This window comes from Pseudorca crassidens, chromosome 17, assembly GCF_039906515.1.
Source record: "Pseudorca crassidens isolate mPseCra1 chromosome 17, mPseCra1.hap1, whole genome shotgun sequence".
Taxonomy (NCBI): Eukaryota; Metazoa; Chordata; class Mammalia; order Artiodactyla; family Delphinidae; genus Pseudorca; species Pseudorca crassidens.
In genome coordinates this window covers 42,067,107-42,192,582 of record NC_090312.1, presented here as the reverse complement: position 1 = coordinate 42,192,582, position 125,476 = coordinate 42,067,107, and the positions used below count along the sequence as shown (strand labels likewise).

Here is a 125,476-nt window from a genome sequence, read left to right as displayed (position 1 = left end):
GCCTCCAGACCAAGGGGGTGCGGCTCCCAGAGAAATATGTGAAGGAATGGGGTCAGTTCTGATTTGGCTTAAATGACAAACTGAATTACTTTTCGTTCATAAAGGTCCTTCCAGGGTTCTGTTGTTTGTTTTGTACAGTGAACTTCAGGCTTATGAAACGTGGCTGAGAATTCCTTTCATGTATGTTCTAGAACAGTGCTTCTCGAACCACCCGTGGTGAAGAACCAGTTTTGTTTTGTGTTTTAGTTTCAATCTGTTACGGACTGACGTGTGGTTTTCCAGTTCACACTGCATGTTGAGCTGCCACGCAGGTCCCCAGCCTCCAAACTCTGCTGAAAGCTCTCGAAGGCCAGGATGATGTCCACTTACTGTGAACATTTCCAAACTCATACTTTCAATCCCAGTACTTAGTTCGACGTGGACCAGTAACCAGCAGTTTGCGGGCTGACACCAGTCTGTGGACCACGCTTTAAACATCGCTGTTCTCTGACTTTGTATGTATGGGTTCTGAAATCAGGTGATTTGAAGCAGTCACATCGTTGGCCACCATATTCTCATCTGTGCTAATTCTGAGCTTGTCTGGATAACACTTTGGAAACTTATCTTATGCCATGAGATTGAATGAAGTCAAGAGCTTGCTAAGAGCTGAGTATCTGCCTTGGTCACTTATGATTCTTCCACAGCATGAGGAAATTGAGAGTAAATATGGCCTGTGGTACCCAGGGTGTTATGTTAATGTAACAAAATTCTTCTAGCTACTGAGAATGTCAGTAAAGTTCTGGGGTCCAATTCTGAAAGCACACCTTGAATTTTTGTCCTGTCTATCTGTATGCAGAGAAATGTTTATGTTTTCAAGCCTTTAGTGTAGAGGTATATAGTACTTGGAAGTAAAACAGAAAGAGAGATTAAAATGAAAGTTCCCATGACTTCTTGTCTCCAGATGCCCGGCCGATAGACCGGATGTGACAGACTAGCAGCTAGTCAGGAGGGCTGTGCCTTTTCCTGTGAAACCTGGAAATGCAGAAGTGGAGGCACCTGTCTGGCCCAGACCCTGACTAAGGTTGTCTGCCACTGTAGACAGGGTTATACAGGAAGGTGGGGTGAGGCTGCCAGGTCGGAGCAGAAAGATCTCGAGGACACAGTTTTGACTCCATCGTGGCGATCAGCATGTGCCTCTTCCTTGTATTAGGTAAAGAAGATCTACGTTCAGTTACCCATTCAGCTGGGAATTATTTATGGGTAATACAAAGACAGATGTTTGCAATGTGAATGCTGCCTTGTAAGAGCTTTAAATACGTTGCTTGGTGGTAAAGCCTAGAACATAGCAGTGAATAACAAGTTTTAGGAGCAGTTTAGTAATGCTATAGGTCAGAGAGAGGAGATAAATGTTCGCAGCTCTGGTTTATAGTGACGCATTTGCCTGTATGTGAACTGTAGGTGCTACATGTTCAATAACATGTCTTATTTAGTTGGCAAATATTTATTGGGTGCCTGTTATGTACCAGGAACTGTACTAGGTAAACAATGCAACCGCTAACCTGCTCCTTCCCACTCTACCCTTGAGAGCTTAGAGTCTAGCAGGGACATTGGACTGTTAAGCAATTGCAAGGAGGTGAGATGAATGCCAGGATGTGGATGTGCAGTGCTGTGGCAGCACGGAACAGGACTCAGAGAAGGCTGCAGAGAAAGTTAATGTAAGAGTAAGGAATTTATGTTTGATAGCTATAGGACTCACTTATTATATCTCTCCAAAGATCTATTTTTGGAAGTCTCTATGAAGATGTGATTCAGTTAGGTGCAGCAGGAAAGCTAGATTACCTCTGAGACTTTCCTGGTGGCACAGTGGTTAAGAATCTGCCTGCCAATGCAGGGGGCACGGGTTCGAGCCCTGGTCCAGGAAGATCCCACATGCCGCAGAGCAACTAAGCCCGTGCGCCACAACTACTGAGCCTGCGCTCTAGAGCCAGTGAGCCACAACTATTGAGCCCGCGCGCCACAACTACTGGAGCCCGCGCACCTAGAGCCCGTGTTCCGCGACAAGAGAAGCCACGGCAATGAGAAGCCCGTGCGCTGCAACGAAGAGTAGTCCCCGCTCTCCACAACTAGAGAAAGCCTGCATGCGGCAACGAAGACCCAACGCAGCCAAAAATAAATAAATTTATTAAAAAAAAAAAAGACTAGATTACCTCCAATCACCAGCCTCATGTTATATTCCTTCTTCCACACTGCGAAGTATCAGAGGTGAGCTAGGTATGAATACCACTCCCAAAAGGCCACAAGATGGCAGTGTAACTATTAGCAAAATACTTGAATAGTTTAAATTACACATTCATAATTGAATTGTATTCCATTGGCTTTTTAAAAAAATTCAAATAAATGAACTGCATTTAAATTTATTTATATGTATGTGATTCTCAGAGGCCCTTTATGAAAAGAATCTTTAGGGTACACAATAGTAATAATATCTCTATTCATTTTTTTTTTTCATTATAACTATTTTCCTGTAGTAGTCAGTGGGGGAGGCCAGATTTCAGAAGGCAAGAATTTATGACTTACTGGAAGAACAAGAATGCTGGGAGGATATAAGAGAAAATATTTTAAACTCTCATGAAGTCTTCTTATAACATGAAGGCGTCATGAGGAGACTATGACCAGCTACTGCTGTTTATTATGAGCATAAAACAGAAACTCCTACTTGAATAATTGTTGAGCATATACAGAATATGGACCTTGCAAGATACTCCGTGACACATAACCAACATTGTAAAAGTGTTTGCTAGAATTCCACTTATTCTTATGATATTACTAAATCTGGTACCATCTCTTTTGTGAAGTTTTCCTTGACCTAAAGTTACACACTCCATTGCCTTTCAGGTCCTGTGTCAGCCTTCAGGCCATTAATAATTACTACAAGCTTCCCTTCCCGTCTTCCTTTTCCTTCCCCTATTCCTCCTCCAAGGCGAGATGTCAGCACCCAACATCCAAGCAGTTGGGGCAAAGTGAGGAGTTGTTGTTGCACAGCGACTTGCCTAGCGTTAGGGCTTGTCCTGAAGGCAGCCAGGGTCATTGGGTTGTAGGACTTTCACTTTTAAAGCTGGGACAGTCCTGGCCAAACCAGGATGAGCTGGTCACCCTACTGGTGTCTAAGGAAGCAGGGTGGTCCGAGAAGATGTTGTGGAGAGAGGATGATGGAGGAAGTGTAGTAAAATATTAACAATTGAGACATATGGGTGAAAGGGTTGTGAGAGTTCTTGCAACTTTTCTGCAGGTTTACAACTATTTAAAAAACAAACAAATAAACAAACAGCAAAGTATCTTCTTTTTGGGAACGCTGTGTGGCTGTGGGATCTTAGTTCCCTGACCAGGGATTGAACACTGAGCCCCCAGCAGTGAAAGCGCCGAGCCTTAACCCCTGGACTGCCAGGGAAGTGCCGCAAGGCATCTTCCTGATGAAGTAGAATGGTGAGTTTGGCTTCTGGTATTCAATAAAATGGAGACTCAAATCCCTATTTTACTACGAACTAGGTGTGTGATACTGGGTAATCACTTAATTCCTTTGAAACTCAATTTCCTCATCTATAAAATGGGCACACTTAATAGTACCTACCTACTGTAGGACTGTAATGAGGCTTAAATGAGATGGTATATGTAAAATACTTGGCACACTGCCTTGTTCATAAATGATAAATACTATATTAGCTATTTTTTTTTTTTTTTTTTTTTTGCGGTACGCGGGCCTCTCACTATTGTGGCCTCTCCCGTTGCGGAGCACAGGCTCTGGACGCGCAGGCTCAGCGGCCATGGCTCATGGGCCCAGCCGCTCCGCGGCATGTGGGATCTTCCCGGACCGGGGCATGAACCCATGTCCCCTGCATCGACAGGCGGACTCTCAACCACTGCGCCACCAGGGAAGCCCGAGCTATTATTTTTTATTATATATTTCAGGTGTACAGAATTATTATTCATCATCTGTATATACTACAGAGTGACCACCACCACAAGTCTAGCTACCATCCATCACCATACAGTTGACCCCCTTCACCCTTTTTTTGGGGGGGGGGCTGCGTTGGGTCTTCGTTGCTGCATGCGGGCTTTCTCTAGTTGCTGCGAGTGTTGGCTACTCTTCATTGCGGTGTGCGGCTTCTCATTGCGGTGGCTTCTCTTGTTGCGGAGCACGGGCTTTAGGCGCTCAGGCTTCCATAGTTGCAGCGTGTGGGCTCAGTAGTTGCAGCACGCAGGCCCTAGAGCTCACGGGCTTCAGTAGTTGTGGCACGCAGGCTCAGTAGTTGTGGCTTGTGGGCTCTACAACGCAGGCTTAGTAGTTGTGGCGCATGGGCTTGGTTGCTTCACGGCATGTGGGATCTTCCCCGACCAGGGATCGAACCAGTGTCCCCTGCATTGGCAGGTGGATTCTTAACCACTGCGCCAGCAGGGAAGTCCCCCCCTTCACCCATTTTGCCCACCTCTCAGCCATCTTCCCCTTTGGTAACCACTAATCTGTTCTCAGTACTTATGTTTTTGTTTAATTTTGTTTGTTCATTTGTTTCATTTTGTCTTAGATTTCACATTTGAGTGTATGGCATTTGTCTATCTCTGTCTGACTTATTTCATTTAGCATAATATCCTGCAAGTCCATTCATGTTGTTGCAAATGGTAGGATTTCATTCTTTTTTATGGATGAGTAGTATTCCATTATATATATAATCTTATTCATCCATTCATTTATCAATGGACACTTGCAGGTTGTTTCCATGTCTTGGCTATTGTAAATAATGCTGCAATGAACATAAGGGTGCATATATCTTTTTGAGTTAGTATTTTCATGTTCTTTGGATAAATACCCAGAAGTAGAGTAACTGGATCATATAGTAGTTCTACTCTCTCTTTTTTTTTTTTTTTGGTCCACGCTGCGTGACATGCAGGATCTTAGTTCCTCAACCAGGGATCGAACCCGTGCCCCCTGCATTGGGAGCTCAGAAGCTTAACCACTGGACCACCAGGGAAGTCCTTGGTAGTTCTATTCTTAATTTTTTGAGAAATCTCCATACTGTTTTCCGCAGTGGTTGCACCCAATTTTCGGTCTCACCACCAGTGTACAAGTGTATATGAACTATTATTTTTAATGCAGAAATGGGTTATATTTCCTTCTGCCACATTTAGGAGCAGCAAATGATTCTACATGGGTAGAATTGTCAGAGTTTAAAGGAGTAGGTTAGTTAAACAGATGTTAAGAAAGAAAATAGAAATAGCCCATGAAGATGAACTATGATTTCAGAAACCTAGAACAATGACTTAGCCCACTTTTAAAAATTATCATTAGTGCTTATGAATTGCAGTGAAGGAATTTATGCTTAAGTATAATTCCTCTGGCATGTAATTTTATTTGTGAGGAATAAGATTCTAATGTAAAACAGCTCATCTTTAGAAACAAAAAACACAGCACATATAGATACTGAAAATGTCATCAGGCAGTGGGCCATGACAGAAAGATGTCATTTTTTGGTACTGCAGAACATTGCTTCTCTTTCTGTTTTTTAACATGGTGAAGTATTTCCAAGAAAAGTTTCAGTTGGAACATTTAAATCAATTTAAATACAGCATACGGCCTAATTATCATTCAGAGTTATCAGGTAGAAGGCGGTCCATTATACTGAAGCCCAAATAAGGGCTCAAATTCTGGTTTCACCAGGATTGTTTGCTGGGAGACTTTGGGAAAGTTATTTAACTTCTCTGATCCTCACTTTCTTCAGCTGTAAGATGGGGTCATAATACCTACCTTGTAGGATGTTGTAAGGATTGAATGAGAAAACTACTTTACTCAGTAAAGTAGTTTTTCAAACTTTTTAGTCTCAGGACCCCATTACACTCTTAAAAATTATTAAACACTCCTAAGAGCCTTTGTTTATGTACGTTATAGCTATTGATATTTACCATATTAAAAATTAAAACTGAGAAAAACTTAAATATGTAATTCATTTAAAAATAACAGGCCTATTATGTGTTAACATATAATTTTTATGCAAAAACCCTTTATTTTCATTAAAAAATGTAGTGAGAAGAACAGCATTGTTTTATATTTTTCCAAATCTCTTTCATGTATGACTAATAGAAGACAATGGATTCTCATATCTGCTTCAGCATTCAAACTGTTACAATATGTTCTTTTGGTAGAAATATCAAAATTTCTTTTCATCTTCAATGAAAAACCAGCCTTATATAGCTATGTAGTTGAAAAAGGAGAATGTTATGAGCATTTTCAGATAGTTGTAGATTCTCTTCTTTGATACTATACCAAAACTCGAGAAAGTGGTGGGTTTTTTGGTTTGTTTTGTTTTGTTTTATTGGAGTATAAATGCTTTACAATGTTGTGTTAGTTTCTGCTGCACAGTGAAGTGAATCAGCCATATGAATACATATATCCCCTCCCTCTTGGACCTCCCTCCCCCCATGCCACCCAACTAGGCCATCACAGAGCACCGAGCTGAGCACCCTGTGCTATACAGCAGGTTCCTACTAGCTATCTATTTTACACATGGCAGTATATTTATGTTGAACCTAATCCCCCCGTTCATCCCACCCTCCCCTTTCCCCCCATGTCCAAATGTCCATTCTCTACGTCTGCCTTTCTATTCCTGCCCTGCAAATAGGTTCATCTGTACCATTTTTCTAGATTCCACATATATGCGTTAATATACGATATTTGTTTTTCTCTTTCTGACTTAACTTCACTCTGTATGACAGACTCTAGGTCCAGCCACATCTCTACAAATGACCCAATTTCATTTCTTTTTATGGCTGAATAATATTCCATTATATATATGTACCACATCTTTATCCCTTCATCTGTCAATGGACATTTAGGTTGTTTCCATGTCCTGGCTATTGTAAATAGTGCTGCAATGAACATTGTGGTACATGTGTCTTTTTGAATTATGGTTTTCGTAGGGTATATGCCCAGTAGTTGGATTGCTGGGTCATATAGTAGTTCTATTTTTAGTTTTTTAAGGAACCTCCGTACTGTTCTCCATAGTGGCTGTATTAATTTACATTCCTACCAACAGTGCAAGAGAGTTCTCTTTTCTCTGCACTCTCTCCAGCACTTATTTGTAGATTTTCTGATGCTGCCCATTGTAACTGGTGTGAGGTGATACCTCATTGTAGTTTTGATTTGCATTTCTCTAATGATTAACGATGTTGAGCATCCTGTCATGTGTTTGTTGGCAATCTGTATATCTTCTTGGAGAAATGTCTATTTAGGTCTTCTGCCCATTTTTGGATTGGGTTGTTTGTTATTTTGATATTGAGCTGCATGAGCTGCTTGTATATTTTGGAGATTAATCGTTTGTTTGTTTCTTCATTTGCAAATATTTTGTCCCATTCTGAGGGTTGTCTTTTCATTTTTTTTATGGTTTCCTTTGCTGTGCAAACGCTTTTAAGTTTAATTAGGCTCCATTCACTTATTTTTGGTTTTATTTTCATTATTCTAGGAGGTGGGTCATAAAAGATCTTGCTTTGATTTATGTCAGAGTGTTTTTCCTATGTTTTCCTCTAAGAGTTTTATAGTGTCCAGTCTTACATTTAGGTCTTTAATCCATTTTGAGTTTATTTTTGTGTATGGTGTTAGGTAGTGTTCTACTTTCATTCTTTTACATGTAGCTGTCCAGTTTCCCCAGCACCATTTATTGAAGAGGCTGTCTTGTCTACACTGTATTCTTGCCTTCTTTGTCATAGATTAGGTGACCATAGGTGTGTGGGTTTATCTCTGGGCTTTCTATCCTGTATCATTGATCTATATTTCTGTTTTTGTGCCAGTACCATAGTGTCTGGATTACTGTAGCTTTGTAGTATAGTCTGGAGTCAGGAAGCCTGATTCCTCCAGCTCAGTTTTTCTTTCTCAAGATTGCTTTGGCTTTTCAGGGTCTTTTGTGTTTCCATACAAATTGTATAATTTTTTGTTCTAATTATGTGAAAAATGCCACTGGTAATTTGATAGGGGTTGCATTGAACCTGTAGATTGCTTTGGGTAGTATAGTCATTTTCACAATATTGATTCTTCTAATCCAGGAGCATGGTATATCTTTCCATCTGTTTATGTCATCTTTGATTTCTTTCATCAGTGTTTTATAGTTTTCTGAGTACAGGTCTTTTGTCTCCTTAGGTAGGTTTATTCCTAGGTATGTTATTCTTTTTTTTGTGATGGTAAATGGGACTGTTTCCTTAATTTCTCTTCCTGATATTTCATTGTTAGTGTACAGGAATTCAAGAGATTTCTGTGCATTAATTTCGTATCCTGCAAACTTACCAAATTCATTGATTAGTTCTAGTAGTTTTCTGGTGGCATCTTTAGGATTTTCTGTGTATAGCATCATGTCATCTGCAAACAGTGACAGTTTTACTTCTTCTTTTCCAATTTGTGTTTCTTTTATTTCTTTTTCTTCTCTGATTGCCATGGCTAGGACTTCCAATACTATGTTGAGTAAGAGTGGTGAGAGTGGACATCCTTGTCTTATTCCTGATCTTGAGGAAATGCTTTCAGTTTTTCACCATTAAGAATGATGTTTGCTGTGGATTTGTCATACATGGCCTTTATTATGTTGAGGAAGCTTCCCTCTATGCCCACTTTCTGGAGAGTTTTTATCATAAATGGGTGTTGAATTTTGTCAAAAGCTTTTTGTGCATCTATTGAGATGATCATATAGCTATGTAGTTGAAAAAGGAGAATTTTATGAGCCTTTTCAGATAATTGTGGATTTTCTTCTTTGATACTATACCAAAACTCGAGAAAGTGGTGTTTTTTTAAATATATATATATATATATATATGAATTTATTTATTTGTTGGCTGTGTTGGGTCTTTGTTGCTGCACGCAGGTTTTCTTTAGTTGTGGTGAGTGGGGACTACTTTTCGTTGCGGTGCGCGGGCTTCTCATTGCAGTGGTTCTCTTGTTGTGGAGCATGGGCTCTAGGCATGTGGGCTTCAGTAGTTGCAGCACGCGGGCTCAGTAGTTGTGGCTCGCAGGCTCTAGAGTGCAGGCTCAGTTGTTGTGGTGCACGGGCTTAGTTGTTCCACGGTATGTGGGATCTTCCCGGACCAGGGCTCGAACCCGTGTCCCCTGCACTGGCAGGTGGATTCTTAACCACTGCGCCATCAGGGAAGCCCAGTGGTGGTTTTTTAAAGGTTAGTTGCAATTTGGAATCTGCAATTGTATCAGTTGACTTTTCGAAATCTGTTCTATTAAAATCCATTGCTCTGTCTTGTAATAAGAATGGATCTTGTACTCATTACAAAAATATTGGTTTTCTGAATTATATGACCACCCAAAATTTGACACATTTTATTCTAATATCAAAAAAACCCCTAATTATATCACCACCTATTTCATTAGAAAAGTCTGTAAGCATTGGAAAGCTGTCAAGTTTATAGTCCAGAATTCTAATTTTTACTTGAAAACTCAAAATTTATCATTAGCCACAAATACTATCAATAGCCACAAATTATGAGGACCTAAATTTTATTAATTTAGGTCCGCATGATTTTATTACTCTAATACATGATTTCCAACCTGTGTTCTTTAGAGCCTAGGATAGAGTTTCAGGAGTGGGGGGAGTGATGCAGGGATGGTTTTTACAGTGAGAAGAGGACTAAGGCCAGGACCCCAGGAAGGACCAGAATGAAAGAGCGGGAGAGAGGCATGGCAGAATCCAGAAAGAGGATTGCACCGGAAGACAACAAGGCAATGGTTGCCACTGAAGCACTGATTTACTTTCACGTATGGAGGAGCTACTTCCATTTATTTTTCCTAAAACTTTTCAAAGCTCTACCATTTCATTCCGGAAAAGACCATAAGCCATCAGTCTTATCCTCTCTATCGAATGTTGGAAGCAGCCTGAGTACAGTGGAAAGATCACTAAAGCTCTGGCCCCACCCCTCGATTGTTGGGAAACCTTGGACAAATGATAACTCTGAAACTTCAGTGTTTTCATTGGTTAAAACATGTGTAACAGGGTCGTTTATAGGAGAAAACTAGAATCATGTATATGAAGAAAGCACTATATGATATTTGCTAACATTTGCCCATGTTTCTAGATGTCAGGCCTTGTTTAAAAAGCTTACCTGTATTATCAAGTTCTGCCTTTAATTCTCTTATCAACCCTAAGATTAGGCACTATTATAATTCCTGATTTACAAATATGAAAACTAAGGTTCAGAGAGGTTAGTTTGCACTCAGTATAGATCGTGTGCACCATCTATGAATACACTTTTTTCAACTTCGTTAAAAAAAACCCACCAGAACATTACAGAATGAAGGTAAATGTAAAATGGGCTTAATAACGCTAGCCGGGATATCAAGAGAGTTAATTAGGCGCTAAACACTGAGAGCTAGTCCTGAGAAGCAGCAGAAAAGCTAGATCTCACGTGGGCCGTCAGCTGTCTCGGAAAGGGGGCGGGGACGCTGGCGCCCGAGACACGAGGGCACATCCGCCGAGAGGACCTAGGTAGTAGGAAATCTCAGAAATGAAGTGGGAAAATTTAAAGCACCGAAAACAAACTTTGCCTAGATTACAGTTTGAACCTGTAGCGTTCACTGCCTTTTACGAAGACAATGAGGCCTATTGATGAGGCTATTTCATTTGCTCGCTGAGAAACTCCCAGGGAACCGGGGAAACCAACCTGCGACCCATCTTACCCGCAAGCCGTCTCCCAAGGCAACTGGGAGGAGGCGTGGTCTGAGGATAGGTCCCGCCCTCTTTCTCCAACTCAAATAACGATTGGCTTGGAGGCGCGGCGGTGGCGCCGGGAGGCGGATCCAGGATCCCCAGCTCTGGCTGGGCCGCGCAGCCATTTTGGACTGTGTGGGTTTCCGGGACGTTGCGAGTGCGTCCTAGGCCTCGGGGGTTCCGCAGATTACAGGCCCAGGGCCCGCGTCCGAGTGTCAGGTTGGAGCCGGGAAACGTCCCAGGGGGTAGCGGCGGCGGGGGCAGGATGAGCGCGGAGGCGGCGGACCGGGAGGCGGCCACCTCCAGCCGGCCCTGCACCCCGCCGCAGACCTGCTGGTTCGAGTTCCTGCTGGAGGAGTCGCTGTTGGAGAAACATCTGCGTAAGCCCTGCCCGGGTAAGCGCGGCGCCTGCAGCTCGAGCGGAGCGGGACCCGGTCACCGGCGCTGCCCTCCCGTCTCTCACCATCCCGCGCCTTCTCGGCCACGAACCTGCGGCTCGGGAGGCGGGGACCGGAGCCGAGCTCTGGCTAGGCCCCCGGCTAAGTATTAAACACACCAGTGCAGGGGCACTGCTGTGGGAGGCCAAAGAAAGGCGCAAAACAAAGGAGCTTCCGCATCCACCCCCTTTTACTGTTCGGGGTTTTAACACCTGCGAGATGGCCTTGTGAGAGTATTTGGGTTGGGGAGGCTGGCTCGAGCCCTCCTCTTGACAGAACCCCGCACAGTTTGGGGAGATGGGGAGAAATCAACGATTCGGGGGCTGATCCTGACCCTAATTAGTTAACTATCTTAGGTTCCTATTTAACTGTTTTATTCCTCAACGAGGAGACTTTACCGACTCTTAATTATATATTTCAAAGTTAAGCTGTAAATCAAAATGAAGAAATCTTTGAAAGCAGAAAAAAACTACAGTTGCAAGATGGTTCTTGTATAATGATGATCATGATTAATATCCCAGTTAATGAGTACTCTCAGGGAAGGTGGAAAACGTCAGGCATTTCTGGAAAGAGGTACTGGCATGAAAAAGTAAGTTCCTTGGATGATATTTTGCTGATAAAGTTCGAATCCAGTTGTGGCTTGTTCAGTCTAATAGACTGGCTTTAGTCTCCTGGTGGAGACTGCTGTGCGAGAAGTTAGTGTACTTCACTTGGGCAGTTTTACCACCTATATTATATTATGTTCTTTTAATTAATTGATTTTGACTAACGTTTGTTGAGTCTTTCTGCGTGCCAGTCACTGTGCTTAATGCTTCATATCTGTTATCTCATTTAATCAGTCTTCATAGTAATCCTGTGAAGTAGGTGGCATTATCCTCTATTTTGCATGACAAACAGGTGCAGAGGTAACTTTATGCAGGCCCCACTAATTAAGCGTTAAAACAGTGATTCTAAAGATGACATCTCTTTCCTTTAATTGACATTCGTTGTTTGCTGAACTGGAAATCTATAACCATTATGTTCTTCCCTGTAAAGTGCTTTCTTCTGCAGGAATCTGTTATCCTTTCTTCCTTACACCCTTCCTGATCTTTCCCTTTAATCCCCAGGCACACTTCTTATAAATCATAATCCTTAGTTATTCTACCTACACAACTGTTTGGATTTTTTTTTAACTTTCTTTTTAATTGAAGTATAGTTGATGTACAATGTTTCAGGTGTACAGCAAAGTGATTACGATATATATATATATATATTCCTTTTCAGATACTTTTCCATTATAGGTTATTATAAGATATTGAATATAGTTCCCTGTACTATACGGTAGGTCCTTGTTTATTTTATATGTATCTGTCAATCCCAAATTCCTAATTTATCCCTCCCCCCCTTTCCCATTTGGTAACCATAAATTTGTTTTCTTTGTGAGTCTATTTCTGTTTTGTATTTTTTTTTTTTTTTTTTGTGGTATGCGGGCCTCTCACTGTTGTGGCCTCTCCCGTTGCGGAGCACAGGCTCCAGATGCGCAGGCTCAGCGGCCATGGCTCATGGGCCCAGCTGCTCTGTGGCATGTGGGATCTTCCCGGACCTGGGCACGAACCCATGTCCCCTGCATCAGCAGGCAGACTCTCAACCACTGCGCCACCAGGGAAGCCCCTATTTCTGTTTTGTAAATAAGTTCATTTGTATCACTTTTAGATTCCACATAAAATGATGTCATACGACATTTGTCTTTCTCTGTCTGATGTACTTTTCTTAGTATGATAATCTCTAGGTCCATCCATGTTGCTGCAGTAGCATAATTTCATTCTTTTTTATGGCTGAGTAATATTCCAATGTATATATGTACCACATCTTTATCCATTCATCTGTCAGCGGACACTTGGGTTATTTCCATGTCTTGGCTATTGTGAATAGTGCTGCTGTGAACTTATGGGTGCATGTATCTTTTCAAATTAGAGTTTTTGTCTTTTCCAGATATATGCCCAGGAGTGGGATTGCTGGATCATATAGTAACTTTATTTTTAATTTTTTAAGGAACCTCCATACTGTTTTCCATAGCGGCTGCACCAGTTTACATTCCTGTCAATCATGTAGGAGGGTTCCCTTCTTTCCACACCCTCTCCAGCATTTATTATTTGTAGACATTTTGGTGATGGCCCTTCTGACTGGTGTGCGGTGATACCTCATTGTAGTTTTGATTTGCATTTCTCTAATAGCGATATGGAGCATCTTTTCACATGCCTGTTGGCCTGTTTGGATTCCTTTGTGGTCAAAAACTAATACAGTGAATCCTTTGGATCTTCATAATTAGAACTTAAGTTCAAGAATTATTTTCTTTTAAATCCTAGATCCTGCACCAGTTCAACTTATAGTCCAGTTTTTGGAACAGGCTTCTAAACCTTCAGTTAATGAACAGAACCAAGTTCAACCTCCACCTGATAACAAGAGAAATCGTATTTTAAAGCTTCTTGCTCTTAAAGTTGCTGCACATTTGAAGTGGGACTTAGACATATTAGAGAAAAGGTATACAAGATTTAAATGAATTTATTTTTAGTACTGTTAGATATCTTGGTTTATTTCAATATGTGTTCTTATAATATTGGCCCTTAAAATGAAAATTATTTTTCTCTGCATTCTTGGTAAAATATGCAAGTAGTTTTCAAAAGGTGTAAGAAAATATTCGACTATTAGATGAATTTAAATAACCTTTTAAAGTATAAACTTGGTGTTATCAATAATGAGCCATTTTATTATTGTTCTTTTCTTTGATGTGCTAAGTAGGAAAGTCCATGCCTAAACAGTTTTAAATGTTCAGTTTACTTTTACATATCTGAAGAAAATGAATAAAAATTAATGATGCATGGTACATAATGTATGGATGATTCCTTATTGAATAATTCAGTTTATTTTACTGGGCATAAATCAATCACTGTCTCCCAAACTCTTAAGCTGTCTTATTAGAATCAGTGGTTATTTGTTTACAAATAAATAATTTCAAAGGCGTAGTTATAAAATGATTTGTTTTCATCCCCTTCTCACAATTGAAAAAGAAATACCTTATAGAACATTTGGGAAAATTCAGAAAATAAGAAATAATAGAGGAGGGGAGAGAAGTATTTTTAACATTTTTGTGTGATTTATTTTTAAACAAAATTGTGAACATATCTTATATACTGTTTTGATTTGTTTTATTTCATATAGCAGGATATCATGAACATTTTCCCATTTTGTTTTTGGAGTTTATTCCATTGTATAGATAATTTATTAACTGTTCCTCCATTGACAGTTTTCTCTAGTTTTTCACTTTTTTTTTTTTTTTTTTTTTACCGGTACCCGGGCCTCTCACTGTTGTGGCCTCTCCCGTTGCGGAGCACAGGCTCAGCAGCCATGGCTCGTGGGCCCAGCCGCTCCGCGGCATGTGGGATCTTCCCGGACCGGGGCACGAACCTGTGTCCCCTGCATCGGCAGGCGGACTCTCAACCATTGTGCCACCAGGGAAGCCCTAGTTTTTCACTTTTATTAATGACAGAGCCTTAAATGTCTATGTCCGTAAACTTTATCTGAATTTCGAGTTACAGCCTTAGTATAGATTGTTAAATTGCTTGGTCAAGTGGTATAAACATTTTTAAAGCACATTATGCATGTTACCAGATTGCATTCCAAGAGAGTTGTATTAGTTTATACTCACACTAGTAGTATTTAAACATTGTTTTTGCACCATATCTTCTATAGCATTAAAATTAGAATTAAAAAAAAAGTTTTATGCTTTAATCTAAGGGGAAACTTATCCATTAATAGATTTGAGGCATATCAACAGGTAGCAGTGTGTACAAAAAAGCATGATGTATGTGTTACACTTGGAAAATTGAGCATTGATTGGCTATTTGATGGTAAGCAATTAAAATTTTTTTAGATGTGAAATTTATACTGTCATTATGTTAGGAGGTAATTTTTTGGAGATATATTCTGAAATACTTGTGGAAAAAATGATTTAATATTGGGAATTTGCTTCACAATAATATGGGAAGGAGGGAAGTGGGTGGAGTGGAGATGAAACAAGATTGGCCATCAGTTGATAATTGTTGAAGCTGGATGATGGGCACATTGGGCTATATTATATTATTCTGTCTACTTTTGTATATGTTTAAATTGTTTTCATAATGAAAGCTTAAAAAATCTTTTTGAATTTGATAGGTATATTTTCATATAAGTTGTTGAAACAGGTTAATAAAATGGTCTGTAGATTTACTCCTTTAACAGTATAATTACTTTGAGTGAAAATACTGAATTGTGTATTTTGTGATTACACAGCTTATATATCTTTTGATTCTTCCTTTTTAAGTTTGTCTGTTCCAGTATTGAATATGTTACTAAATGAACTGCTGTGCATCAGTAAAGTTCCTCCCGGAACAAAGCACATAGACATGGATCTGGCCACTTTACCTCCAACCACTGCCATGGCTATACTTCTCTACAATAGATGGTAAATGTTTTCATAAACCTGAAATGTGTTGGGCAGCCTCTCTTTAATTGCACTCTGACTTCCAGGGATATGCTTTTGAGTTACTCCTTCTACTCTAGGGATCTCTCAGAGGATCTTGGAAACAGTGAATCTGTTGGTGGAGAAAATTTATGACTGCATAGATGAAAAGAATTCTGATAAAGATGTGGATGACTTACAAAGTTTTTATTATATATCAATTAGAATTTCAGATAGTTTTTAAGTTTTCTAAGGAGCACTTGAAAAAAAACTTGAAGTGATATTTACAGTGTGTTAACTTTTGGTTTTTTGGTCTTTTTTACAGGGCAATTAGGACAATTGTTCAAAGTAGTTTTCCTGTCAAACAACCAAAACCTGGACCTCCTCAGTTAAGTGTGTAAGTTGGCCATTTTTTTTTTTCTTAGATTCCATATATATGTGTTAGCATACGGTATTTGTCTTTCTCTCTCTGACTTACTTCACTCTGTATGACAGACTCTAGGTCCATCCACCTCACTACAAATAACTCTATTTCGTTTCTTTTTATGGCTGAGTAATATTCCATTGTATATATGTGCCACATCTTCTTTATCCATTCTTTCGATGATGGGCACTTAGGTTGTTTCCATCTCCTGGCTATTGTAAATAGAGCTGCAATGAACATTTTGGTACATGACTCTTTTTGAATTATGGTTTTCTCAGGGTATATGCCCAGTAGTGGGATTGTTGGGTCATTTGATAGTTCTATTTGTAGTTTTTTAAGGAAGCTCCATACTGTTCTCCATAGTGGCTGTACCAATTCACATTCCTACCAGCAGTGCAAGAGTGTTTGCTTTTCTCCACCCCCTCTCCAGCATTTATTGTTTCTAGATTTTTTGATGATGGCCATTCTGACCAGTGTGAGATATCTCATTGTAGTTTTGATTTGCATTTCTCTAATGATTAATGATGTTGAGCATTCTTTCATGTGTTTGTTGGCAATCTGTATATCTTCTTTGGAGAAATGTCTATTTAGGTCTTCTGCCCATTTTTGGAATGGTTGTTTGTTTTTTTGTTATTGAGCTGCATGAGCTGCTTATAAATTTTGGAGATTAATCCTTTGTCAGTTGCTTCATTTGCAAATATTTTCTCCCATTCTGAGGGTTGTCTTTCTGTCTTGTTTATGGTTTCCTTTGCTGTGCAAAAGCTTTGAAGTTTCATTAGGTCCTATTTGTTTATTTTTGTTTTTATTTCCATTTCTCTAGGAGGTGGGTCAAAAAGGATCTTGCTGTGATTTATGTCATAGAGTGTTCTGCCTATGTTTTCCTCTAAGAGTTTGATAGTTTCTGGCCTTACCGTTTAGGTCTTTAATCCATTTTGAGCTTATTTTTGTGTATGTTGTTAGGGAGTGTTCTAATCTCATTCTTTTACATGTAGCTGTCCAGTTTTCCCAGCAGCACTTATTGAAGAGGTTTTCCTTTCTCCACTGTACATTCCTGCCTCCTTTATCAAAGATAAGGTGACCATATGTGCGTGGGTTTATCTCTGGACTTTCTATCCTGTTCCATTGGTCTGTCTTTATGCTTTTGTGCCAGTACCATACTGTCTTTATTACTGTAGCTTTGTAGTATAGTCTGAAGTCAGGGAGCCTGATTCCTTCAGCTCCGTTTTTCGTTCTCAAGATTGCTTTGGCTATTCGGAGTCTTTTGTGTTTCCATACAAACTGTGAAATTTTTTGTTCTAGTTCTGTGAAAAATGCCAGTGGTAGTTTCGTAGGGATTGCATGAATCTGTAGATTGCTTTGGGTAGTATAGTCATTTTCACAATGTTGATTCTTCCAATCCAAGAACATGGTATATCTCTCCATCTATTTGTATTATCTTTACTTTCTTTCGTCAGTGTATTATAATTTTCTGCATACAGGTCTTTTGTCTCCTTAGGTAGGTTTATTCCTAGATATTTTATTCTTTTTGTTGCAGTGGTAAATGGGAGTGTTTTCTTGATTTCACTTTCAGATTTTTCATCATTAGTGTATAGGAGTGCCAGAGATTTCTGTGCATTAATTTTGTATCCTGCTACTTTACCAAATTCATTGATTAGCTCTAGTAGTTTTCTGGTAGCATCTTTAGGATTCTCTGTGTATAGTGTCATGTCATCTGCAAACAGTGACAGCTTTACTTCTTCCTTTCCAATTTGGATTCTTTTTATTTCCTTTTCTTCTCTGATTGCTGTGGCTAAATCTTCCAAAACTGTGTTGAATAAGAGTGGTGAGAGTGGGCAACCTTGTCTTGTTACTGATCTTAGTGGAAAAGCTTTCAGTTTTTCACCATTGAAGACAATGTTGGCTGTGGGTTTGTCATATATGGCCTTTATTATGTTGAGGAAAGTTCCCTCTATGCCTACTTTCTAAAGTAGGTTTTTATCATAAATGGATGTTGAATTCTGTTGAAAGCTTTCTCTGCATCTATTGAGATGATCATATGGTTTTTCTCTTTCAATTTGTTAATATGGTGTATCACGTTGATTGATTGGCGTATATTGAAGAATCCTTGCATTCCCGGAATAAACCCCACTTGATCATGGTGTATGATCCTTTTAATGTGCTGTTGGATTCTGTTTGCTAGTATTTTGTTGAGGATTTTTGCATCTATGTTCATCAGTGATATTGGCTTGTAATTTTCTTTCTTTGTGGCATCCTTGTCTGGTTTTGGTATCAGGGTGATGGTGGCCTCGTAGAATGAGTTTGGGAGTGTTCCTCCCTCTGCTATGTTCTCGAAGAGTTTGAGAAGGATAGGTGTTAGCTCTTCTCTAAATGTTTGATAGAATTCGCCTGTGAAGCCATCTGGTCCTGGGCTTTTGTTTGTTGGAAGATTTTTAATCACAGTTTCAATTTCAGTGCTTGTGATTGGTCTGTTCATATTTTCTATTTCTTCCTGATTCAGTCTTGGCAGGTTGTGCATTTCTAAGAATTTGTCCATTTCTTCCAGGTTGTCCATTTTATTGGCATAGAGTTGCTTGTAGTAATCTCTCATGATCTTTTGTATTTCTGCAGTGTCAGTTGTTACTTCTCCTTTCTCATTTCTAATTCTATTGATTTGAGTCTTCTGCCTTTTATGCTTGATGAGTCTGGCTAATGGTTTATCAATTTTCTCTATCTTCTCAAAGAACCAGCTTTTAGTTTTATTGATCTTTGCTATCATTTCCTTCATTTCTTTTTCATTTATTTCTGATCTGATTTTTATGATTTCTTTCCTTCTGCTAACTTTGGGTTTTTTTTCTTCTTCTTTCTCTAATTGCTTTAGGTGCAAGGTTAGGTTGTTTATTCAAGATGATTCCTGTTTCTTAAGGTGGGATTGTATTGCTATAAACTTCCCTCTTAGAACTGCTTTTGCTGCATCCCATAGGTTTTGGGTTGTCATGTCTCCATTGTCATTTGTTTCTAGGTATTTTTTGATTTCCTCTTTGATTTCTTCAGTGATCACTTCGTTATTAAATAGTGTATTGTTTAGCCTCCACGTGTTTATAGTTTTTACAGATCTTTTCCTGTAACTGATATGTAGTCTCATAGCGTTGTGTTCGGAAAAGATACTTGATACAATTTCAATTTTCTGAAATTTACCAAGGCTTGCTTTGTGACCCAAGATGTGATCTATCCTGGAGAATGTTCCATGAGCACTTGAGAAAAATGTGTATTCTGTTGTTTTTGGATGGAATGTCCTATAAATACAAATGAAGTCCATCTTGTTTAATGTATCATTTAAAGCTTGTGTTTCCTTATTTATTTTCATTTTCTGTCCATTGGTGAACGTGGGGTGTTAAAGTCCCCTACAATGAATGTGTTACTGTCGATTTCCCCTTTTATGACTGTTAGTATTTGCCTTATGTATTGAGGTGCTCCTATGTTGGGTGCATAAATATTTACAATTGTTATATCTTCTTCTTGGATCGATCCCTTGATCATTATGTAGTGTCCCTCTTTGTCTTTTCTAACAATCTTTATTTTAAAGTCTATTTTGTCTGATATGAGAATTTCTACTCCAGCTTTCTTTTGGTTTCCATTTGCATGGAATATCTTTTTCCATCGCCTTACTTTCGGTCTGTATGTGTCTAGGTCTGAAGTGGGTCTCTTGTAGACAGCATATATATGGGTCTTGTTTTTGTATCCATTCAGCCAGTCTGTGTCTTTTGGTGGGAGCATTTAATCCATTTACATTTAAGGTAATTATTGATATGTATGTTCCTATTCCCATTTTCTTAATTGTTTTGTGTTTGTTATTGTAGGTCTTTTCCTTCTCTTGTGTTTCTTGCCTAGAGAAGTTCCTTTAACATTTGTTGTAAAGCTGGTTTGGTGGTGCTGAACTCTCTCAGCTTTTGCTTGTCTGTAAAGGTTTTAATTTTTCCATCAAATCTGAATGAGATCCTTGCTGGGTAGAGTAATCTTGGTTGTAGGCTTTTCTCCTTCATCACTTTAAATGTGTCCTACCAGTCCCTCCTGGCTTGCAGAGTTTCTGCTGAAAGATCAGCTGTTAACCTTATGGGGATTCCTTTGTGTGTTATTTGTTGTTTTTCCCTTGCTGCTTTTAATATGTTTTCTTTTTATTTAATTTTTGACAGTTTGATTAATATGTGTCTTGGCGTGTTTCTCCTTGGATTTATCCTGTATGGGATTCTCTGTTCTTCCTGGACTTGATTAACTATTTCCTTTCCCACATTAGGGAAATTTTCAACTATAACCTCTTCAAATATTTTCTCAGTCCCTTTCTTTTTCTCTTCTTCTGGAACCCCTATAATTCGAATGTTGGTGCGTTTAATGTCGTCCCAGAGGTCTCTGAGACCGTCCTCAGTTCTTTTCATTCTTTTTTCTTTATTCTGCTCTGCAGTAGTTATTTCCACTATTTTACTTCCAGGTCACTTATCCGTTCTTCTGCCTCAGTTATTCTGCTATTGATCCCATCTAGAGTATTTTTAATTTCATTTATTGTGTTGTTCATCGTTGCTTGTTTCATCTTTAGTTCTTCTAGGTCCTTGTTAAATGTTTCTTGCATTTTCTCTGTTTCCAAGATTTTGGAACATCTTTACTATCATTATTCTGAATTCTTTTTTAGGTAGACTGTGTATTTCCTCTTCATTTTTTAGGTCTGGTGGGTTTTTATCTTGCTCCTTCATCTGCTGTGTGTTTTTCTGTCTTCTCATTTTGCTTATCTTACTGTGTTTGGGGTCTCCTTTTTGCAGGCTGCAGGTTCCTAGTTCTCATTGTTTTTGGTGTCTCTCCCCAGTGGCTAAAGTTGGTTCAGTGGGTTGTGTAGGCTTCGTGGTGGAGGGGACTAGTGCCTGTGTTCTGGTGGATGAGGCTGGATCTTGTCTTTCTGGTGGTATGTTTTGGGGTGTCTGTGGAGTTTTTATGATTTTAGGCAGCCTCTCTGTTAATGGGTAGGGTTGTGTTCCTGTTTTGCTAATTGTTTGGCATAGGGTGTCCAGCACTGTAGCTTGCTGGTTTTTGAGTTAAGCTGGGTTCTGGTGTTGAGATGGAGATCTCTGGGAGATTTTCACCGTTTGATATTACGTGGAGCTGGGAGGACTCTTGTGGACCAGTGTCCTGAAGTTGGCTCTCCCACCTCAGAGGCACAGCACTGACTCCTGGCTGCAGCACCAAGAGCCTTTCATCCACATGGCTCAGAATAAAAGGGAGAAAAAGTAGAAAGAAAGGAAGAAAGAAAGAAAGAGAATAAAATAAGATAAAATGAAGTAAGATAAAATAATTAAAATAAAAAATAATTATTAAGAAAAAAAATTAAAAAAATAAAAAACAAAAAGGACGGATAGAACCCTAGGACAAATGGTGAAAGCAAAGCTATACAGACAAAATCTCACACAGAAGCATATGCATACACACTCACAAAAAGAGGAAAACGGGAAAAAATCATAAATCTTGCTCTCAAAGTCCACCTCCTCAATTTGGGATGATTCGTTGTCTATTCATGTATTCCACAGATGCAGGGTACATCAAGTTGATTGTGGAGCTTTAATCCGCTGCTCCTGAGGCTGCTGGGAGAGATTTCCCTTTCTCTTCTTTGTTCACACATCTCCCGGGGCTAAGCTTTGGATTTGGCCCCGCCTCTGTGTGTAGGTCACTGGAGGTCATCTGTTCTTCGCTCAGACAGGACGGGGTTAAAGGAGCCGTTGACTCGGGGGCTCTGGCTCACTCAGGCTGGGGGGAGGGAGGGGTGCGGTTGCGGGGTGAGCCTGCGGTGGCAGAGGCCGGCGGGACGTTGCACCAGCCTGAGGCGTGCCGTGTGTTCTCCCAGGGAAGTTGTCCCTGGATCCCGGGAACCTGGCAGTGGCGGGCTGCACAGGCTCCCCGGAAGCAGGGTGTGGATAGTGACCTGTGCTCGCACACAGGCTTCTTGGTGGTGGCAGCAGCAGCCTTAGCGTCTCATGCCCGTCTCTGGGGTCTGGACTGTTAGCCGCGGCTTGCGCCCGTCTCTGGAGTTCCTTAAAGCAGTGCTCTTAATCCCCTCTCCTTGTGCACCAGGAAACAAAAAGGGAAGAAAAAGTCTCTTGCCTCTTCGGCAGGTCCAGACTTTTCCCCCGACTCCCTCCCGGCTAGCTGTGGTGCACTAACCCCCTGCAGGCTGTGTTCACGCCGCCAACCCCAGTCCTCTCCTTGCGCTCCGACCGAAGCCCCATCCTCAGCTAGCAGCCCCACCTGCCCCAGCGGGTGAGCAGACAAGCCTCTCGGGCTGGTGAGTGCCGGTCGGCACCAATCCTCTGTGCGGGAATCTCTCCGCTTTGCCCTCTGCACCCCTGTGGCTGTGCTCTCCTCCGCGGCTTCGAAGCTCCCCCCTCCGCCACCTGCAGTCTCTGCTCGCGAAGGGGCTTCCTAGTGTGTGGAAACCTTTCCTCCTTCACAGCTCCCTCCCACTGGTGCAGGTCCCATCCCTATTCTTTTGTCTCTGTTTTTCCTTTTTTCTTTTGCCCTACCCAGGTATGTGGGGAGTTTCTTGCCTTTTGGGAGGTCTGAGGTCTTCTGCCAGCGTTCAGTAGGTGTTCTGTAGGAGTTGTTCCACGTGTAGATGTATTTCTGGTGTATCTGTGGGGAGGAAGGTGATCTCTGGGTCTTACTCCTCTGCCGTCTTTCCCCTGTCTCCCTAGCACAGTTTAAATGCCTAAGAAATATCTGATAAGTAAATGAATAAATGGAAGAAATCATTATTTCTAGGCAACATTATTTTGTAATGCTACCTACAAATGTCATCTAAAAATATCATGAGTAGAGGGACCCTGGTGGCGCAGTGGTTAAGAATCCGCCTGCCAGTGCTGGGGACATGGGTTTGAGCTCTGGTCCAGGAAGATCCCACATGTCGTGGAGCAGCTAAACCCGTGCGCCACTACTGAGCCTGAGCCTGAGCAACTACTGAGGCTGCACTCTAGAGCCTGCAAGCCACAACTAGTGAAGTCCGTGGGCCTAGAAGCCTGTGCTCCGCGACAAGAGAAGCCACTGCAATGAAAAGCCCACACGCAGCAACGAAGACCCAGTGCAGCCAAAAATAAAAATAAATTAAAGTATATATATCTCATTATTAGAAAATCATTTTCTGGGTAATGTTTTGATGCTTAGCATTTGTTATATTTTTGTTTGTTTGCATGTCTGTATAACCATGCAGATGTTTATCTTTTGTTACTTTTTAAACACCAAAAAACTGAGGAAATGAATAAATGAAGAAGTAAAAAAAAAAAAAAAATGGAGAGGTTTTTTTTTTAATACAAAGTAAATGAGAAAATAATGGTAAAGGAGCATCAGCATTGAGTTTTTGTTTGTTTTTTAAGCATGAAAAGAAGTAGCATTAAAAACATTTTTATTTAAATTCAACCTCACTTTCAAGAATTATCTTTAAGTTTTGAATTTTCAGTCTTTCAAGTAATGTTTGATACTCTTCAATCATTTCTCTTTTAGTATGAATCAGATGCAACAGGAGAAAGAGCTAACAGAAAATATTTTGAAAGTGGTGAGTATTGGCATCAGTTATACTCTAACCTTTCTGGGACATATTTAGAGCATGTGTAGGTGCTTCTTCTAATCTTAGGGATATAAGAGTTGGCAAGGTCTAGATGCAGTGGCATTTACATTTTTACTTGTTAGAACATAGTTTGGTAATATTCTAAATAGTACATTAAAAAAAAATTAATTAATTTTGGCTGTGCTGGGTCTTTGTTGCTGTGCCCGGGCTTTCTCTAGTTGCGGTGAGCAGCGGCTTCTCTTCATTGTGGTGTGCGGGCTTCTTATTGTGGTGGCTTCTCTTTGTTGCAGAGCACGGGCTCTAGGCACACGGGCTTCAGTAGTGGTGGCTCGTGGGCTCTGGGGTGCAGGCTCAGTAGTTGTGGCGCATGGGCTTAGTTGCTCTGCGGCATGTGGGATCTTCCTGGACCAGGGCTCAAACCCGTGTCCCCTGCATTGGCAGGCGGATTCTAACCACTGCGCCACCAGGGAAGGCCCCTGTGTGCAGGATCTTTTAGTTGTGGCATGCAGGATCTTTAGTTGCAGCATGCAAACTCTTAGTTGCGGCATGTGGGATGTAGTTCCCTGACCAGGGATCAAACCCAGGCCCCCTGCACTGGGAGCGTGGAGTCTTAGCCACTGGACCACCAGGGAAGTCCCTCTTTTTTTTTTTTAAGGTAATTTTAACAAATATAATTGCACTCCTGCTATGTTAGAAACATTTTTAAAATAGATTAATACACTAAGCTACTAAGTATCCTGTAAATATTTTTTGATTAATATAGTCCAGTGCTGCCATTTTTGTATTTCAATAATTTGTTTATTGAACTTTTGTAGCTAAAAGAACAAGCTTCTGATTCTATCTTGGTACTAGAGGCAGCCCTTAAATTAAACAAGGATCTTTATGTCCACACGATGAGAACGCTAGATTTATTGGCCATGGAGCCAGGCGTGGTAAATGGAGAGACTGAGAGTTCCACTGTTGGACTGAAAATCAAAACCGAGGAGATGCAGTGCCAGGTATTTATTTCAGTATTTAATCAACGCGTGGCAAATTTTTGGAAAATCTTATTTTTAATTAGAATTTATTTCTGCCCTTGTCCCTTTGATTTTGACTTCAGATGCTATTAAGACTTCGCATTGCATTTAATTTGTGAATTTTATAAGACCTCACTTGAAATTTTTCTAAAAGAAATGCAAGGAAAATTTCATTTGATCTTTTGTCTCTGAACTGGTTTCCCAGTTGTATTTAGGAGACTGACAATGCATGAATATGTAACTAATTTACAGTTCATTCATATTATTAGAAATCTAATCATACCAAAAAAACAAAACAAAACTAATATTGTACTAGACTTTGAGAAATGTGGGCTACTAGAGAAACACCTAGTTTTTCAAAGATCTTAAGGTTGCCTGCTTTCTGTAACTCTGTGCTGTAATTCCTTTGTTGCTTTCAGTTGTTGTTTGTTGTTAGATATTTTTTGTATTGATGTCTTCTTTTTCCCTGCTGGATTGTAAACTCTTTGAGGTCTCTTTTTTAAATATATTTGCCTCTTTCTCACTTTCCAGCACAGACTCTTGAGTATAATAAAAATTTTAAAATATTTGATGATTGCCTAGAGAGGGCCACTAGCCTTTTACATTCTGTGTTCTTTTTACATTTTATGTTCATTGTGTGAGTTGGCATGACTTCTTTAATCACTATTTCCCAATCCTGAAATGGCAGAAATAGCTCTGACTTTAAAGGGTTTGGAGGTACCTTTTCAGATTAGCTCGTTCTGGAGGTGAAAATAATCCCTTTTCAAGACTTGTTAAGATGGAGTCTTGTACAGTAGGAGGAGGAGTCAAGAGGCATTGACAGTTGGCAACCACTTTAAATGGTCAATTAAACTTCCATGGAGGAGGTTTCTGGTACTGTCATATCTTATACTCACTGAGTCTGTTTAAAAGTCTTGGTAACATGTCTGATTTTCACAATGTAGTGGATGATATGACCTGAAAAAACAGAACTCTTACATAAATGTGCTAGGTAAACCCTATCAAATATTCTTTTAATTACGTAGCTGAGCCATAATTTCTGTTTTTTGAATAGCAAATTAGTACTAATACTCATTTCCTGGCATGTTAATGTTTAAAGTGCATTTGCAGTCTTTATGTTACTAAAATTTACCTGACTCAAAAGAAAAATCTTCAATTTTTCCTTAGTTAAACCATAAGTATTACTGTCCTTCAGGGCAGCTTCATTAGCAGATTTGGTTTTTTTTGTTTTGTTTTCATCTATTGACCACATCTTAACTGTAGAATTTAAAGTCGTTTTAATGGCTAGTCAGTATAATTATACTTGAAAGTATCTTTTTGGTATCTTGTACTCTGCCTGGAAAGGGAAATTATATGTAACTATAATATGTATGCATATGTATGTGTGTTTATGTGTGTTTAAATCTTTCTCTATTATGTATACACACACATACTATTTTTAAAAATTGCTTTAGCACTCTTTTACCCTAGATGGAAGGAAGCGCTCTAGAATGAAAATCAGCCCAACATTAAATGTGGATTAAATAGTGCAAAGCAGTATTCTAGAGGCTGAGAAGAATTAATCTTGATTTGTTGAACAGGGCAGAATAGCATCTGTAATGCATATCAGTAAAGAGTAGATCAGTCATGAATACCAGAGACTATTACAGCTTAGGAGTTCAGAGGGGGCATGAGTATCTGTTGGCTAAGGTTGGTTTGGTGTAAATGGAAATACGGGGTGTGGAATGAAGTTCATTTGTAGATCTGATGTGAATGGGGAATTGAGAAAACTGGTGTGATTGAAACAGAGGAGAATAGAGAGGTTTGGAGAGAGAAATTAGTCCAGATTCTGAGACCCTTGAAGATCAGGCCTTGGGGTTTGAACTTTCTCTTACCTGGGGGAATAATCTGAAGGCTTTTTAAGAAAGTCATATTGAGAAGACAGATCAGTCAGCCTTGTGTAGAGTAAATTTGAGATAGAGTATTAGGAACCTAGAGATCTGGCTTCAAGTCTGCGCTCTGCCAGTGTTTGGTTATATGCTCTTTAGCAGAGATGTTACTTTCTGGACCTTAGTGTTCTTGTTCATAAAATGGCCAAGTCGAACTCAGTCTTTGAGTTCTGCATTCAGTAAATCTAGGTATCAATTTATGAACGTTCTTGGAAAAATATACAAGTTCTATTAGAAAAGGACAACTGGAAATGCACTATCGTTTTATAGTCATTAATTCAAACTTCTCAATATTTTATTCTGGCCAGTTCTGTGATAGTAGACATTTGCCCCTTCTGTCCCTTTTGGAGAGACACCCCGGTGGCTGTCCCCCTATTCTATGTTAGAAGAACCCCGTACCTTCTGAGACTTGATGGGAGGCAGAGCCTGTTTCCTATAATAAAACTGAAAACTCCAGACACTAGCATTCTCTAGCCCTTATCCTGCTCCAGGGCAAGTGTGTCACATAGGTGTGACAGACAGATACATTTAGTTTAGACTGAATTAGGAGCTAGCTCATAAGTCAGTGAAGTGGAGAGGGTAGATAATCCGTTGTGCTGGTGGGCCAAGAGCAACAGTGACAGTAAAATCTAGTTTCCAGGGGCAGCCCTGGCAGAAGTGGAGCTGCTGCTCTCAGTGTCTAGTGCTGGTGGCTGCAGGTGACATGATCTGTGGAGTCTAGTGTTGAGGTGGCTGCAGTGGTGTTTCACTGCATCAGTTTTGGTTCTTGTTCTGGCTGCTTGCTTCCCTTCCCCTGTTTGTTTTCCAAGCCTGATTCTTTGGCTTTCCCAATAAATCTGTAGGCCACCTGACATCCTGAGGGTAAATCTGTTTTCTGCTTAATTCAGTCAGAGTTGACTTCTGTTGCTCGTGACTAAGAACATTGATTGTTTCACTGCTCATTGAAATGGTTTTTTCTTTTTTGCTGTATGTGTACCTGTGTTTTGCCTTTGAGTTTTGTCAGCTCTTAAGTTCATGAAAAATTACTGAGCAAATTGGTATTCATTACCATTTTAGGTGTGTTATGATTTGGGTGCAGCATACTTCCAGCAAGGCTCTACAAATCCAGCTGTCTATGAAAATGCCAGAGAAAAATTTTTTAGAACCAAAGAACTAATTGCAGAGGTAAATACAGTCATAACAGGCATATGATTTTCAGTTCTTTAAAACATCTATATGTTTTTTGGCTTGAATTTTTCTGATGATAAAAAAACCCAGTAAGTGTTCATTGTTGTAAATTTGGTAGTTCAAAAAAGTAGTGAAAACATCAGAAAAAATCTGTAATACCCCTTTTGTGGTTTTAGCTTATTTTTTTCCAGTTTTTATTCTTTATGTTTTTATACAGTTAAGCTCATGCTGTAATATACTATTTTGTATCTTGCTTAAATATTTGAATAGATATTTTAAATGTATTCTGTTATATAGTTGTGCTGTGATTTCATTTTCCTAATGTTTGGGCATTTGGATTGTTTACTGTTTTTATTATAAAGTTGCAAAATTTATATCTCCAAGCATAAATTTTTGTTTGGACTTTAGATACTTTCAAGTTAAATTCCTGTAAGTAGAATTACCATGTCAATGGTCATTATTTTTTTTAAAGGATGTAATATGTAAAGCCAAATTGCTTGCTAGGTACATTTCTCCAAAGGCACTCCAATCAGCAGTGAATTTTTTTAAATTGCTAATTTGATGTGATCTAGAATATCTTTAAAAAATTTGCATTTCCTTGGTTCCTAGTAGGGTAAACATTTTCATGTGTTTGTTGTTTGCATTTTTCTTTTTGTGATTCAGAAAACTTAATTTTAAAGTATATAACTAGGTTTCTGTATGCCTGGTGCCCAGAAAAATTGCCACTTCAATCTTTCCTTTCTTCACCAGAGACATTGATTAAATGTACTAGAGATTTACTTTATTGGGAATCCCCATTTTACTTTGCCTGGGGCACTCATCAGATTTCTAATTTTATGGCATTTCAGGTATAGTAGTTTAAAACTTTAATTTTTTAAAAAAGTGTGTCTCTTAAAAAAATTTTTTTGTTTTGGTGGAAGCATTTCTGTTTATTCCACTTGAGTGAAGATTGAGTTTTCTTTGCTGCCCCCTTTAAATCTCTGCAAGTATATGTATTTTAAAATATTTTAAGCTCGTTTTTAACAGTGTTCACTCTTTGTTAGTATCTTAATTTTCATACTTACATAGAGTAATAATAATGTCTACCTTTATGTTGACCTGAAAACTCTAAACCAGGAGTCAGCAAACTTTTTTGTAAAGGGCTAAATAATAGATATTTTAGGCTTTGTGGGCCATATACAGTTTCTGTGGTGTAGTCTAATTTGTTGTTATGGTTTTTTCCCCCCCTTTACAACCCTAAGAATTGTTCTTAGGTCAAGAAATCTATAAAAACAAGCCATGGGCTGGATTTGGCCTGTGAGCAATATTTTGCTGACCCCTGCTCTAAACCTTTTAATTTTTTATGGTTCCTCCAGCCCTGAATTTTCCATTAGCATTTTCTTGTACTGTTAAAATGTACTAAATGGGTGCTAGACTATTGTTTCTATTACACTGATGAATAATGATATATACCTCTTACTTTACAGATAGGTTCATTATCTCTTCATTGTACCATAGATGAGAAGCGGTTAGCTGGCTATTGTCAAGCGTGTGGTGTTCTTGTACCTTCTTCTGATAGTGCATCTCAGCAATTGACTCCATATAGTCAAGTCCATATTTGTTTGAGATCTGGCAACTATCAAGTAAGATGTGTGATGGGATACAATAGTGTAATCGAAAAGCACTGGAATCCAGACAGCTGAGTTCATATCCTGACACACCATTTACAGTTGTGCCGTTTAGGGCAAGCCAGACTGTCAGATTGGCCTATAAAATAGTTTTAATAATTAAGCTTCTTATGAGAATCAAATGAGAAGTTATAGTTTAAAAACTCTAAGGCAAAGCACTGGACAGATGTTGACTCATTGATATTCTCCTTTCTTGAAGGTATAGAATTTGCCCATTTTAAGTGCATTCTGTAAGAAACTCTGTAGGTAGGACTTTTAAAATTACAGGTAGAGAACTTTTAGTTTTATGGAGCCTAAAGTCTTGTGTCTGATCTGAAAGTATGGCCTTGTAACCCTGCCTTATTAGCCACTGCAAACATTAAGACTGAAGGAGAAAGTGAGCAGAGTGGTTTTGGTAGGTTTGGGTAGTGTATTACATAGCCCATTTTGCCAGGGAGTCTGGTCATCATCTCAGTTTTAATCATGAAAAGGGCTTAAATTAGTCTGTTGAGATTTTTATTGCACCCTCTGTGTATATATCTTTAGTTTTGTAATGAAAATCACTGGGAATTAGAATTTGTACTTTTAAAATCTTTTTTGGAAAGCCTTCATTCTAGGAAGTGAACAGTGCCTTCATGTTATTTAATTCAAAACAGAAATTATGAAATGACAAAGCTATAGCATACCTTCAGTTTTGTGTCTCCAAACGGACTTTTAGCCTAGGTTTTTAGTTCAGTCTTCTCAACTAGAGTTTATTTTTTTTCAGAGAAAATAGAAGAGAGGGGATATGTACTTCCTCTCCCTCCCTCTGGCCTGTTTTTTGCAAATTCTGCTTTGCCCTAGGGAAGAAAATTAAACTTTCTTGAAGATAGATTTCAGATACAGATGAAGTTATTAAACACTAGAGATCTTTCAGTTACGTATTCCTAGTACAGGCTTATGGAGGGTGGGGATCAATTATGATAAGATATAGAATCTTTAAAACGGTCCCTGGAATGGTAAGACCTTGGAAATATTAGTCATAAATAGGCACATATTACTGTGAATACAATAAAGTGCCAAAATGTGTCACTCAGAAAGTAGTGTAATGGGTAGCTAGGAAAGGGGAAAGAGCAATTTTGTTGCATCTCTGAAATTTATCACTTCAGTTATGTATGCAGGAGTATCTTAGAAATCATGTTTACCTTTTTTTGTTTTTTTGGAATAAGATTCTGTTTGTATTAACTATATATTTTTGTTTTGTGCTGATGAAGTAGTTACTGAACAGTTGTAACAAATATGTCTTCTCACATTTAGGAAGTGGCTTACTTTCCCCTGTGTAGCCTGTGTTTTGCTATGGAGGTGAAACAGTGGTTGCTTTATAGTTTTGAAGCCATTTTTGTCAGTGCTTTTGTGGTAGAGCTGAGTAGCTTTAGCTGTTTCAAGAAATCCCCACACTATCGAGATAAAGAGTTGATAAAGAACAGAAAAAGACTCTAATAATGTGGGTGTTAATGTAATTCACTAAATAATATATTTTAAACCATTTAAATTGATTAGAATAGTTTCTTAACATGTTATATTTAGATGAATTATTTTTAATTAATTATTTTAGTGTTTTAAAAAGTTTGTTGTATGAACCCCTCCCCTTTTTTTTGGCTGCACTGCGCGGCCTGTGGGATTTTAGTCCCCCTGCAGTGGAAGCCCAAAGTCTTAACCGCTGGACTGCCAGGGAAGTCCCTGAACCCATATTTAAAGTGGATGAGAAGAATTTAAAAACTTTCTCTCTAATAACATAGCTGAATTACTTCTTATTCATTGATTCTTCTCTCACCTCTCACTTTTGATCTTCAATTTTGAAAAAGGGTGGGGGGTGCTATTTGTAACGTAATTTTAAAATTTTAGAAAGAGAAGTTTTTCCTAGCAAGATTTTTTTTTTTCCTAGCAAGATGTTTTAATGATTTTCTTCACTGTGTAATTTCTATTATAGAAAGACTTTTAAAATTTTATTAAAAAATTTTTTTTTGGAAAGATTCTTTCATGATTTTTGAAATGGATGCAATTTGTGTCTGTGTTCTAGGAGGTAACAAAGATTTTCGCTGAAGACAATTTAACCTTCAGTTTACCTGTGCAGTTCCGGCAGTCAGTCCTAAGAGAGCTCTTTCAGAAAGCTCAACAGGGGTAAGGAAGTGAATTACTTTTTGATTTTTGAATAAAAGGGTAAGTGCATTTCAGATTTACCAAAAACATCCCTCCAAACTACCTGTATGTCTGACACAGTACTTTCACTTTTTTTTAGTATATGGGAAGTTAACATGGCCAGAGGAGCCACTTTAATGTTCATCTGATCCATTTTAAAAGTGCTTGGGGAAAAAAATTTACATAGCAGAATTTGATTCTGTTACCTAATCTTTATAGCTAAATTGTCCCTTTACAAATTCAAGACCTTCCCATGACTTAGGTATTTACTAACGTGCCGGAATATCATAAGATCTTACCTCTCAAGAGTAAATGGCTTATTCTTGTGATTTTAGTTTTGCAATATATTCCTTTTTATTAAAAAAAAATTAGTGTATCTGCTTTTGTATTCTACAGAAATGAAGCTCTAGATGAAATCTGTTTTAAAGTCTGTGCCTGTAACACAGTCCGTGATATATTGGAAGGTAGAGCGATTGGTGTTCAATTTAACCAGCTATTTCTTAGACCTAATAAAGAGAAAATAGACTTTCTTCTTGAGGTAAGACGTTTTTTCCCCTTTTGATTTATAATTTTGCTTTAAGTTTACCAATGATCTCTTAGCTACCAAATCCAGTGCCCTCTTTTCTGTCTTCGTCTGACTTGCCCCTCTGGCTGATAGTTGTTTCTACTGATAGACCACGGTCTCTAACCCTGTTCTCCATCACTGGGTTTTCCATAGTCCTCCATTGACTTCTCTTTTACGCTCCCTTTAATGTTTTTATTTACAAAAGTTTTGTCCTTGGCTCACTCAACTTCTCATATCACTTTTTATTCTCATCCAAAACTTCAATCACCTGCTCACTAAAAACCCTTGGATCATACTTCTTGCCTCTCATGTGAGCTCCAGAATCTGTGTTTCTACTGGCTCTTTCTCTTTCTTTAATAGTCTTAATGTAATAAACCTTGAGAGGAGTACATAGAGTACAATTAGTACCATTTAGTTCTAAACATACAACACTGCCAATGCTTTAGAAGTCCTTCTTATGCTCCTTACCAAACCCTCTCTGCCTCTCCTTGAGGAAACCACTGTCCTGTGTTTTGTGATAATCATTTCCTTGCTTTTCATTACGGTTGTATCACCTTTGTATGTACCCTTAAAGAATATTCTTTAATTTGCCTGTTTCGAACTTTACATAAATGAAATCATACAAAATAAATTCTTTGTCTCTCAGTGAACATACTTGAGATGTTTTTTCAAGTTGTATGCAAGTACAGTTTTTTTTTTTCCATTGCTGTAAGGTGTTACAACATTATATGACCATGTCACAATTTATTTATTCTTAAGATGATGGACATTTGTGTTATTTACAATTTGTGGCTATTGTGCTTCTTGGAAAATACTGTACACATATCCTGGTGCACCCACATACGATTTATCTGTTACATTCCTGGAGAAGGTTTATCTGCAATATTACTATATAATTTCCAAGTGTTTTTGCCACTAGCATGCATGAGGGTTCTTGTTGGTCAGGATCTTTGTCAGCACTTGGTATTGTCAGATTTCCTGCCAGGTTCATGGTATAATGGTATCTCATTGAGATTTTTTTTTTTTTTTTTTTTTCTGGACTCAATTTCCGATATTCTAATTTGTTTCATTATGCATATTTCTGGACATTTATCATACTCTTTGATACAATGACTTTATAGTAATTATAATAACAGAGCACAGTTGTAGTATTCACTATATACTGTTCTAAGCAATTTAGATTTAATCTTCACAAAACCCCTTTCAGGTAGGTACTGTTAACATCCTTATTTCAAACATGCTCTGTGTCTCATCACCAGTAAGTAGCAGAGCCTGGGTTTGAAACCAGGAAGTATAACTCCAGAGCCCATGTTCTTAAACATTAGGTCAAACTGCCCATTACTGCAACTCTTCTTTTTAAAAATAAACTTTTTAGCTATTTTCGGTACTTATTCTTCTATAGTCTTCTTTAAAATAACTTTATTCAGTTCCCAAACAAAATCAAAACCCCTTTTTGGGATTCTAATTAGAATTGCATTAACTTTATATAATAATTCTGGAACGTATATGTTTTTATGACTTGTCTTCCCATTTAGGAACATGATAAATTTCTCTGTCTGTTCGGGTCTTATTTCATGTATCCTTCATTAAGATTTTATAGTTTCCCTTAAATAGGTCCTGTACCTTGTAAAATTTATCCCAAGTATTTTATAAGTTTTGTCATTGTTGTGAATGAAATGTTTTCTCCCACTGTTGAAAGTAAAGAGAAAAACCTTTTGATTTTTTTTGAATTTTATTTAATTTATTTTTTTTATATAGCAGGTTCTTATTAGTTATCTATTTTATATATATTAGTGTATGTATGTCAATCCCAATCTCCCAATTCATCCCACCCCCACCCCCACCACCCCACCGCTTTCCCCCCGTGGTGCCCATACGTTTGTTCTCTATATCTGTGTCTCTATTTCTGCCCTACAAACCAGTTCATCTGTACCATTTTTCTAGGTTCCACATATATGCGTTAATATACAATATTTGTTTTTCTCTTTCTGACTTACTTCATTTGTAGAGATCCATTCACGTCTCTACAAATGACCCAATTTCATTCCTTTTTATGGCTGAGTAATATTCCATTGTATATATGTACCACATCTTCTTTATCCATTCATCTGTTGATGGGCATTTAGGTTGCTTCCATAACCTGGCTATTGTAAATGCTGCAATGAACATTGGAGTGCATGTGTCTTTCTGAATTATGGTTTTCTCTGGGTATATGCCCAGTAGTGGGATTGCTGGGTCATATGGCAACTCTAATTTTAGTTTTTTAAGGAACCTCCATACTGTTCTCCATAGTGGCTGTATCAATTTACATTCCCACCAACAGTGTAAGAGGGTTCCCTTTTCTCCACACCCTCTCCAGCATTTGTTGTTTGTAGATTTTCTGATGATGCCCATTCTAACTGGTGTGAGGTGATACCTCATTGTAGTATTGATTTGTATTTCACTAATAATTAGTAATGTTGAGCAGTTTTTCATGTGCTTCTTGGCCATCTGTATGTCTTCTGTGGAGAAATGTCTATTTAGGTCTTCTGCCCATTTTTGGATTGGGTTGTTTGTTTTTTTAATATTGAGCTGCATGAGCTGTTTATATATTTTGGAGATTAATCCTTTGTCCATCAATTCATTTGCAAAAATTTTCTCCCATTTTGAGGGTTGCCTTTTCATCTTGTTTGTAGTTTCCTTTGCTTTGCAAAAGCTTTTAAGTTTCATTAGGTCCCATTTGTTTATTTTTGCTTTTATTTCCATTACTCTAGGAGGTGGATCAAAAAAGAGCCTACTGTGATTTATGTCAAATCATTGAGATTTTAACATCCATTTCCTTTATTACTGAGGAATTCAGCAGCTTTTCATTTAGTTTTTGCACATATAGATTTTGTCTTTTTTTTTTTTTTTTTTTTTTTTTGCGGTACGCGGGCCTCTCACTGTTGTGGCCTCTCCCGTTGCGGAGCACAGGCTCCGGACATCCAGGCTCAGTGGCCATGGCTCACGGGCCCAGCCGCTCTGTGGCATGTAGGATCTTCCTGGACTGGGGCACGAACCCGTGTCCCCTGCATCAGCAGGCGGACTCTCAACCACTGCGCCACCAGGGAAGCCCTAGATTTTGTCTTTTGAGGTACCCATTCCAAGTGGTATGCCTCATTTTTCTGTTGAATTGTCTTTTTTTTTTCTTTTGCAGGAATTTTTTATATATTCTGTCCTTTACTAGTTTTAAATACTGCAGGTATCTTTTCTGCGTTTCACTTCTCTTTTAACTTTTTATTATTTTAAAAGTTCTTAATTTTAATATAATAAAATTTATCAATCTTTTCCATAAAGGAAAAGATTAGTGGATTTCTGTGTCTTGTTCAAGAAAGCTTTTCATATCCTGTAGTCGTGAAAATTGTCCTATATTTTACCTTCTAAAAGCTCTAGAGCTTAGCCTTCTTTTCACATTTAGGTCTTTAAGCCACCTATGATTGATTTTTGTGTATTAACATGAAGTAGGGGGTCTGATGTCATTTTTTTCCTCACTTGTTCCAGTACCATTTATTGTAAGTTCCATCTTTTTTCTGCCAATCTCCAGTGCTACCTCTCTTGAATGCCAAGTATCCATACGTGTGTGGGCCTGTCTCTGGGCTGTGTTCTGTACCACTTTTCTGTTTGTTTACCCATACATCAGTATCCCTGTCTTGATATCATCTGAAGTACATACCTTGTTTTTCAAAGTTGTGCTGGTTATGCTTGTCTTTTTGCGTTTTCTTGTAGACAGTTGACTCATTGTCAAGTTTCTCAAATAAGCCTGTTGGATTTTTGTTTGGAACTACGTTACCTTTAAAAGTCAATTTGTGAAAAATTAGTATCTTTACAATATTGAGTGTTCTAATCTGTGAACTGGTATAGGTTTTGATTTATTTAGACGTTCTTTAATGCCCTTTAAAGCTTTATAATTTTTCCATAGAAGTCTTTTTATTTTATTTTTTTATGAACTTGAAAATAGTTTATGCATTGGTATAGAGGTATAGTTGAACTCTGTATATGATTTCGTTTCCAGCTACTTTGCTAAACTCTTAAAAATTCTGTTTATCTATAGGTTCATTTGTTTTTCTAAATAGTCTTTATCTGTAAATAATGCATTTTGTTTTCTTCATTTTCTAGCCTTTTCATTTTTATTTCTGTGTACTTGTTCTTACTGTGCTGACAATGATCTCCAGTACAATGTTTGGTAGAAAGGGCTCTGATGGGCTTCCTGGTCTCATTCTTAGTCTCAAAAGCTTGTACTCTTTTACCGTTTAGAATGATGTTTATTATAGGTTTTTCTTATCGTTACTCCGTATCTGATTAAGGAAGTTTCTGTTTATCCTTAATTCACTGAAGGCTCTTATTTTAAAAAAATCATGAATTATTTTTAGATTTTATTAAATGCTTTTTCTATGTCTATTATGATAAGCACGTAATTTTTCTCTTCTAATTGGTTAATGTAGTGAAGTATATTAATTTTTAAGTGTTGAAGTACCTTGTCTGGATAAACCCAACTAGGTTGTGATCTTTTTTTTAAACTGAGATATAATTGACGTGGAACATTGTATTAGTTTTAGGTTATGTTATGATTGTTTTTAATATATATTGCTGGATTTGGCTTGCTAATACTTTAAGATTTTTTTACATTCGTGTGTGAGATTGATGCATCAGTTTTTTTTCTTTCTTGTCCTGTCTTTGATTCTGTTACTAAGGTCATGTGTGCCTCATAAATAAATTGAGGTGTGGATCATTTCTTTTTACCTGGAAAAGAAAATGGACTCATTGCTTTTTTTCAGTGTTTCGTAAAATTTACCAATGATGTATTTGGGCCTGGAGATTTTTTTGGGGGGAAGATCTTTGGCATTGATTCAATTTCAGTGATTTCATCTGCTGTTCTTTTTTCTTGTTTAGTTTTGAGAAGTTCTTTTCTAAGAATTTGTCCACTTTATCTAAATTTTTAAGTTGATTAATATTTATGTTTTTAGTTATCTTTTCAGTGTTTATAGCATCTGTAGAGATGTCACCTATTTCATATTTTTCAGTTTTAAAAAGTTGAGGTGAATTCACATAACATCTTTGTTACGTTGCTTATCAGGAGTTACCACATATTCCCGAACACATGACGACATGTATACAATGCATCTCTATATTTGAATAAACAGTCTCATGAAAGTACACTAAAATATTATTTATCATAAGATCTTACATATGGTAGCAAACTTAATTTATGCATACAGTGGGGCAAAATTATTAGAATGTAAATATATCGTACATACTCCAAGATGCTCAGATGTGTTATATACTGATAGCGTAACCTGTTCATCTGAGCAAAGTACCTTCAAGATACTGTTTCTGAGCATGGTAATTAAAAATACTATTATTCTTTTTTTTCTTTTAATAGCTTCATTGGGATGTAATTCGCATACCATACAATTCACCCATTTAAAATGTACAGTTCAGTGGTTTTTAGTATGTTCATGGAGTTGTGCAGCCATCACCTCAGCCAGCTTGACAACATTTCATTCCTCTCTGCCCGTCTGCAACAAAACTTCTTATCCATTAGCAGTCATTTCCCATTTTCCCTCAATCTCTTCAACCCTAGGCAACTATTAATCTACTTTTTGTCTCTGTAGATTTGCCTGTTCTGGACATGTCATATAAATAACTGACTTCTTTCACTTAATGTTGAAAACCTGAACAATCTGATCCATGTTGGAGTGTGTATCAGTACTTCGTTCTTTTTTATAGCTGAATAGTATCCCATTGACTGGATATGCTCTTCAGTGTCTGTTTTGAGTGTTCATTCATCAGGTGATGGGCTTTAGGGTTGTTTACACTTTTTAGCTCTTATGAATAATGCTGCTATAAACATTATATAATTTAATTTTTGTGTCAACATATTAGAGAATATTTGACAATTTCTTAAGGTTAGGGAGCTTTTACACTAATATATTCTCTTTGACTTCTTGTAAATAATATGTGGGGAGGAAACCTAATCTAATAAACTCAGAATAATATTATAAGGATATTATTTTTAGATAACTAATATTTTCATAGTTGGTTTCTGTTACTCTTTATTTTCATTGTTTGGTTTTTAAACCTTGGTTATCTTCTTAACCATTGGTTCTATATACTTTAACTATTATTGATCATTCTTTTCAACTATCTAAGATGACCCTTTTCTCACTTTTCTGACAGCAACTACTGATTCTTAAAGTTATCACTCCATTTAATTTGGCAACATACTTTGTAAATTTCGGCAGGACTTCTTCGTATGCTATATAGATTATTCTTTACTGCATATTCTTTGGTCTCATCTCTTAAATTTCTTAACCAGATCTCTGACTGATAATGTTTGAAAGGAAAATTCACTTGTTTTTAAATCTAAACTTTTCAGACTGTAGTATAATTATTTTAAAGTACCCATATTCAAATAAAAATTACTCAAATTCCTAGGTATGTTCAAGATCAATAAATTTAGAAAAAGCTTCAGATTCTTTGAAAGGAAACATGGCTGCTTTTCTAAAGTAAGTGCCTTTCTTTTCTTTTTCTTAATTTTGAACTTAGTCCTGTGAGAAAAATATCTTTTATTCCTTATCGTTTTGGATTTGCCCTGCCTATCTTATAACCAGGCAGTAATTGGTATTTAAGAACAGTTATGGTTTGGATTCGTGTAACCACATAAAACTTAGGATTCTGTCAGTTACTCCTTTTGTATATTGTAGCATTGAAATCACAAACTTTAAATAAGGACCAAAAAGAAATTTTAAAAGCTGTTTCAAATGATTGTTGTGCAGTTATTGAGTGGTGGTTTTTTAAACAGTTTATTAATAAAAATTGGTTAATATGATTGTTTTCCCCAAACTAAAATTATACACTTTTTTGTTTTATAATATTTCTTACTGATCTAGGAATGTGTGTCTGGGGTTGGAAGACCTGCAGTATGTTTTCATGATTTCTTCACATGAGCTTTTCATTACATTGTTGAAAGATGAAGAACGAAAGCTACTGGTTGATCAGATGAGGAAGAGATCCCCTAGAGTAAATCTGTGCATTAAACCAGTAACTTCATTTTATGATATCCCAGGTTAGCTCTGCTAGCTAAAATGTTGGCACATTCTGCCCCTCAGTATATTTAGGATATCCTCTTAATTTGTTTCAGATTACACGAATGCTGGTAATTAATAGACATTTACCTGTCTTTTGTAGTCATATTTCTGTCTAAGCAGTTAAGTCTTGGGACTCTGCTGAGTCTCTGATTCACGGAGATATAGGCCTAGATACATAAAAGATTTTAGCTGTGGGAGTAGACCCACGTAACTCTGCTGCTGTGTTCTTGAAGGTAAAAAACAGGAGGGGAGGGGAGCGGTTGAGAACGATAAAAGGTACAGGCTTGCATGCGTTTCAGCCTATATATCATCGTGATACTGTCTTCTAGCTAAACATTCAGCTTTGGCACCATTGCCATTTTTGCCTTATTTATTTGATGATTTTCTTCCATTTTTTTCTCTTATTTTATAAATATAAGTAGAAAATATAGTGCTGCTCATTAATAAGAAATACAAGCTTCAACACTTAATATAGGGGAGACAGAATTCAGCTGGCTGAATGAACTTTTAGCTGCTTTGACCCTCATTAGATTTAAACTGCGTTAACAGTGCAGGTGTAAAGGGAAAGAATAATATTAACACAGATAAAATGCTGGAAATGCATTATTGAAGACTATATCTGAAAGCCGAGTTGTAGTGAGGGATTTTAATGATCAATTCTTGGTTTTCTGGGGAAGGCAGTGCCTCCACCTCCTCATTCTCCCCTTCAGAAAACACATTCTTAATGTTTATTGCTCAAAACATTTTATATGTGCTTTTAAATAACACAGTATGTTCCAAAGTAGGAGACTGTCTATATAAGTTAAATTTTTCCACATATCCCACATAATTCTTTCCATGTACCAGCTACTGATTTTTATGTTTTTATTTTCATTATCTTTGTTAAATGCATTCATTTATTAAATGAAGACGTAATAAAAATTGTGTTAGGCTTTCTATATGAGAGTGAAGTTAAAACATAATTTGCATTAAGTTGAATAAATAAGTTTTCAAGATGAGAGATGCTTTTAACTTATAATACTTATAAACATGCACAATTTCTCTCAGTAAATTACCATTCTCATATTTATAGGATTATGTATACCTTTGAATCAAATCATTATTTAAATGGAAACCTCTCCTTCCTTTCTTAGCCTCAGCAAGTGTCAACATTGGCCAGTTGGAGCATCAGCTGATATTGTCAGTAGATCCCTGGAGGATTCGACAGATTTTAATTGAATTACATGGTATGACTTCAGAGCGCCAATTCTGGACCGTGTCTAATAAGGTAAGAAGACCCTCTCTTAAGCGCAGATAAGAAGGGACTTCCCTGGTGGTGCAGTGGTTAAGAATCCAGCCGCCAATTCAGGGGACATGGGTTTGATCCCTGGTCCAGGAAGATCCCACATGCCACAGAGCAGCTAAGCCCGTGCGCCACAACTACTGAGCCTGTGCTCTAGAGCCCGCAAGCCACAACTACTGAGCCTGCATGCCACAACTACTGAAGCCTGCGTGCCTAGAGCCCGTGCTCTGCAACAAGAGAAGCCACCACAATGAGAAGCCCACAAACTGCAACGAAGAGTAGCCCTCGCTCACCACAACTAGAGAAAGCCTGCGTGCAGCAAGAAGACCCAATGCAGCCAGGAAAAAAAAAAAGAACAGATAAGAAAATTACCCTTGTTTTCTGATGTAATTTCATAGAAGAGCTGTTCCCTGACCTTTTTGGGAATAAGAACCCCCTTTATTTGTCAACAATTCATCAACAATGTGAAGTACCTGCACATGAGAGTAATTGCACTTTGAACATCCATTGACAGAGAAAATTTGAAATATCCGAAAAAGGTTATTAAATCGACACTATTAAATTAGTAACAACAAAAAATGAGTTTATATTTCATTTGTTGTCATAACACCTACATGCATTTTCAGTATAGCTGTTAATATGTGTGTAAGGTATAATATTTATGCAGTCTGGAGCTAATATTTGCTGTGTGCTTACAGAGTATTTTTGGTTTAGTTTTTTCCTATCTTCTTGAAGTCTAAAGCCTACAGTTTAGAACCACTTCATTAAAACTTCTTTTAGAACATTTTTGGCTTTAGATATTCTTTTTAAAATGCGAAGCTAATGTTTCTGAAGTTGTCTATTTAAGTTTTCCCGTGTGGAAAGTGCAAATGAAAATAGCTTTTTAAACATTTCAGTGGAATGTAGCTTGAAATACAAGGGAAGCAGTCCACAGATACAGGAGAAATTAAAGTACTGTGGTAGTGCTTCTAATTTAACTGCATACTCCTCCTCTGCTGAATATGTAATAAAAAGAAGCAAGAAATTGCTGTATATTTTGTGGGGTTTGAACGTAAAAGTGCAGTGAAATGAAAAATTGGTCTGAACCTTAGTTGGGCTTCTTAGCATTGACATTGTTATTTGTGTTCATTTATATAGAGAGGAAGTATATAGCATAATAGTTAAGAGCGGGAGTTCTGGTACTAACTGCCTGCGTTTGAATGCCAGCTCTCTACTTAACTAGCTGTATAGTCTTCGGCAAGTTATTTGACTTCTGTGTGTCTCTGTTTTCCCATCTGTGAAATGGAGATAATAGTACCTACGTAATACTGTTGGGAGGATCATATGAGTTAATACGTATTAAACTCCTAGAATTTTTTTCTCCTTCTTTATTTCTATAGTCTATCCTTCAGAAAGTTCCAATCCATTTAATTATTTATTACTAGCTCATTATAGTGATTATGTTCATTTTGATTAGCATTTCAGTACAGCTGTCATTTTCCTTTCTCTTTCAAAAATGACTTTTGAATGATTTTTAAATGGGGTTGACTGTTACTGAAAGATTCTTATCTAGATTTGGCTTCATGTGTGTGTATTTGTGGATTTTTATTTCTTCTAGTGGGAAATACCTTCTGTCTATAGTGGTGTTATCCTGGCAATCAAAGACAATTTAACAAGAGATTTGGTTTACATTCTAATGGCCAAAGGTTTACACTGCAGTACTGTTAAGGTGAGTAAAAGCATACATTGACGTCTGGTTAAGAATATGCTTTGTAAATTTAGCGTGAAGCCAGGAATCAGAATCAGTTGTGTTTTCCTGATCTTAAAATCATAGTTGTAGGCCTAGGAGGATATTTGAAAAGGCATTTTGGTTTATTCTTTTTCCTTTTACCCTCATAGCTATACGAAAAGGGTCTTGGACATATGGCTACTACTCTATGTCTTTTAAAAAATTAGAGAGCATGAATAGTTCTTTTGTATTTAGGGTTCAGTTAGTAAAGATTGTATTCCAAGCTAAAGAAAACAAAAACAAAAATCCTTAAAATTACTTTTGTAGATTTTACATAAGGATCTATTTGTGAAGTAGTCTGGGATGGAAATACAGATTTGGGAATCATCAAAGATCACCCTGGGAGAATATTCAGAACCTAGGGTATCCAGCACAGGTCCAAAAAGAGTGGCGTGAGAAAGAGTCTGGTATGAAGACCAGACTTGTGGGGTCATAATAGCTAAGGGGATAGAGGTTGTCAAGAAAAGGGAATGGACACCACTGGGTTGCAGCCCCTAAGTGCAGTAAGGTAACTGAAAGTTATTGAGTAGATTGTGCCATTAGAAGATCTTTGTTTAGTAAGAGCTATTTCTTTTTCATGATGTGGGGGATAGAAGCCACATTGTACGAGTGAAAGAATCATGTGGAGAGAGTAAGCGAAGGCTACTCTTTGGAAAAATTAGAAAGAGATGTGTAGGAAAGGGCTTGGATCATAGCTGATTTGATTTATTTATTAGTCAATTATATAGGCTAATAGGGTTGTGTGCAAAATTTTAGAATGTGGAACCTTGTTGAAGGGGTAAGGTCTAATTCTGACTATCTTAGGGGGAGAAGGGTGTTTAATCATGGAATTTTATACCTGTATGATATGTATGTAATATTTATATAAAACTTCTAGTTCTGTTATTTTATTAATTTATTTTTTGGCCACGCTGTGTAGCATGTAGGATCTTAGTTCCCAGACCAGGGATTGAACCTGTGCCCCCTGCAGTGGAAGCGTGGGGTCTTAACCCCTGGACTGCCAAGGAAGTCCCCTAGTTTTGTTATTTTATAATTTATGTAAAACTTGTTTAGTAATATAGCATGTATATTATATTGATTGTTTATTGGATGTTTTTTAAAAATTACAGGTAATTCCCTGGCGGTTCAGTGGTCAGGACTCTGTGCTTCCACTGCAGGGGGCACGGGTTCAATCCCTGGTCGGGGAACTAAGATCCTGCATGCCGTGTGGTGCAGCCAAAAAAAAAAAAAAAATTTACAAAAGAATTAAGTATTTATTGGAATAAATCAACGATGCAGAGATGATAAAAAGATGATAGTCTAGCCTCACTCCCCAAGATAACCTGTGTTAACCATTTAAATTAATTCTTCTCCTCTTTGTTCTGTACTTTTAAAGACGTATTTTTTGACTCCAGAGGAAAGGTGATGCAGGCTATTCTGCTGTTTCTTTTTATAGGACTTTACCCATGCTAAACAGCTATTTGCTGCTTGTTTGGAGTTGGTGACAGAATTCTCACCAAAACTTCGTCAGGTCATGCTGAATGAGATGCTGCTTTTGGATATTCATACACATGAAGCTGGAACAGGGCAATCTGGAGAGAGACCGCCTTCTGATCTTATTAGTAGGGTGCGAGGATATCTGGAAATGAGGCTTCCTGGTAAGACTTTTTCACAAAGCCAAATTTCAGAAATTTAGTACTCAAGTAACTGTGGGGAATATTCTAAAAGAATATTTACTGGACTTTTTACCATCTATGAAAAAATTATTTGTCTTTTAAAACAATTCAGATGTGGAGTTCACTTGAAAACATTGGGGAAAATGTAGGAAATTGTTAATTTCCTAGGATTGCCATAAATAAGTAACAGAAATTTATTTATTTATTTAAAATTTATTTATTTATTTTTGGCTGCTTTGGGTCTTTATTGCTGCAGAAATTAATTTTTTCATGGTTTTGGAGATGAGATGTCTGAAATCAAGGGGTCTGCAGGCCTACACTCCCTTTGAAGGCTCTAGAGAAGGATCCTTCCTTGCTTCTCCCTAGCCTCTGGTGGCTCCCAGCAGCCTTTGGTGTTCCTGGGCTTGCAGCTGCATCACTCCAGTCTTTACCTGTTTCACGTGGCCTTCTGTGTGTGTGTGTGTGTGTGTGTGTGTGTGTGTGTGTGTGTGTGTGTGTCCGTCCATGTGTCCGTGTCTTCTCCTCTTGTAAGGGCACCAGTCATTGGATTTAGGGTCTACCCTAATTCAGTATGACCTCATTTTAACTAACCACATCTGCAAAGACCCTGTTTCCAAGTAAGATCACCTTCTGAGGTTTCAGGTGTACATGAATTTTGAGGGGACAGCATTCAACACACTACAAAAACCATATTGCAATTTTAAGATATTATGTTAGAAGATTCAAAATGTCCTTGAAGCTGCATGTTGAAGGTTTATTTCCTCATAGCTGCCATAGATAGCCCTCAGCATGATTGCCTGTGGGTCAGGAAGTCACTGTGGTCACTTTAGGAACAGATTTTGACTGAAGATCTTATTATGAAAAGAAGCTTATCATAAGAAGTTTTTTATCATAAGAATTATCTGTTACATATAATCTTGCTTAGTTAAAGCAGTTTCTTACTTTTACATGATTTAATAATATTTAGAGCATTTCAATCATACTGTACACATTTAATACTATAAATAGTAAAATTGAAGTATAAAGCAAGGTCCTAATAATGTGCCCAAACAAATGGCTGCTGGCCCTCTGGGGTCTTTTGAATTAATTTAATTGTTATAACATTGTGATTTTTTGAAAAAATTACAACTTTTTAGCACTCTATAGATAGAATACCTTTGAGTTTTAATGCATCATTGCCCTTCAGTATCACAATAAAAATTGATCTAATTAATATATACTAACTGTCAACAGAGTGTTTTCTAAAGCTCTTTTTTTTTCCTTTTTCTTTTCGGGCCATGCTGCGTGGCTTGTGGGATCTTAGTTCCCCTACCAGGGATTGAACCCGGGCCCTCGGCAGCAAAAGCACAGAGTCGTAACCATTGAACTGCCAGGGAATTCCCCAGAGTGTTTTCTTTTTAAAGGTTGAAAATTGGTTCTCTAAAATGAAAAGCAAAAAGAGTTTAAAAAACCCTAACATTTATTGAGTGCTAACTACATGTCAGACATTCTTCTCATAGCTTAGGTGCATAACTGATTTAGTCCTCGCAGCAGCTTCATGAAGTAGCTTCTTATTTAATTATCCCCGTTTTGTAAATCAAGAAACTAAGTTTAAAGAATTTGGCCGAAGTCATGAAGTAAGAGACGGAACTGTGTTTTGAACTCATCAGGCCAACTTAAGCCTGTGCTTTTACTCTTTGAAATGGTTGGAAATGCCTTCAAGTAATTATAGTCTCTTTGTACTACCTTTTTTGGCATTTGAGTAGTTTGAAGTTCACCTTTTCCTCCCTCCCTCCCTCCCTCCCTCCCTCCCTCCCTCCATTCTTCCTTCTCTCCCCTAACTTACTGAATGTGCATCTATTTGTCCCATAGTTTGTGTTATAAGCAGTGTTTGAAATGAGAAGGAAAGGATGTACTCTTAGGAAGAACAAGAAAACGTTTGAACCCCACTCTCTAGATGCTGATTCTTCTTTAAGAACCATTGTGGACTCACTAATGAGATGCCCAGTGAATAAAGGACGCCCTGGAGCCAAATGCTGTCTGGGCTTCCTTTGGCAAAGTGTATGGTGCACAACGTGCAGTGACATGTTGTACGCTGGGATATTAAATTTACTTCTATCTTCACTCCTTCTTTAAGAAGATGATGCAAATAATGTATTTTTACTTAATTTTGGTGTGTTCCTGTGCCTCTTTTTTGTCGTCTCCAGTCGCTTTTTGGGATAAAGTGAGATATAAACAGCCACAGGCAAAGACTTTTTAGAATGACTGAAAAATATAGGTACTCAAGAAGTTTAATAGCTCTCCCCATTTTAAGTTTTAACATTGTTATTTAGTATTCATTGGGTTTCTTTTCCTCTTTCTTGAAATACATTAAAACCTGAGTATTATATACTTTGAGCTATAAAAATTTGCAATGTATTTAATATTAAGGTATATTTAATAATTATTTATTTCAAAGGAAATAATGGTCAAACAATTCTGAGTGATTTTTTTCCCTCATATCTTTTTATTTAAAATTGTTACAGGTATAGTACGTATTTTTTGAATGAGTGAATGATTTGTCTCTTATGAATATTTATCATGTTTTAATCAGGAAAAATTATTTTAAAAAATGAAAAACATATTAACATGGATTTATTACAGCTTTAAACATGGTTTACCTATTTCTGTGCTCTAAATAGCTAGAAGTTTATACCATACCATTATATATTTGTTTTGTTTGTGTGGTTCTTCTCTGCTCATTTATTTATTTATTTTTGGCTGCGTCGGGTCTTAGTTGCAGCCCGTAGGCTTCTCTCTAGTTGTGGCGTGTGAGCTCCAGAGCTCGTGGGCGCTGTAGTTGCAGCATGCGGGCTCTCTAGTTGTGGCCTGCGTGCTCAGTAGTAGTTGCGGCATGTGGGCTTAGTTGCCCCCATGGCATGTGGGACCTTAGTTCCCTGACCAGGGATCGAACCTGCGTCCCTTGCATTGGAAGGCGGATTCTTAACCACTGGACCAGCAGGGAAGTCCCTCTCTGCTCATTTAAATTATAAATTTGTAGAGGCTGGGTACCAACTCCTAGACTTCCACAGTACAGTATTAGGCATCTTAAGGTGTTCTTAGTAGAGAATTTTGTTGATTAATAGTGGGGACTGTGGCAACCTATTATTGGGAAACCTTAAACTTTATAGAGAAAAGTATAAAATATTAGTGTTTTTCTATTTTTTCATCTGTAACTTGTTTTTAGTTTGTTCAGCTGAATCTGAGCAACTATTTGCTTTGTTATTGATTGATTGATTGCCACACCGCGCTGCACGGCTTGCAGGATCTCAGTTCCCTTACCAGGGATCAAACCTGCACCCTCTGCAGTGATAGCACAGCATCGTAACCACTGGACTGCCAGGGAAGTCCCATGCTTTGTTCTTTTAATGTTATGATGGTAACTCCAACTACTTTCTTCTTTGCTTTTTAGATATTCCTCTTCGTCAAGTTATTGCCGAGGAGTGTGTTGCTTTTATGTTAAACTGGAGGGAAAATGAATACCTTACCCTGCAAGTTCCTGCATTTCTGCTTCAGAGTAATCCATATGTAAAGGTAATTCATGTTTATCTAAATAAAAGGATTATTAGGGTGGGATTATTGGACCAGTTTCTTTAGATCTGTACTACTTAGGGAGCTTGTCCAGTTTCTAAGATTCAGTCTAAGTTTGGGCAAATGCTTGTTGGTTTGTAGGTAAAAGTATAGTTTTTGATAATTCAGGCACTTGAGTTTGCCCTCTCTAATATTTTTTTCTTCTACCCTATAGTTACGAGAATGCAAGCAAAAATTATTTCGTTAATAGACAACATTTTGGTATAATCCTAAAGCAGTGAGAAGTTAGTCAGCTTTTCTTGCTTTGAGTGATATAGTCAAACCCCGGGTTCAGCTCTGGAATACCCGGGTCTAGCTGGGTTGAACTGGGGGGGGCGCTAGGGATGAGCTGCACCCATTTTCCATTTGAGCACCTTACCCTTCTTCAAAGCCTGTTAAACTCTCTAAGTTGATACCTGATTCTAATTAGGGTACATGTTTGTTATTAGTGATTAGTTCCATATGAAACTGTTCATTCAGTGAATTGATGGTATGTTGTTTGTTTATTCTCCTTTCTTAATTACACCTATCCTGCACGACTGGAAATGCTTCTGGGTGGAGAAAACATCAAAAATAAAGAGAGACGGGAGGTCTTCCCTAAGATTCTTTCTTTCATGTGTTAATATTACGTTTACCCTGAATAAGCAGTGAACTTTTCTCCCTTTCTGGTCTTGTAGTTAAAAAAAAAACAAAACATTTCATGATTTACCACTTTTTTAATATATGTTTGGTCCTTCAGATTTCCTTACTCTTTTCTTAATGCTTGTGTTACCTTTTGTTCTTACCTGCCGTCATCTCATCTTCAGTACACAGCCCCTTAAATGGATGGTTATCTGGAAACCTTGCAACACTGGACCAGTTTTTACGTTTGCCTTTGGTTATTTGTTTCTTCCTCCTTATTTCATGTATGGCCTTTAAAAAACTGAGCTCATTTCACTTCAACCCTTTGAAGACTTACTGATTTCTTTTGTTTTTTTCCTCCTTTTTGTTTATGGTCGTTCATAAAAATTTATTGTCATACTTAAGTCATCCTTCTCTTTGGAATTTCAGACATTGGATTATATCTGTTTTTTTAGTGAACTTTCTGAGATAGGAGTTCCTAATATCTAGGGTATTTGTCTGATTATGCCCAGCAGTCTCCTGTCTTTAGTAAACTCTCAGATGAGACGACCGTTTTGTTTCAAGATTATCATTTCCACTTAGAACGGTAGCTTGTTGCTTAGTATTGTGACAGTGCAGTGGCTTTTCTCTTTGCTTCTCTTAGCTGTGAATTCTGTGGAGCTGTGTGCACCAGGAAGGCTGGCTGCATGTTTGAGGGCCTGCAGTGTGGAAGGGCACGGGGTATTGTGTTGTAGGTTGCCTAACCTTGGGCTAGGTTAGCTCACTGCTTCCTGCACTTCCCCTTGATCTGGCCACAGAGGAGGAAGGGTATGAGGTGACCTTGCTGCAGGGACCACTGAGGCATCTCATCGTCTCATCTGGATTAGGGTTTTGTGTGTCTCCTTCCCTAGTTGGCCCCTTGTTCCCTTGTTAACGTAGAGGAGAAAGTAATCAGATTAAGAAGTCTAGAGTAAGGGATCAGGTATTAAAAATTAGACAATTTAGAGCAGCTTTCAAACTTTGAATTTGATGTGGAATATATATACAGATGCATAAGGAAGAGTCTGGAAGGATATTAATAGTCATTATCCCTGGGTAATGAAATATTAAGTGATTTTTTTTTTTTTTCCTGCGGTATGCGAGCCTCTCACTGGTGTGGCCTCTCCCGTTGTGGAGCACAGGCTCCGGACGCGCAGGCTCAGCGGCCATGGCTCACGGGCACAGCCACTCCGTGGCATGTGGGATCTTCTCGGACTGGGGCATGAACCTGTGTCCCCTGCACTGGCAGGCGGACTCTTAACCACTGTGCCACCAGGGAAGCCCTTAAGTGATTTTTAATCAATTTTATTTTCCATTCTCTTAGGAATGGAAAAAGGAAAGGGAAAAGTCTTACGCATGTGACTAAATATGACCTTTAGAAATAAGAAAAACAGTCCAGCCTCTCCCTTGGATCAGTATGGGAGGTAGTGTAGTATATTGGAAAATGTATAGCATTTATGGGCGCTTGGATTATAAGAGACTAGCTAGTGGGAGGAGGAGAGGTTGGCGCTAACAGTCATGATGGTATAAGACAAAGACCATGGCTTTTGCCGTGGCCTGCAAGGCCTTTTAAGGTGTGGGAGCTTCTCCTTCTCCCTCCCTGTCATGCCAGCTCTGTTTGTGGTGCCAGAGTGCTCATGGCCCTTGTACACACAGTGCTTTCTCAGGCTTCCGCACTTCTGCACTTCTGTGTGTTCATTTGGCCGAGATGCTCTTCCCACTTTTGCCGGTTTGTGTAGTTTCTTTAAAGCTTTCCATAATTCTTTTCTTTGCAAACTTGCTGTTCTTGTTACTTCTGTACTGTTGTACTGTGGACATATTTCTTTTGTTGCACTTATACTGTATAGTAAATTATTTGTTCACCTGTCTGTCTTCCCTGTAAAACAGTGAGCTTCTTGAGGACAGTTAATTTTCATATTTTCAGTGCTTTGCCTGATACCGAGCACATAGGAGATGCTCAAGAATGTTTGTGGAATTCAATTGACTTGGGGCCTAATACCTCTGAAAATTCTTACTTTTAAGTGAATTTACTTGCTTAATGTAGTAACCTTCAGCCAAGCATGTGATCTCTGACAACAGAAAATGAAATTGAGAACTGCAGTAAATAGCTTGTGTATATTGTGATCCTAGTTGTTAGAGAAGAGTACGTGCAGTAGGCACGCAGGATGAAATGTTCTCCTGGATCAGGGACCCTTGATTTCCGTTCACATAGCATAGCTAGGGTTTTTAACACCATTTTCACTAGCTTTAGGAAGCACCAGAATTCTTGTAAATTAAGTCAAGTGTTCAGGTATTTATTGAACTGTACTTTCAACTTTTCTATGTTTGAAATTTGGGGGGAAAGCACTATTTTCACCTTTGACATAATCCTGCCTCTTTCTTTAAGCAGTGGGACCCCATTATGAACCTTTTCTAGGTCCAGTCAGGGAACTGGGGATTCCTGATGGACGTGAATTATCCTTGGCTACTTTACCCTCTAAAGAGAAATGATGTATAAGAATTACTAAAAAGAAAGGATAGAGGGGCTCTCTCTTGCTTAAATTATAGAGGGAAAGACGTGCTGCATTCGGCACATAAACCTATTTCTTTCTCTACATTTTAGGCCTGTCTTTTCTGTGCCTTTTGCTTTCAGCCCTTCCAGTCTTTATTTCTGGGTCCTTCCTACACCTTTGGTCCTGAAGGCGGCCTTTATTCAGATCAGTCGCTTTCAGTAATCTGTCCTTCCTAATTCTACCTCCTCACATCAGCAGTAGGTCCATCCCCAGTTGCTATCATTTTTCTTAGAGAAAAGTTGCTCTAGATCTTGTTCCTTTATTCTGCCAACTTCAATGTCCATATTTTTTCCTCATTTTTTCCATTAAAATTAAAAAAAAATTGTGTGTGTGAGTGAAATTTAGCCCCTATTTTAGTCTCATCTCCGGGCTTTTACAGTTAACATTGTAGTGTATATGTTCCATTTTGGGCTTTTTTTTTTTAAGGTGGGATCATACTATGTGTATTTAGCAGTTTTGTTTTTTCCCACTGAATAGATCACATACCTCTTTGCATTGTCTCATTTTCTTCTCATTAGACTATAATTGTTTAGAAACAAGGAGGTTTATAATGTGGTGGGACCAGAGGATTCCCTTTCCAGATCGGATTCAGATCTGTCGGTGGACAGTGAGCTCTCAATTCTTCAGCGGTTGGATAGAAGGCACAGCATAAGATACCTGTGCTTCGTATGTGTGGGCAGTTATTTATCTTTCTTCAAATGTTCCTCAATAATAGAAATAGCATGTATGACATTACAGATTATCTTTTGTGTATTTTCTGTCTGTTTTTCATGTTATAGCTTGGACAGCTTTTAGCAGCTACATGCAAAGAACTTCCAGGCCCTAAAGAAAGTAGGCGGACTGCTAAAGACCTTTGGGAAGTTGTTGTTCAGATCTGTAGTGTGTCCAGTCAACACAAACGAGGAAATGATGGCAGAATTAGTTTAATAAAGCAGAGGGAGTCTACATTAGGTATAATGTATCGGTATGTTCTATCAGTTTGTTTTTTTATTTATTTATACTATTTGTACTGTTGTAAGAACACCTACCATTATCTTTGTGTATCATAAAGATGGGCAATGTAAGAATTCTGTGGTGCTGATCTCCAATGGACTTGTCTGATATGGCCACCTTAGGAAATACCTTGCTTATATGTTACTTTAAGAGACTACTTATTAATCATTTAATATAATCAAACCTGAGTTCAAAGTCAACAGTTTTGGTTGGATGGTACTGAAGATGTCACATGTGATTAAAGCAGGAAAGACATTTTATTAGGTTAGTACAACAGTAGAATATTATACTCTTTTATACATGCAGGACTGGAAAGTTAGGAATAAACCTTCACGTATAATTTACTTTCTTGTTTTTATTTTTGATTTCTAATATTAAATGCATATACACAATTTGTGTTTTTTGTAGGAGTGAACTGCTTTCTTTTATCAAAAAATTACGGGTAAGCTTTATAAAAATTGATGTAATTACTATTGCTGATTTCTGTAGAATATGACAAAAAATATTGAGTGTTTAAATGCTGATTATTTAAGTAATCTGTTAATGTGCTTTTTAGCTTCAGTGATCATTTTTTTGAGGATGGGATAGTCTGAATGGAGAAGTTTGTTTTGCATTTACCTTACCATGTTTTAGTGAATAGAACAGGTGTTTTTTAAACTGTAAAGAATTCTTCATAATAGGGCTGGATAGGTGAAGCCTAACTTTAATTTTTCTTGATAGGATTAACGTCATATTTATTTATTGGACATAGATTCCACTCTTTGAATTCCATCCTTTATTATTTTAAGGAATAAAAAGTCAATTTTTTCTAGAGGTAGCTGGAAGTACTAGTTGGAAAGAGGTCTGTTTACTCAATTTCAAAAGACGTGAGGACAGACACCTAAATTTGGTCATTTCTGTGTAAATTGTGTGTTGTCATTTCTTTCATGAGATTAAAAGTAAAGTTGATCTTTAGTGTGCTGTAAACTAAAGCAGGTGGTAATTTTCAAACCTGTAAGAATCTTTTGAAGGAAAATACTTGGTATCCTTGAAGTTGATGGGAGAGATACTAAAATATATATAATATTTAAGGATTCTGTGTTTTCTTTCTCATAGGAACCGTTGGTTTTGACTATCATTTTATCACTCTTTGTGAAACTTCACAATGTTCGGGTAAGTATTTTATAATTTCATCTAAAAAATCTTTGGAAGAAATTTCCTTTTAAATCATGCTTTTTTTTTTTTTTTAACTAAGGAGGACATTGTGAATGATATTACAGCTGAACACATTTCTATCTGGCCATCCTCCATCCCCAAGTAAGAAGTATTACAGCTTACATTTTATTAAACTGTTTTATATATTTAGAAACCATCCTGACTGATATAGATAACCTTGAATAATTTGATCAAAGGGTGCAATTTGTTAGGACTCTATAGCCAACTTCATGTTTCTCTATTAACAGTAATAATCTTCCTAAAAATTATGGATAAGGCATAACTGAGCTAAGGTATAGTAGCCTTAAGTAGAACCTAGACAGTCTCTCAGTGGTCCTGATTCCTTGTCAGTGGCAGAATTAGAAAAGTGAGGCTAATTAAAGAATGACTTTCTATCAGGTTTTTCTAACAGTGATTGTCGGAGGTTCCCAACCCTTTTTAGTTGCCTTAAGAAGTTCTTTAAGTAATTTAAGAAATCTTCTCTCTTAACTTTCATCACCTGAGAATCACAGTAAGAGGATGGGGGAATTTTTGGGGGGGAAGAAGAAAAGATTCCTTTTCTGGAAGAAGAAACCATTTATATTTTTCTCTTCCCACACGTAGCAACTTCTCATTCAGGAGAGTCCATTTGTTTCCTCACAAAAGTTACTTTTCCTTTTCTCCCTTCCCTGCCAGTCATCTTCTTTGTGCCTGAAGGGCAGATCTAGACCTTATTTTATTGCTTTTAGTGGCATTTTTGAAGAAGAAAAGATTGTAGTAGGTAGGTAAGCAGGCAGTAGAATGAGAGCAATTTGCTTCCGTCTCAGTCTTAGAGATTGGAAGCTGTTCTCTCTCTGACAGGGATTCGGAGAGTCTAAAGTGAGTGAGTGACCCTTCCCTCCGCTTATGAGCCTTAGTTCCCACAGAAGCACTATGCTTCCTGAAGCAAATAACTGCAGATTTTTACATAAAATTTGGTATATCAGATAGCAATCCAGGAATCAGGTAGAGGTCATTTTGCCTTTTTAATTGATGGTTGTAATACCTCTTTGGTGTTACTTCTTTGGCCTAAGTTTAGACTGTAAACTAATGATTGATTTTTTTCAGTGTGTGTTTATAAATGGGGCAAAAGAATGGTTTATTATAGAGGTTCTGAGCCAGACTCAGAGAGACTGAGTCCCAGCCTCTCCACTTCTCAGGTATATGACCTTGGGTTAGTTGCTTTCTGTGCCAGTTTCTTCTTCTGTAAAACGGGTATAAGAATAGTACCTACCTTGTGAGGATTAAATAATAAACTTTCTAAGCTAGGTGTTTAGAATAAGGGCTGCCACGTAGTAGGCTTAACTATTGTTTTCATGATAAAATTACTTTAATGTAAATTAACCCAGAGAAAATAAAATGTGACTAAATGTTTGACCAGAAAAGATATTTCTCTTGAGCAGAGGAGTCTTTATTGACTCCAAGAGTAGTGTGAGGATGGCATGGATTAAGTGTTACTATTTTAAAATTGATTGTTTGTTATGTAGATAGAATTCTTAGACTTAACATTTTATAACTTCTAGAAAACATAAACCAGTGTAACTCATTTAAATAATTGTAAATAAATTAGTTGTAAATCAACAGTTGGGTATTTACTAATGGCACCACAATACTTTCCCACTGTACTGGGAACAGTGGTGAGTTATGGTAAAATCTAACCCCTCAGGGCAACAGGAGTACTTTGTCCAACTTGTTAGATGATAGCGCCAGGACTTGAACCTCAGTGTGTTTCTGAAGCCGAAGCTTGTTCTCCCCCGCTGGGTCTCGCTGTAGGGGCTGTCAGTGTGTTTCTTGGGCGTTTGCTTGGCTTCATCCTCACAGTTCCACCTCCTAATTCTGCATCTCAGGACTTCCAGGCTGAACTAGGCTCAGAGCAGCTGGCCCCCTTCCGTACTCTTTTTTGGATTCTTCATTGCTTGCAAATGAGCTGCAGTGATACCCTTGCCATGGCTCGCCCCAACCCGCTGAAACATCTAATCCAGAGGAGTTAGTTAACCCTTACAAGAAGCCACAAGGTGAATTTAAGGCCATGTAGCAGTATTGTTAGTGTTTGAGCCCTTGTTTTCTGTAGCTTCCTCTAGATAACAGAACTTAAAAATCATTTGGAAAATTTTTATGAGTCTGTCTCTTTGTAATTTTGTTGCCTGTAAATTGTGCATAAAAAGTGGAGACAGGGTTCTATCCTATGACCTTTTTTGTGCTTTATATTGTCGAATATTTAAAGATACTTTTTAGAGTGGCCTTCTTTGGCATTTTGGGAAAATAAAGGAAACAAAAATCAGATTGTCTTCAGCCCCTTATAAAAAGTTAGCGGATCACACTTCCTCAGATTTAGTTGTTTTGATAGTTTTAAAATATTTACTCCTAGTAATATTTAGCATTGTATTTATGATCACCTAAATTTTGACTAAGCCTTTTTGTTTTTAATAAATGTGTGTATGGAATTTGAAGTTGACTCTTAAAATAGAGATTATGTTTATTGTCTTTCATATAGCCTCCAGTCCGTGGACTTTGAAGCCGTTGCTATCACAGTGAAAGAGCTAGTTCAGTATTCCCTCAGTATAAACCCAAACAACCATTCCTGGTTAATTATTCAGGCAGACATTTATTTTGGTAAGTGAGATGTATGGTTGCTTTCTGTTTTGTTTTCGTAGCAGTTTTAGAAGTGAAAATAAATATATTACACTTGTTATTACAATACTTTATTAAACTTAAGTCTTGTTTTTGACATTCTCTAACTCTTCTTCTTAGATAAAATTGAAAGTAACTATTATTGTTAATATGTATGCATTTTTCTGAGCCTTTGATTCAGATGCTTTTAGTTTTATGTTGACTGCTTTTTCTCTGTGTTGTTTTTTTTTTTAATAGTAAATGGTCATCTAAAAAGTTGGTAAAACATTCTTAAGGAAAGAGGTTAAAGTTTAGTTTACAAAATTGCTCTTTAAATGTTCTAAAATATGTCCACGCACTCTTGATAATTACTTGTGTTCTTGAAAATAGATTCCTAATTTTTCCCCCCAGTGTATGTGATAGATTTTCCAACTTGATAGGGAATTTCTAATATTTCTATTACTATACAGATCAAATTACAGTTCTGACTGGTGTCATTTCTGGGTCACTTTTTTAGGAGTTGATTTTTTTAAAGAGAAAGTTCAAAATGTAAGAGTAGAGAGAATAGTATAATGAACCCCCATGTATCTCCTGTGTCTGCCACCCAGCTTTTTTTTTTTTAAGTGACTTATTGCAAGCAGCCTTAAGTCATTTTTATTTTTTTCATTTTTTAAATTGAAGTATAGTTGATGTGCAGTATTACATAAGTTACAGGTTTACAACATAGTGGTTCACAATTTTTAAAGGTTATATTCCATTGGTAGTCACTACAAAATACTGGCTGTACCTCCAAATACTAAATTCTGTACCAGTAAGTTTGACAAGGAATCTGAGCTGAATATTTGGCTAATCAGTTTGAGAAGGAAAGACTCTATTATACAACTACTTTAAAGCGGTTGAAAAAATAAAGCCAATTTTTCTCATTGTTGGCCTGGCTAAGTGTTATCCCTAGGTCTGTGGTTTGAATCTGCTTTTGTCAAACATGAAGTAATAATACCTGACTCTTCACAAAAGAGGCCCTATTTTTCCAGCTGTGTATTTAATGGCAGGTAATTCTTTATCTCTGTTTTCTACTTCAAGCAACAAATCAGTATTCGGCAGCTCTTCACTATTACCTCCAGGCAGGAGCGGTGTGTTCTGATTTCTTTAATAAGGCTGTGCCCCCAGATGTTTATACAGACCAGGTAGGTTGTTTTTGCGGGCTTGCTTGCTTCTTGTCTGGCTTTAAATGTTCTTCTTCCTGGGCCTCTTTTTGCATGAGCTTATTCATTTCCATGTATATGGTGGTAACTCCCAAATTGATTGCTCTAGACCAGATTGCTCTCCATATTTCCAGTGCCCACAGCTATTGCTGCTTTGATTTCCCCAAAACACCTGAAACTCAACCTGTCCAAAACTGATTCAGCTTTTTTTTTTTTTTTTTTTTTTAGTATTTATTTATTTACTTTGGCTGCTCCGGGTCTTGGTTGCGGCTTGCAGGCTCTTCGCTGCAGCATACAGGCTCTTAGTTGCGGCATGCGAACTCCTTCTTAGTTGGCAGCATGCGTGTGGGATCTAGTTCCCTGACCAGGGATCAAACCCGGGCCCCCTGCATTGGGAGGGCGGAGTCTTACCCACTGGACCACCAGGGAAGTCCCCTGATTCAGCGTCTTACTCTACCAGTCTCTCCTCCTGATCACCTTCCCACACCAAAACAAAAACAAAAACAGAAGACCCCACCGAAATAGCAGTCAGCTTTGTTTAGCCCTTTGAGTTGACCAAGCATAAATCCTGTCATCCTCTTTTCTTTACTAACCCTCCCACCAACATCCATTCAGCCTTCAAGGCATATTGATTCTGCCTCCTAAATCTCAAATTTTGTTAATTTTCTCTCAATATGCATTACCCTTTCCTCTGGTTTAGGCCACCAATATCATAATTTAATAAATGGCATTTTTTAATATTTATAATAATGGCTTTTGAAATAAGATTTAAAATTTTTTAATAACTAGATTTTTTTTTAACTTAAAAGTTCTATTTTTTGGAGCAGTTTTAGATTCATAGCAAAATTGAGTGAAAAATACAGAGTTTTCATGTACCTCCTGTCCCCATACATGTAAACCTACCTCATGATTGACATCCCACATCAGAGTGGTACATTTGTTACAATTGACATTAACTAGTTTTTGAAAATAACCAGAATTTTGTTTTTGTAGGTAATAAAACGAATGATAAAGTGCTGTTCTTTGCTGAATTGCCACACACAGGTTAGTTTATAATATTATGATGCTGGTCTGTTTTCATGAATATTAGAGTTTATAATAAATATAAGGCGTTGGACTGGGAAGTAGCTTTTATTTTCCGTATCATAATTGCTTAAATTTATGGTATTTAAGAATTTGCATGTTCTTTAAATTTTTAAAAAATAGTTTACAGAATTTTAACTAAAATGAAAGTATGAGTTAGAAGGCATTGGTCTTTGAACCTTATAAATGGAAAAAGCATTCTCAAGTATGTTTTCTTATATTTAAAAGTAGATATGTACATTAATCATTAGGGAAATGTAAGCACCACAATGAGATGTCACTTCACACTCACAAGGAGGCTGTAACTGAAAGATAGTAACAAGTATTGATGAAGATGTGGAGAAATTAGAACCCTCATATATTGCTGGTAGGAATATGAAATGGGGCAACCTCTTTGGAAAACAATTTGGTGCTTGCTCAAGAAGTTAAACATTGAATTACCTACCGTATGACCCAGCAGTTTCACTCCTGGGTATATAACCAAGAAAACTGAAAACGTATGTCCACAGAAGAATTTGTACGTGAAATGTTTATAGCAGCATTATTCATAATAGCCAAAAAGTGGAAACAACCCAAGTGTTCATCAGCTGATGAACAGATAAACGAGATTTGGTGTGCGTGTGTGTTGTGTGTGTGTGTGTGTGTGTGTGTGTGTATATACACACACACACACACACACACACAATGGAATATTAGTCAGCCATAAAAAGGAGTGAAGTACTGATACATGCTACAACAGGGACGAATCCTGGAAGTTTTATGTTGAGTAAAAAAAAGCCAGATACAAAAGGCTTTGTATTGTATGATTTCATTCATTTGGAATGTCCAGAATAGGGAAATCTATAGAGTCAGAATGTAGATCAGTGGTTGCCAGAGACCGCGGGGTGGAGAGGTAGGGGAGGAATAGAGACTGACTACTAATGGGTATGAAGCTTCTTGTTTTTTTGCGGGAGGCAGGTAATGAAATGTTTGAGACTTAAAAGCGGTGATGGTTGTACAATTTTGTGAATATTCTAAAAACCACTGAATTTTTTACTCTGAAAGGGTTTACATTATGATATGTGAATAATAATCAATTTAAAAATCTTTAAATATTTAAAAAAGAGATCAGCATTATGACCTACATAAATGACTGAAATGGATCTGTTTTCAATGTTAAGCAGACTGGCCTACATTTTGCCAAAATGAGCTTCTGTACTTGCCAGCTGTGAAAGGTTTAATTGGATGTTCTATATGTCCTTGAATGTTTGACACTTTTGTTTGGCAGTTTTCCATTCCCTTCAGTTTTCTAAACTGGCTTTTTGCCAGCTTCTCATTCAGATAAAGCTCTCAAAATTTATGATTTAGGTCACAGGGGAAGAAAATATTGGGCAGACAGACACTTGTGTAAGGTTTTTTTTTTTGCGGTACGTGGGCCTCTCCCTGCTGTGGCCTCTCCCGTTGCGGAGCACAGGCTCTGGTCGCGCAGGCTCAGCGGCCATGGCTCACGGGCCCAGCCACTCCGCGGCATGTGGGATCTTCCCGGACCGGGGCACGAACCCGTGTCCCCTGTATCGGCAGGCAGACTCTCAACCACTGTGCCACCAGGGAAGCCTGGTGTAAGGGTTTTTTACAATTAAAATTGGATGGATTCCATACATATCAGCTGATCCACTCAGCCTGATCTGCGAGACCTCTTAAATTAAATAATATACTCTTGACATGAAAATCATTAAAAATTACCCCTCCAAAACCAGTAGTCATTGTTGATACTAGTTACATGAAACCATTTTCAATTCTTTTTTTTATGTAGGTGGCAATTTTATGTCAGTTCCTCAGAGAGATTGACTACAAAACAGCCTTTAAATCACTGCAGGAACAAAACAGGTATGAATGGTTTTTGAAATAAAATGAAGTTGAAATTTTTCTGCTTAAGAAAGAGGAAGTAACTGAGTTCTGTTTTTCAGTCATGATGCTATGGACTCCTACTATGACTACATATGGGATGTTACCATTTTGGAATACTTGACTTGTATCCTTCATCAACATATGTGTGTGATGTTAGAACAATTCATTTCTGTAAATTAAATAAGTATTTAATATTTTGTATTTTCTAAATAAAAAACAACAGTTGAGAATATCGTGATATTTAATAGTATCAATTTTATTATTCTTAACTGATTCATTTAGATCTTCATCACAAAAGAGGAGAAACAGATAAAAGACAAATTGCGGTAAGTTATTTTATGCCTTGATTCTTCAATGATGTGCTTAATTTCCCTAATACTAAACTATTTCCTGTCTCATACAGCATCAAAGTCCTTACAGTGGCCTGCAAGGCCGCATGTGACTTGACCTCTAGCTATTCATTCGACTCTCCCTTGCAACTTCTCCTACACCAGTAACCCTACTGTTCTTTGAACATGCCAAGAACATTCACTACCGAATGGCCTGTGAAATTTTCTCTTTCAGGAACATTCTTTTAACTTCCCTCAGGTCTCTTCTCAAATGTCACCTTCTTAAGAAGTAATTGTCCTTTCCTGACCATCTTATAAAATAGCAGTGTCTCTCCCCCTTTCCCTCCAATACTCTTATTCTCATTTCCCTTTTAAAACTTTTCTCCATAGCACTTATCTACAACTGACATATTGTATATTTACTTATTTATTGGCTGTTTCCCCATGAGGTAGGAATTGGTTTTGTCACAGTTGATACCTAGAATGGTGCCTGGCAAATAATAGATGCTCAGTAGTTACTTGATGGATGAATTATTTATTTAAATTTGACTTATAAACCAAAACATTACAAATTCATGGTCATTTTTACAAGCCTAACATTTGCTGTGTCACTATAACCCATATATGTTTTCTCTTTGCTCTTTCACTCATTAATAAAAGTATATGCCGTTTATTAAGTGTCCTTTAAAGCTTTGTACTTGGACTAAATTGTATGGCCATTATTTAGAGGAAACAGACTAACAGCAGCATCTTTCAAAAAAAAGAGGAAAAAGAATATGGTGCCAGTTCCACTTAATTGGAGACTACTCATTCTCCAATTTCTAACTTATCCAGGGCTGGAAGGCAATGCTGAAAATTTCCCAGTTCCCTGATGGCATTTCTAGACTATCTCTACTTGTATCATTTTTTAAGCCCTTTCTCCTTGGAAGCTTACACCTACCTCCTTACTAGCTCATCTAAACAACTACCTGGATGTTCCTGTGCATGCATCAAAAGACATGTGATCAACTTATCCAACACCCCTGGCACTCCAGGTTCCATTATCACCTTTACTCTTCATCAGCCACCCATGGCCAGGCCTTTTTGTCAGAATTGCTCTACATAAGATCTCTGTGCCAGTAATCTATCCCTTTCTTACTTCCGGGCTCCCATGTTCCTCATCATCAGTGAGATGTTCAAGTTCATGACCAAGTTTTCCCCAGTCTGTCAGCCCTTTTCCAACTTCTGTTCCTTCCCTACTGACCTTGAGTACAGCAAATACTGGCCTGTGTACTCTCAGAGATACTGATTCATTTGATCTGAGATGAGACCCTGGGATCCAATTTTTAAGTTTTCCCAGGTAGTTCTGATTATAAACCAGATTTGGGAACCCCTTCTATCTATGGTTGACTGTCGGGACTACTCTGATTAATTTTCAGCATCTTTGCTTTTTTGTCTTTTGCTTCATCTGGAAAAGTCCCAACCCTGAATCAGTTCAAAAATTTATGCTTTTTTTCCCCTGAGCCACTGAGTTCTGTTGGAAAAAATCCTACAACTGTATAAACTTGTGCCACTACCAAACCATGGCCTCCAACCTTAGCTGGCCGCTCATTTCTTTTGTTTACCTGCCAGTGGTCAGTGGTCTGCATTCTTTTTTAGGGAATATTTTAGACTTTCACCCTATTAAGCCCCTGTCCTCTCTCCCTTTTCCATTTTCAGTAACTTCCTTGTCTGTTTGGAGTAGACCAGAAAAAAAGACTGATCAGCCCCCGTCCTTGTGAAAGTTATAGTCTTGGGAGTTGTGGCCCCTTGAATGCCAGCTTCACATTCCTGTTTCAGGTCCATGCTTTCCACCTTCAAAATAATTGACAACTGTATTCCTTGTTAAATCCACGCTTTTAGTCAGTAAAAGCTATGCTACTCCTTGATGAAGACAAGTTTTTATGCTTTTGATTCTATCCTTTCAGTGATTGTCCCTTTCAGTTAGTTATCTCCTCTCCTATATTGTCAACCACTCCCATACCTATAAACTATTTCATTCTTAATAGAAACTTCTCTTGACTGTACTCCACCTCTCTCTCATCCCTTCTCTGCCGAGTTTTTTTTTTTTTGCAGTACGCGGGCCTCTCACTGTTGTGGCCTCTCCCATTGCGGAGCACAGGCTCTGGACGCGCAGGCTCAGCGGCCATGGCTCACGGGCCCAGCCGCTCCGCGGCATGTGGGATCTTCCCGGACCGGGGTACGAACCCGCGTCCCCTCCATCGGCAGGCGGACTCTCAACCACTGCGCCACCAGGGAAGCCCTCTGCCTAGTTTTTTAAAGCTCTTTGGTCCAATACAATTTGACTTCTGCCGTCCCCACTCTAACTGCTCTCAAGGGTCACCAAATGCCAAAGCCAGTGAATACTTTTCAGTCTTTATCCTGTTGTTTACACTCCTTCCTTCTTGAAATTCTTTATTCCTTTGGCTTCCCCGGCATTTTTACTCATTTCTTCTCCCTGACTCTTCTGCCTTTTCTTCTTTGTGGGTATTTCCCTCTGTCTACCCCTTAAACTTGGTTTTCCCAAGAAGTTAGTCCTTGGGTATTTTCTGATTGCCCTACATTCTCCCTAGGTAACCTCATCCCCTCATGGTTTTGACCACTACCCACCTAGGATGTGTTATTTCTCTCAAATATCTGGCTCCTATTTCAATTTCTGTCTTATACTTTGAACTTTTATAGCCAGTCGTCTTCAGGATACTTTGTCTGAAATAACTCTTTAGTTACACCCCACTACTAGGTTTTTCCACATGTATTCTTTCATGTGGAAATGGCATCATCCGCAATTCCTCCTACCCACTAACCTAACTGATGATCATTTCTGGATAGTCTTAGCTCCCTTCAAGCTACCTATCAGAATAGTTTTTGTTGTTTAAAAATATATATATATATATATATATATATAGGAACTTCTTTAAACAAAAGGTAATTTTAAGGTCCTAAAACATGCTCTCACAAAACACTCCATGGCAGAGCACTATTATGGATTTTTATCAGGCTCAAGTATTTCTAATCATGAAAGAGAAGGGTCACTATATATTATAGTGATGAGCAAACTAGATATATTTTACGTATTAAAAAAGTGAAGCCCTGAAACATGAATTTTGATATTTCAAGTTATTTTGTAGGAGCCTTAATTGTAAAAATGTGTCAGATTACATGTAGAGTTTATTTACTGTTTTTTTAAGATACTTTATTTATTTATCTGGCTGCACCAGGTCTTAGGTGCAGCATGTGGGATCTAGTTCCCTGACCAGGGAATCGAACCCAGGCCCCCTGCACTGGGAGCATGGAGTCTTAGCCACTGGACCACCAGGGAAGTCCCTTTACTGGTATTTTTAGTCAAATAAATTTACATGAATTTACTTAATGTTACTGAAGATAATTCCACAAACTATGGTTCAGTCATTGATCTTCTCCTTGAGTGGCTCCAGTCAGTCTTTGTTAATTTCTTCTACACCTCTTAGCATCTACAATTAGAGGTTCAGTTTATCATTGTTAGCAAGTAGGTAGTTTTATATTTTGTATACTAGCAAAACTTTGTTTTTGACCAGACCTCTAATAACATCACTTTTCTGTTTTGGAAGATCAAAGCCATCGGCCAGACAGAATTGAACGCAAGCAACCCAGAAGAAGTGTTACAGCTGGCAGCGCAGAGAAGGAAAAAAAAGTTTCTTCAAGCAATGGCAAAACTTTACTTTTAAGCAGTTAGTTAAAATTTTTTAACTTTTATTTTTTAAACAATGGGCTAAAAATAAACAGTATTAAAAGATTAAGTTTATATAATACATATTTACATATTTAGTGGCGTTTTCTTTTCAGACAAAATACTGAAACATATTAGTTTAAAAACAAAAACTCTACAGAAGACTTCACACCATAACAATAGCTTAAATTTATAATTTCTTCAAAGGAAGAAGAGATTCACATGTCCAGTAATAGAATAAACTAGTAATCTAGTATAATTTTTCTAATCAAATCCACTTTTGAGGCTGAAATTTCATTTTTAAAAAACTAAAATATTTATGTAGAAGTAGCTATATACAGCAAGTTCTTATGTCAAGGTTTTGTTTTTTTTTTTTAAATAAATAGATTTCTAGGAGTCGTATACATTTACTGCTTTTCTGCCTTAAGAAAATACAAGTTTAGGTCAAGTGTTAAGCTTTATCACTTTGACACTGTCCTTAACTCATAATGTAGGAATTTAAAAAGGACCTTAGCAGTTTTGCAAACATAAATAAAGCCTTAGTCACACTAAATTGAGATAACCCTAAAGATTTTTTTTTTAGAGTAATAAAGTGACTTTCTCATATAAATAGTTTGAAAGGGTACTTAAGTTTTTCGCCCAAATTGTGATGTACGAGAAAGTTATTATAAAGCAACTTACACGTCAAAGCCCCACGTAGGAGCCACAGCATTTATCTTGTTTATAATTTCTTTGGCATTCCCACTGTTTAGAGCACAGTTTAAACACCATGTTCATCTAAGATTTACTGGTTAAAAACGTTATGGCAAGGCAAATAAACATAGTCAAACAGATTAAAGTTCACCATTTTTAAAAATTCAAGTTTTATAATAGCTTGCTACAGCAGCTATAGATAAATTAGTCACCTTATTACAAAACTAAACCTTTGTAAACAAGTTTAAGTTTTATTTTCAAGAACCAAATTGCACTAGTTAAGAGTTTATAAATTTTGAGAATCTAAAAACTAGATTCAAAGTACTGTATCACTTAATGTACCCTGTAAGGTAGCACTTATCTAGTCAAAAACTCCAATGATGAAATTCCTAGTTTATCAAGATAAACATAGTAACACCGTATCAAAGAAATTCTTGTCATGAATCATGGCTGGCTTCTATCCAGTCAGTGTTGGGAATGAAGTCATCTTTGTAAACAAGTCCTGCTGTTTCTTTAAACAGCGAATATAGGAATTAAATTTCCTCCTTAGTGCCAATTTTAAGTGGTTTTTTAAATCAGAGAATGCCAGTGAAACTTCTGAATCAGCCAGGACAGCCACAGCACTATTTTCCTGTAAGACTGAAGTAGTTAAGTTCTATGAAATGCTACGCAGCACTTCATCACTTCCAACTTGTTTGCTCAGTTAACTTTAGTGTTTTCCTGGTGGTTTTTCAGTGCTCTTCGGTGGTGTCATAATGCCTCCATTGCAAACTGGTGACAACTGTCCCCCCTTTCTGAAGGTGTTTATATAATTTACTTCATCCTGTACATGTGAAGAAATCATGCAGAGATTAACAGCTAAGATAAAGCATTGATATGGTAAAACAAAGTCAAACAAGACTTCTGTGTACTAATTTGAGACTACTTAGGCCTAATATAATCCTCTCTTTATGTGTTTGCAACTGTGATTAGTCATATTTTAGAGGTTCAACTGCCTGCAACTTGTATTTTTAAAAACTCTTACCTGGACTATTGGCATTAATCTTGAGACACTTCATAAATCTTGCTTTGACTTCAAACTTATTTTATTAGCTTTTCTACATTTTTTTTTTTTTTTTTTTTTTTGCAGTACGCGGGCCTCTCACTGTTGTGTCCTCTACCGTTGCGGAGCACAGGCTCCGGACGTGCAGGCTCAGCGGCCATGGCTCACGGGCCCAGCCGCTCCGCGGCATGTGGGATCTTCCCAGACCGGGGCACGAACCCTTGTCCCCTGCATCGGCAGGCGGACTCCCAACCACTGCACCACCAGGAAAGCCCAGCTTTTCTACATTTTGAAATCAGTGTGCCCATTGGAACTTTCTGTCCCTTACCATCTTATATAACTGCTTGAAATATTACTCCGTAGTATCCTTACTATCAGTTTCAGTGACTTACCAAATAGTAAGACCAAAAAACTACAAGAAAGAAACATACCAGCATAGCCAGATAATTTGTATGTGTCTGTATATTGTGTCTGTCTTCCATAGAAATCTTCTTAAAAACCTTCAGCTTCACTGGGCTAGTACTTGTTACTATGCTGACAAAAGGCACCATCCAGTCTACACATTCAGAAATGTTGTCCCATTCCAAACCTAGATAAAGAAAAGTTAGAAAAATGTGAAGGTTACATCAGAAACATATGCCTACTTATTTGCTTGTGCTTCAAAATTTAAAGATAGTTAATTTAAAATTCATGTAAAAAAGGAAACCAAAACAAGCACATAATATAAACCAAAATCAACGAGTTTATGTGGGATTAGCGCTGTAAACTACTGTATATAGGATGGATAAACAAGGTCCTACTGTATAGCACAGAGAACTATATTCAATATCCTGTGATAAACCATAATGGAAAAGAATATAAAAAAAGCTTGTCTCTATATGTATAACTGAGTCACTTTGCTGCACAGCAGAGATTGGCACAACGTTGTAAATCAACTATACTTTAAAAAAATTAAAATAAAACAAGTTTAGCAAGTCAAAACACACTATCACTCTCAAATATGTTTATAATGTGACTATTTTGAGGGAGAAAAAGACTTAGAGCTTCTTAGCCAGTACCTGCTACATAGAAAATTGAAATTGTCAAAACCCAAAGAACTCTTTAATGCGGAGCTATAATTATATTGACTAACTTCAACTGGATTTAAGTTCCATTTGACCTTATTTTTTGTTTGTGGATATATATTGAGGATTAGAAAGTACTTCTAATAGAAGGGAAGATAATCACTAAACTGCTTTTTTCCATTAAAATTTTAAATTCTTGTTTAGCAGGATGCTAAGTTCAAAATAGTCCCTTTAAAATTTGTGAATGGGTAAGAAGAGAACAAAATATACTGTCTTACCTGAGGCTTTCTTAACCACTTCACGAGAGGTAAAATGGCACAAGGCAGCAGCAGCGAGTATTCTGTACTGGAACTCTAATGAATCGATGGCAAGAATACACAGATCTAAAAGCTAACAGAGGAAAAAGTATAAGAATTTAGGAGAAGGATGAGTACTACATGTCACTACTAAACATCAGTCAGCTAACATTTTAGATTGCTTATGATGTGGACCATATGCCAAGAATTGCTAAAACTACAGGGATCCAAAGAGAAATAAGCTGCCACCCTGCAGGAAGTTCAATCTTGTTAATAAACAAGTAAAGGATTGTTACGATATAGCATGATGTGTACTATTAGGAAGCGCACCTGATCCAGAGTGGGGAAGACAGGGAAGACTTCTGCTTAAATGAGTCTTAAAATACAAGGTAGCCAGGAAGACTGGGAGGTAGAGAGTGTTCTAGATATAGGAAACAGAATTTACAAAGATAAATGAGAAAGAATTACTTTTCTTTGGCACTCAAGTCAGAACACATAAGGTAAAAAATATGACATAAGGAATATCTTTCCTTCATTATTTTAAAAAAAGGGGGTTGCTGGAGAGGCATGGCCTAGGTTAGATCATAAAGGGTCTTTAAGAAGTCAGAACTTTAAAGTTCTGACTGATTATTGAAGTTACTAGAAGATTTTAAATCAGGGAAATTACATTTTAAGAACAATCCCTTAGACTGTGGTGAAGCAGAAACACAAGAAGGGAACATGTTTCTAAACAGATGAGTTGAGAGGTAGTACAATCCAGGCAATAAGAGATCTGAACAACGATCAGTGAAATTATGTAAAAAGGTTAGATTTCAGAGGCCTGAGGTGATACCTGTCCAGTGAAATAAAACTTATTTTTGTCCCCATGGGTCCAGAAGACAGAAACAGGAGTAGAGGAGTTGGAAATGAATTATTACTAGTATATACCTCTAGAAGCTTTCCACACTGTTTATCAGCTTATCAAAGGTTTGCCCTATCAAAAGCGTTTAGCTGCCTAGGATAATCTGGGATGCTAGGAAATCTGAGGGAAAAAATTAATATGACTTCATTAGAAAGTTCTACAAAATGAACCAATTCTAATATATTTACTGGTTCTCCAGTTTTAGTGTTCATAATGAGTTTACTAAAACACAAGTTGAATTTCAACGTAGGTTACTTAAACCCACCCAGAGTACCACAGTTTCTTCAATTCCATGTGTAAGATTTTCACATCCTACACAGAATAAGAATCTGGGTGTTCTTCACTTATATATGGCAGGTACAGCAGCCTTAAGATCCTACTTATGAGAAGCAGGCAGGAAAGAATGGTACCCTCCTCCTGTAATTACTTTCTTAGAATATTTGTTATACACTGGCCTAGGAAAGTTTAATTTAAACTTAAAGTTTTAAATAATAACTAAGGTGATTTTAATTTTAACACATAAAATAGGTTCCCTGTGTATTCAAATATGAGTGTAAGATAATTTTACAGAATAATTTCATACTATTATAAAACCTAAAACAACTGGCTGAAAAATACCTTTCCCCATGTTACATCAAAAAGAGGTATTTAGGGCTTCCCTGGTGGCGCAGTGGTTGAGAGTCCGCCTGCCGATGCAGGGGACGCGGGTTTGTGCCCTGGTCCGGGAAGATCCCACGTGCCCGTGCCGCGGAGCGGCTGGGCCCATGAGCCATGGCCGCTGAGCCTGTGCATCCGGAGCCTGTGCTCCGCAACGGGAGAGGCCACAGCAGTGAGAGGCCTGCGTACCGCAAAAAAAAAAAAAAAAAAAAAAAAAAAAGAGGTATTTAACTCTCTACCTCATACTCCTAAAGAGTAAAAAGTGCTCATAATATATTTAAATGCAAGGTTTAAAACTTTCTTTTCTAGAATTTTCAGTAAGCAATGTAAATATTGGGGACAGAATTTTATGCATCAGAAGTTTTGTTCTAGTCAATTAAGGAATGAATTTAATTCAGTATGCTGTCATTTTGTTGTGTAGCCTATTTAGCACTATAAATACCCTAAACAAAACCTGTAATTAAAAACATTAGCAAATATTCAATAAAAATATCAATACCTGAGCTATCTGAATGAACTTTTCCTGAGAATACTGAGGTAGAAGAACTTTAGGAGCATCTTTAAGAGCATCAACTTGGAGGAAGAGATTTAGCCAGGAGATGACTGTTACAGGACAAAGTTCCCATTTTAAAGCCTGTTAATGAAATTAAAATGCCTGTTAATAAATGTAGGTATATATACCACATTATATAGGTACCTCCTTAAATAGTCATTTAAGAAACTTTTTGCTTTGGGCATATTTCTTCCTATTTTCATAACTACTTATAGATAACCTCACAATCTAAAGCTGCTTGTGTTTTAGTCTATTATTGATACAGACCCCTTTATTATTCTCTAGTTATCTTTATTGACAAAGTTCCTTGGACCTATTTTTCATTCCTACTTTTCTCATTTCTTGCAGCCCCTCATCTTCCAAACGTATTCTTTATTGAAACTGCCCTTTTAATTTCATTCAATAACTCCACAGCTAATTCCATTCAGATCTCCGAAGAACTGATTCTACACTTTTTCTTTATGTGATCTATAATGGCTTCTGTTCAACATGTAAAAGCTAAAAAAAAGACAAATTCTAATTTATGATTCTCTCCATGAAGCCCTGGGACTTTACCATTTATAAGAAGTCAAAAATAATTAGGAGAGAACAGAGAGTCTTAATGCCTGTAGGACCACCCAGAGGATTCCATCTTCCTATTATATATGCTCCTTATACTATACTTCAGGTCTGAATCTGGATAACTTTGTTACTAGAACATATTAGAACTATATTCAATGTCTTATAATACCCTATAATGGAAAAGAATCTGAAAAAATATATATATAAAACTGAATCACTTTGCTGTACACCTAAAACTAACACAACGTTGAAAATCAAGTATATTTCAATGAAAAAATTTCTTTTAAAAAGAATATCAGCATGCCAACAAGATCCCATTCTTACAGAGCTATCAATCTGAATGTTTATAAACATAAAAAATTTATATTATAATGTAGTTTATAGATAATCTTGTAAATGAAAGTCATATTGATTGTGTTTTCTTGTGTCCTATTTATAAAACCAGGATGCTCAAATTTCATAACATACTTTCTAGTAGCTAACATTCACCCTTTAATCTCTAATTCAAGGCCCAATTAAACATCTTTTTTTTTTTCAACTAGCTCTTTACTTTCTTTTTTTTTTGTTTGTTTTTTAACATCTTTATTGGAGTATAATTCCAATTAAACATCTTAATGCTTCTTTCCTCTACCCTTCTATTAAAAGCCTTTCCCATGCATATAGAAAAGAAAAAAGGCAGTGAAATAATTCTCATTCTCCACCTGCTGGAAGAAGTGGAAAATCAGAACTAAGATTTGAGAATCACTGTTGGAATTCATTTATATACACATGATATGCTAACTACCTATAAGTTTCGAAAGTGTTGTTAAACACCTTTAAATTAAGAAATAATATTCTCAATATAGGAGAATTGAGAGATACAGAAAAATAGAGTTTACAGGTTAAGCAAATTCCCCTCCCATCTTAGAACTGGATCCTAATACTAAAATCTCAGTTTTGACTACTTAACATTGTAGTCTTTGAGTTTAGTAAATTACAGTTATTAAATTGCAACTAGAAATAATAAAGATATATTATTACCTTTAATATAATGAGTTCCATCCTTAAGATATCCTCTTCACTGCAAGCACCATCAGTGACATAAGCAAACTCTTGCAGCTTAGGAGCGTAGATTTCCTTTAAAATAGATTTAATTAGTATCAAGCACAGTTGAGAGTGAGATTAAAACAAAAGAATTATATACAAACCAATCTAGGCTTCATTTTTAAAGGACAAAATGATTATAAATCTTAATAAAATAATTCTACGATAGCCAAAGCAACCTTACCTTTAAAGATATTTTTCATACCTGGGTATCTAAATTAGCCAACTATATTGATTGAAACATTTTTATAGAACTGATTTTGAATCTTAGTTAATAAACAATTAGACTATTTTAACCAGTCATTTCAGTGACTGGTTAAAACGAAAAGCCAAACTTGTTTTAGGATTGCCTAGTATATCAGACTAAAACAAGATACTCAACAAATAAGGTCTAGAAATTGAAAACATTAACTTTATCCTAGTACAAAAGTATGGTTATTCAAACAATAATTTGTGCAGTTTCGTTGATGACAGGTCTGTCTTAACAGTTCAGAGAATAACAACTAGAATGACCAGAGGAGTAGAAGAGATGTTGCCAAAGATGAGAACAGGCTAAAGATCAAGATTTCAGTCTAGAAAGGTATCTGAAACACACCATGTGATTTCAGGTAAGGATATACTGAATACAAACTTATTCATCAAATTTGGCAGAATTTGGGGATAGCCCTTAAGGCTCAAAAGAAAAATGTGGAAGAGGAGAAAAATACATTAAGGAAATTAATGCATGATTCACAGTCCCTCTTCTACCCTCAAAACAATACAGGCTTCAAAAATTTCAGATGAAGGTACTAACGATATCCTTATGTGTTGAATTTAAGAAAAGTAGATTGAGATCGTGTGAAGGAAAATCTCAGGCAGGAAAGGTGTTTCCTTCTATCCTAGCACCATCATCAGATATAAAAATACTAGGCTGGATATAGACCATTATTCTAACCTAACATAGCATTTATTGCATTTGATTGGTTAATTAGGTTTCAGAGACCATTTTATTGAATCCAAGTGCTATAACTAGGTATAGAGAGACAGCGTTGGTCATTTTGTTTGGCACAGTTAGCCATGGAACATTTCACCTAGATACTAGTTCTAGGATCAAACCAGGGACTTATAATAGGCTCAGATACTTTGAAGGGAACCATGATAATTATCCTTCCACCCAAATCATAGTGTTCAGAAAATGTATTGGAAAAAACTCACTCATCTTTCCTAAGGATTAACATATCAAAAGTGGTACATAGTATTCTCTGGGATTAATGCATTGGTTAAGACAAAAAAAGTTTGCGGTAAATATATCCATGGATAAACTTTGAGAACTTACCTCAAGTTTGGAAGCAATGAATAATGAGGTAATTCCAATGAGTTGAAGCATATTTTTATTTATATCCTTTTGTGTCAACATAAATCTATCAAAAAAGTCTTGCGCAAGATAAAATGTTTCCCTATGAAGTGTGTATACTTCACACACCTAGAGAAGAATCCATTTAAATATTATTCCATTAATTTCTCCAAATTAGAAAGTTACCTCTTAGCATACCAGATTTCAGAACACTTTCTGAAGTCCAACTTGCTTTTTAGGATACCAAAGCTAAAATGGGGGAAAAATTAACATATGCTAATAGGATAAACCTATTACAGTCCTCTTAGTTTTATAGGTTTTTTTCACATAGACTTACTGTGTTTATTCCCAGATACATTTACACTTGCTGACTATGGCTGAGTACTTTTTTCCTATTAAGCTTCTAATGTTTTTTAAATTAATTTTTATTGGAGTATAGTTGCTTTACAATGTTGTGTTAGTTTCTACTGTACAGCAAAGTGAATCAGCTTTACGTATACATATATCCCCTCTTTTTTGGATTTTCTTCCCATTTAGGTCACCACAGAGCATTGAGTAGAGTTCCCTTGGCTATACAGTAGGTTCTCATTAGTTATCTATCTTATTCATAGTGTCAATAGTGTATATATGTCATCTAATTTTTATTGATGCCAAATGGGTAAGTTTTTATGCTTAGTTTATACTCTAATAGTTCCAACTGATTCTCTTCATCATTCTAGATATACATTTAACTACAAAATGACAACTCTGTTCCTTTCAATGTTCTTACATCATTTAAGAATTATAGAAGAAAACTGAATGAATAACAATGGTGATTGACAAAATTTTTATCTTATTCCTTGTTTCTGACTATAATGGGATTCCCCTAATGTTTCACTATTGTTATTAATAATAAGTAGTATCTGTCATTTCCACACTTAATATAGGGAAAGCTTTTAATTCTCAAAATAACTTCATGAAGTAGGGAGGAAACAGAGGGACAGACATACATGAGTTTCTAATAAACACTTAATGTGTTAAGGAAATCTATCCCTAGTTTATTGCATATTAAAAAATCAGGAATGTATACTGAATTTCAAAAAATATCTTTTACATCTATGATATATAACCTTATGATTTTTCTCCCTTAAACTATTAATAGATTTTCAAATGTTGGACCATTTTTGCATTCCTAGGTTGAAAGAAATACTAAGACAAAGTAGAGTTTAATTCTCTGCTGGATTTGATTTATTATATTTGGTTTTGTATATATAATCATATATTTAAGGGAAAATAGGGATAAATTTGATAGACAACCACTGAATAAAAATCAATGTAACATAAAAAGGCAAAATAAAATAACATCAACATAATTGTGCTTAAGTTGCATCTGTGATCATTAGATATTCAGAAAAGTCAAAATCCAACTACATTCTTGTACACACGATTGAAACATAATCTTCCCTTCTAGTCAGAATAAGGAATAAGATGACCTGACTCAAAAGGACAACAGTTTGCAGTCTTAACGAACTTTTCTGGTAGCTTCTGAGATCTATTCTGCCGTGTGTTTCTCCACCAAAAAGCCTGTGGTAGTTCCCCCTTGGAGTTCATTGTCTCAATCTATATTAAAGACAGGGAAACTACAGAGCAAATATCCAGGGGTTGGGGTAAAAATTAGTTTGTTATCAATATAAATAATCATTTCAATAATTTTAGAGATTCTTTCAGAATTATTATCCAGAGAAAGGGAATGGGCCTAAACAAGAGAGGGCACAGATATTTAGGGCACAGGCATTTAGGGACTTCTGGATCACTATTATTCCTTTAGATTAATGGTACAGCTCATTTCTGAAAGGAATAGAGGGATAACAAAAGCAAGCTACATGGAGCCTCGAGGGCTTAGGGCTACTGGATATTCAAAGCCTCCTTATCATTTAGGATATAGAAATTAGGATTCCAAATCATAATTTCATTTTGGTGATGAAGAAAAGGACTTCTGAGGGTCCTGAAGCCTAGTCCTGGTTCTTTACATTGCATAGCAAAATTCAAAACCTTGTCAAATTCTGTTCATCTTGAGTATCCTTGGCTCCAGGCACAGTGCCTAGTACACAGCGATACTCAGATACCACAATTTCTGAATTGGGTTTGGGTTGTATGGGACCTAGTGGCTGTGTCCTCATGATTTTACTCTTATCAAGCAGTCATTTTCCATTTTGGTATCCTCAGCTACAGTGAGTAGCCCCCCAGAATGGCTCCTGGCAATAGGTAATATACCATGAAGGCACATGGAAAGCATATTTATGTCTAAATGTTTTTCCATCATACAAAAAAGGAAATTTGTATTCCTGGAACATACCTCTAAAAGCCAGTCTAGAAGTATTGACCTCATCTGTGGTTCCAATTCAGAATGCAGAACTTCAAAATGTTTGTCATGAACATATCTGGTCTCTTTTTTTAACATGTTTAGCCAAACATCCTGTGAACATCCCCAGCTATGGAAAGGGGCAAAATAATTGTGTGACCACATAATATACAAGCTACCTGTTTCACATAGAGTAAACTCAACTTTCAAACACTGAAATCCAACTTTGAATTAGAATTTGAAAGGACAACCTCTTAAAGTAAATCAGGAAAAATTGCTACTTTTAGAAACCATTTCTTTAGCATGAAATTATACAGCAAGAACTTGGATTATGAGAATCTAAATTGACAGATTTCAAGAGTGCTTTCTAGTCCCCATCTATTTATAATTTACAAAGGCACCTGTTTAAGATAACGATGTTTTCTCAAGAGCAACACTAAAAAAGTAAATATTTAAAGCATATGATCCCAGCAGAGACAGTCTCAATCACCTCCAAATAGATCATCACTACATTACAGTGGGGTTAAGGTGGGACAGTATGGAGAAGAGGAAGACTGGTGAGTTTAAATGTATGAGTCCATTAATTTGCTTATTAAAGCCAAATATAAATTATTACACTACACATTTTATGTAAGTTGTACCTCTTAGTCATTCATTAACTAGAAAAAGTATAGACCTTAGTAAGTAGGCTTGGTAAGAAAGAAAAATAGCTGATCTATCAAATGAAAATGCTGTACATGTTAAAATACTTCCATGTTAGCAATTTAGATAAATTATTTAAACTCCATTAAAAATGTGATTCAGGGTTTCCCTGGTGGCACAGTGGTTAAGAATCCAGCTGCCAATGCAGGGGACACGGGTTCGATCCCTGGTCTGGGAAGATCCCACATGCTGCGGAGCAGCTAAGCCTGTGCGCCACAATTACTGAGCCTGCGCTCTAGAGCCCGTGAGCCACAACTACTGAGCCTGTGTGCCCTAGAGCCCATGCTCCGCAACAAAGAGAAGCCACCACAATGAGAAGCCCGTGCACAGCAATGAAGAGTAGCCCCCGCTCACCGCAACTGGAGAAAGCCCGCGCGCAGCAATGAAGACCCAACGCAGCCAAAAATAAATAAATCATAAATAAATAAGGTGATTGAGTTCTTCTGATAAGGCTTACAGTCTTCAGCAAGCAAGTGAAAATAATGTTATAGAATCAATGTTTTAAATACCCGTGTCATTTGCAAATAGCATTACTGTCAGATAAAATAATATATGCTTAAAGACTAGTAAAAAAAACAGTTTTTCTACAAGTTTTTCTAATAATGAAAGCAAAAAATACCTCAAAATAGCACCATATATTACATCAGTAAATTTTAATCTTTGACATTAAATTACTGAAATTTTTCTTACCTTAAATCAGGCAAAGGTGAAGGATTAATGAAAAGATTTTTAAATCTGTAATTTGTAAATCTGGAGAAGTCGCTTGTTCCTATTTCTTTGTGGGGTGTTTCAATGATAATGCAAGGACTGATCCCCCCAGATAATACAGGTGGCCAACAATTCTGTCATTTAAAAAAAATAAAAAGAATATCTTTGTGAAATAGACAAACCAGCTTTTGTCTTGGATCTTTTATAAATGAAAGCTAATACTTCTAAACAGTCTACATTTTTTCCCCAAACACCGTCATTAGGTAACATTGCTGACTAATTTAAGCTGACATACATATTTTATAAATAAACCATATAGCTCATTTCAATCTTCATAAAGAGTAACAGGTAGGATGTTTTATACAAAATACAATTCTGGAAATACAAGACGTTAGGTACTGAGGGAGAGGAGAAACAACAAAACACGTGTGTAGTCAAATATTAATCGCTTTCAAGATTATAAAATTTTCCCCTGTATTTAGCAATAGTGGCCAGGGCACCTTGTTTTATAGACAGCTACCCCCGCCCCACACTCGTTAAGGCCTTTTCCACTACTTTCAAATACAGGAAGACAAGACCTTAAAAGTGGAAACAATTACTTAAATACTTAAAGGACACTTTCTCCAGTCACTGCTGGTTTCAAAGAGAACCACTGTTTCCAAAGTGTCTTCTGTACAACACATAGGAAGAATAGGTGGCAAAGGGCTGGGTGCCAGTCTGTCAGTGACCTCACATCCTATTTTATGCCCTAGGAGCAACCATCAAGACTCTCCACTATAGTCAGAGAGGGAACAAAGAGCAGTCCATTGGACAGATTAGGCGGGCCCTGGTGCACCAGGCAGCTCCTAGAGGGAGGGATTTACAAAGAGGAACCAGCTGCGTCAAGGCTTACTCTGTAGCTGTAGTAGGATTCAGGGACATAAAAACCACCCAAAGACAAGCGCCTTCCTGCTGACCTCGAGGGGCATTAAAAGTGTCAGAGGAACCTTCCTATCACAAAGCAATAACACAATTCTATTCTTTTTTGTCCTACATTTGTTTCCCCCAAACCTAGCCCAGTTCTGCATTACCCTAATCTCATACTGATGTTTCTTGATGACCTCCTCTTTTCTTTTTTTGACATCCTGGAAAATAGAAAAGGCCATTGTTAAACTAAAGTCCCTGCAAGGAATTTTCTCTTTCTCCTCTCTCTTTTCCCCCCCTTAACTCACCTGGGCCGTTTTTCTCTTCTTGGCCTGAATTATCTGGGTTTCTTGTGGGGAATCCGTCTGACTGGGCTGGGGCTGCTGTTTAGCTTGTAAACGGCTACTATAGAGTTTTTAAAAAGGAAGTTTAATTAGTAAGTGACGCATTTCAAAGGCAGCAGCCAACTCTGAAACATATTTCCAAGACAAATAACGTTACCTGCGTCTTGACATTCTCTTCTTTCAGGTGTATGAAACCTCTGGAGGCGAGAGGAAAAACCAGAGTCAAATACATTGTCATCCATACTCTCTAAGTGCCATTCAGAGGTTATAACTAAGTCCCTCAGGAGATGACCTGAGCCGTCTTACCACGATGACTTATGCAGTATATTAGTGCATGATTTCGGACTCATGCTTTTGGACACATGCCTGCATTTCCTCAACGAAATGAACAGCCCGGATGAGAGCGTCTTCAGAAATTTGCAAACCACCCTCAGCGCCCGGAAAGAGCAGGGAGGCAGATGGGTCTCTTCTGCGTCCTGCAGTCTCTCCCCCGGACAGCCCGAGTGGGGCTTGGGCAGCGCCCCTACTTCCCCCCTCCCATCCTGCTCGAGCCGCGGGGAGAGGGGGTTGTGGAGGCGAAACACTGTGGAGAAGCCGGTTCCGCGCCAATTTGGAGAGCGGCGGTGGCGGGGAAGCAGGGGGCGGAGGGAACTTGTGTCACGTCCTTCAGTCTGCTTTCCCTCCTTCCCAGCCCCACCGGACCCTGCCCATCGCTTGGAGGGGCACCGGGACCCCGACTACAGATGGGGGATGGGAGTGATGGAAAGGGAGTTCAATTAATAAAGGGGAAAACTGGGCTTGTGGGGGAACTTTTCTCCCCGTGAAGGAGACCCAGACCCCCATCCTCTCTCCTGCGGGATAGCTCCCCAAATGGGGATGGCAGAGTGAAGCCCCTAGAATGAGGGGCTTTTCCGTGGCCTCCCACTTAGGGGCAGCCCTCCATCCACCGCCGCCTCCCAGGCCCCCTGCCAAGGGTCCTGACAGGGACGGATCGCGGGGACCCATCGCCCCCAGATGCCTAGTTCTCACCCCTCCCACTTTTCCTCCCCTAGGCTCCCGCCCGCGGGACGGATCGGCCCTGAGGAGTGGGGGGGCTTTCTCTCCTCCCGCATCCCGCCCTACGCCCAAGCACCTCCTCACCGCCAGACCCGCTACCGCTCGGCTCTCAGCTGGCGCCGGCGCCAACCCAATATATAGGACGGGCCAGGCCCGCCCCGCACGCATGCGCCTCAGACTGACACCTCCGGACAGTGCGCTCCCCTCCCCCGCGCGCCAGTCCGCAGGCCCGCGCGGCGCGCCCTGCCGTGAGTCCGTGCCCGCCCACCTCGAGGGGCCGCACAGCCGGCTCGCCTAAGCCCTCGGTCCGCGGTCACCTGAACTTCACCTGCCTGTGCGGCGGGAGGGAGTCTCGCAGAGGCTCCTCCTCCGCAGCCCGGCTCCCCGCCGCTCGGCTTCATCTCCCGCCAGTAGTTTCTGTCCCCTCCCTCTTTCAACTCTCGGACGCCGGGGGTGTCAGGCCGCGGCCCGGCCCCGGCGTACGGCCAGGTGGAGGCGGCTCGGGCGAGCATAGCGTGGCTAGGAAGTGGCCATGCCTTGGCGCACCCTGGCTGTCCCGCCTAGGCCTCCAAGAACCCGGGTTTTCTGAAGAGACTCGGGGACCACCGCCCCTGCGGGAGGAGCGCAGCGTTGGCTGGCGAGCTGGCCAATGGGAGGCGAGGACTGCAGCACAACGTGGAGCGGCTGCAGAACGTAAACACAGCCGGGCGCGCGGCTGGCCATGTGTGTTCCCGCGCGCCACCTAGTCCCCTGGGACCACCGGCAGCCGGCTGTGGCACCCCAGGGCAGCCATGCTCAGGGATGCCTGTCGTGCACTTTGCTCCAGCCCGCCGACCGAGGTACGTATCAACCCTGTTTTCCCGCTCTCTTCTCCGCCGAGCCGGTTACCCTCCCCGTGGGTGGGTCATCCGCACCCCGCCGCCCTGCCACTGCCTGGCGGCTTCCCACTCAGCAGTTCCAGCGCAGGAAACGCTCGCGCCAAGCCGCGCGCTCCCTCTCTCCTCTCAACCTCCAATTCTGGGGCCCCCAAGGGTAAACATCTCTCCGGAGCGGGGCCGAGGGTGGCACTGCCCCTTCCGCCAGAGAACAGTGGCTCTCCGGGGGTCACGCCGGGCGGGGAGAACGGTTCCACCACGTGCAGGCTCGGATCCCGCCCCGCCGCCGCCGCCGCCAGCGCGCCCTGCAGAGCCCGCGCGAGCCGTCAGCGCGGGAGGGAGCCGACCGCCTCCGAGCTGTAATGGGAGGAGGCGGTCCGACGCGTTTCCCTCCTCTTCCCCCGTATCCAAAATTTGGGTTCCCTCGCTGCCTCTACTAACGCCCCGCTCCAGTGCGCACCAAGGTTGGACATCTCCATGCCGTTGATACTCCGCAAACTGGGTTTGCGGCGGGAGCAGTGGGGCTGGGGGACGTCGGCGGGAACAAAGACCCCCGGGGCGGAGGAGCCTTGCGAAGGCTTCCTTGAACCCGCGGCAGCTCGGGCCGGAAGCGGGCAGGCCGTGTTTGTCTCTCTGCCCTGACTCGAGTGAGCCGCTGGGAGAGGCCGGGGAAACCGGGCCGCCTGCGCCGACCCGGCGTTGCGGCCCAGGCGGGAGCCCTTCCCGAGATGCACCAGGAGGCGGCGGGGGGACCGTCCCGGGGTCCCCGCCCTGCGCTTTTGTGTCGCGCCGCCCGTGCGGGGCTCAGAGCCTAGAAATAACGAGTGCTCTTTGGGCAAAGTCCTCTTTCAAGATTTTCCCTCCACAGTCTCGAGGCACCAGCAAAGTAATTTTCTCCCAAATTTACGCATGAGGAAATAAGAGTCTTGCTCAAGGTGACATGGAATCAGAAAAGACCCAGAATCTTGTCAGTCCCAAGAAACGTCATACTATTTATGATGCTTTGACGGCTTTCTCGGAGGGGTGAATTGCTTCTTTTTTGTAGTCACCTCAAAACGCCGTGCTGTTCCGGTGTAAAGCTTAGAGAGCTAACACCGTGATAATAAGAAATGGGAGGCTTTCCAGCAAGCGCGGGTGACCTGAACATAAGCAAAACTGGTGGCCTCCATGAATGAATTTGGTAGTCAAACCGAAAACCAAGCTTACAGTGTTGATGCCCATCACTGGGCCGACTAGTAGATTACTTGTAACTGAGACACCGTGATTAGAAGTGTTCTTTGGAGAATGCCGTTGACTATGAAATGAACAGGGTGCAATCCTAGTAAAGGAGAAATTAAAAACAATCCTAAGACTGCTTTGTGTGGAAACGGACAGAGTGAATTCTGCCGTATTACAGGTACCTGGTCACTGGTCAACTGGGACTAAAAAGAACATGTGCTTACCTTTCAGATGGAGGGAACTTCCCATCTTGCTCTGGCTGTAAGTTATTGGATCCCTCTGAGCATGCGTTTCCTCTAGAAAAGATAAGACACTCGTTTCAAGGGTTGTTTCAAAGATTAAATTTTATAGTGTGTATAGAGACCCTCTCTTGCATGTGTACCTGTCATAGAGCAGATGCCAAGTGCTATCTTCACTCTCTTATCCACCCCCCTTATTAATTTATACCCATAGAGATTAAGAAGTAGTTTTAAGGATCCTGAATAAAACAGGAAGCTGAATTATGAAATTGCTGTTTCCCAGAGTTTTGTTCTTGTAGTTGTCCTTCTGGGTACCTATTTTAGGTATCATTTTTCAATATGTTGTCTTTGTTTCATATTTGTGTATGTTCATTTTTAGCTCCCTCTTCTTCTACTCATCCCAGTTTTAAAATTCACTTACTTTGAAATCCCTTTATACTTGTAATAATTTTAGAAACTTTGGCATTTTCTAAAGTATACTTTCTCCATTGAAGATGCAAAGTTAAAACACCATGGTAAATAAAGTATTGGCCTCTACAGTGCTCTCATTTTCAGGAAAAAGAAAAAAAAAAAAGATTCTTAGAAGGACAGATTTTTTTAAAATAAATCAGGCCCAGCCCAGTTATTTCTTGTCTCTGCACCTTTTCTGTGCCATACCTTCTCTGTGAAGCCTTCCCAGACCTCTTTCTCTGTGCTTTTCAGTCATGCTCACCTCCCAGGACAATAATTACCAAATAAAATGTCTTTTATCTCCACCTAGGCCCTGGACCTTGTTTTGTTCATTTTTTTTTATAGCCAGTACCCACCAGTTCAGAGGCATGCATACATAATAGGACCTTGGTAAATACTGCATTGAATTATGGATAGGATATCCCATTATAGAACTTTAATTCTGTAAGGTTAGAGTGATGGATGAAAATTGTTCCCAATTAATGTTAGGATTTTTTAAATTAATAAACTGTTTTTTAGAAAACTTTTAGATTTACAGAAAAATTGAGCAGGTAGAACAGAGCTTCTATGTAGTCCTCTACCTTCCCCACCACAGCACAGTTCCCCCATTATTGACAGTGGGGTGCATTTGTTACCATATGAACCAATGTCGATGCATTATATTATTATTATAATGCAAAGCTAATAATAATTATTAAAGTCCATATATCATTCAGATTTCCTTAGTGTTACCCTAATGTCTTTTTACTGTGGCAGGATACAGTACCACATTTAGAAGTCATGTCTCCTTAAGGTTCCTCTTGGCTGTGACAGTTTCTCACTCAGACTCTCCTTGTTTTTGATGATGTTGACAGTTTTGAGGAGTACTGGTCAAATATTAATATTTTGTAGGATACCTTTCTAGGGGAATTTATCCGAAGTTTTTCTCATGGTTAGATGGTTATGGGTTTGGAGGAAGAAGATCACAGAGGTAAAGTGTCATTTTCATCACATCATATCAAAAGTCCATGCGGTCATCATGGTTTATGGCTGCTGACGTTGACCTTGATCACCTGGTAGTGTTTGTCAGGTTTCTCCATTGTAAAGTCGCCCCCCATCCCCTACCCTTTCCATACTATACCTACTCTTTGGAAGGAAGTCACTGTGTGCAGCCCACTCCTAATGAGTGGAATGTTATGCTCCCCCTCCTTTAGGGTGAAATATCTACATAACTTATTTGGAATTCTTCTGTGTGTGAGATTTGTCTCTTCTCCGCCGTTTATTAAGTCATTCAATGATTTATTTATATCTTCATCTTGTTGCTCACGTTGTTCTACCTTTGGTCAGGGTACTACCTGTTTATTGTTATAGGGCTGATTTGAAGTTAAAAATGAATGTGGCTAAATGATAATCAGCATTTCTCACGTAATAGGAGAGGAATAAAACTTTTCCCCCCGTTTGATTAGACTTGCTTATTATCCCTATTAGCCAAAACACAGCTATAGGAGAAAAATCCTTCCAAATTTTAATACTGGATTGCCCATCAGACTGTTCCTTTTATTGCCTCATCAAGGACATTCTTCAGTAAACTGGCTTCATGATTTACATGGCAAGTGGTGGTACAATGACTCCCAGTGTAGTTTGGTGCCGCTGCCTTGATCTGTGCTAGGGCACCAACAGTTTTAAATACCATTGCACTTTCGTCATCAGAGCAAACATTAACACAGTGAAAAACACAAATGTCTTAATTTTCTTGTGAAAATAGTTGTGACCTTTTGATCCCCCTGAAAGGGTCTTTGAGACCCCCAGACATCCATGGAACACACTTTGAGAACTGCAGACCTAGTTTCCAAACCAGAGTGCTGGGAGTCATCTTAGGCATTCCTTTCTTCTTTTTTCTGAGCTCCGTAACTGCAGTTAGCCCTTCCTGAGTAAGATGTTGTGAAGCTCTACTCTGAGCTTTTACATTGTACTGACTCCTGTAATCCTCCACCACTGTGAGCCAGGTACTGTTACTGTCACTCCCACTCTACAGATGAGGAAGCCAAGGCACAAACGTAATTTGCCCGAGTCCCATAGTAGAGTCTGGCTCCAGCCCCCCGCCCCCCCTCGCTGTGCTGCCCCCAGTTACCATCACATCATTCCCAAATTCTCTTTTTTTCCTCTGCCTTAGTTCAGGATTCCATTCTCTCAACTAGTGCAGTAATCTCCTAACTGGTTTTCCTGACGTGTGTTGCCCCTTCAGTTCTGCCTTACAGTGTATCTCCCAAGCTCTCTTTCTAAAGCACAGATCTGCCCACGCAGCCACCGGCCTGTTGTGGATCACTTTGGGTTAAAGGCCAAAGACCCTAACTTAACACACAGAGCCTCTCGAACCCGGGAAGTCCACCTGGGTGCTGTTCTGCACATCCCTGCCTTCTCACTTCTGGCCTTTGCCCCTGTACCTCTCCTCACCACCTCCACTGTCTTCCCTAGCTACCTCCCAGGTATCTGTTAATACGCAAATATGCCTTCTGTAGAAGCTGTCCTGCCCTGCACGAGGGAGGGCTCTTCTCTACACCCTTTCCAACGCGCTCCTCTCGTTCTTGCCGCCACCACTGCCCTTCCCAGGCTGCTGGGAGCTCCTGGGGGCGGGGGCCGCCTCCGTCGCTGGGACCCTCACGCCGGGCCTGGGGCCTGGCTGACCACAGCGCCCTTTGTGGGATGAGTGGCGGGGGCAGTAGAGGTGTGCTCGCTGGGGGCGGCCCTCCTAACTAGACTCCAGTAACCGCTCCCTTGAAAGAGCTTTGCAGCTGGCACCTTGGCGGGCCAGCAGGGCCGCGGCTGAGCTCTGCCCTCTAGAGGCGGAACTGTTCCCGGCCTCGGAGGCTGCAGAAGCACCACGGAGACTAGGCCAAGAGCGCTGGCTCTGCGGCAGCTGCCCTTGACCGCCATCTCAGAGGGAGGCCCTTGAGAAGGAAGGCATCGTAGGGTGTGAGAGCTAGAGGGCACCCTAAAGACGATTGGTCCAGCCCCGCCACAGGGTTCATGACAGTCCACCGTGCGAAGAAAGAACAGGGATAAACGGCAGTGTTGGAAATCCAGAAGCTCCGGGTGGAGGTTGAAACAGGCAGGGGGGCGCTGGTTGGCTCAGCCTGCTCTGGGTCAGGCGCTGTTGTCGTTAACTGCAGGGCGTGGACAGTCCACAAGAGCTTACATTCTGTTGGTGTGGGGGACGGAGAACAGATGTGTAACAAATAACTATCAATGAGCACTATGGGAAAGGTAAAATATTCTAACAGGAGAACGGGGACTACTTAAGCTGTAGGGGGTAGGGAGGGATATGGGATGGACTCGAAGAGGAGGTGCTACTTTACCTGGTGCATTCATTAATTCAGCAAACACTAGGACATAATATGTAATAAGGTAAACAAAAATTCCTGTCCCTTCGGAGCTTAATTCTAGTATGGGGGGGCGGGGCATAGAAAACAAACATGTCAGATAGTAATAAGAACTCAGAGGAAAAATACAGGCAGTGTAAGGGAAGTGTTGCGAAGTACTATATTAGATAGATGTTCAGGGACCTCTCTGGTGTGACCGCTGAGCAGAGAGGCTGTGCAGTGAGAGAACAAGCCGTGCGGATGCGGAGGGAGAACATTCCAAGCAGGGGAAGCTTGGCATAGTTAATGGACGACAAGGAGGTCAGGATGGCTGGAACGGAGTGCGCAAGGGACAGAGTGGGAGAAGAGGCAGCGGGAGGAAGCGTTTTAAAATGATCAGCGTGACTGCTGTACGGAGAATAAATTCTAACGGGGATGGTAGAAGCACGGCGACCACTTAGTAGACCAGTCGGTCCAGGTGGAAGACTGTGGTAGCTTGGAACAGGGCGTGGTTGCAGGGTTGCATTCAGAACATATGTTGAAGGTAGAGCTGAAAGGATGTAGTGATGGATAAGATGTGTGGGATGGAGACAACCCAAAGGTGAGCACCTAGATGAACGTTTGTCACTTATTGGAACGGGGAACATGAAGGGAAAAGTGGCTTTAGGGCAGGATGAAGTCAAGAGTCGGTTTTTGACAAGTTAAATGTTAAAAATGTAGGGGGAAATTTTTATTATAAAAATTTTAAATGTTCAGCAAAATTGAAAGGGTTTTATCATGGGCACCCATATACTCACTACCTAAATTTCATCAACATTTTGCTATGCTTGATCTCTCCATCTATCCATCCCTCTTCCAGCCATCATTCCATTTTATTGTTTGATGCATTTCCAAAAAAAAAAAAGTTGGGGTTATCAATACACTTACCCATTAACAGACTTCAATATTTGTTTTGTGTTTTTTTAATTGAAGTAGAGTTGATTTCTAATATTAGTTTCAGGTATACAACATAGTGATTCAATATTTGTATAGCTTATTTAAAGTTATTATAAAGTCTTGGTTATATTCCCTGTACTGTACAATATATCCTGTATTTATTTATTTCATACATAGTAGTTTCCTCTCCTCTTCCCTCTCCCCACAGGTAACTACTAATTTGTTCTCTGTATCTGTGAGTCCATTTCTGTCTTGTTATATTCATTTGTTTTATTTTTTAGATTCCACATATAAATGATAAAATACAGTATTTGTCTTTCTCTGACTTATTTCACTAAGCATAATACCCTCTAGGTCTATCCACATTGTTGCAAATGGCACAACTTCATTCATTTTTATGGCTGAGTAGTATCCCATTGTGTGTATATATATATATATATATATATATATATATATATATATATATACACATCTTCTTCATCCATTCATCTGTTGATGGGCACTTAGGTTGCTTCCATATCTTGGCTATTGTAAATAACACTGCTATGAACGTTGGGTTGCATGTACCTTTTTGAATTAGTGTTTTCTTTTTCTTTGGGTATGTACCCAGCAGTGGAATTGCCCGATCATATGGTAGTTCTATTTTCAGTTTTTTAAGGAAACTCCACGCTGTTTTCCATAGTGGCTGCACCAGTTTACATTCCCACCAACAGTGTAGGAGGGTTCCCTTTTCTCCACATCCTCACCAACATTTGTTATTTGTAGACTTTTTGATGACAGCTATTCTGACAGGTGTGAGTTGATAGCTCATTGTGATTTTGATTTGCATTTCTCTGATGATTAGCGATGTTGAACATCTTTTCATGTGCCTGTTGGCCATCTGTCTATCTTCTTTGGAAAAGTGTCTTTTCAGTCTTCTGCCCATTTTTAAAATTTTTTTTTTGATATTGAGTTGTAAGAGCTATTTATATATTTTGGATATTAACTGCTTATCGGTCACATCATTTGCAAATATTTTCTCCTATTCAGTAGGTTGTCTTTTCATTTTGTTGATGGTTTCCTTTGCTGTGCAAAAGCTTTTAAGCTTAATTAGGTCTCTTTTGTATATTTTTGCTTTTTTTTTTTTGCCTTAAGAGAGAGGTCAAAAAAAAAATGCTGCAGTTTATTGTTAAAGAGTGTTCTGCCTATGTTCTGTTCTAGGAGTTTTACGGTTTCAGGTCTTACATTTAGGTCTTTAGTCCATTTTGAGTTTATTTTTGTATACAGTGTGAGAAAATGTTCTAATTTCATTCTTTTACATGTGGCTGTTCAGTTTTCCCAGCACCATTTATTGAAGAGACTGTCTTTTCTCTATTGTTCAGTATTTGTTTAGTTTTTTTTTTCCTTTGAGGTAAAATTTCAATGAAAAGTACAAATATTAAGTATACATTCTTTTTTTTAACATCTTTATTGGAGTATAATTGCTTTACAATGGTGTGTTAGTTTCTGCTTTACAACAAAATGAATCAGTTATATATATATACATATGTTCCCATATCTCTTCCCTCTTGCATCTCCCTCCCTCTCACTAAGTATACATTCTTAACAGATACACTTGTGTAACCCAAACTCCTGACAAATTATAGAACATTACTGTCACTTCCAGAAAGTTTCCTTTCCCTGTTAATTCCCATTTCCATCTTCTTAGAGGCAGCCACTATTCTGATTTTTTCCACCATAGATTGGTTTTACTAGTTCTGTACTAGGGAATATTTATATATATACATATATATAAATATATATGGATAAATGGAATCTCACATATACACTCTTTTGTGTCTGGCTTCTTTCTTTTTTGTGGACAAGCATATTCATTTCTTTTGGTTAATACCTAAGAGGGGAATTGCTGGGTCATTAGGGTAGGTATATGCTTTAGTTTTATAAGATAACTGTCAGACCTTTTCCAAAGGCCCATCAACAAAAGAATGCATAAATACAGTGTGGTGTATTCATATTATGGAATGCTGTGCTATGGTTAAAATCAAGTAGAGCCACATGTATCAACATGGATAAATTTCAAAAACATAATTTTTTGGGGGGGCATATTTTAGATCAAAACATTCAGTATGATACCTTTATATAAAATTCGAAAGCTTGTGAAAGAAATATTATATATAGTTATGGATACTTATGCAGTAATAGCATAAAAGCAAGTTTTGCAAAAATAATCGATTTCAGGATAGTGGTATCTCAGGTGGGGGTTAGAGAGATGAATGGGATCAGAGGGGTTCATGATTGGCTTCAACTATATCTGTAAAGTTGTATTTCCTTAAAAACATCTGAAGCAAAAAAAAAAAACAACATCTGAAGCAAATATGGTAAAAGGTTAAGATTTTATAAAGTTGGGTGCTAGATACATGTTCCTTATATTAATCTCTGTAGTTTTTGGTTCACCTTATCTAAGGTGCTGCCCCTGCCCTCTGCTTCTGCAGGTGGTGGAGACTGGGCTGAGCCCGGTTGTGGGAGCAGAGCTGCTCACTCCCATTCTGTCTCACTCACGCGGCTGCCACGGTTCAGGGGAAGCTCCCCGAGAGACCCCAGGTAGGACGGCCGGGCAGACAGCACCCTGACCTGCTCCCGGTTACCGCAGCCTTGCACATGACTTCCAGACCTGCCTTCCCCACCTCGCTCCTAAATTTAGGTCTGTGACCTGGACCTAGCTCTCCCTCCAATCCCAGTTCCAAACCCTACTTAAAATTGAGTTTATTTTAAAATATCTGTTCTGTTCCATTGTTTTGGGGTTTTTTCTTCAGGAGCTCTGACTTTACATTTGTGTTATTTCCTTTGCCTGTCTTCCTATCACTCCCTCTCTAATGACTTTTATTCATTCCCATTTTATCTTCTTCACTTTTATTTCTATTCTTTTTATCTTCCCTGGTGTCCCTTAGAGTGGTGTCTCCTCTCTCTTGTGTTTCTTGTAATTTGGCTTTTGTATCTGAAATGTTTTGTATTTATTTTTCTTACACTTATTTAGTCAATCTACCCATTTCTGTTCCCTGTCCTCCTCTTGTCTGTCACCTTCCGTTCCTTGACCTGACTGTCCCTTCCTTGAGTTATTTCTGCTTTGTTAGCTCCCTGCATAGCTGCCACTGCCTCGTTACATTTTCGAAATTCATAATAGGATGTTGGGTTAAAATTTTCTTCTGCTTTGTGGCCACATTTCTCTGATGAGTTTTCTTAGTCTGCAGGGAGGTTTTGTTACCCCTTTTCAGATTTTCTTCTGACGGTACATTTGTATGGATGTTTTTCTTACAATACCTTTGATTGGATGTTGAGTTATAAGGTTGTTTTTTTTTGTTTGTTTTTGTTTTTGCTGTATGCGGGCCTCTCGCTGTTGTGGCCTCTCCCGTTGCGGAGCACAGACTGCGGATGCGCAGGCTCAGCGGCCATGGCTCACGGGCCCAGCCGCTCCGCGGCATGTGGGATCTTCCCGGACCGGGACACGAACCCGCGTCCCCTGCATCGGCAGGTGGACTCTCAACCACTGCGCCACCAGGGAAGCCCGAGTTATAAGTTTTTATCATTTTGGAATGAGTTGGATTTTTCTAAAACAACTATTGGCAAGAGACTCCCATGATAGGAACAAGGGAGCTTTCCTCATTTCTCAGCTCAAGGCTTCCTTCTGTCGGTATGGGGGTGTGTACTTTACGGCAGCTACCTGTAACGGGACCTCCTCTCAGTTTAGGATTCTAACCTGGCTCAGCTGAGCTCCTACAACTAGTCTGGAGCTCCCCTGGTTGCTCCCCCAGCCACTGGTTTCCAGGCATTCTGCCCCTTCCTGCCAGCCTGCTCTCCTCTTTTTCCTAAGCTGCACCCGTGGGTCCTCCAGGCACTTATGGATTAATATCTTCCTCTCCCAGTATTCCTGCCCTCTTCCTTCTTAATCCTGCTCACATCTATTCCCACCCAGGCTGAGAACTCTCCTGAGTTGAATTTTTGCTGAGAATTGCGGTACCTCCACCCTCTGGACTCTTGTGCCATTTCTGGTCTTCCCTGAGGCACCTGCTAAACCGCATGTATGGTTTCCTGTGCTGGTTCGGGGAGGGAGGGTGATGCTACACACCACATGAAGTTTGTGAAATTTCTCACTTCCTTGTTTTACTGAAGATGTAAGCATGTAGGCGTTTCATACCTTTGTTCTCATTGCTCTGAGTGATTTTCAGGAAAATTGGAAAGATTCTGAACAAAGCTGTCACCACGTATCCATCAGGCTGACCTAGAGTCCTTAGCCAGGCATTTGAAGCCTTCCACAGGCTGACCTTGGTTTTTCTCCCTGCTCTTAGGTGTGACCACGGCTCCAGCCAGACTAATCTCCCACCATCCCAGGAACTCACCATGCACGTTCCTTCCTCTGTGTTCTAGCTGTTTTCCACAATTGCAGTGTTCCCTTCAGGGGCTTCTTTATGGTAGCCATTGTTTTTGGTGACCCAGCATGTATTTCTCCCTTTCTCTACCACCCATCAACAGGGTTAGATGCATAAACCCAGCTTATTTATCATGGTGCCCCTTCCCTGGGCAACAGTTTCAGGGAAAGCTGAATGGTCCAAGTAGGGCCAGAGTCCCTCCCTGACTTCCTTCCACTAAAGCTAGCTGGGAAGCCTGCCTCTTGCCTCTGGTGTCACTGTGTCAAAGAATATTCATCTGGAAGAACACACCATCTGCAAAATTAAAGGATATGGTGATACAGAGAGAGAGAGAGAGAGAGAGAGTTTCCTTAAGTCCTGGATCCACCCTGAGGTTCCTGGTGACATAAGCCAGTCGATCACAGTTTCGATTAAGTGCAACTGAAAGACTCCTAACAAATACACCTTACTGTATTCTCCCATCAGCTTGGTGTTTTTACCTAGTGTAACACACATCACACCATATAGTGATTGTAATTGCCTGTTTATTTGTTTGTATCCCCCACTGAAAGCCCTTTACCACAAGGTCCACACTGTTCACCATTGGGTTCCTGGTACCTTGCATTGTGCCTGGCCAGCACTGGGCCGTCATTTAGTATTCAGCTGAAACTTCATTTCTGCCTTTCCTAATTCTTCCCATCACTCAAGGTCTTAGATTCCAAGTTCTTTGTGAAGCATTCCACATCAAGTTGAAGAATCTACATAAAATGTCCAGGATAAAGCAGGCTCTCATCAGAGCTGCAACCTCCTCCTCCCTAGTTGCTTGAGTCAGAAGTGATGTCTCCCTCGTGGGAGCTCCTATATCTCATTTAATCAAATGGTATTTACTCATACTGTCTTAAAAGAGAAATGCAAATGACTTATGACTAACGTAAGTTTTCAAATATGATTGTAAATGCCAGAAGCAAGGACCTAGTACAGTGCCTCATATAAAAGAATCCACAGTTGTTGACTATACAGCTGAATATACAGCACAATGGTCAATACTTTAGAGGTTAAATGGAAACCGGTAGTCTGTTATTGGCTGTGGGAGTCCTTACGTTAAGTGAGTCACAGGTAGATTCAAAGGAACCTGAAAAGGATCGAGCTGAATCACAAATTTGCAGAGTGCATGAATGCTGTTTGAAAACCTAATTAAGCCATAACAACTGACCACCGCTGAAAAATAGTTGTGGTTATTTTCTATGCCCAAACCTCTCATTACTTGGTAAAGGCTGTTAACTTGTCCAAGGTGAATAGTTGGAAGGAGAAATGAGGCATGAGGAGGGCAAGTTAGAGTTTATTGTGCCTTCCGTTTCGATAAGGGGAAACTGAGTGTGGCTAGGAAAAGAAGCCTGAAGCTCTGGCTCCAGAACTATGTTCGTACCTCTCACATCGGCCTCATACTTGTTTTTGGCTGTGTCTTCCATATATAATTAGTGACAGTCTGATTGATTCAGTTCTTCTGGTGGAATGTAAGCTCCAAAAGGCCAGGGACTTGGTCTGTCTTGTTCAATGCTGAGTCTCCCAACACCTAGAACAGTGCCTAGTCCTTATGTCTGGGACCATAGTAAGAGCTCCATACATATTTGTTGAATTCATATCTCTACAATACCGCACACAGCTTGTTTACCTTTTATGTATCTTGCTAAAATATTTATATGTCCAGATTTCCTTTTCTGATGCAGATGTTAAAAGAACATCTTCAAGTTCCATGATATCAGTGACCTCCAGTGTCTTATTCACTAAAGTATCTCTGGTGCCTGAAACAGGGGACATTCTGTCAGTACTTATGGAATGAATGATTTAAGTATTTGATTAGTGAATTTTAAATTGAGCTAAAAAATGGAAATGATTGGCTCAGACTTTTTGGGGTTTTTTTTTGGAAACTGACTTTTTGGGGTTCTTTTTTTTTTGGAAACTGTTTATTTTCCGTCAACCTACTTCCATTTTACGAGTTTGCGGAAGAACAGCTTAAGACCACTCAGTGGTTGTTCCTACCCACTCAGTGGCCTGAGCGGTGGGAGCTGCAGACCAGTCTTCGGTGGGGAACTGCTGAACAGGCACAGAGGGCACCTGCACACCTTCGGACCAGTCCGCCACCTCAGGCTGAGGAGCAGTGAACTCAGGAGCTGGAGCGGTCCATTCGCCCTGAAATTCCTCCATGGTCACAGCCTTCTCAGCTGCCGCCTGCTCTTCCTTTTCAATCTCTTCAGGATCTCTGTAGAAGCAGAGATCAGGTGTGACCGCCCATGGGTGTTCGCGGGAGATGGTGCCACGCATGCACAGAACTTCCCGGACGAGCATCCACTACATCAGACCGCCCGAGTGAGTTCCCTTGTTGTTGCATGGGATGGCAGTGTCCACATAACACAGACGAGAGTCTGTGTTACACAGAGCAATGGTAGGCAGGTGAGCGTAAGAGGCCTCTGTGAGAGGCTAGTGGTCAGCCCTGGGATCAGTAGCCACTGGAAGTCTTGGCTCCCGGAAGGCTTCCTGGATCTGGTTAGTGAAGATTCCAGGAGAGAAGCAGCCAGCAATAGGAGGGGCTCCAGTGACAGTAGCAAACTTCAGCACAACTCGCTGGCCAGTATTTCTAGAGGATACGACACTGACATCTGCTGGGTTTTCAATGGCAACAATGGCACAAGCTGCCAGCAGAAGCTTCTCGCAGGTTCTCTTCAGATTTATGTTGTAGACGCGGATGTACTCTTCCATTTGGAAGTCTAGGTTGGTGCCACCTAAGTGGGTTCCTGCTGCAAGAAATTTGAGTACATCCTCCTCCTTCATTTGCAGGAAGTCAAGGGCTCCGGACATTGTGAAAGTTTCCCTTTAAGTTACAATGGGAATCCAGAACAACGCCGTATGGACGGACCCCTGTCTGGGTAGTGCAGAAGGGGATCAGACTTAGTAAGAATGTTCTGCTATGTTTGTTCTAACCTCTACAGTTTATAAGTACCCTCACAAATATCCCCTCACTTGAATCTTACCACAACCCTATGAGATTTATTTTGTCAGTTTTATAGATGAGGAAAAAGGCTCACAGGAATTACAGGGCTTGTCTAATGTTACATAGTTGGCAGATTGGGACTTGAACCCTAGACTTGACTCCAAATTGTATGATCTTTCAACTTTTTCATGGATACCAATTGAAGATGAGGTGGAATTATTAGAACACTGTCAACATTGTATCATTGGAATTACAGAATCTTAGAGGTGGAAGTGGCCTTACACATCACAAGTTCCAAACCCCTCTCTCATTTTTCAAAATAGGAAAAGAAGGTTTGGAGAACTTCTATGACGTGTCTAAAGGCACACCTCCGGTTTGCGAAGTCATTACACCGAAGCTGGCTCTTCCACTGACTGCTTCTGGCTTGTCCTCAGATCTCACTCTCAGTTGGAGATTGTGGACTGAGCTTGTGGGAGACCAAGCTCCCCTCTGCTTTCCTGCATCAGAGGCCCCGGGCACCCGGCCCTTTCTGACAGGAGCCTGGCCCTCGCTGAAGGAAACAGGGTTCTTCTGTCTCCCCCTTTCTGTCATTTCTTTTTCCTCTTTCTTATTTACCTAGCAGGTGAGGGGAGAGGGCCAGGAGAGCCATCCAGTCTTCAAGGTTCCCTACTCCCTCCCCTGTAAGACCTGGTTTTGATAAAGGTTTCCAAGTTTGAAAGTTAATAAAAATAATGCCACTGACCTCTTCATTTATTTATTGTTTCTGAACTGTCTACACCTCAGAGTCCAGTTTTGTTTTCCTTTCTTTCTATGATGCCCTGGATATAGACCCTGCTGGCTAACTGAGGGTGCGCTTTGCACAGAATCCAACAGAATCTTGCCCCTGTCTTGTAAGAATAACTACCAGGGCTTAGAGAAGATAGATTCCATTGTTTGGCTTTGCACGTCACACTTTTTTTTATGAGTCAAATCTGATAACAGAAGAGCACAAATCTAAATTTTACCAGTAATCAAGGAAATGCAATGAAATACCCTTTCGACTATCAAATAGGCAAAAAGTAGAGAGATTGATATTTTGTGCTGGCAAGAGGGTGAGAAAATGAGCGCTCGTATGTTGCTGCTGTAAATATGAATTGCTGTACCTTTTAGGAATGAGGCCAGCTATCTATTAAAAAATACAGAGATTACATTCAGTACTGTCATTTTTGTTCATTTAGCCTGTGGAAATCAAGGTTCCAGTTTGTAAGGTTATATGTTCAAGAAAGTTTATTAAAGCTCTGTTTGTAATTGCAAAAACCTAAAAACCCCTTGAATTTCTGTCAGGAAATGTTGTATAAATTATGGTTTATCTGTAATACAGAGTATATCATATAGTCATAAAGTCACAGAGTAACATTCATGGAATTATCTTACTTTTAGAAAAAGCAAGAAAATCTTCATATGTGTGTATACGTGATTACAGATCTTCCTGGACTTATGATGGGGTTACATCCCAATAAACCCATTGTAAGTTGAAAATGCATTTAATACACCTAACCTTCTGAACTTCATAGCTTAGCCTTGCCTACCTTAAACGTGCTCAGGACACTCTATTAGCCTAGAGTTGGGCAAAATCTTTGAACACATAGCCTATTTTATAATAAAATGTTGAATATCTCATGTCATTTATTGAATACTTTATTGAAAGTGAGCATCAGAATAGTTGTCAGGGTACAGAATGGTTGTCAGAATATTGGCTGTTTCCCCTTGTGATGGTGTGGCTGGCTGGCAGCTGCGGTTTGGTGCCACTGCCCAGCGTCTCGAGAGTATCAGACCACATATCGCTAACCTGGGAAGAGATCAATATTCAAAATTCGAGTACAGTTTCACTGGCTGCGTGTCACTTTTGAACTATAGTAAAGTCAAAAAATAGTGAGTCGGGGGCTTCCCTGGTGGCGCAGTGGTTGAGAGTCCGCCTGCCGATGCAGGGGACATGGGTTCGTGCCCCGGTCTGGGAAGATCCCACATGCCGCGGAGCGGCTGGGCCCGTGAGCCATGGCCGCTGAGCCTGTGCGTCCGGGGCCTGTGCTCCGCAGCGGGAGAGGCCACAGCAGTGAGAAGCCCGCGTACCGCAAAAAAAAAAAAAAAAAGTGAGGCGGGGAGTTCCCTAGTGGCCTAATGGTTAGGGATTCAGCACTTTCACTGTGGAGGCCCAGGTTCGATCCCTGGTCACAGCTAATAAAATGTATGCCTCGAGGGTAGAATTAGGTTTGGGAAACAGACATCAGCATATCTGTGTTGATTGTCTTGTTATAACGAGGATGCATTGATTTTGTGATTTTTTTTAAATAAAGTGAAAAATTTTGCAAATTTAAAAAAATTTTAATAAAGTGAAAAAATTTGGAGGGTTTGAGACATGATGGGTTATAATCTATTTTCTGTCACTTAATAGTTGTGAGAGGTTTGGTAAAGTACTTAACCTCAGTCCTCATCTGTAAAAGGGGAATAATATCTATATCACTGTGTCTGATTAAAGGAAGTAAAGTATACAAAGCATGTAGCACACTGTAATCCATCTATAAATGTTAGTTTCTTTTCCCCTCTACACAAGCAATTTGGAGTAGAATATTAAAACACATGCAAAACGTGTTTGCTGTGCTACCAGTGTGTGTTATCCTGATGTGCAAAGTGTGGCATTGGCCTACCAAAGGGGTGATTTAGTGACTCTATTTTCCCCTTAATCCTTATAGAGACAAAGAATAATATACAATGGTGCCTTGGCCCTCCGGGGTTATTTACCTGGTACCTCAGTTATTAGTAATCCAGCTGCAAAGTAGGGAGGAGGGAAGAGGGCCTCTGAATAGCCAAAACAGATGTCTGAAGTTCAAGCTCCTGCTGGATCATTTATTCTTATTTTAGGTAACCCAAACAAGCTTTTCCAGTGATGATGCTATGGCAGTTACCCAGAGAGCAGCCAGGAGGGTCTGAGCCCATGGGTGCATGGAAGACTAAAATGCAAACACCAGTACTCAGGAAGCCAGATGGTCTGGGGCCAGGCCCTGTTTTCACAATTAATAACTGATCTTCATAATGATGATGCTGGATTATTAGGGAGAAATTAATTCATGCTTCATATAATCTTATAAAGGCCCCTAATTAGAGTATGATACAGTCTAGAAGTATTACCACCAAAGATGATTAAACTTTTCAGTTTCATTGTGTAAAAAGTAAGTTTTGTTTTTGTATTAGTGCCAGAATATAACAGAGGTCTTTATCCTATGAGGGAAAGATGGAGTAGATGCCTATAGTTAGAAATCTGGACAGCCAAGTGTGGCAGATGTTAGAAATTGTTCAAAAAGGATTTTAAACTGGAACAGTGGAATGATGTCTCACAAGTGCGTTATTTGCTTTTTGACTAAAAGAAGGTCCACAATCTATAATCCAGAATCCCTGGGGCCTGGTGAGTTTTGGAATTCAGAATTTTTCAGATTTCTTGAGAAGTAGTATGTAATGTAATGTAGTAGCCCTAACAGGATCTGAGGCAGCACATGATAGTCAAACATATTAATATTTCTGTAGTGAAATATTTACTAGGACAAATAGTGTATAGTTTATTTAAATAACAAACCACTAAATGAAATAGTGGGATAAATATAGAATATAAATACTCTAGTAACCTTATTTCTAAGAAAACATTTTATAAATCTTTAAATGTATGCAGGTTCGATTTCAGCTAAATGTGCTGGTGCATACACAAACCATGAACATCCATCTCCTCTGGTTGCTTGAGCATCTTAGAGGAACCTCAGTGCCTGTCACCAGCAGCAGCTGGAGTGGCACCTCTGATTGCAGGAGCAGGACTAAGGGCCATTTTTTTTTTTTTTTTTTTTTTGCGGTATGCGGGCTTCTCACTGTTGTGGCCTCTCCCATTGTGGAGCACAGGCTCTGGATGCACAGGCTCAGCGGCCATGGCTCACAGGCCTAGCCACTATGCGGCACGTGGGATCTTCCCGGACCGGGGCACGAACCCGTGTCCCCTGCATCGGCAGGTGGACTCTCAACCACTGCGCCACCAGGGCAGCCCCTAAGGACCATTTTAAGCACTTTTTCCCAGGTCAAATGCTTCATTAATTTAGGTTTCCATCTAAGCAGTCCCTCTTAAATTATGAAAACCACCATAAGCTCATGTTCATTGATAAATGTTCATGGTTCAAAGCTAGCCACTGACTGATCACACATTTTCACCATCTCACGTAGGGACTTTTTTTTACCACCTGTGTTTACAAATGCGTCTCCATCATCACTGTTATCCTCATGATTAACTATATTTAAAACCATTTCACACACCCATTAGGATAACTACTATCAAAAAACCCCCAAACAACGACATGCACAGAACGATAGACAAGATGAAAAGGCAGAGGGCTATGTACCAGATGAAGGAGCAAGGTGAAACCCCAGAAAAACAACTAGATGAAGTGGAGATAGGCAACCTTCCAGAAAAAGAATTCAGAATAATGATAGTGAAGATGATCCAGGACCTCGGAAAAAGAATGGAAGCAAAGATCGAGAAGATGCAAGAAATGTTTAACAAAGACTTAGAAGAATTAAAGAACAAACAGAGATGAACAATACAATAACTGAAATGAAAACTACACTAGAATGAATCAATAGCAGAATAACTGAGGCAGAAGAACAGATAAGTGACCTGGAAGACAGAATGGTGTAATTCACTGCTGCAGAACAGAATAAAGAAAAAAGAATGAAAAGAAATGAAGACAGCCTAAGAGACCTCTGGGACAACATTAAACACAACAACATTCACATTATAGGGGTCCCAGAAGGAGAAGAGAGAGAGGAAGGACCAGAGAAAATATTTGAAGAGATTATAATCGAAAACTTCCCTAACATGGGAAAGGAAATAGCCACCCAAGTCCAGGAAGTGCAGAGAGTCCCATACAGGATAAACCCAAGGAGAAACACGCCGAGACACATAGTAATCAAACTGGCAAAAATTAAAGACAAAGAAAAATTATTGAAAGCAGCAAGGGAAAAATGACAGATAACATACAAGGGAACTCCCATAAGTTTAACAGCTGATTTCTCAGTAGAAACTCTACAAGCCAGAAGGGAGTGGCATGATATACTTGAAGTGATGAAAGGGAAGAACCTACAACCAAGATTACTCTACCCAGCAAGGGTCTTATTCAGATTCGATGGAGAAATCAAAAGCTTTGCAGACAAGCAAAAGCTAAGAGAATTCAGCACCACCAAACCAGCTTTACAACAAATGCTAAAGGAACTTCTCTAAGTGGGAAACACAAGAGAAGAAAAGGACCTACAAAGACAAACCCAAAACAATTAAGAAAATGGTCATAGGAACATACGTATTGATAAATTACCTTAAACATGAATGGATTAAATGCTCCAACCAAAAGACACAGGCTTGCTGAATGGATACAAAAACAAGACCCATCTATATGCTGTCTACAAGAGACCCACTTCAGACCTAGGGGCACATACAGACTGAAAGTGAGGGGATGGAAAAACATATTCCATGCAAATGGAAATCAAAAAGCTGGAGTAGCAATACTCATATCAGATAAAATAGACTTTAAAATAAAGAATGTTACAAGAGACAAGGAAGGACACTACATAATGATCAAGGGATCAATCCAAGAAGAAGATATAACAACTGTAAATATATATGCACCCAACATAGGAACACCTCAATACATAAGGCAACTGCTAATAGCTTTAAAACAGGAAATCGACAGTAACACAATAATAGTGGGGGACTTTAACACCTCACTTACACCAATGGACAGATCATACAAAATGAAAATAAATAAGGAAACAGAAGCTTTAAATGACACAACAGACCAGATAGATTTAATTGATATTTACAGGACATTCCATCCAAAAACAGCAGATTACACTTTCTTCTCAAGTGCGCATGGAACATTCTCCAGGATAGATCACATCTTGGGTCACAAATCAAGCCTCAGTAAATTTAAGAAAATTGAAATCATATCAGGCATCTTTTCTGACCACAACACTGTGAGATTAGAAATGGATAACAGGGAAAAAAAACGTAAACACAAACACATGGAGGCTAAACAATACATTACTAAATAACCAAGAGATTGGTGAAGAAATCAAAGAGGAAATTAAAAAATATCTAGAGACAAATGACAATGAAAACGTGACAATAAAAAACCTATGGGATGCAGCAAAAGCAGTTCTAAGAGGGAAGTTTATAGCTATACAAGCCTACGTCAAGAAACAAGAAAAATCTCAAATAAACAATCTAACCTTACACCTAAAGGACCTAGAGAAAGAAGAAAAAACAAAACCCAAGGTTAGCAGAAGGAAAGAAATCATAAAGATCAGAGCAGAAATAAATGAAATAGAAATAAAGAAAACAATAGCAAAGATCAATAAAACTAAAAGCTGATTCTTTGAGAAGGTAAATAAAATTGATAAACCATTAGCCAGACTCATCAAGAAAAAGAGGGAGAGGACTCAAATCAATAAAATTAGAAATGAAAAAGGAGAAGTTACAACAGACACTGCAGAAATACAAAGCATCCTAACAGACTACTACAAGCAGCTGTATGCCAATAAAACGGACAACCTGGAAGAAATGGACAAATTCTTAGAAAGGTATAACCTTCCGAGACTGAACCAGGAAGAAATAGAAAATATAAACAGACCAATCACAAGCACTGAAATTGAGACTGTGATTAAAAATCTTCCAACAAACAGAAGTCCAGGACCAGATGGCTTCACAGGTGAATTCTATCAAACATTTAGAGAAGAGCTAACACCTATCCTTCTCAAACTCCAAAATATTGCAGAGGAAGGAACACTCCCAGACTCATTCTATGAGGCAACCATCACCCTGATACCAAAACCAGACAAAGATACTACAAAAAAAGAAAATTACAGAACAATATCACTGATGAATATAGATGCAAAAATCCTCAACAAAATACTAGCAAACAGAATCCAACAACACATTAAAAGAATCATACACCACGATCAAGTGGGATTTATCCCAGGGATGCAAGGATTTTTCAATATACGCAAATCAATCAATGTGATACACCATATTAACAAATTGAAGAATAAAAACCATATGATCATCTCAATAGATGCAGAGAAAGCTTTTGACAAAATTCAACACCGATTTATGATAAAAACTCTCCAGAAAGTGGGCATAGAGGGAACCTACCTCAACATAATAAAGGCCATATACGACAAACCCACAGCAAACATCATTCTCAATGGTGAAAAATTGAAAGCATTTCCTCTAAGATCAGGAACAAGACAAGGTTGCTCACTCTCACCACTATTATTCAACATAGTTTTGCAAGTCCTAGCCACAGCAATCAGAGAAGAAAAAGAAATAAAAGGAATCCAAATCGGAAAAGAAGAAGTAAAGCTGTCACTGTTTGCAGATGACATGACACTATACATAGAGAATCCTAAAGATGCCACCAGAAAACTACTAGAGCTAATCAATGAATTTGGTAAAGTTGCAGGTTACAAAATTAATGCACAGAAATCTCTTGCATTCCTACACACTAATGATGAAAAATCTGAAAGAGAAATTAAGCAAACACTCCCATTTACCATTGCAACAAAAAGAGTAAAATACCTAGGAATAAACCTACCTAGGGAGACAAAAGACCTGTATGCAGAAAACGGTAAGACACTGATGAAAGAAATTAAAGATGATACCAACAGATGGAGAGATATACCATGTTCTTGGATTGGAAGAATCAATATTGTGAAAATGACTGTACTACCCAAAGCAATCTACAGATTCAGTACAATCCCTATCAAATTACCAATGGCATTTTTTACAGAACTAGAACAAAAAATCTTAAAATTTGTATGGAGATACAAAAGACCCCGAATAGCCAAAGCAGTCTTGAGGGAAAAAAACGGAGCTGGAGGAATCAGACTCCCTGACTTCAGACTATACTACAAAGCTACAGTAATCAAGACAATATACTACTGGCACAAAAACAGAAACATAGGTCAATGGAACAAGATAGAAAGCCCATAGATAAACCCACACACCTATTGTCAACTAATCTATGACAAAGGATTCAAGGATATACAATGGAGAAAAGACGGTCTCTTCAATAAGTGGTGCTGGGAAAACTGGACAGCTACATGTAAAAGAACGAAATTAGAATGCTCCCTAACACCATACACAAAAATAAACTTAAAATGGATTAGAGACATAAATGTAAGACTGGACACTATAAAACTCTTAGAGGAAAACATAGGAAGAACACTCTTTGACATAAATCTCAGCAAGATCTTTTTTGATCCACCTCCTAGAGCAATGGAAATAAAAGGAAAAATAAGCAAATGAGACCTAATGAAACTTCAAAGCTTTTGCACAGCAAAGGAAACCATAAACAAGATGAAAAGACAGCCCTCAGAATGGGAGAAAATATTTACAAACGAATCAATGGACAAAGGATTAATCTCCAAAATATATAAACAGCTCATGCAGCTCAATATTAAAAAAACAAACAACCCAATCCAAAAATGGGCAGAAGACCTAAATAGACATTTCTCCAAAGAGGACATACAGATGGCCAAGAAGCACATGAAAAGCTGCTGAACATCACTAATTATTAGAGAGATGCAAATCAAAACTACAATAAGGTATCACCTCACACCAGTTAGAATGGGCATCATCAGAAAATCTACAAACAACAAATGCTGGAGAGGGTGTGGAGAAAAGGGAACCCTCTTGCACTGTTGGTGGGAGTGTAAATTGATGCAGCCACTATGGAGGACAGTATGGAGCTTCCTTAGAGAACTAAAAATAGAATTACCATATGGTCCAGCAATCCCACTACTGGGCATATACCCAGAGAAAACCATAATTCAAAAAGACACATGCACCCCAATGTTCATTGCAGCACTGTTTATAATAGCCAGGTCATGGAAGCAACCTAAATGCCCATCGTCAGACGAATGGACAAAGAAGATGTGGTACATATATACAATGCAATATTACTCAGCCATAAAAAGGAACAAAATTGGGTCATTTGTTGAGATGTGGATGGATCTAGAGACTGTCGTACAGAGTGAAGTAAGTCAGAAAGAGAAAACCAACTATTGAATATTAACGCATATATGTGGAACCTAGAAAAATGGTACAGATGAACCGGTTTGCAGGGCAGAAATTGAGACACAGATGTAGAGAACAAACGTATGGACACCAACGGGGGAAAGCGGCGGTGGTGGTGGTGGTGGTAGTGTGATGAATTGGGCGATGGGGATTGACATGTATACACTGATGTGTATAAAATTGATTAAAAAAAAAAAAAAAGCCCAAACATCAAGTGTTGGAAAGGATGTAGAGAAACTGGAAGACTTGTGCACTGTTGGTTGGAATGTAAAATGATACAGTCATTGTGGAAAAGAACGTGGCAGTTCCTCAAAAAGTTAAAAATAGAATTACTAGATAATTCAGTAATTCCACTACTGGCTAAGTACTCAAAAGAATTTAAAACTGGGTCTCGAAGGGAAATTTGTACATCCATTTTCATGGCAGCACTATTCACATTAGCTAAAACATGGAAGCAACTCAAGTGTCCGTCACTGATGAATGGATAAGCAAAATGTAGTATATACAGCCTTAAAAAAAAGGAAATTCTTCAATATGCTACAGGATGGGTGAACCTTGAGGACACTATGCTAAGTGAAATAAGCCAGTCACAAAAAAGACAAATACTATATGATTCCACTTATTTGAGGTACTTAGAATAGCCCAAATCATAAAGACAGAAATTGCAATCGTGGTTGCCAGGGGCTGAGGCGGGGGGCGGGCTGGGGAGTTGTTTATATAAGGAAAAGAGTTTAAGTTTCACAGGATGAAAAGAGTTTTGGGGATGGATGATGGCAATGGTTGTACAACAATGTGACTGTATTTTAATACCACTGAACTGTACACTTAAAAATGGTTAAGATGGGAAATTTTATGATGTGTATTTTACCACAAGAAAAAAAAATACATCCACACAAAATCTTAAAAAAAAAAAACACTTCAGCAATTTCCCCACTCAAGACATGTATAATGGAAGCATCATTGTCAATGTGGAATGTTTCATTGATGTCAACTTAATTTATACTTTTAGCTGATAAACTTTTAGCAAAAGGTGGTCTTCTCCTTAGTGATAGGAAATCCTTCAAAGTATTCATCTGTGGATTTAGCTTCAAACACTACTGTAAACCAAAGTCCAAGCACAGACTTTTAATTTTGAAATAATCTTAGATTTTCAGAAAAGTTGCAAAGATACTACAGAGTTCCCATATACTCTGCGCCCATCTTCCACTAATGTTAAGTAACCATGGCACATTTGCCAAAACTAAGAAATTAACAATGGTATCATACTATTCCTTAATGCCCACACTTTATCAGATTTCACCAGTTTTCCCATTAATGACCTTTTTTCTGTTCTAGGATCCAATCCAGGTTACCCCGTTGCATTTAATCATCATGTCTCCTTGGTCTCCTTGAGTCTGTGGCAGTTTCTCAGTCACTCCTTTTTATAACCTTGGAACTGTTGTGGTGTGCTGGTCAGGTATTTTGTAAAATGTCACTCGATTTGAGTTTGTCTGATTTTTCTCATGATTAGTGTGTGGTTATGCATCATATCAATGACAAGCACTTTTAATATTGATTTATCACCGTAATTCCAAGCCTTAGCACCTGTATTAATGGCATCCTGAAGACTGAACTTTTCCAGGAAGTCTTTGATTCTGAGGCCCTTGTTACCTGCTGCAGGCAAGCACCTAGGGCAATTTTTGTCTTATTTCTTAAGTGATTTTACTTGTTCTTCCCGGAGGGTAAAATTTCACATCAGCATCACAAGAAGTTCAGGATAGGCATGTGGAGCACTTCTTTAGGAAGAGTAAAACCTCACAGTCCTTCCTGAGCAGGCTGCCTGCAGTGAACGCCCACTGCCATGGTAAAATCCTTCTTGACCCGTCACAGTACAGTAAGTCCCCTACTTACGAAGTCTCCGTTCAGAGAGCACCATTCGTCAGTCCAATTTGTAAGTCCAGCAAAGTTAGCCTATGTACCCAACTAACACAGTTGGCTATATAGTACTGTACTGTAATAGTTTTATAATATTTTTCACACAAATAATACGTAAAAAACAAAAAATAAAACATTTTTAATCTTACAGTATGGTACCTTGAAAAGTACAGTAGTACAGTACAACAGCTGGTATATCGGGGCTGGCATCAAATGAACAGGCAAGAAGAGTTACTGACTGGAGGAGGGAGAGGAGATGGGAGATGGTAGAGCTCCTCAGCAATAGGAGACGGAGGGCGAGCTGCAGTGTCACTCACACCTGACATTATGGCACAGGTTCTGGTTCCTTGCTGGATTCAATTCTACCTACCCTCTTCAAAAAATGATACAGTGATGTCTGGGTGGTAGCTCTTTTTTTCTCGTCACAAATGACCCAGTAGCACTAGATTGCATACTGAACGGCTGCTGTAACCTTTCTGTACCATTCTACGTTTGGGTCCTGTGCCTCAGAAACTAACAGTACCTCCTCAAGGAAAATCCCCTTGCCATTTCCTGTGCTGTGAATCTCTTCGGTTCTTTAGTTACTTCTTCCTCTTGTCTCTTCATCCTTTCTCTGGGCCTCCAATTGCATCAGGTCTTCATTAGTAAGCTCCTCGTCTTGCACAGCAGGGCGTTCAGTGAAGTTGTCCTCTTGCTGATCTAGTTCCAGCTTCTCGCTGAGGGTCACTCAGTTGCTGAAGACCTCTTTGGACTCCTCATCCACCTTCTCAAATCTACAAAAATCGTGAACAAACTGCAGGCAAAGTTTCTTCCAAACCTCATTCATGGTGACTGCTGTAAACTCACGCCAAGCAAAGTCAATGTTTTTTATGGCCTTGTAGATGTTATAGTCCTTCCAAAATTGCCACAAGGTTGTTCCTGATTCATCACTTGCCTTTACTGCCTGATGAAAAGTGTGATGTGAATAATATTTCTTGAAAGTCTCTATAACTCCTTGGTCCATAGGTTGGATGAGCGACGTAGTATTCGGTGGTAGATGCAGTACTTTGACATTGGGATGAAAGTCATCCATGAATGGGGGGTGGCCCAGAGCATTGTCGAGCAGCAAAAGAATTTGAATAGGATGTCCTTCTTCAAGCAATATTCCTCTACCTCCGGGATAAAGTGGTGGAAAAACCAGTCCTGGAAAATGGCCTGTGTAACCCAGGCTTTGGGGTTACTCTTCCACACAACAGGAAGCGAGCCCTTGGCTATGTCTTTAAGGGCTCTTGGGTTCTCTGAATGATAAACTAAAAGAGGCTTCAGCTTCATATCGCCGGAAGCATTGCCACCAGACAACAGAGTTAGCCTATCCTTTGCTGAGTTATACCCTGACATCAACATTTTCTCCTTCCTGATGTAACTTCGGTCTGGCATCCTCTTCCAGTACAGTCCTGTCTCATCCACATTAAAAACCTGCTTGGGTAAATACATGCCTTCATCAAGAATTTCTAGAAGTGTTGCAGGAGACTCCCGGGCAGCTACCGTATCTGCATTTACTGCCTCACCACTTACTTTTACATTGTGAAGGTTGGCTGTAGCCTTGAACAGATGAAACTAGCCATGGTTGGCATTAAAAGATGCGCCCTTTGATTCTTCACTGTGTTTCTTCTTCAAGTCTTCATAAAGGCTTTTAGCTTTCTCTTGAATCAGCATTAAGGTAAGCAGGACTCGACCACGGATGCTGATCCTGTATCCACACCGAGAAGTTTCTCCATCTCCTCCATCACTTTTCCGTGCTTCGATATTATTGTTGACGTCATCGGCACAGCAGACTTCACATGTTCCATGATCTTGTCCGTGTTCTTTAGAATCGTGCCGATGGTTGAACCATTCACATTATAAGAACAAGCGATGTCTGCCATCTTTTTGCCTTGCTCCACTCTCTCAGTTATTTTCACTCTTGCTTCCATTGTTATCACTTGGCGCTTCTTAGCAGTACCAGCTACATCACCACTGCTTTTACACTTGCTTCCGGGCATCCGGGGCTTGAAATATAGATACTGTACTACTGTATTCTATACAGTACTGTACAGTAAAGTACACAAAAGCACAGCCACAGGTAGAGGATGCACACACGTGACAATGTACGCCAGACACATGAACTAACAACGTGGTTTGAAAGTTCGAAACTTGAAGGTTCACATGTAGGGTACTTACTGTATTTCTCTGGTTACCTATGTTTTGGTTGCATAGTGCAGCCCAGGTAAGGCATGTACACCTTTTGGACATCTTGGAGGCTGCTCTTTCCAGTCACTGCCAGTTTTGTCTAGCGTGGGTAGCAGCTGTGGCACACCCAAGACCTGTGGTTCTCACTCTTCAGAGTTGTTGATGTCTTTCCAGGAATGTATCTCCAGGAAAGAGCTGTTTCATCAGCAGTGTCAGTTTGCTCAAGAATAAGGTTTTTACCAGATATGATTTTATCAAATTTACCCACAGAGTTTTCTGATGTTTTCTGATCATTAGAAGCTTTTTCCACTTGATTTTCAGATTATTTCACACAATGATGCTTCTTTAATATCTGTAGCCAATTCTAATAAATGTTCACACATACCTTCAGGTTCTGTTCTTCATGGCACAGTCTAGCTATATTCTAGATATATGTTCCCTTCTGTGGAATCCACTCAACCAAAACATGGTCAAGATCTTACATTTTTGTCCTATGCAGCATTTTCTTGTTTTTATTAATTTTTGTTAATTAGCACTCTATACCTTAAACAACTTCTGTTTCTTTAAGTCATATTTAACAATTATTCTACTCCATAATCTTCAGTAAAATGCCTCACAGACACCAGGATCAAGCTTCTGTAATAACTTCACTGTCTGTGCTGTTGTTAATGAGAGACGCTTCTTTTCTTCTGTTTATCTTCTCACTGTTACAACAGGGGTACCTTTGACTGTTTGATGTTTTCATGGTTACAAAGAACAAAAAAAAAGCAACAAAACACCAGCACTCAGCAGGTATTTTGGGAGGAACGTTATGACACAACTGAGTCTTAGGTCAGTTCAAGCCAGGTTTTGCTGCAAAATAAGTTTTGTGCCAAACTTATGGAACAACTTTTGGTTTTAAGAGCTTTCAGAATTGCCAATAAGGAATACGGGCCTAATTTTTTGGAAGAAATTTTTTTATGTAGTGAAAGAAATAACAGTTTCCTCATACATTCATTAAAAAATGTTTCCTGAGCACCTAGGACAGTGACTCCCAGTTTTTGTTTTTGTTTTTTTTTTTTTTTTTTGCGGTACGCGGGCCTCTCACTGTTGTGGCCTCTCGCGTTGCGGAGCACAGGCTCCGGACGTGCAGGCTCAGCGGCCATGGCTCACGGGCCCAGCCGCTCCGCAGCATGTGGGATCTTCCCGGACCGGGGCACGAACCCATGTCCCCTGCATCGGCAGGCGGACTCCCAACCACTGCGCCACCAGGAAGCCCTGACTCCCAGTTTTTTTGTTTTTAACCAGAGACCCCGTTAGCCTTGGAGCTGTATATATACAACTGCCAAACACAGGTTCTGATCAGTATGGATAACCAGCTTAACCAAACTGAAATGTCATTTATAGAAACAACAAATATTTTGACTTGTATAATAATTCAGGCTATGCATAAAATTTATTAGCTTAATATATATTGTAGTTTAAATATATGTTGAAAACAGCATAGTTTCGAAGTCCAAGGGTCTCAGGCTGCTAACTGCCACATATGTCCCAGGTTCTGCACACAAAAGTAAACGTACAGTTCTTAGAAGTACAAAGCGAGTAACATGGAGCCCCCCATGTGAAGCTGAGCCGTAGGTGTCCATGGCTCAGGACTTACAATTTAGAATGAGCGCTGGGAAGTTTCATAGATCTTGTACTCAAGGCGAAAAAGCAAGCACAAGTAGAAGTGGGACTTCAGAGGAATGAGTGACTAGGAGTCTGCCTCGGGAGGTTAGGGAAGAAATAGGAAGACCTAACAGAGCTAAGTGTTGCCTATCCTCGACTTTGTAGAATGAGTGGATTTTAGTGGATGAGTGGGAGAGATTTCTAGACATCCCCCACCCTGATATCTGTGCCCTCCCTCTTCATCAGTAGTAGATCTTATTTGGCTGAAGGAAAGGCTAAACTTCCTATTCTCCCTTGCAGCTAGGAGAGGCCACTGACTGAATTTTAGCCAGTGGCACCTAAGCAGAAATGGTGTATACAACTTAGGGAGTGAGACACGAACGTGTGGTGAGTTTGAAGGTCATTGAGTAGCTGGGGAAGTAGCAAGATGGCGTAGAAAAGAGAAGAAATAAAGCCTTGTGCAAGTTCTTAGAGCCTGATGCAATACTCTTCCCTCTGTTGTTTCTCAATAGCGGTTCAACACTGAATCAACACAGCAAGTAACGCAGAGACCAGCCAGATCCTTGTCCTGTGGGTTCAGTACCACGCAACAGCAAGAAACTTCCTTAATAGAGCCACTGTCCACTGGTCCATCCATCTGAGGGGGAAAGGCCAGTGCTCTGCCTTTAGCACCTCATCAATGGCCCGGTTCCTTTTACATCCCAGCCGTCATTGTCATCCTATCAGCCACTTAAGTGTATTAGTATTTACATGTAAAGGGATTACTACAGAGTAGGCCCAATTTTAGCTTACTTTACTTATTCAAAACAAAACAAAACAAACAGCCACAAAAGATAGAAGACAACCCCCTGAAAAGGGTGGTATCAGTGTACAACTTCTTATAATAAAAATACTACAATCAGGACTTCCCTGGTGGTCCAGTCGTTAGGACTCTGTGCTTCCACTGCAGGGGGCATGGGTTCATCCCTGGTTGGGGAACTAAGATCCTGTGAGATGTGAAGCGCAGACAAAAAAAATTTTTTTTAAAAACAAACAAAAAACTACAGTAACCTAAGGATTGCAGTCCTCTGGTTTCTACCTGTTCCCAAGGATCCTCATGTGACAGCTATGGAGGCACTTACTAACATCTTCAAATTAGCCTTACATCCTTGTGGTAGTTTCACATACTTACTGGAATTTCAGCTACAACACAGGTGTTGCTGTGCGATACAACCAGAACCCACGTTTCCCAGTGTATGACTAGGATATTTCCTCCCAATATAACAATTGGAAAATAGAAGTGAAAGTAAGTTCTGCCAAAATTGACAGTAAAACTTTGGGTCTGAAATGGGTTATTTTTATGTAATAACCAGGTATTTGAATTACCAATAAGTGTATGGCAATGACACCCCCCAAAACTGGTTGTAAAACTACAACACTACAGAGATTTTAGAAGATGTCAATAAGTGTACAGAGTCTATTAAAAAAAAAGGGGGGCGGCAAAAATTTTAGTTGGAACCTAAAACTAATGTCATCTCACTTTGTCAAGTCCTCCCCTAAATGTTATGGCCTCATGCATTAATGTTTTACCAATCCAATTTTATGACAGGGTATACAAGGAAGGATTCTTAAGTTTATTCACATTGCTTTAAGAATATAAAATATGGCAACTTCTCCATGTTTGCTTTTTATTTTATTTTATTTTATTTGTTTATTTTATTTTTGGGGGCTGTGTTGGGTCTTTGTTGCTGTGCGCAGGCTTTCTCTAGTTGCAGAGAGCGGGGTCTACTCTTCGTTGCAGTGTGCGGGCTCCTCATTGCGGTGGCTTCTCCTTGCTGAAGCTTCTCTTTGTTGTGGAGCAGGGGCTCTAGGCGCAGGCTCAGTAGTTGTGGCTTACGGGCTCTAGAGCGCAGGCTCAGTAGTTGTGGTGCACAGACTTAGTCGCTCCGCGGCATGTGGGATCTTCCCGGACCAGGGCTCGAACCTGTGTCCCCTGCACTGGCAGGCGGATTCTTAACCACTGCGCCACCAGGGAAGTCTCGTCAGGTTTGCTTTTTAAGAGCAAGAGTATTAACGGAAGTTTTGGTATGCTAATAGTCCCTCAGGTACTTCTGCAGAACCCTGGGGCTGCAAATTCATCCTCCAGCCCGTGTTGCCAAATGCAACATATTTCTGGATCAGCAAAACTGGTTTTGCTGATCAACTAAGGAACAACTGTAAGCTGTTCCTTAGTTCCAAGACTTTCTAACTTGCTCTGGATTTCTGGATAGATATTTGTAATTTTTTTTTTCCTCAGAAAAACTACTGCCTACTTGTAAAACTCAGGAACTTCTAAGTGCAATGTACTAACCAGTCTGACTCCCTTCCTGGGCAGTGCCACTGACACAGTCTGGGCTCATCAGGGAGACAAAGCCGGGTGCTCTTCCTCTCTCCTGCGGCCCGGGCTTGGTTTGAAGCAGGGAACCTTGGCCGGGGCCTCCCAGGGTTTCAGAGGTAATAGTGACAGGGTGGGTCCTGGGAGGCTGGTTGAGAAAAAAGCTGTCCAGGGAAGCCACCACTTGAGACTCTGTCGCTGTTACTTTAGAGGCTTCGTTTATCATAGACAAAGCCTGGTCAGCTCTTTAACTACTAATCCATTTTTCAGCTTTACAAACTTCTCTAAGGTGAGCTTGTTAGAAATGCAGAATGTCTGGCCTCACCCTAGACCTACTGGATCAGAATCTGCATTCTTAATAAGGTCTCCCAAGTGACACACACCTCCCAAGTGACTCCCACCATCCTAATCTGGGTAGTAATCATTCACTTGCTCTTCATATCTGTGCAGCTGTGAATGCTCTCCCAAATGATGTGTTGTTAGCTCAGCCTAACTCTTGTATTTTATATTGTTGAAATCATACTGCAGACATTCTTCTGTGATTTTCTTCTTCACACATTTTAAGAATCATCCATACTGATGTGTACGGCTACAGGTTGTTTGCTTTCACTGTTATATATATATAGTATATAGTAGTCTATTGCACGAGTGCACCACAGTTTATCCAGTCCACCACTGGTGGACATTTGGGTTGTTTCAAGCTTCTGGCTGTTGGGAAAAAAAATGCCGAAATGAAAGTTCTGGTACATGAGTCCTGATGCACAGAAGCACACATTGCTGTATGGTCTACACCTGGAATGGAATTGCCAGGACACAGGGTATGCATATCAACAGTAGACCATCTACACTTGGTATTGTCAGTGTTGAATTTTTGCCAATCAAATGAATATATAATGGTATTTCATTATGCTTTTAGTTTGCATTCCCATCATAATTAATTAGCATCTTTTCAAATATTAGTTGGCCATTTGAGTTTCCTCTGTTTTGAAGTGCCTGTTCAAGGCTTTTAACCATTTTTCTATTACATTGTTTTAAACTAAGTTTTATACCTAGTACACTCCGAGAAGAAATTACTTTTATTTATTTAGGCTGCTCCGGGTCTTAGTTGCAGCACGTGGGATCTTTGCTGCGGCATGCGGGCTCTTAGTTGCGGCATACAGGATCTAGTTCCCCCACCAGGGATCGAACACGGGCCCCCTGCATTGGGAGCGTGGAGCCTTACCCACTGGACCACCAGGGAAGTCTTCTATTACATTTTTGAACTTCTTTGTTTTTTACTGTTTTGTCAGATTTCTTTATGTATTTCTTTGTTGATTATGTGTTCTGAAAATCTTCTCCCACTTTGTGGCTTTTCTCTTCACTCATTGGAGCATTTCTTATTTTGAAGTAATTTCAGACTTACAGAAAAGCTGCAAAAATAATACGCTTCATCTAGCTTCCCCTAATGTTAAAAACATATAATCACAGTACAATGATCATGATCAGGACATAAATGCTAATATCGTATTAAATAAGATTACAGCTTTATTTGAATTTCACTTAATGTCCTTTTTCTATTCCAGGACCCCACATTGCATTTAGTTGTTGGGTCTACTTAATCCTCTGACAATCTGTGACAGTTCCTCATTCTTTCCTTATTTTTCATGTCCTTGACACTTGAGATGAGTACTGGTCAGGTGTTTTGTAGAATGTCTCTCAGTTTGGGTTTGTCTGATGTTTTCTCATGGATCAGGATTAGGTCTTTTTGACAAGACTGCCACGGAAGTGATGTGTCCTTCTCAGTGTATCCCATTAAGGGGGTACCTGATGTTAATATGTCCTATTACTGGTGATGTTAACCTTGATCACTTGGCTAAGTGTTGTCTACTGGGTATCTCCACTATTGAGTTACTATTTTTACCTTTGTACAATGATTGATAAATATAATGGGGGAGAGACTTTGAGACTATGATGCCACATTTCAAATCTTCAAATCTCTGCCCACAATAATTTGCCTGTGACAGTTATTACTGCGGTGTTTGCCTAAAGATGATTTTGTATTTTGCTTACTCTGTTTGTGAACTGGAATTCTTCCATATAGAAGAGCTCACTCTTCTCCCTCATTTATTTTTATCAATATAGAGTCATGGATACTTATTTCATTCTATGAGTAATAATTAAATATTAAAAAATTTTTGTTCAAATTGTTCCAGCTTTTCACCATTAGGAGCTGCCTCAGTTGGCTCCTCCATTCTTCTTTACATACCCTCATCCTTTTACAAGGATTTATTTTCTGGCTCCCCAAGATCATCTTTAATATTCCTTGTGCAGCCCTGGAATGAATCACTTCTTCAAGGAGCTCTGATTTCTCTTATTGGAGAAAGAGTATAGGAACCAAGTTCTGGGTGCTAGGTGTTATCATAGCTACTCTCAGGGGCCCTCTCAAGGAAGTGTTTGTGTGTGTGTGTGTGTGTGTGTACATTAGCACACATACACATCTGTGTTTATTTCTATATTTATCTGTACATCTATGAAAAATGAGTTCACCCTGACACCTTCCATTCCATTTTAACACCATTAAAGCTCATTCTAGTCGTCCCCATTTCCTTAGTTGTAACTTCTTTCTCCAACAGTTTCATGCATTTTCTGTGCTTCATAATAAGTTACCACAAAGTCAGTGGCTAAGAACAACATCCGCTTATTATTTCAGTTTCTGTAGGTCAGAAGTCTGGCACAGCGTACTAGGTTCTGTGCTGCCTTCTCATCTGGAGGCTTGACTGAGGAGGGATCTGTCTCCATGCTCCCTTGGGTTGCTGGCAGATTCATTTCTTTGTGGCTATAGAATTCCTAGCAGCTTGCTTTTTCAAGCCCAGCAATGGAAAGAGAGCTTCAAGTCCATGACCTCTAGACTCTCTTTCAAAGGGCTTGCCTGATTGGTCAGTCCCATCCAGGAGACTATTTTCATCTTCAAATCAGCTGATTAGGGACTGTAATTACATCTGCAAAGTCCCTTCACCTTTGCCATATTCTACTGGTTAGAAGCAACCACTGCACTGGTTCAGCCTTCACTGAAGGAAAAGGCATTACAGAAGCTGTGACTCACTAGGGGTCACTTTAGGGTGTGTCTGCCTCATGGGGTGTGTTCAGTCCTAATATACACAATGACATTATACAAAATGACAGAATTATTAACTCATACCTCTGTGAGCAACAGATTACTACTAGATTATTTGTGCACAGTTCATCTTAGCCTTATGGTACCCAGTCAAAATACTAATTTCCAGTTACTTAATTCTTTTCGTCCCAGTTCCCTTTAGTGTGGTTATGTTATCATTTGTAATAGGTCCAGTTGTAATTGGTTCCTATTTGGGGTTCCTCCTTCACCCACACACACCCTGGTTGATTTTCATTTTTTATTTTGGGAGGTGTTGGAAGCATTACTATGGTTCTAAAAGCCAAAGCTATACAAAAGTGATACTCAGAAGTATTCCTCCTTCCTCACCCCCATGAACCTGTTTTACCTGCCCTCTGAAGATTTCATTTCTGGTTTATTCTTCCTACGTTTTGTACAAATGAGCAGATACATGCGTGTTTTCTTACCTCTTCTTTCTTGCATGGAGGGTATCTTACTCTAGATACTCATTTGCACTTTGCTTTTTTACACTTCAGAGCCTCAGAAATCACTCCAAATCAGTTCACAGATCTTGTTCTTTTTTTTTTTATTGATGTGCATTGACCTCCATTGTGCAATGAACCACAGTATTTTCAACTATTCTCCTGTGTGTAAACATCTGGTGGTTCCTAATATTTTACAGACAGTGAATATTCTTCTGGTCAGTACAGATTCAAACAAAGGAGCAGATAATCTTAGGCCATAGGTCAAGCTGTGAAACCCCAACATACCCATCCCCCACAAGCCACCGTTGCTTCTGACTCATCTACGTTAGATTCCTCGCAGTCATTGCCCTTGAGATGTGATGGAGCTGCTAATAGATTCCTTTGACATTCCAGCCACCTTGTAAGTGGACCTTTTTAAACACTCTTCTCAGCAACAACCATTCACCTGCCACTCCAGGTTAGGCTCTTTCATTTCAAGCTGCTCCTTCCCAAGACAACTTTCATGACCTTATTTTTCATCTTTGGAGTGACCCCTCTTCTTCACCCCTGCCCCCAATCTTTTCTTCTCAGCTGAGAGTCTCAAGAGATGATAAAAATGTCTTGAAATCATAAGCTATAGTTCTAGAATGCTTCTCTTCCCCAAGGATCCATTAATATAGGAGTTATTCTTTGTGCTTCCTATTCAAGTATTCTGAATGTTTACTGGCCTATTTAAACTACAGTGCCACAGGAATTCCCTGGCTGTCCAGTGGTTAGGACTCGGCGCTTTCACTGTCCCGGCCCAGGCTCAATCCCTAGTCGAGGAACTAAGATCCCACAAGCCGAGTGGTGTGGCAAAAACTATCAAACAAACAAAAAAACCAAAAAACACTACAGTGCCACAATAGGGGGTATAAGTGGACCTCAGGGATGTCCATATTGTCCTGAAATGTTTATGTAAGATTGTGTCTGCGTTTATCTGGAAGAGGAGAGAGGAACTATTAAGAATTCACCAAGCTTGCTTTAAAAAGGCTAAGAACCAGTGTATTAAATTCTGTATTTGTTTTTTTTGTTGTTGTTGTTTTTTGCGGTACGCGGGCCTCTCACTGCTGTGGCCTCTCCTGTTGCGGAGCACAGGCTCCGGACACGCAGGCTCAGCGGCCATGGCTCACGGGCCCAGCCGCTCCGCGGCATGTGGGATCTTCCCGGACCGGGGCACGAACCCGTGTCCCCTGCATCGGCAGGCGGACTCTCAACCACTGCGCCACCAGGGAAGCCCCTCTATATTTGTTTTTTAATACAGATTGGCTGGAGGGAAAAGGTTCTGGCTGCGGGTCAACCTCAAATTCATGTTCACGTAAATGATTATTCATTTTAGATGAAAAATGTTAATATGCTAATTTATGCAAGTTTAAAAAAATATTTTAAGTGCTGTACAGCAGGAACTAACACAACACTGTAAATCAAATATACTCCAATAAAAATTAGTTTAAAAAAAGTATTTAAAGTGCATATTAAATAAATCTTTTGGACAAGTAAAACTAAAAGGCAAGTATTTTAACTAAGTTGTATGTAGTTTTAAGACTAATGACCATAAAGACAAAAATAAGAGAATCTGACAAATGTGAAGTTAAAGCACATTTTATTTACTGACAGATTAAAATCCATAACTCCAGGTAGTGCAAAATACACCACTGAACCCAATTACAAAGAACTGGTGTTAATACACAATGTTTAAGCAATGCTACACTTATTTTTGGCAAAGTGCTGTATTGTTTAGTCTGTGTAGAAAACTGACAATCTATGAACTAATCAGTATAAAAACCTTCTATAAAAACAGAAAAAAAATATTTAGACAGTGGCTCAAGAAAACAAGCTGCCATTTGTGCATAGATTGATGTACAGTATATAACCTAATCAAATGTCCCTTTTGAGTTTTCAAGTTGTCGAAAAAAAATTGTGTCCAGAAACACATCAAGAAGGCACATAGTACAACCTACAAATACTCTTCAGTCTCTAGAACTGATGCCCTGCCCTTGAAAAGCAAATGTGTTCACAATTTTACTTGAGAAAAAAACAAAAACAAAAAACCAAAGCCACTTAAAACACACACACACAATTACTGATTAAGGTTCCACACCTCTGGAGGAAAACACAACCAAAAAGCAAGCAAAACCACTCATACACAGCAAGCCTGGAAACACACACATCCAACCTCCCCAAGTACTGGTTTGGTTTTTAGAAGTCCTCCTAGAAAACAAATACTAAAACTTCAGGCAAATACTGAGCAAAATTGGGCATTTAACAATGATACAATTTAAAAAAATGTTTTAAGGAAAATTCTCAGTGACACACAAAAGAATATCCACTTAAGCTGCCTTCCTTGGAATAGTAACTTCTCCTCCCACATAAAGGATACTGTTGCAAATAGGAAAAGATATCTGTATGCTTTCCAGGACCTCTTTCTCCACCCCAAACCACTAATTGGTGTCACATTTCAAGTGAAATTGGTACATGGCAAGGCTGACACCACTATATGTTTTCTAAATAAAGCATTTTATATAAAACTTTAAGCATTAAGTAGATAAGGACGCCATTTATAATAATCAACAGGGCCCATGGCAGTGAACGTGTCCATGATAGTAGCCCAACTTTTTAAAGAATTTAACCAGTATGTATGGGACTTATAAAATAAAAAGATAATTTTAAGGTAACATTACAAACATATGCTAGTATCTCCAGTACAAGGAGCAGTCTCTTAACTGATTCTAAAAACAAAAACTAATACTTGGAAACTCTTAAACTTTCTCCACTAAGCTATTTAAATTTAAATGTCTATCTTCTAGTTGGAGTCCTTCAATTTTTTTGTTTGTTTGTTTCCAACTCAAAGAAAATGAGAATAAGAAAGATACCCTTCTTTGCTCTCTTTTCTTAAAGAGTATAGAAGACAATATATTTCCTTGAGGAGGAAGAGAAATAGCAAAGACACCCAGATTCAAGGAAGACATAGAGATTACAAACCAGTGTACTACACAGATTTGAGAAGTAAAAACATTAGGCAATGCTGAATGGCCCTCTCAAGTTTTAAGTAAACTGTCATCTCACTAGAATCAAAGTACTGATACAACATGGAAGGTACGTAAACAGGAACAGTTTGCATGGGAACTGAAAACATGCACAGGAAATGAATGTTAAAAAAGCTCCCTGGAACAGTAAGTAAAAAATCCAATCACTTTGCACCTTCTGCCAAAAATTCCCCACCCACCCAAACATATATTATAAATTGCCACAGAAGATAAATAACGGGTGGTTAATCTTCAACTTACGGTGCAGTACGTAATCAAACTAAGTGAAGAAGGAAAAGTAATAAGCATAGGATATACATTATAAAATGTTTTATTAACAAAAAACACAAACTTTGAGAAACATGGTGCATTATAAAAACTAAGAAACTCGTTCATGAAACACTGCTGTGTGCACCACATATTCCAGACTTTTTCCAAGTAACATTCTATATTATCAGTTTAGAAACAGAGCACTAAATTCAAAGGGGTCTTATTTCTCACTGCTTAAATGTTTAAGGAATATGCACTAAAGCACATTGTAAACCACTAATATTTACAATAGCAAAAATAATAAACTTCTTATAATAAGCTGCATTTCAGCCATGTTTCAAAGAAAACAGTCAACATCACTCTCTGTTATTATTGGTCTTAATGTCTCGCACACAGTAGATCCCTAACAAACATCTAATGACCAAGAACTTCAACTGCATTATATAACCACTTTCTTTAATGCTTACATGTGCCAATTTTAGACAGAAACCTTAGATACTGATACAGAAACGACAGTATGATATCACGGATGGTGTGTGGTAACCCTTACACTGAAAAAACATCGCAAAGACTGAAATCATTTGTTTTCCAGGTACAAAGCATAAAAAAACTTGGCCCAAATAAGGCAAACAAAAAGTCAGTAACTGATAGAGATGTAAATGTATTTAAGGTATTAGGAAATCTGAAAAAATAATAGTAAAAAAAAGACCATTGCAGTTTTATATACAAATCTGTTCATGCTGCCAAACAAATTCTCATGGCTGAACTTCTTTAACTCGTGAGGTACTAACAACTTGCATTTAATATATGAAAAAAGAGACCCCCATGTATTCAGAGGCTTACATCTATGCTCAAGTTAGCAACATACGGCCCTTTAACAGTCACGGTAGAAAACATACACACCTCCATGAAAACTCTACCTTATCTCCCAACTCTGGTAAACACAAGTAGTAACAAAATAACTTCTAGCTCAGTTTGACAGAAGTTTACAGACTTGGCCTCTTATTAGAAAACAAATAAATAAAGGGGTAGCTGAAATGGAAGGGGACTAAGGAGGGAAGGGGGATCTAGACTCTTGTTCTAAAGAGACATTCCTGGCCCTTCAGCACAGCCAGTGGACGAACAACCTACCACCACCACCTAACTAAGCTATTTGAACCTCTCCCGACTCCACATACCGCAGTCTAGTCAGAAAAGAGCACAGCTCTTCGCTCAAAAAAAATCTCCCATGGTTCCCTGCATCCAACTGCTACAGGGTTACTGAAGAATATACTAATACTTCATATAACTATATGCTGCTTTTGCCCTTGACAACACTGTATAGCGGTGTACTTATTTAATTAGGGTTGCAGAGGAGATGGAAAAATAAGCTATTTGATTATGAAGGTGATTGTACTGCTCTGTCTATGTAGAATGTGCTTTGGATTGTAAATACGTTGAACTTAATTTCAGAGGGAGCTGGTGAAGAGTGCAGATGGCTCAGCGAAACCCATTACAGCTGCTAAAAAATAAAAGTGAGTGGCTAGAGGTAAGGAAATCGATTTCCTCTGCGCTGAGTGAACTGGCCTCTGTGTGAAAGAAGCCCCGCCCCGGCTTCATTAGCATCGCCTCTGAGGAGCAGCTGTGGCAGAGGAGTTGCCGCAGCCCCACCCCCATCACCAGTCTCGGCAGAGAGGCCCCTGGAATTTCACGCAAGGATCAGTTCTCGGCAGTCCCACTTCAAGTCAGTAGGCAGTCCTCCCAACAGTCCTCCCAACAACTGTGAGGGCGGAACGTACCACTGCTCCCCCACTGGTGGAGGAAACAGAGGCCAAAGTGGTTAAAGATTTTGCCCGAAGCCCGAGTTAAAACAAAAATATGAAAACTCAAGGAAGCCAACCTGTCACCCTTCATTTAGATGCTATGAAGAGATGTCACCAGGGATCCCCTTCACCCTTGCTTGCCACTCGGCAGGATAGTCTCCGTGGCAGAGGATCTATCACTGCATCAGAAATATAAAGCCTCTCTCTTCCCTTGGGCACATATAAATAGGAAGTCACTCAAGTGCTAGGACAAGTACTTCTGAATTTACAGCTGATGTGAGGTGGCGAGTAGCCAGAGCTGGCAGGAAAGAATCCAAACAACTTAAACAGTAGACCAATGGGTTAGTTATGGACACACATTTTTTCAAATATAATTTCACAGGTCTAATTTAATCCCTCTGCATGTGAGACGAGTGCTGTTGTCCCACGATGCCTGTAATGTCTGTACCATGTCACACAGTCACGTCGGAATCACTGAATGTACTGTTCGCTAACACTTAATGTACCTGAATTCCAAAATGAACTGTATGGCTAATCTGGGAAATAAAAAACCCATACACACAGAAATATATCAAGTTTTCTTCCAAAAGAAAGTTCAGCCATAATTCCATTATATCTGCGGCAACCACATCACTTGTTAATGCTCGTGTTAGTGTGTAAAAATGTATTCGCTATATACAGAAAAGATTATCAAGTACTGGTCAATAAAGTGTACGGCTGACCCTGAGAATAAATTTCTGCTTACTCAAAAGATTGATTAATACCAAATAAAATGAAATTGAAAGGTGCCTATTCTCGTACTTGGGAAGAAATCTCTTTAAATTGCTAACTTGTGTACACCGTAATAGATTTAAAGACATTCCCAAACACTAAACACTGTAACTGTATTGATATGTTTCCAAAAATATTCTGAAAAGATTTACAAAAAAGTAAATGTTAAGAGCAAGGCATTACGTGATACACAGCATGTAAATCTGGTCTTCAAGATAGTGTCTAAACATACCGATAAAACTGTGTGATTGGTCATCAGTTGTCTGTAAAGAGACAGCATATTCATCGTCCATACACACACATGCACACACATATGCACAAGCCAAGAGAAACCAACCAAACACACTTGAAATTCTTAGTAATTGTACTGACGTGGGCAGGGCTGATGGACAGCCCAGCCATTGTGCTTGATTTGCCGAGAGTGGCAATCCCTGGTAAGATTTTGGCGACGAAGGCTATTTCTGTTCAGAGACTGTCTTTCACTGTGTTCTTTTATCCACTGGGAAGGGCGAAAGCTCTTGGGTTGCTCCAGAAAAGCTGTATGAGCAGCGAGAGCTGCAACATAGCAATGAATGTGCTGCCCCATTTCACTCTGAGCTTCCACTCTGAAACAGAAAAAAATGGGGATGTATTAAGCAACAGAGTATGTTATTAATGAGACTGCAAAAGCTACCTGGCAACTCAATTTGCGACACTAATTTGTTTATGGTTGAATGAGAGCTTAGTGTCTCATGGCTGACAGACAAGCTTATATCAGTCAGTGACCACACTGACTGATAATGGTAGAAAGGAGAAGCCAACTTTCAATCGAAATACGCCATAGAACCCACAGGTGGTTAATTAAGTGGGCTGTATTTTTTAAAAAATGCTTTACGCTTTGAGTGAATTTCAGTTATACACAAACACATTTATATAAGCTTCCTAGGAGGGGAACTAACATGTGTTTTAATTCTCACTACAACCTTAAAAGGAAACTGTATTAACTCCCAGATTTTACTGATCAAAAAACTCAGGCTCAGAGACGTTAAGGTCACAATTACTAACTGACTCAACCAATATTCCAACATAGGTCACATTCCAAAGACCATGGTTATGAGGCAGGGTTGATACTGATGCACTGCGCCAACAGCACCTTCACAGATGTTTTCTGTCTATAAGTAAAATGTTCTAGGTAACAGGCTTTAAATCTGTATTTACTAGAAACATGCATAAGGAAATTCTACTCATTTAAAATTCTCAGTAAGAAGCTACCTGCTTATTACAGAAAACAATTCTAAGTTTTAAATTTATATCACAACTGGGCACATTTTGTAATGGCATTTGCATAGCAATGTTATAAAAACCCTTAGGGAGAACACAATCTTAAAATATGGCTACAAACCACATAATTATTATATGTTTTCTATATTAAAAGCTAATCAATAGATCTAAACTATATTTACACATAATGAAGAACTTCAAGATTTTTAAGGGTTATTTTACACAGGAAAGGCAGTTATATATTCTGCCTATAACCACTAGAGGAAAACACAATGATCTTTTAATATATTGTTTTTATTAAATGGTAGAATTAAAGCAGGTCACATTAAGAAACTAATAGAGAGCAGTGAAAATAAAGACAGTGGTTTCTAAAAGGTGGGTGCCTCGAGTCCTTCGCCTCCCTGCTCAGACTGATACACATATCACACAGTCTCAAAGGGAATATACTTACTCTGTGCCAGTGAGTCTTATAAGCAGCTTTTCCTGGCCCTACAAATGTTAAATGGTGAACTATTAAATCACTAGTAAGGTTTAAAATGCTATTTAATTTTACTATTAGTATGTGGTCAACTTTTCTTTATTATAACTGGTTTACTATGGGTCATTAAAGGCGCATGTATTACTTAATTCAAGATTATGATAGCACATAAACCTTCACAAACAATATTTATAAAGGCTAAAATGCAATAAAGTACATACTCTGAAGCCCATCTTTAATTATGAAGCACCTTACTTTTATGTGCTTTATGGTAATCTCTTCAAGGATAGACAGGATGGAAACAATCTAACTTTTGAAAGATATATGATTTATTTCTTGCTCAGAAAATACAAATATTTACTACAGAGCCATCCTCCTAATTTTGGTGACATCTTATCTCTATCTTGATTTAGTGGGCCTTTCTTATAAGAATTTCAAATCCAAATATAAAGATGTTAAAAAAATTTTAATTATTATAAAACTGTAATAATTTGCAGTACTTTCTTATGTTCAAAAAGAATTCATATAAAATTGTGTTCATTTGATCCTTTATGTTTAACTACCCTATGTGTTATATCAACATTATATCAAAACATATAACAAGATACAGTAACAAACAAGATATAAAAAAATGAACATTCTCACTGCATCAAAACTGCAAACACATAACCAGATGCAGTGCAAGGTCCTGAACTGGATGCTGGTTTGGACAAACTAGATGAAATATTCTGGACTCTAGCGGGCAAATCTGAGAATGGTCTGTGTAGTTGACGAAGTAAAATTTTACTGGAAAAAAAGGTAGAGATCATTGCCTAAGGAAGCAGATTATAAAATAGTACATACAGCTTGATGCCACTTAGGTTAAAATGGTGTATGTACCTGTGCATGGGCACATTCAGAAAAAACAATCTGGAAGGATATGACCTAGAGTCTTAACAGTATTCATCTCTTGGTAGTGAGAACGTCATTTAAAATTTTTTTGCATTTTCTAATTTTCTGTAGTGCCTATGTACTGCTTCTATAATAAGTTGTCCACAAAGCTGCTGAATACATATATGTATACACACACAATTAAAACAAAATACTGAAACGTAAATATACAAATGTTACTAATTTAAAGGGGCTATTAATCACGGTAAATTCTCAAGTGGAATTCCTCAAAGATGAGATCAAAATCAGGGTGGAAAAAATTTCTAAGAACTGAAGAAATTAATTTGCATCAACTGTAAAGCAATTAAATCAATACCACTTCCAAAAAATTATATTTTAAACTTTTGTTGGAATGCCTGAAACATTAACCTCTTGATAAATTTATAGTGTGGAATACAGTGCCAGTTAAAGTAACATTTCCCATCAAAGATCTTACCCAGTATAAAGCCTGGGTTAACTATATAAGCAAATTGTTTTTCAATTTGGTACAAGTGTATGTTTATCCTCATTCAAGATCATCTACAATATTGAGACTTGAGAGTGCAGCAAACTCTGGTAAAGTTAACAAATTAAGGAGCTGCCTGGGCTTTTGTTTATATTTGGCAAACAGGAAATAGAAGATATATACAGTGGTCTAGTTAGTAGAGTTGGAGGCTGGACAATCCCAAAAGAGGCCTTTTGGATGACAGCACGAACCACAATTCACCTGTTCCCTTGACAGGTACTAAGGGAACTAAGTCAGTACCAGCATCCTGCAAATACTTTATTACCATAGGAAACCTTCCACTAACATGCATCACGGACTAGCTGGACTTTGAGCTAATTAACGTGGCCATGGGTTTTATTTTAGTGGGTGGGAGCGATCTTGAGTATAGTCTCTGAATGAAGGCCACAGACTGTGAGTTTGTTTTGGAATACATCACTGACCAGGCACCCTCCCTGAACCTTTCCAGGCCCTCAACCTATCTGCCATTCGAACAGAGCCTTTCAGAGCACTTGGGACACCCGTGTAACAGCAAAACATGGTTTGGGTATGAAATCTTTCCTCCATAAGGCAGATAACAACCCTCCGAGCAAAATGTTCTGGTAAATCTGCCGTTTTACTTCATGCTTGAGATTCCTCAGGTTTTAAGGTTCAGCGCCATTTGACGTGACCTAGTTAGGACTACTTGGAAGATCATAAGAGATTTATTTTAAGATATACTATTCTTGTCGGATTTGATGCCCCAAATAATCCAGTCTATAAAGTGCCAGAGTTATATTCTAAGATACTGAGCAGAAAGGCCAGTCTTTTCCTCCCATTCAGTAGCATGATTTTATAAATGACACAGCTCTCCATTACGTGACTGGGGCCATGCTATAACTCACTTTTTTGAAAATCTAAAAGGAATAAGTTTTTTCATACCATCAACTGCCTTGTGCACTAGGCATAGACTTTCATGAATCTCTATAAGATTGCTTTGCATCTTCTAAAAACTCAGCTTTGAACTGTAGTAGAAATAAATAAAATGCATACTAAACAGACTGTCTGTGGAGAGAGCAACGTACCTGGGACTGCTTGGGTTATGAAATTCCTCAGTCCCACAGTGGGCCTCACTGAGGCTGGGGCAGGGGTTATGCACAGCATAGACAGACATGCTGGGGTGTTCGATGAGAAGGTTTTCCATAGGACTGGTTTCCACCTTGATAGTGGTTAATCCACCTGCAGTAAAACACGGGGGAGGGGTGATAAACCAGCTCTCCTCCATCGGACAGGACTCAAACTGGAGGAAGCAGGAATCACTTGTATCAGTTAAGCACTCGAGAGACGCGGGTAAACAGGAAAAGACTGAAGGGTGCTCGGTAGGTGACTCTTCACTGATGTCTTCTTCTTCCTCGTCTTCTGCTGCTGAGAAACCAGTGCAAGTGTCTAGATCGTAGTCCACACACGTCGTTGAAGTCCCACGGGATAGGAGTATCACATTGATATCACATCAGAGCACAGAAAAAGAAGAGATGATGCTGTTAGCTGATGCTCACATTCCTCCCTTTACTTAGGTCAGAAACAAAACCATTCATATTCACTCACAATGATTATAATTTCTCAGCACCTAGTATGTGTGTGCGTGTGTGTGTGTGTGTGTGTTGGGGGGTGTGTATCACTGTAGGGATGGATTATGTTGGTTTTGCAGGAACAGTTTTTAAGGCTGTTTCTCTTCTGCTGAGGAAACACATAATGCGCCAAATGGGTTACTGCTTGTCTAGTATGAGGATTTTCTATTAAAGTGCCTCTGATTTGATCGGGGTGTAAGAGCTGCAAAACTGCAAAGTCTGACATCAAACAATTTCCCTGACTGATCATCCGGCACAGAATGCTTCCTGCAAATTTTTCAGACAAATTCTTGTTTATTTACTTTTAAGGCTTAAAAACCTTCAGAGTTACTGGTTTACTTATGCAAAAACTAGATGCAAGAGTTTCCACTTTTGCTGTGATGATTAACGGCCAAGAACACCCTTACCTATGAAGTCAACAAGAATCCATTCATCATCTTCTTTCTCACTAAATTCTGGTTCTTGGTTGGAAGAAGTATTGACTTCACCCACAAACATTTTATTCAGTCTCTGAAACATTGTTAAGGCAAGACTGAGACTTTGGCTGGATGTCTTTATAGCTGAGATTTCAAAAACCTGTCTTCTGTCAGCCTGATGGCACTGACAGGGGATTAAAGTGCACAAGTTGCTTATTCAACTTAGGCGAGAAGCAAGAAGAGTCATTATCCCTAAAATAAAAGAGAAAAAGAAGGTTATTTCAAATCAGCACGTTTATGTAATACGTGTATGTGGTTTTAAAATACACACACATATCCCCACCCTTAGAAAAAAGCACATGCCTTAGCCTACAGCTATGGCTCTTCCCTTCTTTCAAACACAAGATGTGCAATATCTCTTTTTTACAAACATTATGAATCGAGTACTCAAACACAACCTGTAAATATCTCAAAATGTGCAAAAGAAGGGGTTGGTTCTTTTTCACACCTGTGCTTTCATAATAAGGGATAAATTTGAACAACGTGTGTCAACTGAAATACTACTTTTCTGTAAGTAGAGCAAAGACTGGGTGTTCATGGTCAACTGGCCAGAAGCTGCCAAATGAAGCCCGCAGTAGAGGCCAGTGAGTGACCACTATCACGCCAGGCCCTCACCTTTCCCTGGCACCCTTTCTCCGCTCTGTTTTTGCATATGATCGTTAAGCACACCTAATTACATTTAAAATCTGTAAGTACTTTGACCTTCAAAACAATTCCTGCAGCTGGCATGGAGAAAGTCAAACTGTAGAAAACTCAGGTGAACAGCAACTAGAACCGGAAACGACCACTGTGCCTGGGTTCAAATGCTGGCTCTGTGGTTTATGCCCTAAGAGTAAGGAAGTCAATATTTCAGGAGGCAGTGGTTCTACCTCATGGAGTTCCCGTGAGTTCTAAATGAGGAACTCCAGCCTCATCTGATCTTCTTCCAGAGTTCCAGATTTATATATCCATTTCTGCCTGCCTACCCGATGGGCGTATCAAACCCCCAAAATAGCAAAGAGATCTTTTAATTTTCCCCTACAAACATACTCAGGCACACTTGCCCTTCACCCCCTACTCAGGAAGGAGAG

General features: G+C 39.1%; 3 protein-coding genes, 2 long non-coding RNA genes and 1 pseudogene across 12 annotated transcripts in view; 3 read left to right on the top strand and 3 right to left on the bottom strand.

Annotated features, from left to right (window-relative positions):
- Positions 1–10,819: 10,819 nt before the first annotated feature.
- INTS8 (integrator complex subunit 8) lies at positions 10,820–63,841 on the top strand. The gene is made up of 27 exons (XM_067711739.1): positions 10,820–11,113; positions 13,501–13,675; positions 15,495–15,635; positions 15,958–16,029; positions 23,566–23,617; positions 24,445–24,627; positions 27,630–27,737; positions 29,207–29,362; positions 31,446–31,546; positions 31,961–32,102; positions 38,583–38,653; positions 39,038–39,213; positions 40,369–40,502; positions 42,115–42,225; positions 43,721–43,922; positions 47,371–47,492; positions 51,499–51,683; positions 52,121–52,154; positions 52,808–52,864; positions 52,947–53,008; positions 55,419–55,537; positions 56,615–56,718; positions 57,730–57,780; positions 59,612–59,685; positions 59,766–59,830; positions 59,989–60,032; positions 63,641–63,841. The coding sequence occupies exons 1-27, from the start codon at positions 10,984–10,986 to the stop codon at positions 63,755–63,757; spliced, it is 2,988 nt and encodes a 995-aa protein (XP_067567840.1). The 5' UTR covers positions 10,820–10,983; the 3' UTR covers positions 63,758–63,841.
- Positions 63,766–78,405, bottom strand: CCNE2 (cyclin E2). 6 transcript variants are annotated; one of them, XM_067711742.1, is made up of 12 exons: positions 78,325–78,405; positions 77,098–77,137; positions 76,905–77,001; positions 76,764–76,817; positions 75,676–75,827; positions 74,278–74,413; positions 71,925–72,071; positions 70,547–70,642; positions 68,912–69,046; positions 66,837–66,948; positions 65,926–66,083; positions 63,766–65,275 (listed from the first exon to the last, which is right to left on the bottom strand). In XM_067711742.1, the coding sequence occupies exons 2-12, from the start codon at positions 77,109–77,111 to the stop codon at positions 65,162–65,164; spliced, it is 1,215 nt and encodes a 404-aa protein (XP_067567843.1). In that variant the 5' UTR covers positions 77,112–77,137; positions 78,325–78,405; the 3' UTR covers positions 63,766–65,161. The 6 variants fall into 6 exon arrangements, with proteins under 6 accessions (XP_067567843.1, XP_067567845.1, XP_067567841.1 ...); XM_067711744.1 differs by having other exon boundaries at positions 76,905–76,998; positions 78,325–78,341; XM_067711740.1 differs by lacking the exon at positions 78,325–78,405 and adding an exon at positions 78,081–78,198.
- LOC137210139 (uncharacterized) lies at positions 69,042–77,737 on the top strand. The gene is made up of 2 exons (XR_010936279.1): positions 69,042–71,217; positions 77,125–77,737. It is a non-coding gene; the product is annotated as an uncharacterized lncRNA (long non-coding RNA).
- On the top strand, positions 78,177–93,164 carry LOC137210138 (uncharacterized). Its single transcript, XR_010936278.1, has 2 exons — positions 78,177–78,835; positions 92,747–93,164. It is a non-coding gene; the product is annotated as an uncharacterized lncRNA (long non-coding RNA).
- LOC137210135 (small ribosomal subunit protein uS2 pseudogene) lies at positions 91,386–92,308 on the bottom strand (annotated as a pseudogene).
- A 21,724-nt stretch (positions 93,165–114,888) lies between the features above and the next one.
- The window catches only part of TP53INP1 (tumor protein p53 inducible nuclear protein 1), a 16,474-nt gene continuing 5,886 nt past the window's right edge, over positions 114,889–125,476 (bottom strand). The window contains exons 2-5 of one of the 3 annotated variants that reach the window (XM_067711749.1): positions 124,338–124,598; positions 123,388–123,748; positions 120,883–120,920; positions 119,640–119,776 (exon numbers count right to left, since the gene is read on the bottom strand). In XM_067711749.1, the coding sequence (XP_067567850.1) occupies positions 120,899–120,920; positions 123,388–123,748; positions 124,338–124,449 (495 nt within the window). In that variant the 5' untranslated portion in view covers positions 124,450–124,598 and the 3' untranslated portion in view covers positions 119,640–119,776; positions 120,883–120,898. Of the gene's footprint in view, positions 119,777–120,882; positions 120,921–123,387; positions 123,749–124,337 lie in introns of all 3 variants that reach the window. The other 2 variants (XM_067711747.1, XM_067711748.1) reach the window with 2 other exon arrangements.

Excerpts from the sequence above, each read along its gene's own strand:
- INTS8 (XM_067711739.1), top strand. The coding sequence starts at position 10,984 with ATGAGCGCGGAGGCGGCGGACCGGGAGGCGGCCACCTCCAGCCGGCCC. Across the intron at positions 53,009-55,418 it reads TGGCCATCCTCCATCCCCAA|CCTCCAGTCCGTGGACTTTG; the intron begins GTAAGAAGTATT and ends TCTTTCATATAG. Across the intron at positions 56,719-57,729 it reads CAGATGTTTATACAGACCAG|GTAATAAAACGAATGATAAA; the intron begins GTAGGTTGTTTT and ends TTGTTTTTGTAG.
- CCNE2 (XM_067711742.1), bottom strand. Across the intron at positions 76,818-76,904 it reads AGAAGAGAAAAACGGCCCAG|GATGTCAAAAAAAGAAAAGA; the intron begins GTGAGTTAAGGG and ends TCTATTTTCCAG. Across the intron at positions 65,276-65,925 it reads CAAATTATCTGGCTATGCTG|GATGAAGTAAATTATATAAA; the intron begins GTATGTTTCTTT and ends TCACATGTACAG.